The 144,179-nt window shown below is 32.6% G+C and overlaps 1 long non-coding RNA gene across 2 annotated transcripts; it reads right to left on the bottom strand.

The window, feature by feature from the left end:
* Positions 1 to 95,178: 95,178 nt before the first annotated feature.
* On the bottom strand, positions 95,179 to 96,185 carry LOC139858764 (uncharacterized). Of its 2 annotated transcripts, none has more exons than XR_011763064.1 (3): positions 95,606 to 96,185; positions 95,394 to 95,488; positions 95,179 to 95,269 (listed from the first exon to the last, which is right to left on the bottom strand). It is a non-coding gene; the product is annotated as an uncharacterized lncRNA (long non-coding RNA). The 2 variants fall into 2 exon arrangements; XR_011763063.1 differs by having other exon boundaries at positions 95,620 to 96,185.
* Positions 96,186 to 144,179: the final 47,994 nt, after the last annotated feature.

The following is a 144,179-nucleotide window of genomic DNA, read 5'->3' as shown; positions in this document are numbered from 1 at the left end:
GATTAGATGGATTGCTTGGGCAATGGGCTAGTTAGAGTTGGGTCGGACTCCGACCCATTATCTGCAAATTAGTGAGAAAGGTGATTTATCCAGAGTGAGTTCTTGGTTCCAAGCGAGTAACATAGATCAGATTACGGGTTTTTTTGGTGTTGAAAGACTTCCTTCACTCATAATAAGCGATGTGGAACTGTTGTGTGATCCGGGTGTATCATCCAAGTATCAAAAGGAGTCGCAATCGGATGATTAGATGTTGCTGTTGGGTATGATCGGAAGTAAAGTTAGAAACTAGTTATGTTCAAAATATTTTAGTGGGAGATTGTTGAGATGAAGAGTTTGTACAAAAAGAAGAAAAACAAGGTATAGGGTTACCTCCCGGTTCGTGAGGGTTAGCTCCCGGTTCGCGAGGTTACCTCTTGGTTCACGAGGGTTACCTCCCAGATCACAAGTAGTAATGTTAAAGCGCGAGAAGTGTAGCCGAGCATTTGATGGATTGGAGATCAAGACCCTCGCGGATCACGAGGGGGTGTTCGTGAAACGAGATATATGGGGTGTTCAGTAAGTCAGCATATTTTGTTTCTTATTTTGTACTTTCCTATAACTTAAAACCCTAACCTCTTGTAAACCTAACACCTATGAAAATAATAAAAATTTCTCTATAGTTGGCAGCGGATTAATCCAATAGTAATATTGAATATTTGAATACAACCAAGTTAATGTCTTTCTGTTCTTATTTTTCTTGAATCAATTTTCTTTGTCACGTTGTAATTATTTGTTTGTTGTTACTGGGTGATCATCTTGGGTTATCAAGTTCCTATTGGAGCTCGTTAAAATCTGAAAGAATTTTCTATTTGAGTTTCGGTAAAGAAAGGAGAATGGACTTTTGAAGCTTGTTGGTTATAGATAGACATAACCTTCTACTACCCGAAAATCTTTCAAAAGTTTCATTAAAGTTACTTAGAGATATGACAACAACAACAACAACAACAACAAAACCTAATACCACATGAGTGGTGTATGGGGAGGTGAGATGTAGACAATCCTTCCTCTATCGGAGATCAAAAACAAGTCATTTCTCCACCCAGAGTGGAATACTCTCAAAAGTAGAGAAAGTCATCAATCTCTCTATTCGACGGATTAGGAGATTATTTCTGAGTGGACCTCTGGCAAAAAAGTAGGAATTTTTTTTTAAATACTAAAATAAAAATTGAACATAAAATTAAAAAAAAAAAAAAATTGAGACGCAAGTGAAAAAAAAAAGACGCCATAAAAATGGGAGAATAGTCTAATTGAAATCATGAAATACTTAGACATGTAAGTTAAAATAATTTGTTTATGTTCTTATGGACATCATATATAGTAGACTTAGACTATTGCAAGATGTTTCTATCGACGCACAGAATAGTATAATTGAACTCATGATGTTAAGTAATTTAGATAGGAAACTATAATGTAAACATTTAACATCTTATATAGGAAACTATAATGTAAACATGAAGGACAGGGCCGGTCCCGAAAATTTAAGGACCCTGAATGACGTGAAAAATAGGCCCTTGAGTTGCTAATGAATTTTATAAAGTATTTCAAAAAAACTCTTTCGGCTTTGCTAAAATGCTAGCGGATTTTGATTTATTTTATTTTCGGGGTTTTTAATTATTGTTTTTGGGCCTATTGTGTTTTGTCTTCGCTGTTTCAGTCAAGTTTTTCTAGTTCTTCTCTTTCTCAAATCTCCGATTAAGTCTATATATATAAAAAAAATTGGGCCCCAAAAAATCATGGGTTTTGAGCAATCGATCACTTTGTTCCCCATCCGGGCCTCCATGATACAAACTTACACAAATGTACCGATGTCGCCCACAAACTCATTTCCGTCCTACTGTCGCCTACAAACTTATAAAAAATGTGCTAATATAAACAAAATACTTTTTTTAACCGTCAACCAAAATGGTTGATACGTTGCTTCTAAGTAGTCATGACACGTCGGTGATACATCGAAACAGAACTGAAAGTATATGGGCGACATCGGAACAGAACTGAAAGTATATGGGCGACATCGGAACACAACTGAAAGTATATGGCGACATCGGGACATATAAAATGAATAAAATAAGTTAAATAATTAACTTTACCGGTTCAGCAGGTAACCGATAACTAAATGTTAACATCAGCACATTTTTTACAAGTTTGTAGGCAACAGTAGGACGGAAATGAGTTTGCGAGCGACATCGGTACATTTGTGTAAGTTTGTAGCCTATTTTTAGTTTTAACCCTATGTTTACAATTCACATTGCATACATATAGTGAAAGGGACAAGGACAAATAGGTAATGTCAACTTAACTACTACATTATTCTTGCTACGCACAATGGATTTGAACAGTGATGCTGTAAGCATAGGTATCAATCTTCTTGATAAATTGACAAGTTGTATTATAGACTTACAACAATTATACAATTCGTAGATGTGTTGCAGATCGATGATCTAAATTAAAAAGGTAGTTCACAACCTCATCATAATATTTTATGCATCGTCATTAATTAGGTGGCTATGGCGAGAGTCTTGAGTTTCCATAGAATCATAGAAAAGGCAAAGAAGTTAATAACATACTATACCCTGCCTAATATGTGAACATATCTACAATAAGAAAAGTCTTATAACCATTCGGTTTTCATTTATAGGGTTTACTTTTTGATATTATTGTGTGATACGTTCGTGGAATTAGTGATCTTCAAGATATATTAAAGTTCGGCATGTGCTCGTTTGAAGCTCAGCTCGAATCATACTTTTTACGAGTCGAACTTGAGTAGCTTGCGAGTAACTTTGCTAATTTACACCTGATCAAACGTAAAACTTATGGAGTTTAGTTTGATTGCTAAATTTGGGGAAAAGGTGATTGATAGATTGTTTTAACTTCGACAATCGTGCAAAATTGATCAGAATCTGAGAATTCATGAGGGTGTAAATCAATCAATCAGATTAATCTACTCGATTGGATCAAATAGATCAATATCCTGAAGTAATCGAACTCCGGTGATGACCGGAATTCGATATGATTGCCTGTAAGTGGTTGAGCAGAGTAACCGTATATTAATTGTGTGTTAGATTGTGTGTGTAATGAATGACCCAAAGGTGTAATTATAGACGTCAATAGTTTGTTAGTGTAATTATAGACTCGAACCCTTTCATGATTGTAACAAACTATCATAACAAACATTACCGAAGATTCGAGCTGACGTGGCATAGACGCTCTACTCGTGTGTTTAATGCCCAGATATTTTTGATATCAGTGTGTAGGCTACATGGTATCCTACACACTCTACTAAGTGAAAAAAGCTTACGTGTAAACACAACCTTTCAGATAGTCAAGTGTTTCTTCACGGCATTCTCCATCCGGCTAACTCCTAAATGACTTACTGTTTTATCCTGTCTTTTTCTTAGTCGATGTATATGTCAGTCTTTCGCCCGCCACATGTTTACCCGGATGGCATCTAGGTGGCTTGTTCGTCACCCTTACATCCGGCAGCCGGCCTTATTTTAATTGTTATCTTGCTTCCGGCCAATGAATGCACACACAACGTTTTTCTTGATGAATGTGGTTAAGTCTTGTGCGAATAAGACTTATTTGATATGAATCAGATATGCGTATCATCAGGTCCCCCCCAAGTTTGGTAGCGTCAGTCGGTATGGCTACGTTGCCAAACTATATTTTCTTTTCCAATATTTGCCTTGACAGATTTTCATTTCTATTTTTATCCTTTCGTATTCCTAGAAATTTGAAAAACACCATTGGGCTTGAGGCCCATTACTGTACTCTTCTTTGCCATTAAATGATAGTGCATTTAATTTTCTCTTTATATTATAATTGTTTTTTCCGATATCGATAAATTTTTTCGGTGGTTATTCTTTTATCATTAAATTTTTATGTGTGTCTCTAGTACAATCGATCCTGATTATCTTCACAGTATTTATCATTTATGCGGCGAATTATCGAAGCTGAAACTTACGATTCTGACAAAAAATCAACCCGCTCATAATCCTCCTTCCAACGATCTATTTGCCATTTGCCTGCGGTGTTTTGAGATTTCAAACATTCGTTATCCTTTTACCAGATTTATGACTTCTATTTTGGATTTCTATGCCGTTTATCTAGGCTGTCTTCATCCTTATGTTGTTCGTTGTATTTCTTTGTTTGAAATGTATTTCAGTTGTGTTTCGTTGATTCCAAATGTGAAGATTTTTCGGAATATTTTTTGCTTAACTGAATACCATAAAGGTTGGTATACTTTATTAGATCAAGTTAAGTTCCTTGGACAACTGTCCAATTTTGCTGGTGATTGGACAGAGACATTTGTATTTGCTAGTCAAGCAGATTTTCCATTAAGGAATGAGGAATCATACTTATGGAGGAGGGTTTATATTGATCGTGGTTGCCCGCTTAGTAGAGGAGAAAATGATATATTTGTTCCCTTTCGAGGGTTAAAAATTCCCCAATGATCTTATGTTGAGCACGTGCTCGTGATGGGTAACGCGAGTAATAACTGGGATCACGTCGACCGCCTTCCCATTTTTCTTCAATCAGGGAGAGGTATATGTCTTAATTTTTTTGTTTGTAGCAGTTGTAGCGAGTAATAACTTACCTGCGTTTAGAACGCTAGTAGTCTACATGGGATGACTTTCACGGATAAGCGTGTAGTTGAACCGTCTCCCCTTCGAAAGAAAAATACATTCATACCATCCCAGAGCATTCCCAAGTTTCTTCTTCGGGTGACTTGTTTCCCCATAAAAGATGTCGTGTGACTAATCACTCTATTATTGGCGAAGCTTTGACCCCTTCAATTTTACATTTTCTACAATATCTTTTTGTTTTTTTTTTATCTTAACTTTATTTTTCTATTCTTTTAAAGTCCTTGTAATACTGACGATCCCGATGATAATGTTGTTGTCGGCTATTCGTAGATCTTCCGGGAGCACTCATCCCAATAAGGAGCCAGTTGACGGTCATGTGCCTCAAACGGGTCAAAACAATTCCTCTAGTCCGGAAATTTATACCTTCCCTGCTATGAATGTTGATTCTTTGCAAGCTTTACTGTCGTGCTCGCTTTCGGATTATCCTTTGTTCAAGGAATATCTGGACGTGATGTCATCTCCAACTATAAAATATACTTTGGCTTTGTTCTTGGATGATGGAACTTGTTGTGTCCGTGCTTAGTTTGCTGTTATCCACTCTCACTTCACTGCAGATGAATTAAGATGTGACGAGATTGATGACGCACGTCTAAGAGAGAGTGATATTATTAATATAAATAACGACCAACTTATTTACATTTTGAGCAGCGAAAAGACCCGTCTCATAAAAGAGCTCTCTGAAACTCAGGAGAAGAAGGTCAATGATGAGCGCTCGCCTCATGATAGGCAAAAAATGGTGTATAAGCTCTCTGATGACAACAAAAGGTTATCCGAGCTGATTTCTACGACACTTGGTAACTTTGCCAGTCTTCAATTTGGCATTCCAGCTTTGTTTTCCAATCTTCTCAAATCCAAGTAGTGCAACAGCCTTTTTTAGCCTATTTAGCTACTATAAAGAAGTTAACAATGTTTGAGATTCTCACTCGAATTCGTCCTCGCCTCCTTGCAGGAAGTGTAGTTGATACTATTTTAGAGAAGCTGGGTACCGGATGCCGTGACAAGGCTAAGGTGGCATGTGAGGCTACACGCCATATTGATATGACTCTCTTAGAAAATGTATGTAGAGATGATATCGGCTAAAAAGTCACGTTTTTACCCCGATAAGTCCCAAAAATAATAAAGTTCCAAACTTTATCGCCAAAATAATCGCTTTTTTGGTTAATTTTGTAGATTAAGTAATTACAAAGGTGATGCAAAAAGAATCAAGTAAAATGGAGCTAAAACAAAGTTCGTAGAGCGAAAAAGATGAAAGACAAGTTATGATCCCGGAAACCAAGTTACGATCCCGGGAACAAGCAAGACGATCCAAGCAAAACTGCAAACCAGCGCCCAAAAACGTCCTGTCGAACGGCTTGCCAGTCCGGCTTGCCAGATTAACCAGGTGCCTGACACCCACACCGGGCACCAGCGTGGCTTGCCAGGAAATGGCCACCCACGTCGGGCACTTTGGCCGGCTTGCCAGCCGTTTTCAGCCAAAATCGTTTCTATTTAAGGGCCATTTGCCATCCCATTTTTCACACACTTCAATTCACTTCTCTCTCTCTCTCTCTCTCTCTCTTTCTCTCTCTCTCTCTCTCTTACTACAATAATTAGAGTCATACTTTCAATGTCTTCGACCCCGAGCGGGAAATTTAGTACCCGGAGAAGAACGCTGAAGATTGTATTAGGAGCGGTTTGGAGTTTGGAGTTGTCACTTTTGTACTTTCGGAACTCGCTTAATCTACTGGTACTTCTATCCTTTATCTTTATATAATGTCTTCTATTATTATGGGTTATAATATTGTTACCATGATTAGCGAGTAGTTATCTTTAGTGTATGCTATGATGTAGTTAGTTATGATACCGAAATAATATTATGGACGGTTATGTTGTCGAGATGCTTTCCGATTATACTTTAAACTTAATCGCTTATCCAACTAATAGAATGAAGTTATTGGCTCTGTTATTGAGAAGTCGCGAACCCTGATTCAATGTACACTATCTGTGTCACCCCTTGGTAAGAGAACTCTATCGGATACAACGCAAACTTGACTGAGGCACACCGGTTGTAGTAAGTCCACCAAGCCTTGGATTCTTGCTGAGGACTCTTCCGTAGTGAAACATCTAACTAGGCCCATATACATTGTCTGTGACGACCCGGAAATTTCTGACCAAATTTAAACTTCATTCTTATTTGATTTCGACACAATGAGCAAAGTCTGTAATATTGAGTAATAAAGTTTGTAACCTATATTCATAAATTCATTTAACCTCAGACTATTCCCGACGATTCACGAACAACTGTTTGTAAATAAATATGTATGTATGTATGTATATATATATATATATATATATATATATATATATATATATATATATATATATATATATATATATATATATATATATATATATGTTAGTATATATAATAATTTGAAATGATAGAAAACAATTTAATCATTTGAATTGAATATGTAAAGTAATATATAGAATAATAAGGTTGTGATTAAAATAAATCTATTTGTAAATATATGTGATTTCTATACATGTTTAATGTTATATGTATATTGTAATATATATAAATATTAAGGGTTATATTATATATGTCATAATTAATAATATGTAATATTAAGTTTGATTACTAGTTAAAAATATAATTAAATATAATTGTTATAGTTACTTTCAATATTTTATTAATATCAATATTAGTATTATTAAACCTATTATTATTATTACTGTTATAATCAAAATTCTAATAATTGTAAAGTATGTTTATCAAAACAAAAGATAAAAATATAAGTATTATTATAGGAATGATTAAAATTATAATCTATGTATGATTTAAATATTATTAATAATTAAAAATATCATTTATTATTATTATCATTATTATCATTATCCTTAATAATAATAATATTATTATTACTATTAGATTATTGTTATTTTTACTTTTGTTTTATTATTATATTTTGTTTTCTTTTTATCATTATATAAAATATTAAAATTATTAATATATTTATTAATTATTAAGATCAATTATATTATATCAGATACAAATATATAAATATAAATACAAAAATATAAATTCAGATATATAAGTACTGATATTTAATACGCGTGATATTTTTATATTTATATCACAATCAGATTTTTTTTTACTTATTTCTATCCATCGACTCTGTTATATCCGTGATACCAGACACATCAACCCTACATAAATTCATTCGATCACCTCATGTTCTCTGCACCAATTAATTCGAGTCTTCAGTCATTATTAACAATTATCAATCATAAATCGATACCATAGAGCGAATTAAACAGATGAAGGCAGAAACAGTTTTAGTCACGGTAAGTTTCAATCCATAATTAAATTTTGAATCTTTCACTAAAATCTAAAAATGCAGAGTTAATTGGAATCATCTAGTGGAACTCTTGATAATTTTTCAGGCTTTAATTTAGCAAATCGATTGTTAATTTTGATAGTCAAGCTTTATAGTAAAAAGTCAAATCAAATTTTTTCATTTAAATTAGGAAATTGTAGGATGTTTCCGGTTCAATTAGTAACACAAAAATATTGTAATTGCGATTTGAAACAGGTCACATGAAGAAATCATGAGCTAAAACTCTTTAAATTTTGAAATTCAATTTGCAGTTCATTTATAATAAAAAAAATATATAAAACGGGTCTGTTCTTTAATTAAATTCAAAATTTTGTGCTGTTTTGGACTGAGTAATTCACGAATGATATTAATCGTTATTATTAACTTCTGATTAAATAAATTGTTTACCCAAAAATGGATTCGAGTTTGAAGTTTAATCCCTGGAATTATGATGAAGAAGAAGATTTAATAAGAATAGGGTAAAAGAAATAAAAACGGAATCATAACAGAAGTGTTGAAGCAGAGGAGTGGTGTTGGGTGTTTTCGGGTTATCGAGAGGTCTTGGGTTCGAGTCTAGGCGGAGGCAATTCTTTTTACATCTCGTTTTAAAGGTAGTTATTTATATTATTACCATTATTATCATATTTATAATTAATATTATCATTTCCAAAATTATTATTATTAGTTGAATAAATAAATATGTTTAATATTATTATTACTATTATTATTATTGTTAATAGAAGTATTATTATTATTATTATTATTATTATTATTATTATTATTATTATTATTATTATTATTATTATTATTATTATTATCATTATTATTATGGTTATTTTTAGAGTACTTATTAGTACTAATACATGTATTATTATAAAGATGATCATTTAGTATTATGATTATAATTACCATTGGAATCATTATTATTATCATTATTATTACCTATATTAATATTATTATCATCATTAAAAATATGATTTTAGCATTTATAAAAGTATGATTATTATTATTATAATGATTATCATTAATATTATTATTATAAGTATTATTATTAGTATTATCAATTAGATTATTATTAGTAGTATCATGATGATTAAAACTATTACCATTAATATTAAAATTATTATAGTTGTTATTATTATTATTAGGATTATTATCAAAACTTTTAATATCAGTATCGTTACTAAATCTAATTATTATTTTTATTACTATCATAAAAAGATACAAATTTTTATTTATTATTACTAATATTATTTTATTAAATAAATAGCTATATAAGAATGTATTTAATACCTATCACATAACAACACTAATATTTTCATAATAAATACTAATTATTTATCTAAAGTATATAAAAAATAAATATAGTTAATTTAATGAAACATACAAATTACTAAAATAACCATTATTAATAATACATAAACTTGTTTGATTACGATTATGTGTTTTAATATATATAATTGATATAGGTTCGTGAATCCGAGGCCAACCCTGCATTGTTCAGTTGTTCAATAATGTCATATGTATTTATAGTACAAAATACAGAATCGTGAGTTTTATTTGCTCCCTTTTTAAATGTTTTTGCAATATATATTTTTGGAACTGAGAATACATGTGCTGCTTTTATAAATGCTTTACGAAATAGATACAAGTAATTGAAACTACATTCTATGATTGGATTATAAAACAGAATATGCCCCTTTTTAGCTTGGTAGCCTAAGAAATGGTGTTTATAATAATTGCCACCAATTGACGCGAATCTTAAAGATAGATCTATGGGCACTAACTGAAGCGACCCGTCCTAATCCATAAGGACGAATACAATAGCATATGATTACATCGCGAGGAATTTGACCTCTATATGATACATTTTACAAATATTGCATTCGTTTTTAAAAGACAAACTTTCATTTCATCGAAAGTTGACAGCATGCATACCATTTAGTAATATATTCAACTATAATTGACTTAATAATAATCATGATGAACTCAACGACTCGAATGCAACGTCTTTTGAAATATGTCATGAATGACTTCAAGTAATATCTCTAAAATGAGTAAATACACAGCGGAAGATTTCTTTCATACCTGAGAATAAACATGCTTTCAAGTGTCAACTAAAAGGTTGGTGAGTTCATTAGTTTATCATAAACATTCATTTCCATCATTTTAATAGACCACAAGATTTCAGATATTTAATTGTACACGTAACCCGAGTACAAAATAACACGCATAACCCGCGAATTAAAAACCATTCATATGGTGAACGCTTGATAACCAACTTAACTTTAATGCATAGAATATCCCCAAACAGAACCTCTCGTCTGTATAATAATAATAATCTCGAAGTACTAAAGCATCCGTACCCCGGATGGGACTTGTCGAGGTCTATAGATCTATCTTTAAGATTCGCTTCAATTAGGGGCCATACCCGTTTCCTAATTATTAGTTTACCAAGCTAAAAAGGGGTGATATTTAATATTCATAATCCAGCCATAGAATGTAGTTTTTTGATCACTTGTGTCTATTTCATAAAACATTAGTAAAATCAGCGCATGTATTCTCAGTCCCAAAAATATATCACGATACTGTATTTTATGGTAAAAATACATATGACGATTTTGAATAATGCAGGGTTGGCCTCGGATTCACGAACCTATATCATTTATATATACATTAATACACATAATTGTGATCGAATAAAATATATTATTATTAGTGATGTAATTCATTTATATAGTAGATTAATAAGTTTCATTATATATATTTTCATTTATATATAGATATATTAATATAGTTAATTTATGTGTATTAAATATATATTTATATATATAATCTTTATTTTTGTGCTTATAACTTTAATAACTTCATTAATACTTTTATTTTCGTATTCGTAATTATCTTAATAATGATGATATAGATAATACTGATAACGTTAATAATGATAGTTTTAGTAAAAATAATACTTTTAATAACAGTGGTAATTTTTAATAGTTTTAATAGAAATTTCAGTAATCATACAGTATTACTAATATTAATGTTTAACTGATAAGTCGATTAATGATACTTTGTAATATTAATAATAATAATGATAATACTAATAATAATACCTATGTTAATGATAATAATAATACTAATAATTATAAAATGATACAAGTAATAATATTAATGAAAATAATTTGGATTATTTTCATAATAATAATAATAATATTAATCTTAATTATAGTGATAGTAGAAATTCCTATATTAATAATACTAATATTTAAAATTTTTAATAAAAATACTTTTATTGATTTTAATATAGATAACGATAATAATTATAACAATATTGATGAATATCTAATAATAATAATTTTAATCATAATCATAATAATAATAATACTAGTAATGATAATGTTAGTAATAATACTAATAGTTTTTAAATGATAATACTAGTACTAATGATAACGCTAATAATAATGATAATAAATTTATTAATCACATTACTACGAATGATTATACTAATATTAATAATAATAATAGTAATATTTATAATGCTTATAACTATGATATTAATAATAATAATATTTATACTACTTATAACTATGATATTAATAATAATAATTGTAACACTAGTAATAACAATCATAACGATAACAATGACAATAATAATAACAATAACAATAACAATAATACTAATTAGTAATACTTAATAATAATAAAAATAATGATAATTTTAGTATAGAAAACTACCTCAAAAATGCATTAAAAAGAATGTACGCCACAAGCCGGGTTCGAACCCGAGACCTCACGCCCACACACAAACTCCCAACACCACTCCTCCATTTCTTTCTTTCTGAAGTTAATCCCTCCCAAAAATACTATAACCCGTTTTCCCTTTTTATAATATCATCTTCTTCATTCACCATCGACACAAAAAAGAAAATGCAATCAAGATAACGAAATTTAATTTTTGTTGAAGGCTTATAACAACCAGCGAAATATAGTTGTGTTTAAATGAATTGAAAAAAAATATAAAAAAAATAACAGGAAGAAGCTGCTGTCGCAGCTTATAAACAAAAAAAAATTGATTTTTGACTTTGAACGCGTAATGGACTATGGTTATAACATGAAATAGTTTGATAATCATATGTATTGGAATCGTTAATTAACTCGAAACATCAAAAACAAACTCGAATTTGATCTTTGTTCATATGTTTGACTTTTTGAAAAAAAAAACTTTGACTCGTAAATTTTGAATTCAATAAAGCAAATTGAGACCTGAGGTTTTGCAGAAAGATTGCTTGGATGATTCCTAACAAGACTACACTTTTAGATTTTTAAATGATAGTCGAAATCGAATTACGGTATAATTTGTCAAGAACACAAGTTATCAGTAAAAAAAATTAAAAAATTAAAAACTTTGATTCAGTAAAAGAAAGTTGTAATTGTTATTGATAGTGAAAATGAAATTTGAATGACTGAAAGAGCGAATTATTCGATTTATTTAAACAAAAAAAAAATATGCCTCGACAGCATCAAAGAGGACAAACGAGAGAAACAAAAATAAATAAATAAACAAATAGAATAGATAGAGATGGAAATCACGAGTATACAGAAGAAAGAAAGGGAAGTATAAAGTGGAAAGGAATGGACAGATATATATTTAATTATTTATAATTTATTATCCTAGTATGTAATATAACAATCTTAATAATTTTAATAATAATAATAACATTAATCATAATAATATTAATGTTTATCAATAAAATTGATAATGATAATATAACCACTCTACAAAACAAATTTCATATTTATATGTTATATATAATAATATTATTAATACTGATATTACTATTAATATTTATTTTAATGTACGTGATATAGTATTTATATATTTAATTTATAAGTAAGTTTAATATGTTAATATTTTATCTTATTAACTATGTAACATTTAATAATCATATATCATATGATAACATTTATCGAACATTTAATATTTTAACTTATAAGAAATTTTATTATGTTTATATTACATATTATTAACTATGTAATACTTAACAACTATATTTTAACTTGTAATTAAATTTAATTTATTAATATTACATTTTATTAATTAACTATATAATATATTATATAATAAAATATTTTGAATATTTTGAGTATTTAATATTTATACATTTTAATATATTATAATATACATACAATCAACAATTATGTATAGAAATCATACATATATTTATATATATATATATATATATATATATATATATATATATATATATATATATATATATATATATATATATATATATATATATATATATATATATATATATATATTTCAACTACTATATATACAATTATGTTTTAAATATCAAGTAAATATATGTATTAATTATATATATTGAATAAATAATCTCTGAGTTTAACATTAAATACTTTATTGACAAATTAAGTAATTTCAATCTACACTCTAATTCTAAATAAACAGTTTTAAATAAAAAAATTAAGTTTTCTTTCATAATAAACTAAATCATATGATAGTTCATTAGTATATTTAATTTATAATATATAATTATTTACATGTATAGTTATTTATATATATATTTCTACTTAATATTTATTAGATCGTGAATTGTCGGGAATGGTCGAAGGTCAATTGAACATATGAAATAGTTCAAAATTTTTGAGACTCAACATTACAGACTTTGCTTATCGTGTCGAAATAATTTAAAGATTAAGTTTAAATTTGGTCAAAAATTTCCCGGTCATCACAGTACCTACCCGTTAAAGAAATTTCGTCCCGAAATTTGATTGGGATGGTCATGGCTGACAATTAGTATGTTTTCATGACGCATACGAGCTAGAAATTAGAGTTTTATCATCATTGAGTAATATGGATAAAACAATTCGATTAAGCGAAGAGTATAAGTGAAGCTATCACAAAAGAGTGAAATGAGAAAATAATGTTTCGTCATATCCTTTGACGTAGATATGGTTGATTTCCGGAGTTCAAGGGATTTGGAGAAAATCTTCGTGATAAGATTTGATTCTCCGGTAATTAAGGAAATAGGATCTTCTTTGATTAAATGTGATGGTCTATCTTGATTGTTTTGTCGGATATTTCACTATAAATCTACCCTCTTCGTTTCCTTTATATTTTGGAGTTCCATACTTTTGTTTTCTCTTCCTGACTTTAAATCAAGCGAATAATAGTCTAAAATTCGTAGGTATAAAGTTTCGAATGAACATGACTAATGTTCTAAGAGAAATTGAAATAACACGATCTTGATTGGTTAAATTACCAGAATTAAAGAGAAAAAATAGAACTATCAGAAAGATATGTTCTCGATATGTTTGGAGATTAAGTAGAATGTAAGAGTCGTGTAACATGGAACATGATGACGTTATGATCTGTGAATCATCAGATTCCATTAGAAACTCAGCATGACTTACTGTAATATAATCACGTTGATCAAGTGTCATTATATTATACTAACTCATGCATCAGTTCCCAACACTACTTCAAAAACATTCATATTTTAAATTCGAAGGTTTACAGAATATAGAAACTAATACAGTTTCCATTTATGATATAACATAGATAGTGTAGAGAGATAATTAATATCGGACGAGAATATTTATGAAGATATCTTCAGAAATATTGAGGATATTTATAATGAAAGATACGATAATATCTTAGAACTTTAGAATCAAATTGTGATGAAGAAATTCATTCACAATGATTTAGAGCGATTAAGGAGCAAGGTATTCGCTAAAGATTTCATCAGAAACAGAATCATCAGGATTCTTTAAATACAGGGTTTGGTCCTTGTATTTGTCCTTGGTCTCCTTCATGGTTTGCTCAATCCGTTTTCTGGTTCTAAACCTTCTCTATTTCTGAGCTTTTCTAACACTCTATTCTTTATCATCAAACTTCTGATGATTAAGGTCGTTACAGTTTTTGCTGCTTCATCAGCAATTTTCAAAATTTGGAGTGTTGATTCGTAGACTAGGTGCTTTTCAGAGTTTCAGAATGGAAGATCATAATTCTAAGAGATAATTGTTATATGTATTCATATAACTGTTGATGTAGAAACATTGCGAGATTCAAAATACTGATTGCAAATTCTTGATAATTGGTATGGTAATTATCGTTACAAGATGCTGATGAGTTCATGATAAGACTTTAATAGATAAATATAGTGATTTGTCGGAGAGATTTAAGCTAAAGAGCAACGAGGTTGCTGGTACGTCTGCTGGTAATATGGTGGAATATAGAAGGTTTCGCAGTAACAATAAAAGAGCACGCGTATATATCAAGGTTATAATAAGGTTGTTTCGAACGAAAAGTCGAAGTTGACTTGCTGGAGCTATGACAAAACTGGTTATCTCGAACAGGAGTTGCAAAGTTATTTTCGGTAATAATAACGCTAAAGGAATTAGCACGGCTACGTGTTAAACGTTTACTCAGTTTCAGAGAGTTTTTTAGGTGGATAACTATATGCATAAGTCTTTTCTTCCGTAGATAAAGTGCGGTTGGTTCATCCTTTCGATTGAGGAATTTTCACGAATCATGAAAGGTTTGAACGCAGATTGTAATTGTCAAGATTCAAACGAGGTTTAAGATGAAATCAAGTGGCAACTTGAAGAATTGTTTAGTTTCATATATTATAATCAATATTTTAATTCATTTTAATTGTCCAATGTTGATAGTCCACAGTTAGCTGTCCACAATTAGTAATTCAATAATTCATATATAGTTTAATATATAATATTCGAATTAATTAATACGTATTCGTGACCCATTATATACATGTCTCAGACTCGATCACAACTCAAAGTATATATATTATTATAGAATCAACCTCAACCATGTATAGCTAACTCAAGCATTACTGCATATAGAGTGTCTATGATTATTCCAAATAATATATATAGATGCGTCGATATGATATGTTAAAACCTTGTATACGTGTCCCGATAAAGTGCGTAAAAAAATAACAGAAATTAAATGACGATAAATAAAATTGCGAGAATTAAAATTGCGATAAATAAATTGCGATAAATAAATGTACAATAAGGATTATCAGTTAGCTAGGAACAGTTAGCTAGGATTTTGTTAGCGTGGATTCTTAACAAAATTTCTCATAGTTAATTTGTTTGTTTCTAACAAATTTTATTTTGTCCAATGGTTTCTTCATTATGCCACTTGTTGGATTCTGATAAGTCAAAATCCAAATATGAAATTGAATGAAAATGGTTATTCTGTGGTGAAAGGATTCGTATATCTGTGGATGTAAGTAGGATAGTAATTGACCGTTGAATCAGATTTAAAGAATGTACAGTGTAACTTATTAATGTGAAATCTAAACATTTCTCGGGTATTACCTACCGGTTAAAATATTTTCACCATAATCAGTTTGTACAAAAGAATTTTTAATTACAATTGATAAGGCTAAAAAGGAACATATATTTCATAGCAATATCCCTCCTAAATAATAGGTTTTCATATGTAATTGTATTATATTTTCATTGTAATTGTTTAAATAAATAAGTGCGAAGACAAAAGGCGAAAACGAAGATTTGAAGACACAAACGTCCAAAAAGCTCAAATGTTCAAGATACAATTCAAAAGGTTCAATTTATTGATGAAAAACGTCTAAAAATGACAAGAGTACAAGTTACAAAACGCAAAGTACAAGATATTAAATTGTACGCAAGGACGTTCGAAAATCCGGAACCGGGACATGAGTCAACTATCAACGCCCGACGCAATGGACCAAAAATTATGAGTCAACTATGCATAAGAATAAAATATAATATATAAATAATTATATAAATTATTTATATATTATAAATATATATATAATCATGTCGACAAGCTATGAGACAAAGGATCCTGAGCTGGATTTTCAAACTCCACGACTCGCGGAGTTTGAAGGCCAAAAACTCCACGACTCGCGGAGCTGTCAGAAATCAAAACGCCTATAAAAGGCCATGCATTCTGCCGAGTTTATATATAATAAATAATAATAATAATACTCTGTAATAAATAAATAAATAAATATATAATATATATAGTATAGGGTAGTTTTATATTAGATTAGTTCGGGTTATGTAAAAGTTATTTTTACGGGTTTTTGAAGTCGAAATTCTGTCCGTGTAACACTACGCGATAAATACTCAATGTAAGTTATGTTCTCCTTTTTAAATTAATGTCTCGTACTTAAGTTATTATTATGCTTATTTGAGCCAAAGTAATCATGATGTTGGACTAAATATTAAAGACGGGGTAATTGGGCTTTGTACCATAATTGGGGTTTGGACAAAAGAACGACACTTGTGGAAATTAGACTATGGGCTATTAATGGGCTTTATATTTGTTTAACTAAATGATAGTTTGTTAATTTTAATATAAAGATTTACAATTGGACGTACCTATAAATAACCACATACACTCGATCGGACACGATGGGCGGGATATTTATATGTACGAATAATCGTACATTTAACCGGATACGGGAATGGATTAATAGTCTATGGAATTATTAAAACTGGGGTGAAATTATGTACAAGGACACTTGGCATAATTGATAACAAAGTATTAAAACCTTGGGTTACATGCAGTCGATAACCTGGTGTAATTATTAAACAAAGTATTAAAACCTTGTTACAGTTTAAGTCCCCAATTAGTTGGAATATTTGACTTCGGGTATAAGGATAATTTGACGAGGACACTCGCACTTTAAATTTATGACCGATGGACTGTTATGGACAAAAACCAGACGGACATATTAAATAATCCAGGACAAAGGACAATTAACCCATGGGCATAAAACTAAAATCAACACGTCAAACATCATGATTACGGAAGTTTAAATAAGCATAATATATTTTATTTCATTTTTCCTCGTACTTTTATTTATTGTCATTTTAATTATTGTTATTTATTTTATATTGTTATTTAAATATCGTCATTTACTATACGCTTCGCTTAAAATATAAATCGACAAACCGGTCATTAAACGGTAAACCCCCTTTTATATATTATTATATATAATTATATATATTTTGTACAAATATAGTGTGCAATAAGCCCGCTCCCTGTAGAACGAACCGGAGTTACTAAAAACTATACTACTCTACGATTAGGTACACTGCCTATAGTGTTGTAGCAAGGTTTAGGTATATCCCATTTGTAAATAAATAATTAAAACTTGTGTAATTTGTAACGTATTTCGTAGTAAAATATAGTACTATTTAGTACCCCCACGCTACGACATCAAGTTTTTGGCGCCGCTGCCGGGGAACTTGGCGAAACACCAGATTTTTAATTTATTTTTGTATAAATATATTTATATATCATTTTAGAAAAACAATATAAAATTTAAAAAAAAAAAAACCGAAAATGCAAACTCCACGACTCGCGGAGTTTGCAGGCTTAAAACTCCACGACTCGCGGAGCTGCCCTGACAGACGCACCCAGAACCCTAATTTGGCATTTATTACGAGTATAATTTAATTATTATTATTAAAACTTAATTAGGTTTATATTTAATATTAATATTAATATTTAGTTTTAGTTTTTAAATTAATTTGTATTTTAAATATTAATTAGTATTATTAAATATATATATATATATAAATTAATACTTTTATAAAATAAATAGGATAAAAATAATATTTTTATAAAAATTATAATTTTTACAACTTTAATTTTATTTTTATATTTTGTATCTTTTTAATCGTTTAATCGTAATATTGTATATTTATCGTTCGTAGCTAGTGTTAAGTTTAGTTTTGCCGTAGCTTATTATTTTTATTTCTAGATTTTTAGGCTTTGCCGTAAAATCCCTTAAGTGCTTTTTCTTTAGACTAAGATTTAGGTGCTTTAGAATTTTGCGACGCCTTTTTAAGTTTTAATACCTTTTTAAGTTATTGCCATTTGGGATATAGTTTTACTTGTAAGCTTTAATATTTTTAGACGCAACTTTTAATTTTTTTTTAGTACCTTTTAAGTTACGACGCGCTACTTTCTTTTTATTTTTCAACCTTTTATTTTTCGACATTTTTCGACGCGCAATCTTTTTCTTTCTTATTTCTCGACACGCTAGTTTTTAGGACTTAGAAATTTTCTCTATTTCTTATCTAATAACTCAAACGGAAAGAAAAATTATTTAAGTGGTTAAATTAATGGACGTTGACAATTTTCTGCTTCGTAGTAATAGTTGGATTTGTTAGTGGCTGAGTTGTGAGCTTCCGATTTAAAGGGTTCTGGCTCCCTGCTGCATCTTTTGGCTATTCAAAACGTGGGCAAAAGCAGAAAAGTCTATTAATTGGACAACTTATATAAGTTTTTCTATTTTTATAACTAATAGGATAATTAGTAAATGCACCACATTGTAGCTAAAATTTGGCCATCGCAATAAAATGGAAAATTTTGAAAACAAGGCTATGGAAACTCTTTTTGATATCCAAAATCAATTAAATCAATACTCTCAAACGGGTGTTGATGACAATTCGTTCGGTCAATCTTGGATCACGAATGACGAAACAATAACTGGTTGTGAAATCTGTGGAGATTATCACTCAACATGGAAATGTTATTATTACGTTCCTATAGAAAATTACGCACCCACGGAACCTGAATGGAATGATTATGAAGAATACAATTCAAATTGGAATTATTCCCAAGAATATTTCCAAACTCAACAACCAGTAGACGAGGAAAATTACGTGTCTGAAAATTTATTAGACAATATGAAAATCAAACTCGAAGAACTCAATGCTCAAAATGAACAAATGAGAGAGTTTGTAAATAGGCAAGCTGAAACTCTATCAGATTACGCACCTGTTGATCTGAGGAGTCGTGTGCAAGAAAATCTCATATCATCGAATTTTGATGAATTCGAGAGCTCCGAAATCACTAACTATCCCGATGATACTTTTTATTCGGCTTTACCAAAGTGGTGGGACCGATAAGTACCGTTAATGAAGAAGAATCTACTTCGATCCCGAAATTCACCATTCCACAACCTTCCAACCCAACATTCTCAATAGATGAGTCATCTATCGAAGATGAACTACGAGCTGTAATAGATAATGACACCTCAGATTTCACCCAATTGGGTAATAGAGGTGAAAACTTTGATCCCGAGAATAAAAGGAAGGAAATGTTAGGAATTGTCCACCCTATAATATATATGTCAGTGTATATCGATCCATTTGACCAAGAACCAGAAAAGAGACATATCCATTTACTAAAAGCTACACTTAAAAAAGAATTAAGTAGTGACGATCGGGTGGGTCTAAACTTTAAACCCATTGATATATTATACACCACCCGAGATGTAAATAACTGGCTCACTATTTTAATTCGTGGAACTTATTCTACCGACTTCACATGTCGTCAGCTAAGTATGGGGAAGTCTAACCCCACTTAACGTTAAATTAGGGGTTCGGGTTAGTGCATAACTTGTTAATAAAAATGCATGATTAGGGTAAAAGACGCTTTTTCAAATATTAGTAAACAGTTCAGAAAATCAGCCGTTTTTGAAAAAAAAAGCATGTGTGATAAAACAAGAAGGAATGAACGATGAGGTGCGCCATCTATCATTCGACGAGCTTTGTAATTACAAACTGGGTATTTTTAATTACTTTTCTACACTAATCACCCTCATGAATTTATAATTATAGTCTGATTTCATGCAAATGAGGGCATTGCATGATCTCAAGTGTGGGGAAGGGTTATAAATTCTCTCGGGTTTGCACTTAGTTTATTTGCTAAATTTTGTGAAAATTTGAAAAATTTTCAACTAAATGAATTTAAAATCATGTTTATATATATTTATGAACGGTGAAAACTAGGTGTTAATACCGAAATTATCGTTACCTCGGAAAGGACATAAATTGATAAACACCCTAAAATGCTTGAATTCATTTAAAATGGAATAAAGGAGAATAAAAAGACAAAGAAAGAAACTAGTGTGGGGAGAATGTACCTAGTTATTCAATTAAAAACTATCTAGCACATGTTTCCGTAAAGTTATTGCAGGTGCTTTTGTTTTGGACTAAATTAACTATTTTACCCAATGAAAGAAAAGAAAAGATGGATCTACACGATGAATCAATTTCATCATTAAAAGGAAGTAAAGTCTTCCGAAAAAGACATGCGCTTCTTGGTTTAGGTCAAGAAGTTGTCGTCCAGACCAGCTGTAGGTTGACAAAAAATCTAGAAAAGTCATCTCTAAAATCAGCAGGAAATCCACGGACCTCAGCATCAAACAGGGTCGCCAAGTGGTCAGATTTATCCTAACCATGAGAAGGATTTATCTCGTACAATGGGGGGCACCGTGCAAATTAGCTTGATAAGACTAATGAATCAGATCCCCAGAAAGGATAATCTCCTTAAAAGATCAAAAATCAGCTTTTAAGACTGATATTACTCAATCCTTGAGATTGACCTTAAAGATTGAGAATTCAAACTCATGGAATTCAATGATATCTAAACTCGAGCTTGAACGAGAAAATATTTTGATCAAAAGTTACAAACCGATTTATTTTATGAAAACCTATTTTCAATGCGTTCATTACCATTGAACGTAAAATCCTAGGAATTCACATGGAATTCATTAGGTCACCTGAACCAAATCGGGTGTCAACCGTAAGAACGGTGGTTGCATAGCATGGTCAAAGACAGGACCTTATGCCAGACCGAAAAAATTATAGGATGATCTTTACTATTTCTCCTACAAATGATAGTAATTGCGTCTGACACATTATAGACCATAATTAAATGCATGTCATTAGACATTGCCTTAACAGTTTCTGGTTCGTCGCTTTCCTTTACAACCGGACGGTATTTTGCCGAAAGGTAATATACGGGACAAGTGAACTGGACGTGTTGCTTTCCTAATACAAGGTTAGCAAGTGAGTAACACAAAACCACAAGTGTTGAGCTAAAATTTTCAAATCTGAAACCCACACAACCCATAAAAATATTTTGCAAACACCGGTGAAGGGTTATTCCGGAAAACTTGTCTAGGGTAAAAGCTAGATTGAATTTTCAAAAGATCAAATGTTTTCATAAAGATCCAATTTCCTAACGGATCTAAATTTTCATAGTCATGTGGGACTGTAAACCGCCTTTCAAATGTGCACTTTGCTTTGGAAACCGAAAGTAAATCGGCTATTTGATTGCAAGTGTCGTTGACCTAAACCCGAGGCAACTGTGGATGACACACCCACCTTTAACCATGGTTCGATCGTTACTATCATTGTTTATACCACCATATCAAAATCACTGATGTACAAAGTGTGATGAATAAAAAAGTGATTCATGTATGTTTTTATTTCAAGTTCTGTATTGCTTGAGGACAAGCAACGCTCAAGTGTGGGGATGTTTGATAAGGCTAAAAAGGAACATATATTTCATAGCAATATCCCTCCTAAATAATAGGTTTTCATATGTAATTGTATTATATTTTCATTGTAATTTTTTAAATAAATAAGTGCGAAGACAAAAGGCGAAAACAAAGATTTGAAGACACAAACGTCCAAAAAGCTCAAATGTTCAAGATACAATTCAAAAGGTTCAATTTATTGATGAAAAACGTCTAAAAATGACAAGAGTACAAGTTACAAAACGCAAAGTACAAGATATTAAATTGTACGCAAGGACGTTCGAAAATCCGGAACCGGGACATGAGTCAACTATCAACGCCCGACGCAATGGACCAAAAATTATGAGTCAACTATGCATAAGAATAAAATATAATATATAAATAATTATATAAATTATTTATATATTATAAATATATATATAATCATGTCGACAAGCTATGAGACAAAGGATCCTGAGCTGGATTTTCAAACTCCACGACTCGCGGAGTTTGAAGGCCAAAAACTCCACGACTCGCGGAGTTTGAAGGCCAAAAACTCCACGACTCGCGGAGCTGTCAGAAATCAAAACGCCTATAAAAGGCCATGCATTCTGCCGAGTTTAAATATAATAAATAATAATAATAATACTCTGTAATAAATAAATAAATAAATATATATATAATATATATAGTATAGGGTAGTTTTATATTAGATTAGTTCGGGTTATGTAAAAGTTATTTTTACGGGTTTTTGAAGTCGAAATTCTGTCCGTGTAACACTACGCGATAAATACTCAATGTAAGTTATGTTCTCCTTTTTAAATTAATGTCTCGTACTTAAGTTATTATTATGCTTATTTGAGCCAAAGTAATCATGATGTTGAACTAAATATTAAAGACGGGGTAATTGGGCTTTGTACCATAATTGGGGTTTGGACAAAAGAACGACAATTGTGGAAATTAGACTATGGGCTATTAATGGGCTTTATATTTGTTTAACTAAATGATAGTTTGTTAATTTTAATATAAAGATTTACAATTGGACGTACCTATAAATAACCACATACACTCGATCGGACACGATGGGCGGGATATTTATATGTACGAATAATCGTTCATTTAACCGGATACGGGAATGGATTAATAGTCTATGGAATTATTAAAACAGAGGTGAAATTATGTACAAGGACACTTGGCATAATTGATAACAAAGTATTAAAACCTTGGGTTACACGCAGTCGATAACCTGGTGTAATTATTAAACAAAGTATTAAAACCTTGTTACAGTTTAAGTCCCCAATTAGTTGGAATATTTGACTTCGGGTATAAGGATAATTTGACGAGGACACTCGTACTTTAAATTTATGACCGATGGACTGTTATGGACAAAAACTAGACGGACATATTAAATAATCCAGGACAAAGGACAATTAACCCATGGGCATAAAACTAAAATCAACACGTCAAACATCATGATTACGGAAGTTTAAATAAGCATAATATATTTTATTTCATTTTTCCTCGTACTTTTATTTATTGTCATTTTAATTATTGTTATTTATTTTATATTGTTATTTAAATATCATCATTTACTATACGCTTTGCTTAAAATATAAATCGACAAACCGGTCATTAAACGGTAAACCCCCTTTTATATATTATTATATATAATTATATATATTTTGTACAAATATAGTTGTTTAAAAATATAGTGTGCAATAAGCCCGCTCCCTGTGGAACGAACCGGACTTACTAAAAACTATACTACTCTACGATTAGGTACACTGCCTATAGTGTTGTAGCAAGGTTTAGGTATATCCCATTTGTAAATAAATAATTAAAACTTGTGTAATTTGTAACGTATTTCGTAGTAAAATATAGTACTATTTAGTACCCCCACGCTACGACATCAACAATCTTTATGAAAATATATATACATATATATTTTTTTCAGATGTAATCATGGATTTTATGAGTCAATATGATATTAAACTCATTTGATTCACCGTTAGAACAAGAATATATAATCTCTAAAATATTGGTGATTACATAATCGCCATGTCGAACGAAGATAAATGATGTAGAACGTCATGTAGAACGATGATTATGTTTGAGGTATAGATTGTGGTGTTGAGGCGTGTAATTCGGATGTTGTTGTTGGTGGTACTGGTATTGATGTTGGTGGTACTGTTGGTGTTGGTGATGTTACTAAAGCTGGTACGTTTTGCACCATATTTTTCAAGGCTACAACTCGGGCGCGAAGCTCGTTGGCTTATTACTCCAGAATGATTGTCGGTAGGAACGAGCGAATGAATAAGGTTTAGAATCTGAGTTGTTATATAGTTGTGGCCAGATACTCTGGAAATGAGAGAGAAAATGGTGTTTCGAATAGGTTCGCCGGTAAGTGCTTCAGGTTCTTCACCAAAAGGTGAATTCGGTTGGTGGGAGGGATCGCCTCCTTCGCGTCTCCATTGATTAAGTTGTCTATGAACCTATCAAATGAATTGGGGATGGATGATTTGTTGATTCATTCTGGTGACACTGCTTTCGGAGCTTAGGTGAAACTCCATATCGGAATAGCTGTCGAAATCCGAGGAATTCGAACTGGTTGAGGGATTCATCTCGTACGATCAGATGAAGGATTTTCAATAAGAAATAGATTATAGGATGTAGATTAGTACCCTGCAATACATAATTTACATATGCATATATAATACTAAAATCCCATAAGTTACGGAGGAATCTACGGAAGCTGTCAAGCAAAGGTAACAATAACAGATACGCTAAGATACGAATTTATCTTTACACTATCTATGAAATAAAGGCAGTAAGACGTGTCTAGACTTTAAGGATGATAAGCAAATAATTTTTGACATTAATGATAAGCAAAACTTTTGACATGCAGACACGGTCGAAGTCCAGACTCACTAATGCATCAAAATAACTATCCGTTAGACACACTAATGCAAGACCTGGTTCGCTAAGACCACCGCTCTGATACCACAAGAAGCGACCCATCCTAATCCATAAGGATGAATACAATAACATATGATTACATCGCAAAGAATTTGACCTATATATGATACATTTTACAAACATTGCATTCGTTTTTAAAAGACCAACTTTCATTTCATCGAAAGTTGATAGCATGCATACCATTTCGTAATATATCCAACTATAATTGACTTAATAATAATCTTGATGAACTCAATGACTCAAATGAAATGTCTTTTTAAATATGTCATGAATGACTACAAGTAATATCTCTAAAATGAGCAAATGCACAGCGAAAGATTTTCTTTCATACCTGAAAATAAACATGCTTTCAAGTATCAACCAAAAGGTTAGTGAGTTCATTAGTTTATCATAAACATTCATTTCCATCATTTTAATAGACCACAAGATTTCAGATATTTAATTGTACATGTAACCCGAGTACAAAATAACACGCGTAACCCGCGAATTAAAAATCATTCATATGGTGAGCGCTTGATAACCGACTTAACTTTAATGCATAGAATATCCCCAAACAGAACCTCTCGTCTGTATAATAATAATAATCTCGAAGTACTAAAGCATCCGTACCCCGGATGGGACTTGTCGAGGTCCATAGATCTATCTTTAGGATTCGCGTCAATTAGGGGCCATACCCGTTTTCTAATTATTAGGTTACCAAGCTAAAAAGGGGTGATATTCAATATTCATAATCCTGCCATAGAATGTAGTTTTTTGATCACTTGTGTCTATTTCGTAAAACATTAGTAAAATCAGCGCATGTATTCTCAGTCCCAAAAATATATATAAAAAGGGAGTAATGAAACTCACGATACTGTATTTTGTAGTAAAAATACATATGACAATTTTGAACAATGCAGGGTTGGTCTTGGATTCACGAACCTATATCATTTGTATACACATTAATACACATAATTGTGATCGAATAAAATATATTATTATTAGTGATGCAATTCATTTATATAGTAGATTAATAAGTTTTATTATATATATTTTCATTTATATATAGATATATTAATATAGTTAAGTTATGTGTATTAAATATATATTTATATATATAAACTTTATTTTTATGCTTATAACTTTAATAACGTCATTAATACTTTTATTTTCATATTCGTAATTATCTTAATAATAATGATATAGATAATACTGATAACGTTAATAATGATAGTTTTAGTAAAAATAATACTTTTAATAACAATGGTAATTTTTAATAGTTTTAATAGAAATTTCAGTAATCATACAGTATTACTAATATTAATGTTTAACTGATAAGTCGATTAATGATACTTTGTAATATTAATAATAATAATCATAATACAAATAATAATACCTATGTTAATGATAATAATAATACTAATAATTATAAAATGATACAAGTAATAATATTAATGAAAATAATTTGGATTATTTTCATAATAATAATATCAATCTTAATTATAGTGATAGTAGAAATTCCTATATTAATAATACTAATAATTCTAAATTTTTTAATAAAAATACTTTTATTGATTTTAATATAGATAATGATAATAATTCTAAAAATATTGATGAATATCTAATAATAATAATTTTAATCATAATCATAATAATAATAATACTAGTAATGATAATGTTAGTAATAATACTAATAGTTTTTAAATGATAATACTAGTACCAATGATAACGCTAATAATAATGATAATAAATTTATTAATCACATTACTACGAATGATTATACTAATATTAATAATAATAATAATAGTAATATTTATAATACTTATAACTTTGATATTAATAATAATAATATTTATAATACTTATAACTATGATATTAATAATAATAATATTTATAATACTTATAACTATGATATTAATAATAATAATTGTAACACTAGTAATGACAATCATAACGATAAAAATGACAATAATAATAACAATAACAATAATACTAATTAGTAATACTTAATAATAATAAAAATAATGATAATTTAATATAGAAAACTACCTCAAAAATGCATTAAAAAGAATGTACGCCACAAGCCGGGTTCGAACTGAGACCTCACGCTCACACATAAACTTCCAACACCACTCCTCCATTTCTTTCTTTCTGAAATTAATCCCTCCCAAAAATAATATAACCCGTTTTCCCTTTTTATAATATTATCTTCTTCTTCTTCATTCACCATCGACAAAAAATAAAAATAAAAATGCAATCAAGATAACAAAATTTAATTTTTGTTGAAGGCTTATAACAACTAGCGAAATATATTTGTGTTTAAATGAATAGAAAAAAAATATAAAAAAATTAACAGGAAGAAGCTGCTGTCGCAGCTTATAAACAAAAAAAAAATTGATTTTTGACTTTGAACGCGTAATGGACTATGGTTATAACATGAAATAGTTTGATAATCATATGTAGAAACTATTGGAATCGTTAATTAACTCGAAACATAAAAAACAAACTCGAATTTGGTCTTCGTTCATATATTTGACTTTTTGAAAAAAAAACTTTGACTCGTAAATTTGAATTCAATAAAGCAAATTGAGACCTGAGGTTTTGCAGAAAGATTGCTTGGATGATTCCTAACAAGACTACACTTTTAGATTTTTAAATGATAGTCAAAATCGAATTATGGTATAATTTGTCAAGAACACAAGTTATCGGTAAAAAAAATAAAAAAAACTTTGATTCAGTAAAAGAAAGTTGTAATTGTTATTGATAGTGAAAATGGAATTTGAATGACTGAAAGAGCGAATTGTTCAATTTATTTAAACAAAAAAAAATATGCCTCGACAGCATCCAGGAGGACAAACGAGAGAAACAAAAATAAATAAATAAATAAATAGAATAGATAGAGATGGAAATCACGAGTATACAGAAGAAGGAAAGGGAAGTATAAAGTGGAAAGGAATGGACATATATATATTTAATTATTTATAATTTATTATCCTAGTATGTAATATAACAATTTTAATAATTTTAATAATAATAATAACATTAATCATAATAATATTAATGTTTATCAATAAAATTGATAATAATAATATAACAACTCTACATAACAAATTTCATATTTAAATGTTATATATAATAATATTATTAATATTGATATTACTATTAATATTTATTTTAATGTACGTGATATATTATTTATATATTGAATTTATAAGTAAGTTTAATATGTTAATATTATCTCTTATTAACAATGTAACATTTAATAATCATATATCATATGATAACATTTATTGAACATTTAATATTTTAACTTATAAGAAATTTTAATATGTTTATATTACATATTATTAACTATGTAATACTTAACAACTATATTTTAACTTGTAATTAAATTTAATTTATTAATATTACATTTTATTAATTAACTATATAATATATTATATAATAACATATTTTGAGTATTTAATATTTATACATTTTAATATATTATAATATACATACAATCAATAATTATGTATAGAAATCATACATATATTTATATATATATTTCAACTACTATATATACAATTATGTTTTAAATATCAAGTAAATATATGTATTAATTATATATATTGAATAAATAATCTCTGAGTATAACATTAAATACTTTATTGACAAATTATGTAATTTCAATCTACACTCTAATTTTAAATAAACAGTTTTAAATAACAAAATTAAGTTTTCTTTCATAATAAACTAAATCATATGATAGTTCATTAGTATATTTAATTTATAATATATAATTATTTACATGTATAGTTATTTATATATAAATTTCTATTTAATATTTATTGGTTCGTGAATCGTCGGGAATGGTCGAAGTTCAATTGAACATATGAAATAGTTCAAAATTTTTGAGACTCAACATTACAGACTTTGCTTATCGTATCGAAATAATTTAAAGATTAAGTTTAAATTTGGTCGAAAATTTCCGAGTAGTCACACTAACAAGCCCCAGTCAGAGAATTTGAACTGCTTTAGTGCTTCGATTTATCATGTTCGATGTGAAACCCGGAATGATGGGGATATTCTATATGCACCCTATTAAGGTCGGTTACCAGGTGTTCACCATATGAATGAATTTTAATTCGCGAGTTACGCGTGTCAATATATGAAATCTTGTGGTCTATTAAAATGATGAAAATGATTGTTTATGATAAAATAATGAACTCACCAACCTTTTGGTTGACACTTGAAAGCATGTTTATTCTCAGGTATGAAAGAAATCTTCCGATGTGCATTTGGTCATTTTAAGGATATTACTTGGAGTCATTCATGACATATTTCAAAAGACGTTATATTTGAGTCGTTGAGTTCATCAAGATTATTATTAAGTCAGTGATAGTTTGATATATTATGAAATGGTATATGTGCCTGTCAACTTTCGATGAAATGAAAGTTTGTCTTTTAAATACGAATGCAATGTTTGTAAAATGTATCATTTAGAGGTCAAATACCTCGCAATGTAATCATATGTTATTGTATTCGTACTTATGGATTAGGACGAGTCGCTTCATGTGGTATCAGAGCGTTGGACTTATCGAACCAGGTCTTGCGTTAGTGTGTCTAACTGATAGTTGTTTAGATGCATTAGTAGTTCTGGACCTCGATGGTGTCAGCATGTCAAAAGTTTTGCTTATCATTTAGTGTCGAAAATTATTTGCTTATCATCCTTAAAGTCTAGACACGTCTTACTGCCTCTATTGCATAGACAGTGTATAGATAAATTCATATCTTAGCGTATCTGTTATTGTTACCTTTGCCTAACAGCTTCCGTAGATTCCTCAGTAACTTATGGGATTTTAGTGTTATATACGCATATGTAAATTATGTATTGCAGGGTACTAATCTACATCCTATAATCTATTTCTTATCAAAAATCAATTCTCTGATCGTACGAGATAGATCCCTTAACCAGTTCGAATTCCTTGAATTCTGATAGCTATTCCGATATGGATTTCCATACGAGCTCCGGCCGCAGTATAACCGGAATGGATCAACTAATTAGTCATCTTCAGTTCTGGTTGAATTGGGAATGAGTTCGTAGTCGACTTAATCAATGGAAACGATAATAAGGAAATTCCTTTCCACCAACCAAATTTCCCTCTTGGCGAAGAACCTGAAACACTTACCGGCGAATCAGTTCGAAACACCATTTTCACCCTCATTTCCAGAATATCTCGCCACGACTATATCATAAAGCATATTCTAAACCTTATTCATTCGTTCGTTTCTACCGACAATCATCCCATAGTAATAAGTTAACGAGTTTCGCGCCCGAGTTGTAGCCTTGGAAAATATGGTGTAAAATGTACCAGCTTCAGCAACATCACCGGCACCAACATCAATACCTGTACCACCAACAACAACATTCACATCACATGCCTCAACATCTCATTCTGTACCTATCACACCCCTAGTTAGGGCCTGGGTGAAATGTGACTTAATATTAAATAAACCAACATATTATAATATACGAGAACAATACTAGATGATAAATTAAACTTTATTGAGTACGCAGCTGAAAATGAAATGTCGTTACAAAGGAATAAAGTAAATGTTCAAATGCAAAAGTAGTAAATGCGATATCTCTTGATCCTATGTCCAAGTAGCATCACATAAGCAGTAAGTAAGAAAGCTTGAATTAATCAGCACCTGAGACAAAACATGCTAAAGTGTCAACCAAAAGGTTGAGTGAAGTTCATACGTTTAACAAATAAGTTTGACGGTTGTTTTAGATCACAAGATTTAGTTTGTAAAGTTGATCTCACAGGATCAAAAAGTTATGCCAATGCGTGATATTTAGACTAAACGTTCAAGTTTGCCCTAAAGACAAGGTGTAGTTTATACTTGTCGGTTTTATTTCATTATTAAGTAATACAATGACTTGGTCAAATGTATCGGGGACGTTACTCCCGATAGGCCTACCCCCAATAATTAAGCATGCATTTAAAGAGCAATTAAAAATATCACTGTAGGGACTTAGTCGGACATAGCCGGGTATAGCATATTTTTAACAGTTGGCACTTGTGTCTAAATTGTAAATAGTAAAAGTAGCATGTGTCTCACTCCAATAAAAGTAAATAAGTTTGCTAGCAATAAAGAGTGTGGCTATGAATTCACCTTAGTAAGTAGAGAGATGAGCTAGTTATTCCTCGGAATAGAAAGTTGGATGAGTGAGCAGAAAAGTCAACCTATTGACATTTAAGAGTAGTAAGTGTTTTGCCCAAGTTTAAGTTTAAGTTTAAGTTTAAGTATGTCAGTGTTTAAGTATAGTTTGTTTTACTAAGTTTCCATTCTTAGTAAGTTTCTACTTTTAGAAAGTTTCCATTTTTAGAAAGTTTCTATTTTTAGTAAGTTTCCCATTTTTTTAAGTTTATAATTAGAAAGTTTCTATTTTAAAAGTGTTTCCATTTTAGGATACTTACCATATTAGATATACTTCCAATCACCCCTGTTCCTTCGAATGGCCATTTCAGGTCTAGGGGCTTGAGCTACAGGATCCTTTAAATCAGGAAATCCAAACCCTTCCGCCTAGAGTTTCGTAGAAACCATTCGTCAAGAAAGTTCGAAGATCTATATATATCTAATATATATCCCAAAATGTTTTTATGCGTTATAATATAGGTAGTATAGTATATGTGTTAATAATAGTGTAAGTGTAAGTGTTAAATAATAGTGTAAGTAATATTAGGGTTTCATTAATTAATTAGGTTTAATTAATTAGAGTAGTAATTAATGATTAGGGTTTAGTAATTAATAATTAGGTTTTAATTAATGTCTAGGGTTTAATAATTAATTAGGGTTTTAATAAATTAGGGTTAGGTTTAGGGTTTTAATTAAAGTAGTATAGTTTAGGTGTAATTAGGGTTTAGTATATATATATATATGTAACTAGTGTATGTGTGTGTGTGTGTGTATATATATATATATATATATATATATATATAATATTTTTTTTACATGTATATATATATGTATCGATATGTATATGTATATATGTAGGGTTATTTTGTTTCCTTAATTAACACAAACAAATCTTCTAATTGTTATCTAGGGTTTTAAAGATCAAACTTTCCTTTTCCCCTTTTTTTTCTAGTCGACATACATACATACATATTAATATATATATATATATATATATATATATATATATATATATATATATATATATATATATATATATATATATATATATATATATATATATATATATATATATATATATATATATATATATATATTTCATGTATAGATCTAGGTGTGTTTATGTATATGTTTATGAATAAGTTTATAACATGAACATGTATTAAACAAAACTCAAAGTTTATATAAATAAGTTAGGGTTTATGTTATACCTTTGAAGATTCAAAGACGACTAACAAAGAAAAGATGAACACGATGAAGATTGAAGATCAAAGCCTTTGAAGATTCAAAGAACACCTCGAAGATTCTTGAAGAACATAAAGAACGCGAAGAACACTTAAAGATCACCTTGAAGATTGATGGTGATTTCGACGGTGGTGGTGTAGGGTTTCAGTTTTGGGAGCCGAAACTAGGGAGAGAGGGAGAGAGATTTGGGAGAGAAAATTGTTGTTGTGATTTGGTACAATGAAAAGGTTTAGGTTAGGTCTCTATTTATAGGGATGATAGGAAAATTCTAGAATTAGGGTTAGGGTTAGATTTACTTAGGGAATAAGTTAGCTTGAAGAGGCGGTCATGGGAGTTGCTTAGGCCCGAAATTTTTAGGGGCAAAAGGGTAATTAACTTATTATTTTTATTAACTTGTCAATTAATGTACAAAGTTAATTAGTATATTTTATAATTCTTAACGCTTAACCATTATCGATTAAAGTTTAATTATTAAGTTTAATTATATTGTTGGGTATTTAATATGGAAAAATAGAGAATGAAAAAATTGAGGGTCGTTATAGTACCTCCCCGTTATTGAAAACTTCGTCCCGAAGTTTTAGGTAGATTCCTCGTTTGCATCAGCAGTTGAGAAGAGATGGGGATAGTTTCGTTTCATGTGGTCTTTGCGTTCCCAGGTATATTCGGGGCCTCTACGCGAATTCCAATGGACTTTAACGATAGGTATGTTGCTTTTACGTGTTTGTTTGACCTCTCCTTGCATGATTTCTATAGGTTCTTCAACGAAGTGCATTTGCTCATCAATGCGAACATCATCCAACGGAATAACGAGTGTGTCATCAGCAAGACACCATTTAAGATTTGAGACATGAAACACATCATGTACTTGGCTAAGTTCAGTTGGTAGTTCTAATCGGTACGCCACGGGACCGACTCTTTGAGTGACTGTGAAAGGTCCAACGTATCGTGGACTGAGTTTACTTGGTTTACCGAAGTGAACAACACCTTTCCAAGGGGATACTTTCAATATGACTTTATCTCCAACTTGGTATTCGATGTCTTTTTGTTTCTTATCGGCATAGCTCTTTTGTCGGCTACGGGCAGTTTCTAATCGTAGCTTAATTTGTACGATCTTTTCGGTAGTTTCGTGAATGATTTCAGGACCAGTTAATTGTCTGTCCTCGAGTTCGTCCTGTAGTGACCCGAACTTTTCCAAGATTATATATTAATTGAAAACTATATTTGCATGATTAAATGTTTCCAACATGTTAAGCAATCAAACTTATGATTATTTGAAATGAGTTTCATGTAGACAATTGACCACCCAAGTTGACCGGCGATTCACGAACGATAAAACTTGTAAAAATGACATGACAATATATATATGGATATACATATAGTTAACATGAGATTATGATAAGTAAGTATCTCCATATGTATATTAACAATGAATTATATACATAAAAATGAGACTACTAAGTTAAGAAACACGAAACGATATATATAACGATTATCGTTATTACAACGTCTTACTAAATAGATATGTATCATATTAAGATATTGTTACACTATATTTAACATGATAAAATGATAATTATATATATCATTAAGTATGTTAACAATGAACTACATATGTAAAACAAGACTACTAACTTAAGAATTTTGAATCGAGGCATATATGTAACGATTATCGTTGTAACGACATTTTAATGTATATATATATATATATCATATTAAAATAGATTCATACATCATAATATCATGATAATATAATAATTTAACATCTCATTAGATATAATAAACAATGGGTTAACAACATTAAATGAGATCGTTAACTTAAAGGTTTCAAAACAACACTTACATGTAACGACTAACGATGACTTAATGACTCAGTTAAAATGTGTATACATATAGTGTATTTAGATGTATTAGTACAATTTTGAAAGACTTCAAGACACATATCAAAGTACTTCTACTTACCAAAAATGCTTACAATTGCATTCTCATTCATTTTCATCAACAATTCTACTCGTATGCAACCGTATTCGTACTCGTACAATACCCAGCTCCTAGACATATATACTATTAGTATATACACATAATAATTCAGCTCTTAGAAGCCCTAGATAGTCAACAAACATGTAGAACCAACAATTAGACAACTAGCATAACTTATGAGCAAGGAAACAAAAACAAGAACTCCTTTTAACCCCACTCACCTTCACCACTCACCACCTACTCCATTTCACTTCCAATTTTCTTCCCAATCCTCTCTCAAAACACACACACTCTTCCATGAACATCTAAGTTACTATTTTTCCAGCAAAAATCATCAAATACAAGCTTTGGTTATTACCTATAATCATCATAAAAAAATTACTCAAGAACACATCAAGAACACTTCCAAGTTTACAAGTTTACTTCCAAGTTTCCTAATTCATTCCAAGCAATCATCTAAGATCAAGAAACCTTTGTTATTTACAGTAGGTTATCTTTCTAAATCAAAGTAATATTCATATTCAAGCTTTGATTCAATTTCTATAACTATAACTATCTTAATTTGAGTAATAATCTTACTTGAACTTGTTTTCGTGTCATGATTCTACTTCAAGAACTTTCAAGCCATCCAAGGATCCTTTGAAGCTAGATCTATTTTTCTCATTTCTAGTAGGTTTATCCACAAAACCTGAGGTAGTAATGATATTCATAACATCATTCGATTCATATATATAAAACTACCTTATTCGAAGGTTTAAACTTGTAATCACTAGAACATAGTTTAGTTAATTCTAAACTTGTTCGCAAACTAAAGTTAATCCTTCTAAATTGAATTTAAAATCAACTAAACACATGTTCTATATCTATATTATATGCTAACTTAATGATTTAAAACCTGAAAACACGAAAAACACCGTAAAACCGGATATACGCCGTCGTAGTAACACCGCGGGCTGTTTTGGGTTAGTTAATTAAAAACTATGATAAATTTTGATTTAAAAGTTGTTCTTCTGGGAAAATGATTTTTCTTATGAATATGAAACTATATCCAAAATGATGGTTAAACTTAAAGTGGAAGTATGTTTTCCAAAATGATCATCTAGACGTCGTTCTTTCGACTGAAATGACTACCTTTACAAAAATGACTTGTAACATATATTTCCGACTATAAACTTATACTTTTTCTGTTTAAATTCATAAATTTAAGTTCAATATGAAACCATAGCAACTTGAATCACTAAAAACGGATTTAAAACGAAGAAGTTATGGGTAAAACAAGATTGGATATTTTTGCTTGTTGTAACTACGTGAAAATTGGTAACAAATCTATATTAATCATATTCTAGCTAACTCATATTGTATTATACATGTATTTTAATATATTATGTAATCTTGGGATACCATAGACACGTATGCAAATGTTTTGACATATCATATCGACCCATGTATATATATTATTTGGAACAACCATAGACACTCTATATGCAGTAAAGTTAGAGTTAGCTATACAGGGTTTGAAATGTCCCGTTCTTATTGATTAAAAACGTTCCATATTAATTGATTTCATTGCGAAGTTTTGACCTCTATATGAGACGTTTTTCAAAGACTGCATTCATTTTTAAAACAAACCATAACCTTTATTTCATAAATAAAGGTTTAAAAAGCTTTACGTAGATTATCAAATAATGATAATCTAAAATATTCTGTTTACACACGACCATTACATAATGGTTTACAATACAAATATGATACATCGAAATCAGTTTCTTGAATGCAGTTTTTACACAATATCATACAAACATGGACTCCAAATCTTGTCCTTATTTTAGTATGCAACAGCGGAAGCTCTTAATATTCACCTGCGAATAAACATGCTTTAAATGTCAACAAAAATGTTGGTGAGTTATAGGTTTAACCTATATATATCAAATCGTAAGAATAGACCACAAGATTTCATATTTCAATACACATCCCATACATAGAGATAAAAATAATTCATATGGTGAACACCTGGTAACCGACATTAACAAGATGCATATTTAAGAATATCCCCATCATTCCGGGACACCCTTCGGATATGATATAAATTTCGAAGTACTAAAGCATCCGGTACTTTGGATGGGGTTTGTTAGGCCCAATAGATCTATCTTTAGGATTCGCATCAATTAGGGTGTATGTTCCCTAATTCTTAGATTACCAGACTTAATAAAAAGGGGCATATTCGATTTCGATAATTCAACCATAGAATGTAGTTTCACGTACTTGTGTCTATTTTGTAAATCATTTATAAAACCTGCATGTATTCTCATCCCAAAAATATTAGATTTTAAAAGTGGGACTATAACTCACTTTCACAGATTTTTACTTCGTCGAGAAGTAAGACTTGGCCACTATTGATTCACGAACCTATAACAATATATACATATATATTAAAGTATGTTCAAAATATATTTACAACACTTTTAATATATTTTGATGTTTTAAGTTTATTAAGTCAGCTGTCCTCGTTAGTAACCTACAACTAGTTGTCCACAGTTAGATGTACAGAAATAAATCGATAAATATTATCTTGAATCAATCCACGACCCAGTGTATACGTATCTCAGTATTGATCACAACTCAAACTATATATATTTTGGAATCAACCTCAACCCTGTATAGCTAACTCCAACATTCACATATAGAGTGTCTATGGTTGTTCCGAAATATATATAGATGTGTCGACATGATAGGTTAAAACATTGTATACGTGTCTATGGTATCTCAAGATTACATAATATACAATACAAGTTGATTAAGTTATGGTTGGAATAGATTTGTTACCAATTTTCACGTAGTTAAAATGAGAAAAATTATCCAATCTTGTTTTACCCATAACTTCTTCATTTTAAATCCGTTTTGAGTGAATCAAATTGCTATGGTTTCATATTGAACTATATTTTATAAATCTAAACAGAAAAAGTATAGGTTTATAGTCGGAAAAATAAGTTACAAGTCGTTTTTGTAAAGGTAGTCATTTCAGTCGAAAGAACGACGTCTAGATGACCATTTTAGAAAACATACTTCTACTTTGAGTTTAACCATAATTTTTGGATATAGTTTCATGTTCATAATAAAAATCATTTTCTCAGAATAACAACTTTTAAATCAAAGTTTATCATAGTTTTTAATTAACTAACCCAAAACAGCCCGCGGTGTTACTACGACGGCGTAAATCCGGTTTTACGGTGTTTTTCGTGTTTCCAGGTTTTAAATCATTAAGTTAGCATATCATATAGATATAGAACATGTGTTTAGTTAATTTTAAAAGTCAAGTTAGAAGGATTAACTTTTGTTTGCGAACAAGTTTAGAATTAACTAAACTATGTTCTAGTGATTACGAGTTTAAACCTTCGAATAAGATGGTTTTATATATATGAATCGAATGATGTTATGAACATCATTACAACCTCAAGTTTAGTAGGTAAACCTACTGGAAGTGACAAGAAATGATCTAGCTTCAAAGGATCTTGGATGGCTTGAAAGTTCTTGAAGTAGGATCATGACACAAAAACAAGTTCAAGTAAGATTTTTACTCGAATTAAGATAGTTTATAGTTATAGAAATTGAATCAAAGTTTGAATATGAATATTACCTTGAATAAGAAAGATAACCTACTATATATAACAAAGGTTTCTTGATCTTAGATGATTACTTGGAATGGATTAGAAAGCTTGGAAGTAAATTAGTAAACTTGAAGGGATTTTTGAAGTGTTCTTGAAGTGTTCTTCCTATGATGATTATAGCTTGATTCTTGAAGTGATTTTTGATGAAGATGATGATTAACTACTGGAAAAATATATTCATAATAGTGTGTGTGTGTTGAGAGAGAATTAGAAAGAGAATTGGAAGTGAAATGGAGTGAATGATGAGTGGTAATTGGTGAGTGGTGAGTGGGGTTAAAAGGAGTTCTAGTTAGTTGACTAGCTCATGGTAGAAGTTAAAATTGATTAGTCATACATGACATAATCAAGAGTGGAATCCCATGCTAGTTCCTATTGGTATATACCCATAGTAAGTACGTTTTGAAGCTGTGTATAATACGGGTAAGAATACGACTAGAATTCTTGATGAAAGAAAAGAATGGGAAAGTAACTGTAACCATTTTCGTTAAGTATGAGTGTTTTGATATATGTCTTGAAGTCTTCCAAAATTATTTTAATACATCTAAATACACTACATGTATATACATTTTAACTGAGTCGTTAAGTCATCGTTAGTCGTTACATGTAAGTGTTGTTTTGAAACCTTTAAGTTAACGATCTCAATTAATGTTGTTAACCCATTGCTTATTATATCTAATGAGATGTTAAATTATTATATTATCATGATATTATGATATATTAATATATCTTAATATGATATATATACATTTAAATGTCGTTACAACGATAATCGTTACATATATGTCTCGTTTCGAAATCCTTAAGTTAGTAGTCTTGTTTATATGTATATAACTCATTCTTAATATACTTATGGAGATACTTAATTATCATAATCTCATGTTAACCATATGTATATCCATATATATATATATATATATATATATCGTCATGTCGTTTTTACAAGTTTTAACGTTCGTGAATCGCCGGTCAACATGGGTGGTCAATTGTCTATATGAAACATATTTCAATTAATCAAGTCTTAACAAGTTTGATTGCTTAACATGTTGGAAACATTTAATCATGTAAATATCAATCTCAATTAATATATATAAACATGGAAAAGTTCGGGTCACTACAGTACCTACCCGTTAAATAAATTTCGTCCCGAAATTTTAAGCTGTTGAAGGTGTTGACGAATCTTCTGGAAATAGATGCGGGTATTTCTTCTTCATCTGATTTTCATGCTCCCAGGTGAACTCGGGTCCTCTACGAGCATTCCATCGAACCTTAACAATTGGTATCTTGTTTTGCTTAAGTCTTTTAACCTCACGATCCATTATTTCGACGGGTTCTTCGATGAATTGAAGTTTTTCGTTGATTTGGATTTCATCTAACGGAATAGTGAGATCTTCTTTAGCAAAAAATTTCTTCAAATTCGAGACGTGGAAAGTGTTATGTACAGCCGCGAGTTGTTGAGGTAACTCAAGTCGGTAAGCTACTGGTCCGACACGATCAATAATCTTGAATGGTCCAATATACCTTGGATTTAATTTCCCTCGTTTACCAAATCGAACAACGCCTTTCCAAGGTGCAACTTTAAGCATGACCATCTCTCCATTTTCAAATTATATATCTTTTCTTTTAATGTCAGCATAGCTCTTTTGTCGACTTTGGGCGGTTTTCAACCGTTGTTGAATTTGGATGATCTTCTCGGTAGTTTCTTGTATAATCTCCGGACCCGTAATCTGTCTATCCCCCACTTCACTCCAACAAATCGAAGACCTGCACTTTCTACCATAAAGTGATTCAAACGGCGCCATCTCAATGCTTGAATGGTAGCTGTTGTTGTAGGAAAATTCTGTTAACGGTAGATGTCGATCCCAACTGTTTCTGAAATCAATAACACATGCTCGTAGCAAGTCTTCAAGCGTTTGTATCGTCCTTTCGCTCTGCCCATCAGTTTGTGGATGATAGGCAGTACTCATGTCTAGACGAGTTCCTAATGCTTGCTGTAATGTCTGCCAGAATCTTGAAATAAATCTGCCATCCCTATCAGAGATAATAGAGATTGGTATTCCATGTCTGGAGACGACTTCCTTCAAATACAGTCGTGCTAACTTCTCCATCTTGTCATCTTCTCTTATTGGTAGGAAGTGTGCTGATTTGGTGAGACGATCAACTATTACCCAAATAGTATCAAAACCACTTGCAGTCCTTGGCAATTTAGTGATGAAATCCATGGTAATGTTTTCCCATTTCCATTCCGGGATTTCGGGTTGTTGAAGTAGACCTGATGGTTTCTGATGCTTAGCTTTGACCTTAGAACACGTCAAACATTCTCCTACATATTTAGCAACATCGGCCTTCATACCCGGCCACCAAAAATGTTTCTTGAGATCCTTGTACATCTTCCTCGTTCCAGGATGTATTGAGTATCTGGTTTTATGAGCTTCTCTAAATACCATTTCTCTCATATCTCCAAATTTTGGTACCCAAATCCTTTCAGCCCTATACCGGGTTCCGTCTTCCTGAATATTAAGATGCTTCTCCGATCCTTTGGGTATTTCATCCTTTAAATTTCCCTCTTTTAAAACTCCTTGTTGTGCCTCCTTTATTTGAGTTGTAATGTTATTATGAATCATTATATTCATAGATTTTACTCGAATGGGTTCTCTGTCCTTCCTGCTCAAGGCATCGGCTACCACATTTGCCTTCCCCGGATGGTAACGAATCTCAAAGTCGTAATCATTCAATAATTCAATCCACCTACGCTGCCTCATATTCAGTTGTTTCTGATTAAATATGTGTTGAAGACTTTTGTGGTCGGTATATATAATACTTTTGACCCCATATAAGTAGTGCCTCCAAGTCTTTAATGCAAAAACAACCGCGCCTAATTCCAAGTCATGCGTCGTATAATTTTGTTCGTGAATCTTCAATTGTCTAGACGCATAAGCAATCACCTTCGTTCGTTGCATTAATACACAACCGAGACCTTGCTTTGATGCATCACAATAAATCACAAAATCATCATTCCCTTCAGGCAATGACAATATAGGTGCCGTAGTCAGCTTTTTCTTCAATAACTGAAACGCTTTCTCTTGTTCATCATTCCATTCAAATTTCTTCCCTTTATGCGTTAATGCAGTCAAGGGTTTTGCTATTATGGAAAAGTCTTGGATGAACCTTCTGTAGTAACCAGCTAGTCCTAAAAACTGGCGTATGTGTTTCGGAGTTTTCGGGGTTTCCCACTTTTCAACAGTTTCTATCTTTGCCGGATCCACCTTAATACCTTCTTTGTTCACTATGTGACCGAGGAATTGAACTTCTTCCAACCAAAATGCACACTTTGAAAACTTAGCGTATAATTCTTCCTTCCTCAATACTTCTAACACCTTTCTCAAATGTTCACCGTGTTCTTGGTCATTCTTTGAGTAAATAAGTATGTCATCAATGAAAACAATGACAAACTTGTCAAGGTATGGTCCACACACTCGGTTCATAAGGTCCATGAACATAGCTGGTGCATTAGTTAAACCAAACGGCATGACCATAAACTCGTAATGACCGTAACGTGTTCTGAAAGCAGTCTTTGGAATATCATCTTCTTTCACCCGCATTTGATGATACCCGGAACGTAAGTCAATCTTTGAATAAACAGACGAGCCTTGTAGTTGATCAAATAAGTCGTCGATTCTCGATAGTGGGTAGCGGTTCTTGATGGTAAGTTTGTTCAACTCTCGGTAGTCGATACACAACCTGAATGTACCATCTTTCTTCTTGACAAACAAAACAGGAGCTCCCCACGGTGATGTGCTTGGTCGAATGAAACCATGCTCTAAAAGTTCTTGTAATTGGCTTTGCAGTTCTTTCATCTCGCTGGGTGCGAGTCTGTAAGGAGCACGAGCTATTGGTGCAGCTCCTGGTACAAGATCAATTTGAAATTCAACTGATCGATGTGGGGGTAATCCCGGTAATTCTTTCGGAAATACATCAGGAAATTCTTTTGCAATGGGAACATCATTGATGCTCTTTTCTTCAGTTTGTACTTTTCCGACGTGTGCTAGAACAGCATAGCAACCTTTTCTTATTAGTAATTGTGCCTTCAAATTACTAATAAGATGTAGCTTCGTGTTGCCCTTTTCTCCATACACCATTAAGGGTTTTCCTTTTTCTCGTATAATGCGAATTGCATTTTTGTAACAAACGATCTCTGCTTTCACTTCTTTCAACCAGTCCATACCGATTATCACATCAAAACTCCCTAACTCTACAGGTATCAAATCAATCTTAAATGTTTCGCTAACCAGTTTAATTTCTCGATTCCGACATATATTATCTGCTGAAATTAATTTACCATTTGCTAATTCGAGTAAAAATTTACTATCCAAAGGCGTCAATGGACAACTTAATTTAGCACAAAAATCTCTACTCATATAGCTTCTATCCGCACCCGAATCAAATAAAACGTAAGCAGATTTATTGTCAATAAGAAACGTACCCGTAACAAGCTCTGGGTCTTCCTGTGCTTCTGCCGCATTAATATTGAAAACTCTTCCGCGGCCTTGTCCATTCGTGTTCTCCTGGTTCGGGCAATTTCTAATAATGTGGCCCGGTTTTCCACATTTATAACAAACTACATTGGCATAACTTGCTCCGACACTACTTCCTCCGCCATTACTCGTTCCGACACCATTTGTTCCTTTCGTTCTATTAACCCCTGGTCCGTAGACCTCACACTTCATCGCGCTATGACCATTTCTTTTACACTTGTTGCAAAAATTGGTGCAGAACCCCGAGTGATACTTTTCACACCTTTGGCATAGCTGCTTCTGATTGTTGTTTTTGTTGCGGTTATTATTGTTGTTGGGATGATTGTTGTAGTTGCTGCTGTTGTTGTTGTTGTTGTTGTTGTTGTTGGGCCGTTTGTTGTAGTTGCGATTGATGTTGCAATTGTTGGGATAATTGTTGCGATTATTGTTGTAATTGCTGTTGTTGTTGTATTGGTGATTCTTATCACCGTTTTCCTCCCACTTTCTTTTGACTTGCTTCACGTTGGCCTCTTCAGCAGTCTGTTCTTTAATTCTTTCTTCAATCTGGTTCACTATTTTGTGAGCCATTCTACATGCCTGTTGTATGGAGGCGGGCTCGTGTGAACTTATATCTTCTTGGATTCTTTCCGGTAATCCTTTCACAAACGCGTCGATCTTCTCTTCCTCATCTTCGAATGCTCCCGGACACAATAGGCACAATTCTGTGAATCGTCTATCGTACGTGGTAATATCAAATCCTTGGGTTCGTAACCCTCTAAGTTCTGTCTTGAGCTTATTGACCTCGGTTCTGGGACGGTACTTCTCATTCATCAAGTGCTTGAATGCTGACCACGGTAGTGCGTACGCATCGTCTTGTCCCACTTGCTCTAGATAGGTATTCCACCATGTTAACGCAGAACCTATGAAGGTATGCGTAGCGTACTTTACTTTGTCCTCTTCAGTACACTTACTTATGGCAAACACCGATTCGACCTTCTCGGTCCACCGTTTCAATCCGATCGGTCCTTCGGTTCCATCAAATTCCAAAGGTTTGCAGGCAGTGAATTCTTTGTAGGTGCATCCTACACGATTTCCTGTACTGCTAGATCCAAGGTTATTGTTGGTATGTAGCGCAGCCTGTACTGCGGCTATGTTTGAAGCTAGAAAAGTACGGAATTCCTCTTCATTCATATTCACGGTGTGTCGAGTAGTCGGTGCCATTTCCTTCAAAATAGTGAAATGGAACAAGTTAATCATACAGAATATTAAGAGTAGTTAATAGTATTTCGTAGCATAATATGAACTCATTTATAAAAGCTTTTTCTTCATATTAGCGTTTTATAAGTTTAAATTCGGGTAGTACCTACCCGTTAAGTTCATACTTAGTAGCTAATATACAATTCAACTACTACAATTCTATATGAAAAACTAATTATAATAATATTTCGCGTTAAAACTTTTACAGAATATTTTACAAACTTACAATACCGCTTATTTTACATATAGCATGAAATATAGCACACAATAAATTTGATACAAGATGGTTGTGAAGATAATTCTAGCTAGTACACAAGTCGTTCAGCAAAGGCAATAAAGACACGTAATTCATACGTCCAGAAACAAGTCATGCATTATGGTTTTACTAGGATTACTTCCCATCCTTGGTCTTGTGTAACATAACCGTTATGGCCGTTGATAAGACAGCGTGTTGTAATGTCGTCAAAGGGACGAGGGTTACGTAATGTCCAACAGTCCCGTAACAATCTAAAAACCTCATTTCTTACCCCAATTACCGACTCCGTCACTTGTGAGAACGTTTTGTTTAATAGTTGTAGCCCGATGTTCTTGTTCTCACTTTGGTGAGAAGCGATCATTACTAATCCGTAAGCATAACATGCTTCTTTATGTTGCATGTTAGCCGCTTTTTCTAAATCACGAAGTCCAATATTCGGATATATTGAGTCAAAATAATTTCTTAACCCATTGCGTAAAACAGCATTTGGGTTCCCCGCAATATATGCGTCAAAGTAAACACATCGTAACTTATGGATTTCCCAATGTGATATCCCCCATCTTTCGAACGAAAGCCTTTTATAAACCAAGGCATTCTTGGAACGTTCTTCGAATGTCTTACAAACTGATCTCGCCTTAAATAGTTGTGCCGAAGAATTCTGACCGACTCTAGACAAGATTTCATCAATCATGTCTCCGGGTAGGTCTCTTAAAATATTGGGTTGTCTATCCATTTTGTGTTTTTATACTGTAAAATAGACAAGAGTTAGATTCATAAAAAAAAAATACTTATTAATACAAACAATTTTTACATATATCATAAAGCATAAGCACACTATATTACTTATATTACACCACACGAATACAACTATCTTATTCCGACTCGCTTGTTTCTTCTTCTTCGGTTTTGGTTCGTTTTGCCAAGTTTCTAGGGATATATGATGTTCCCCTAATACGAGCCGTCGTTATCCACATTGGTTTAGAAAAACCTGGTGGTTTAGAGGTTCCCGGGTCATTGTTACAACTTAAGGACTTCGGGGGTTGACGATACATATAAAGTTCATCGGGGTTGGAATTAGATTTCTCTATTTTTATGCCCTTTCCCTTATTATTTTCTTTTGCCTTTTTAAATTCAGTTGGGGTAATTTCTATAACATTATCGGAATTCTCGTCGGAATTCGATTCATCGGAGAATTGGTAATCCTCCCAATATTTTGCTTCCTTGGCGGAAACACCATTGACCATAATTAACCTTGGTCGGTTGGTTGAGGATTTTCTTTTACTTAACCGTTTTATTATTTCCCCCCCCCCCCCCGGTTCTATTTCTTCATCCGGTTCCGATTCTTCTTCCGGTTCCGATTCTTCTTCCGGTTCCGACTCTTCTTCCGGTTCCTCTTCGGGAACTTGTGAATCAATCCACGAATCATTCCAATTTACATTTGACTCTTCATTATTATTAGGTGAGTCAATAGGACTTGTTCTAGAGGTAGACATCTATCACATAATATCAAACGCGTTAAGAGATTAATATATCACATAATATTCACATGTTAAAAATATATAGTTTCCAACAAAATTTGTTAAGCAATCTTTTTTCAAGTAAACACGGACGAAGTCCAGACTCACTAATGCATCCTAACAAACTACATAAGACACACTAATGCAAAATTCTGGTTCTCTAAGACCAACGCTCTGATACCAACTGAAATGTCCTGTTCTTATTGATTAAAAACGTTCCATATTAATTGATTTCGTTGCGAAGTTTTGACCTCTATATGAGACGTTTTTCAAAGACTGCATTCATTTTTAAAACAAACCATAACCTTTATTTCATAAATAAAGGTTTAAAAAGCTTTACGTAGATTATCAAATAATGATAATCTAAAATATTCTGTTTACACACGACCATTACATAATGGTTTACAATACAAATATGATACATCGAAATCAGTTTCTTGAATGCAGTTTTTACACAATATCATACAAACATGGACTCCAAATCTTGTCCTTATTTTAGCATGCAACAGCGGAAGCTCTTAATATTCACCTGAGAATAAACATGCTTTAAACGTCAACAAAAATGTAGGTGAGTTATAGGTTTAACCTATATATATCAAATCGTAAGAATAGACCACAAGATTTCATATTTCAATACACATCCCATACATAGAGATAAAAATCATTCATATGGTGAACACCTGGTAACCGACATTAACAAGATGCATATTTAAGAATATCCCCATCATTCCGGGACACCCTTCGGATATGATATAAATTTCGAAGTACTAAAGCATCCGGTACTTTGGATGGGGTTTGTTATGCCCAATAGATCTATCTTTAGGATTCACGTCAATTAGGGTGTCTGTTCCCTAATTCTTAGATTACCAGACTTAATAAAAAGGGGCATATTCGATTTCGATAATTCAACCATAGAATGTAGTTTCACGTACTTGTGTCTATTTTGTAAATCATTTATAAAACCTGCATGTATTCTCATCCCAAAAATATTAGATTTTAAAAGTGGGACTATAACTCACTTTCACAGATTTTTACTTCGTCGAGAAGTAAGACTTGGCCACTATTGATTCATGAACCTATAACAATATATACATATATATTAAAGTATGTTCAAAATATATTTACAACACTTTTAATATATTTTGATGTTTTAAGTTTATTAAGTCAGTTGTCCTCGTTAGTAACCTACAACTAGTTGTCCACAGTTAGATGTACAGAAATAAATCGATAAATATTATCTTGAATCAATCTACGACCCAGTGTATACGTATCTCAGTATTGATCACAACTCAAACTATATATATTTTGAAATCAACCTCAACCCTGTATAGCTAACTCCAACATTCACATATAGAGTGTCTATGGTTGTTCCGAAATATATATAGATGTGTCGACATGATAGGTCGAAACATTGTATACGTGTCTATGGTATCTCAAGATTACATAATATACAATACAAGTTGATTATGTTATGGTTGGAATAGATTTGTTACCAATTTTCACGTAGTTAAAATGAGAAAAATTATCCAATCTTGTTTTACCCATAACTTCTTCATTTTAAATCCGTTTTAAGTGAATCAAATTGCTATGGTTTCATATTGAACTCTATTTTATGAATCTAAACAGAAAAAGTATAGGTTTATAGTCGGAAAAATAAGTTACAAGCCGTTTTTGTAAAGGTAGTCATTTCAGTCGAAAGAACGACGTCTAGATGACCATTTTAGAAAACATACTTCTACTTTGAGTTTAACCATAATTTTTGGATATAGTTTCATGTTCATAATAAAAATCATTTTCTCATAATAACAACTTTTAAATCAAAGTTTATCATAGTTTTTAATTAACTAACCCAAAACAGCCCGCGGTGTTACTACGACGGCGTAAATCCGATTTTACGGTGTTTTTCGTGTTTTCAGGTTTTAAATCATTAAGTTAGCATATCATATAGATATAGAACATGTGTTTAGTTAATTTTAAAAGTCAAGTTAGAAGGATTAACTTTTGTTTGCGAACAAGTTTAGAATTAACTAAACTATGTTCTAGTGATTACGAGTTTAAACCTTCGAATAAGATGGTTTTATATATATGAATCGAATGATGTTATGAACATCATTACTACCTCAAGTTTAGTAGGTAAACCTACTGGAAGTGACAAGAAATGATCTAGCTTCAAAGGATCTTGGATGGCTTGAAAGTTCTTGAAGTAGGATCATGACACAAAAACAAGTTCAAGTAAGATTTTTACTCGAATTAAGATAGTTTATAGTTATAGAAATTGAATCAAAGTTTGAATATGAATATTACCTTGAATAAGAAAGATAACCTACTGTATATAACAAAGGTTTCTTGATCTTAGATGATTACTTGGAATGGATTAGAAAGCTTGGAAGTAAATTAGTAAACTTGAAGGGATTTTTGAAGTGTTCTTGAAGTGTTCTTCCTATGATGATTATAGCTTGATTCTTGAAGTGATTTTTGATGAAGATGATGATTAACTACTGGAAAAATACGTTCATAATAGTGTGTGTGTGTGTGTGTGTGTGTGTGTTGAGAGAGAATTAGAAAGAGAATTGGAAGTGAAATGGAGTGAATGATGAGTGGTAATTGGTGAGTGGGGTTAAAAGGAGTTCTAGTTAGTTGACTAGCTCGTGGTAGAAGTTAAAATTGATTAGTCATACATGACATAATCAAGAGTGGAATCCCATGCTAGTTCCTATTGGTATATACCCATAGTAAGTACGTTTTGAAGCTGTGTATAATACGGGTAAGAATACGACTAGAATTCTTGATGAAAGAAAAGAATGGGAAAGTAACTGTAACCATTTTCGTTAAGTATGAGTGTTTTGATATATGTCTTGAAGTCTTCCAAAATTATTTTAATACATCTAAATACACTACATGTATATACATTTTAACTGAGTCGTTAAGTCATCGTTAGTCGTTACATGTAAGTGTTGTTTTGAAACCTTTAAGTTAACGATCTCAATTAATGTTGTTAACCCATTGCTTATTATATCTAATGAGATGTTAAATTATTATATTATCATGATATTATGATATATTAATATATCTTAATATGATATATATACATTTAAATGTCGTTACAACGATAATCGTTACATATATGTCTCGTTTCGAAATCCTTAAGTTAGTAGTCTTGTTTATATGTATATAACTCATTCTTAATATACTTATGGAGATACTTACTTATCATAATCTCATGTTAACCATATGTATATCCATATATATATATATCGTCATGTCGTTTTTACAAGTTTTAACGTTCGTGAATCGCCGGTCAACTTGGGTGGTCAATTGTCTATATGAAACATATTTCAATTAATCAAGTCTTAACAAGTTTGATTGCTTAACATGTTGGAAACATTTAATCATGTAAATATCAATCTCAATTAATATATATAAACATGGAAAAGTTCGGGTCACTACAGGGTTGAGGTTGATTCCAAAAATATATATACTTTGAGTTGTGATCTAGCGTGAGACGTGTATACACTGGGTCATGGATTGATTCAAGATAATATATATCGATTTATTTTCTGTACATCTAACTGTGGACAACTAGTTGTAGGTTACTAACGAGGACAACTGACTTAATAAACTTAAAACAATAAAACGTATTAAAAATGTTGTAAATATATTTTGAACATACTTTGATATATATGTACATATTTGTTATAGGTTCGTGAATCGACGAGTGGCCAAGTCTTACTTCCCAACGAAGTAAAGATATGTGAAAGTGAGTTATAGTCCCCCTTTTAAAATCTAATATTTTGGGATGAGAATACATGCAGTTTTGAAAATGATTTACAAAATAGACACAAGTATTGAAACTACATTCTATGTTAAATCGTTATACCGAATATCGCCCTTGTTTAACTTGGTAGCCTAAGAATTGATGTTTATTATAATTGCCACCAATTGACGTGAATCCTAAAGATAGATCTATGGGCTTTGATGTGACGACCCAAGAATTTCCGACCAAATTTAAACTTAATTTTTTATGATCTCGACACGATAAGCAAAGTCTGTAAAGTTGAGTCTAAAAACTTGTGAACTATTTTTATGAATTCAATTTGACTTTCGACTACTCCCGACGATTCACGAACCTATAAACGTAAATAGAAATGTACATATAATTAACTACACATATAAATAATCATATATTGTAAAATAAATATAGTAGAGGACTAATAAGTAATTTAATTATTATGAAAGATAAATTAAAATAACTAAAATTGTTACTAAATGATTTCGAACATAAATCGCAAACGATTAATAATGTATTAAGTGTATAATGTTATACTTTGAGTTTAAATTGTTTTGATGTATATAATAAATACATTTATCAAATATGTAAAACATAATTATATATAGTAATTTGAATATATATACGATACATAAACATGATGATTATTGTTAGTACTAATATTAAGATTTGTATTATTTCTTCTAAAATAAAATATATATAAGATCTAAGTTGTATTATTATTATTAATGTTATCAATAATAATATTAATATTATTATAACTAGTATTATTATTTGTATCATTAATAAGATTATTATTATCTTTATTATTAATTAAATTTATTAAAATCTGCATTATTGTTAATATTAATATTATTTATTATCTATTATTACTAGACTTTTTACTAATAATTCTATTATTAATAATATTAACATAATTATACTTGTAATTACCATATTATGAATTATTTTCAAATAAACAGATTTATACATACAAGTTTATATAAATATGTATATACATACAAAATACAACCGCATATATATATATATATATATATATATATATATATATATATATATATATATATCTATATATATATATATATATATATATATATATATATATATATCTATAAATGCTTAAACAGATACATGGATATATAAATAACTAAAATAAATAAATACGCGTATATGTTATATCCAAATCAGTTTATTATATGTTTCTGTCAAACTGTTCTGCTCGTGACCCTCTGTCAACAACACTCCAGCTATATCATTTGGTCAGCCCCTGGTTTTGATAAGGGACGATTACTTTGATTTTTCCATTATCCATATTAATTATAATCACCTTCTATCATCTGTTTTATTTATAAAAAAAGAAAAGAAAAGGGGCAAGAACACAGCTACTTTCTGTTCGCGTCTGATATTGTTCCATGAATCAAATTGTTGTGAGTTTTCAAATTCTATTAATGTGATGATGTTAGAAGTATTTCATTTAAACTGTGTGTAAAATTTCAAGCTTCAAATCATCAAATCGATTATTAATTTTAGAAGTCAAAGTTCTTGAAACAAAAGTCAACAGGATGTTCTTCAAGCAAATTTGAATTTTCTGTTATAAATCAAGATAAATTGATGATTTAGAAGGTTTATAGGTATGATTTAGCAACTCTTTCATGAAGGGATCATTAGCTAAAATGTCCTTAAAATCAAAAATCAAATTTCTTTTTTTTTTATAAAAATAGCGAACTGCAGCATTGATTTATTTATTTATTTATTTTTTCGTTTTCAGTTTACACAGACATTTGATTTTGATAATTTAGGATTTGTTCTGATGTATCTAGATCACAGCTATGATAAATTGGTTTTTTTTTTGGTCGATTAATGCGTAATGTATGAAGAAGAAGAAGGGAACCGTAAACAATATAAAAGAAATAAAAATCGGGTTTAAACAGAAATGGTTGGGTAGATGAGTGGTTATGTGTATGTTCGGGTGGGCGTAGGTCTTGGGTTCAAACCCGGCTTGTGGCGTAGATTCTTTTTATTGCATTTTTGAGGTAGTTTTCTATACTAAAATTATCATTATTTTTATTATTGTTATTGTTATTATTTTTGTCATTGTTATTGTTATGATTATTATTACTAGTGTTACAATTATTATTATTATTAATATCATAGCTATAAATATTATAAATATTATTATTATTACTATTAGTATTAGTATAATCATTCTTAGTAATGTGATTAATAAAATTATTATCATTATTATTAGAGTTATCATTGGTACTAGTATCATCATTTAAAAACTATTAGTATTATTACTAACATTATCAGTACTAGTATTATTATTATTATGATTACGATTAAAATTATTATTATTAGATATTCATCAATATTGTTAGAATTATTATCATTATCTATATCAAAATCAATAAAAGTATTTTTATTAAAATTCTAGAATTATTAGTATTATTAATATAGGAATTTCTACTATCACTATAATTAAGATTAATATTATTATCATGAAAATAATCCAAATTATTTTCATTAATAGTATTACTTGTATCATTTTATAATTATTAGTATTATTATTATCATTAACATAGGTATTATTATTAGTATTATCATTATTATTATTAATATTACAAAGTATCATTAATCGACTTATCAGTTAAACATTAATATTAGTAATACTGTAGGATTACTGAAATTTCTATTAAAACTATTAAAAATTACCATTGTTATTAAAAGTATTATTTTTACTAAAACTATCATTATTAACGTTATCAGTATTATCTGTATCATTATTATTAAGATAATTTACGAATACAAAAATAAAAGTATTAATGACATTATTAAAGTTATAAGCACAAAAATAAAGATTATATATATAAATATATATTTAATACACATAACTTAACTATATTTATATATCTATATATAAATGAAAATATATACAATGAAGCTTATTAATCTACTGTATAAATTAATTACATCATTAATAATAACATATAGAATTATTTGATTTCAAGAATATGTTTTAATATATATACAATTGATATAGGTTCGTGAATCCGAGGCCAACCCTGCATTGTTCAATGTCGTCATATGTATTTTTACTACAAAATACAGTATCGTGAGTTTCATTTGCCTTTTTACCCTTTATATTTTTTGGGCTGAGAATACATGCGCAATTTTTATAAATGTTTTACGAAATAGACACAAGTAATCAAAACTACATTATATGGTTAAATGATCGAAGCCGAATATGCCCCCTTTTGCTTGGTAACCTAAGAATTAGTAAACCGATCTACTAATTGACGTGAATTCTAAAGATAGATCTATTGGGCCTAACGAACCCCATCCAAAGTACCGGATGCTTTAGTACTTCGATGTTGTTTTTATCATGTCCTAAGGATTTCCCGGAATGATAGGGGATATTCTTATATGCATCTTGTTAATGTCGGTTACCAGGTGTTCAATCCATATGAATGATATTTTTGTCTCTATGTATGGGACGTTTATTTATGAGAACTGAAAATGAAAATCTTGTGGTCTATTAAAATGATGGAAATGAATTTTATGATAAACTAATGAACTCACCAACCTTTTGATTGACACTTTAAAGCATGTTTATTCTCTGGTACGAAAGAAATCTTCCGCTGTGCATTTGCACATTTTAGAGATATTACTTGGAGTCATTCATGACATATTTCAAAAGACGTTGCATTCTGGTCGTTGAGTTCACCAAGATTATTATTTAGTCAATTATAGTTAGATATATTATGAAATAGTATGCATGACGTCAACTTTCGATGTAAATGAAAATTTGTCTTTTAAAACGAATGCAATGTTTGTAAAATGTATCATATAGAGGTCAAGTACCTCGCAATGTAATCAACTATTGTGAATCTTTTATAAACGATGTGGATTTCGTCCGGATGGATTAGGACGGGTCATTAGATTTGACACGCCCCAGTCAGAGAATTTGAACTGCTTTAGTACTTCGATATTTATATATGGGGATATTCTAGATGCATTTGTTAATGTCGGTTACCAGGTGTTCAACCATATGAATGATTTTTATGCAGATTGCATGTTATTGAAAGATGAAATCTTGTGGTCTATTATTACAATTTAATATATAGGTTAAACCTATAACTCACCAACATTTTTGTTGACGTTAAAAGCATGTTTATTCTTAGGTGATTATTAAGATCTTCTACTGTTGCATGCTAAATTATGGACAAGAGTTGGAGTCAGCATTCTTGTATAATATTATTTAAAAACTGCATTCAAAGACATATATATATATTGTTGTGTAATATTATTGTAAACCATTATGTAATGATCGTGTGAAAACACTATATTTTAGATTATCATTATTTGATAGTCGTTGTAATATTTTAAAGGTTATGGTTTGTTTTAAAAATCGAATGCAGTCTTTGAAAAACGTCTCATATAGAGGTCAAAACCTCGCAACGAAATTAATTAATGTGACGCCCCGTACTAAATCATCATGTACGGACCATCAACAACAGGATCATTACAAGGTTAAGTACTATATGCGTTTTCAAAATAGAGTTTTCATTCATAAATAAAAGTGACGTCATAACATACGTCAATTGTTTTACAAATCAAAAGTATGCTTCGATAAGTAGAAGCATTAAATAAGTGTACGTGACCATAATGGTCGTTACATAACATAAGTTCATAAGTAAAAAGTTTGAATGCAACATAAGTAGTCATGCAATAACAACTCTAGGCAGCGGGTTCTACAGCACGACTAGTAAGATAGCGGAAGCGACTTCAAGCACCTGAGAAAATACATGCTTAAAAAGGTCAACACAAAGGTTGGTGAGCTATAGTTTAAGTATAACAGTAATGTAAGTAGGCCACGAGATTTCAGTGCTACAACGAGCGATTCAAAAGTATGTAAAAGTATATGCTTAACCGTGGGCACCCGGTAACTAACTTAACGTTTAATGTACCCCCTTAAAGTGCACTTGGCAAGTGCGTATAACCTCGAAGTATTAAACACTCGTTAAATGCTAGCGCTACTAGCCCGAGTGGGGATGTCAAACCCTATGGATCCATATCTAAGATTCGCGTTCACGGTTCAAAAACCAATGATTAAACGTTACCGAGCTAAAGGGAATGTTTCTGCCGTTATATAACCCACACATATATAAAGTTTAAGTACTCGTGCCTAGTATGTAAAACGTAAAATCCGCATGTATTCTCAGTTCCCAAAATAAGTTAAAGTAAAAAGGGAATGCTATAACTCACAATGATTAGTAGTAATGGTAAGGTAGTAGTCGGAAAGTGGTGTGCAAGTAACGGTCCAAACGTCCTCAACCTAAGTCAAATAGCACTAAGTCAATAAGTCGTCTCAAAAGGTTTACAAGTACATAATTAAGGTCATAAGGGTCATCATCAATCATCATTAAACAAAAGGTAACAAGTAAGACTCGTTTATGAAAGTCATTTAAAACAAAGGCTGACTTCGGTCAGTCACCACGGCCTCTACCCTTACTGAATTAAGGTGAGACCAGTGGTCATGGCTCCGTCTATGAGTCCCTTAAGTGTGGTAAAATTTACAGAAGCAACCTCGTCTTGGTTTGACCGTGGCGACGGTCTAAGTGCGAGTAGGTCAGAAATTTCTGCACAACGTTAAAGGACATGGTAACGATCGGAGGGCCATAAATCCTAAACCGTAACTCGGATTAAGACGAGTCCTATATGAAAAGTTATCTACTCGAAAAGTTCTATCCAAAAATCTAGGTTAGAACAGCCCAGGTCTACTGGTCTGTTCCAGAAGCATCAGGTCAGTAGGTTTTGGACAGAACAGTGGGTTTTGGAGAGTTCCGGTTGTCTCGGTGCTTGATGTTCATCACGGTTCTCATCCTTGATGCGTATAGCTTCAAGTGTACAACTCGTTGATGTGTTAACATCATTTTGACCAAGGTTTGTCCATCATAACTCAAGTGCAAGTGTTGTAAGTGTTTGATGAACCAAGGTTACATGTAAGTTTATGAACAAGTTCATGAACACTAAGAAAGATCACAACCAAGTGTTGGATCCATGATACTTGCACCAAAGTGTAAGCTCTTGTTGGTTTCATGTCCTTGTTCAAATGTTTAGTAAGCAACTTAACAATAAGAAATAAAGAAAATGAATGATAAGCCTAAACCAACCATGAAGGTGGTATTCTAATATCATACAACAACCAAGAACACAAGTAACAATTATAAAGATTATAAACTTTAAATCTTTGAAATAAATAAAGTAGAAAGCTAATCTAAACAAGAAGATGATTCATAGTTGCTCTTACTTTTAAAGATTCAACCCAAGTTGATCTTTAAGTGAAGTAACTTCAAAGTTACTTCAAGAACTACAAGTAAAGAGTTTATACAACTATGAACTTCAATTCTTTGAAACAAAATATGTAGAACATAACTAGAGAGATTATGTTCTTGATGTTCTTGTTAAATACAAGATATAAATGAAGAATCAAAACTAGAAAGTTTGATCTTGTAACTTGGTAAAGAAAGACAAGTAAGTAAGTAAATAATAACTAGTAATCAAGACAAGTAATTAATCTTTAACAAGAACAAGTAATAACAACAAAGATTGATGATGATTATGTTCATGTAGAAATCAGTTTTTACCAACAAAGAAAAGAAGAAAAGAAGTTGTTACTTACAAGAAAGAAAGAAGAACTTGAGAGAAAGATAAGAGAAAAGATGAAGCAAGTAAAGTGAGTGTGTTTGAGAAATGAGTGAGCAAGTAATATGTGAATGAAAAATGAAACTAAAATGCCCATTCTATGGCCTAAGGGCCACGACTTTCTGCAGCAAAAAGGAGGGAAGAAGAAGTCTTATGGTTACTTGTATGTAAAGCTTGAAAAAGTTGGGTAAAAGGGTGGTGTTCATGGGGATAATGAGCAAACTAGATTCCTTTAAGTATTAACTAACTAGTTCATGATCTAATTGATACTTACACTTAAAAGAGTGGGCTAAATGTCCACTAATAATTGTAGGGTGGGCTTGTAAGTCTTATCCATGAGTCCATTAAACTAATTAAAGCCCAAGTTGCAAGTAATCCAATAAAAGTCCAAGTTAAGCCCAAGTAACTAACTAATAGCTTTAGTTAATTAAAATGATTAATAAAATTAATCATGAATGTAAATAATATCTTAAAATATTATTCGTGCAAGTTCCGGGTGTCACAAAGACGTTTCGGGCATTTAAAGTTCGAGTACGGGCAATTAAAGCAACATGTAAATGTAATAACATACATTCGATTAATCACACGTATTAATAATAATAATTATTAATAAATAACGTTGGAAAAACCAGGGTCGTTACATTACCCACCTGTTAAAGAAAATTTCGTCCCGAAATTTTAAGCTGAAGTAGATGGAGGAGTCGGGAAAAGATGAGGATATTTCCGCATCATTTGATCCTCTCGTTCCCAAGTAAACTCAGGTCCTCGTTTGGCATTCCATCGTACTCGTACAATCGGAATCTTGTTGCGTTTCAAAGTTTTGATCTCACGATCCATAATCTCAACAGGTTCCTCCACAAAGTGGAGTTTGTCGTCGATAGTAAGTTCTTCCAATGGTATGATGAGTTCGGGTGCAGCAAGACACTTCTTCAAGTTTGACACATGGAAGGTAGGATGAACTGAGCTCAATTGTGCTGGTAGATCCAAACGGTATGCAACTGGTCCAACACGTTCCAAGATTTCGAAAGGACCAATGTATCGTGGGTTCAACTTTCCACGTTTTCCAAAACGGATCACACCCTTCCAAGGTGCAACCTTCAACATTACACGATCACCAACATTAAATTCAAAGTCCTTCCGTTTAAGATCGGCATAGCTCTTTTGCCGATCACGGGCAGTCTTAAGTCTAGCTTGGATCTGAGCAATCTTCTCCGTGGTTTCGTGAACTATCTCGGGTCCGGTGATTTGCTTTTCGCCTACTTCGGCCAAACAAATAGGAGATCGGCACTTACGACCATACAATGCTTCAAAAGGTGCAGCATTAATGCTTGAGTGATAACTGTTATTGTACGAGAATTCGGCGAGTGGTAAATGCCTTTCCCAGGCCTTTCCAAAATCAATGACACATGCACGCAGCATGTCCTCCAAGGTCTGAATCGTTCGCTCACTTTGCCCGTCAGTCTGAGGATGATAAGCAGTACTCATGTCAAGACGAGTTCCCATGGCTTCTTGCAAAGAACGCCAAAATCTGGAAGCAAAACGGGGATCGCGATCGGAGATGATTGATAAAGGTACACCATGACGAGATACAACCTCTTTGATGTACAGCTGAGCAAGTCTTTCCATTGTATCAGTTTCCTTCATCGCTAGGAAGTGTGCAGATTTGGTGAGGCGGTCAACAATAACCCAAATAGTATCGCATCCGCCCACCGTCTTCGGCAGCTTAGTAATGAAATCCATTGTGATCCTTTCCCACTTCCATTGTGGGATTTCCGGCTGTTGAAGTAACCCAGAAGGTCTCTGATGCTCGGCTTTAACCTTCGAGCAAGTCAAACACTTACCAACATAAGTCGCAACGTCCTTCTTAAGATTCGGCCACCAATACTGTTCTTTAAGGTCGTGGTACATCTTACCTGCACCGGGGTGAATCGAATATCTCGATTTGTGTGCTTCATCAAGTATCAGGCTTCGTAGATCTCCATAGTAAGGTACCCAAATTCTTCCGGCATAACATCGGAGTCCAGACTCTCTAACCTCGAATCGAGAGACAAGTATGTTCAAATGCTCGTGAGATATGTTCTCCTCCTTGAGAGCCTCAACTTGGGCTACTCTGATCTGGTTGTTGAGGTTCGAATGGATGGTGATGTTCAGAGCCCTAACACGGAGAGGTGCCGTCCTCTCCTTTCGGCTTAAAGCGTCAGCTACAACATTGGCCTTGCCAGGGTGATAACGGAGTTCACAATCGTAGTCGTTGAGCGTCTCGATCCATCGACGCTGTCTCATATTCAATTGCTTCTGATCGAAGATGTGCTGGAGACTCTTGTGATCGGTGAAGATAGTGCTCTTAGTTCCATACAAATAATGTCTCCACAATTTGAGTGCAAAGACAACGGCTCCAAGTTCAAGATCATGTGTAGTGTAGTTCCGCTCGTGAATCTTCAATTGGCGGGAGGCATAGGCAATAACCTTTGATCGTTGCATCAGTACACAACCAAAACCACTCTTCGATGCATCGCAATAAACAACAAAGTCGTCACTGCCTTCAGGGAGTGATAGGATAGGTGCGGAGGTTAACTTCTTCTTCAAAGTTTGGAATGCTGATTCGTGTGTGGGTTCCCAAATGAACTTCTTGCCCTTGTGAGTCAGTGCGGTCAAAGGACGCGCAATCAGAGAAAATCCTTCGATAAACCTTCGATAATAACCGGCGAGACCTAGAAATTGGCGGATATGCGTTGGAGTAGTGGGGGTCTCCCACTTGCTGATGGCTTCAATCTTGGCGGGATCAACTTTGATACCCTGGTCGCTCACAACATGACCCAAAAACTGTACTTCCTTCAACCAAAATTCGCACTTGGAGAATTTGGCGTAAAGTTGCTCTTGTCTTAAGAGTTCAAGCACTAGCCGAAGGTGTTGCTCATGTTCTTCTTCGCTCTTAGAGTAGATGAGGATATCATCTATGAAGACTATAACAAACTTATCCAAGTAAGGCTTGCAGACACGATTCATGAGATCCATGAACACGGCAGGGGCATTTGTCAAACCGAATGGCATCACGAGGAACTCATAATGACCATAACGGGTCCTGAATGCAGTTTTCATCACGTCACTTTCCTTCACCCTCAGCTGGTGATATCCGGATCGCAAATCGATCTTTGAATAAACGCTCGATCCTTGTAGTTGATCAAAAAGATCATCAATTCGTGGAAGAGGATATCGATTCTTGATAGTCAATTTGTTGAGTTCACGGTAGTCGATACACATACGGAAGGATCCATCCTTCTTCTTTACAAACAACACAGGTGCGCCCCAAGGCGAGAAGCTTGGTTGGATAAACCCTCGATCTAATAGCTCTTGTAGTTGACTCTGTAATTCTTGCATCTCGGAGGGTGCGAGTCTATAAGGTGCGCGAGCTACAGGTGCAGCTCCTGGCACTAAGTCAATCTGAAACTCTACTGCTCTCTGCGGTGGTAATCCAGGCAATTCCTCTGGGAAGACATCAGAAAATTCGTTCACAATTCGAACGTCGTTCACGTTCTTCACCTCAGTTTCTACCGCTTTCACATGTGCTAGGACAGCAAAGCGTCCCTTCTTCATAATCTTTTGTGCTTTCACGCAACTAATGAGGTTCAACTTCGAGGTACATCTCTCTCCATAGATAACCAGTGGTTCGCCATCTCCTTGTGGTATGCGAAGTGCTTTATCTCCACAGATAACATCGGCCTTTATCTTGCTCAACCAATCCATACCGACGATCGCGTCAAAACTTCCCAGTTTGATAGGTATCAAATCAATTTCGAAATCTGCACCAGCTATGTTGATAATAGCTCCACGACTAATATGGTCAACCTTTTCAAGTTTTCCATTGGCTACCTCGACAAGCATACTTTCCTTTAAGGGAACTAACGACCAATCTAACTTATCACAAAAATGTCTACACACATAGCTCCTATCGGCACCAGTATCAAACAAGACAGAAGCTAAAAGATTGTTGATTGTGAATATACCTGTCACCAAGTCGGGGTTATCGCGTGCATCTCTTGCATTAACATTGAAGGCTCTAGCACGTGGTGGTCCGCCATCCTTACGCTTGTTAGGACACTCGTTTCTGAAATGGCCCGTCTTTCCACATTCATAACACTTCTTAGGCCCATTGTTGTTGTGGTTTGGCTTCACATTCAAAGTGGTAACCTTGCAATCCTTGCCAACATGTCCAGATCGTTGGCACTTCTCACAGATAACATTGCAATACCCAGTGTGGTGCTTGTAGCACCTATTGCATTGTGGTAAGGTTCCTTTGTAGTTCGGATTGGTGCGGTTGTTGTTGTTGGGGTTGGTGTTGTTGTTGTGCATGTTGTTGTTTTGCCTAAACCCTTCATGTCGCTTTGCCGGGTTTTGATCATAGTTCCTACCCCTGTTGTTGTTGTGGTTGTTGTCCCATTTCCTCTTTTCACCACTAACAGTTTCGAACTTAGCCTTCTCCGGCTCGTCCAGGATGATTTGATTCAAGAGAGTATGCGCCATGCGCATTGCTTCGGGAACACTTGGTGGCTTGGATGAGGTAACATTACCCTTGATGGACTTAGGAAGTCCCGAGAAGTATTTCTCCAAACGCTTAAATTCGGGGGTGACCATGGTTGGACACATAAGAGCCAATTCCAAAAACCTACGGTTGTAGCTGTTAAGGTCGTTCCCTACGGTCTTCAATTGCATAAATTCGATTTCCATCTTTTGAATCTCGGTTCTCGGACAGTATTCCTCGATCATAGCACATTTAAATTCTTCCCAAGGCGTAGCATACGCCTCATCAATTCCTTTCGCTTGGGCCATGGTATTCCACCATGTGAGCGCGCCATCAGACAGCGTGCAAGATGCAAATTTCGTTTTGTTAGCCTCAGAACAATTGCTAATCCTGAATACCGATTCCAACTTTTCGAACCATCTGGTGAGACCGACGGGTCCCTCAGTGCCACTGAAGTAGTGTGGCTTGCAGTTTTGGAATTCCTTGTAAGTACACCCATCTCGGACGACAGGTGGATTGACAGGCGGTGGTGGTGGAACTTGGGGTTGTCTTTCAGCTAGTGCAGCAGCGACTCGCTCGTTAATCATTTCCTCAATTTGTGCCGCGGTGGGGATAGATCTCCCGTTGGCCATGATGTTCTATACAAACATTTTGACTCAAGTCAAAATCCATTATGCAAATAATAATAATATAGTATATAACAACCAACATGAAAACAGCACAACACATGTTGATCAAGTAATGCAAGCATATATAAGTACCACAAAACCATGATATGATAACGTAAATAGAACACTTGCGCACAAAGTAACAACACAAATTCCATTCATTAATGATAATAAGTTCATACATTACAATAAGTTCGTACATTACACAAGTGAAATATGAAATTACAAAAGAGGTTACAATACAGAATCTAGTACAAAGTCCTACGACGATGGTGGGTACAAGATGTCCAAAACATGAGTCATCTGCTCCTCGAGCTCAGTAACTCGAGTCTGGAGAATCTCAATCTCCCGCCTCATTTCCTCATTAGAGGAAGATGGTGGGGCAGGTGGTGCTGGCGGTGCAGGTGGAGCCGGTGGTGCTGAAGTGGATGGTCCGGCTCTGGGTGGAGACGGTAATATCAGTGGGTCGGCGGGGTACGGCACCAGCCGTTTACGTGCAGTGATCCTACGACGCCGACCATAAGCGTCAGTGACAGTACGGCCAGGAATTATGCCAGCGAAGCGATACCGCTTCTTCGGCGGGGTAGAAGGTGCCTGAATCGGTCGGTCAGCGGGATCCTCCTCATCACTGGAGTCGTCAGATGAGGTGTCGTCTGAAGAAGCATCGGTGGAAGAACCGTCGTCTGAATCATGCGGTGGTGGCGCGGGTGGCTCAACATATCCGAAAGCGGCCAACATCTGTCGGTGTCGGCCTGGCGTAATCACGGCTAAGCGGCCGTCGGCAGTGCGTCGGCAAGGTGTGCGCCAGTGATTACGGAAGGGTCCTTCCCCGAACTCCGCGGGGATCTCCATGCCACCAATGCGAGCCAGTTGCCTCAGGGGTCTGGAAGAAGACGCCGGGATAGGCACACTAGAGCTAGCTCCAGAACTAGAGGCGCCGGGGTCGCCAGTGGGTGTCGGGGCCGGAATGTCAGCAGCAGCAGCAGCAGCAACAGGTGCAGCAGTGGGAGGAACAACGGGGCCTGAGCCGCTCGGGATGTCAGTAGGTGGAACGTCCGACATCTGAACAAGGAAAAATAAATTTTCCATGTCAGTATGTCATAAAGCAAGCAAATAATAGGCCAACAGTTTAAATCATGTATAACAATAAGTAGCATGGCAATATCAGTAATCGTACGAAACTAGCATGCAATCGAAAGCAAGTAATAGCATGCAGTAGTGAAATCACGTAGTAGCATACGGCATATAGCAGTAACAGTAAGCAGCAGCATGCAGTAAGTTCAGCGGAAACAAGTAAACTAACAAGTTGTAGATTAGCCCTATTAGTGAATGATAATGCTAAAAACGAACATATATTTCATAGCATTATTCCTCAAGAAAGACAAGCTTTTAGTTGCAATTGTTCTATTTACAAGTGATATTCGTTTAAATAATAAAAGGTGAAGACAAAAGACAGATTCGACAAATTGAAGACAAAAAGGTCCAAAGAGCTAAAAAGTACAAGATACAACTAAAAAGGTTCAAAATATTGATGAGGAACGTCTCAAAATGACAAGAGTACAAGTTGCGGAACACAAAGTACGCGATTTAAAATAATACGCGAGGACGTCCGAAAATCCGGAACCGGGACCTGAGCCAAGAAGAAACGCCCGACGCAACGGACCAAAAATATTTAGTCTACTATGCACAAGAATATAATATAATATATATATAATTATATATAATTATATATTATATATATTATTATTATTATATTACGTCGACAAAGAAGAAAACAAAAGCAGTTGGCTGAATCCAGGGTGGCCATGCGACTCGCATGGCCAGAGGCACAAAACCATGCGAGTCGCATGGTGTGAGATTGCTGGCCAGGTCCTATATAAAGCCAGTTTTGTGCCGAGTTATGATCATCCTTTTTCTCTTCCTCTTCAACGTAAATATATTTATATTTATAATTTATATTTTAATTTTAATTATAATTCTAATAATAAGGGTATGTTAGCGAATGTTGTAAGGGTGTAAGTCGAAATTCTGTCCGTGTAACGCTACGCTATTTTTAATCATTGTAAGTTATGTTCAACCTTTTTATATTAATGTCTCGTAGCTAAGTTATTATTATGCTTGTTTAAAACGAAGTAATCATGATGTTGGGCTAATTACTAAAATTGGGTAATTGGGCTTTGTACCATAATTGGGGTTTGGACAAAAGAACGACACTTGTGGAAACTAGACTATGGGTTATTAATGGGCTTTATATTTGTTTAACTAAATGAAAGTTTGTTAATGTTAATATAAAGATTTACAATTGGGCGTCCCTATAAATTACCATATACACTCGATCGGACACGATGGGCAGGGTATTTATATGTACGAATAATCGTTCATTTAACCGGACACGGGAATGGATTAATAGCCACTAGAATAATTAAAACAGGGGTGAAATTACATTCAAGGGTAATTGGTGTAATTGTTAACAAAGTAGTAAAACCTTGGTTTACACGCAGTCGATAACCTGGTGTATTCATTAAACAAAGTATTAAAACCTTGTTACAATTCGAATCCCCAATTAGTTGGAATATTTATCTTCGGGTATAATAATAATTTGACAAGGACACTTGCAATTTATATTTATGACTGATGGACTGTTATGGACAAAAACCAGACGGACATATTGAATAATCCAGGACAAAGGACAATTAACCCATGGGCATAAAACTAAAACCAACACGTCAAACATCATGATTACGGAAGTTTAAATAAGCATAATTCTTTTATATCATATTTTATTTCCTTTATTTTATATTTAATTGCACTTCTAATTATCGCATTTTATTAATTGTTAATTTATTTTATCGCACTTTTAATTATCGTACTTTTTAATTATCGCAATTTAATTTTTATCGCATTTTTATTATTCGCAATTTCATTATCGTTATTTACTTTACGCTTTAATTTAAAGTCTTGTATTTATTTTATATTTTACATTAGGTTTTAACTGCGACTAAAGTTTTAAAATCGACAAACCGGTCATTAAACGGTAAAAACCCCTCTTTATAATAATAATATTACTTATATATATATTTGTATTTTTATAAAAGTAAACTAATATAGCGTTGAGCTTTGCTTAAAGATCTCCCTGTGGAACGAACCGGACTTACTAAAAACTACACTACTGTACGATTAGGTACACTGCCTATAAGTGTTGTAGCAAGGTTTAAGTATATCCATTCTATAAATAAATAAATATCTTGTGTAAAATTGTATCGTATTTAATAGTATTTTTCTAGTAAAATAATAAGTATTTTATACCCCTCTGCTTTGACATCAAGTATTTTTGGCGCCGCTGCCGGGGATAATTCGCCGAAGCAAAACGCCATATTTTTAATTTTTAAGTTATAGTTAGTTTTTTTTTTTTTTTTTTTTTTTTTTTGTAAAATTTATATTTTTGTTTAAAAAAAAAAAAAAAAAAAAAAAACTTTTAAAATCGAAAAAAAAAAAAAAAGTATTTTAGGTATATTTTTAAGTTTTTCTTTTATTTTTACAAAATTATAAAGTATTTTAAGTTTATTTTTAGTTTTTAAAATTAAGTTTTATTTTAATTATATATATATTTATATTTTAAATATAAAACAGAAAAAAAAGAAAATAAATATTAAATATACGTGACCTGTCAAATTGAACCTGTCAATTGAACCGGTTCAGTTCAGTCATGCGACTCGCATGACCCCCCGGCTTAAATCATGCGACTCGCATGAGGGGTCTGACAGGGCCACATCCAACCCTAATTTCGCATTTATTACGGAGTATATTATATTATTATTATAACTAAACCCTAATTCTATTATTATTATTATAATTAAGTTTAATTTATTTAGTTATTTTTACTTTTATTTAGTTTTATTATTTATTTACTTAATACTTTTATTATAAAATATGAAAATAATATTTTTATAAAATCTAATATTTTTATAACTTTTTATAACTTTTAATATTTTGTCCCTTTTTAATCGTTGTAGCGTAATATTTGTATTTTTAGCTCATATTTAATTTTAAACTTAGTTTTCGCTATATTCATTTTTACTCCTAGATTTTTAGGCTTTGCCGTAGAATTCCTTAAGTGCTTTTTCTTTAGACTAAGATTTAGGTGCTTTAGAATTTTGCGACGCCTTTTTAAGTTTTAGTTTCTTTTTAAGTTATTTCCATTTGGGATTTAGTTTTTCCTGTAAGCTTTAATATTTTTAGACACCTTTTACTATGTATCAATTATCATTCCAATTAGTAATTTCAATTTGCGATTATAATTTTAAGTTAGTTGTAGTAATAAGGTTAAATTAGTTAAGTATTTTTAAGTTTTGATAAGTTTCTTTTATTTTTCCGTCACCTTTTATTTTTCAACCATTTTTCTTTTTCGACCTTTTGCGACGAACTCTTTTTCTCTCTTATTTCTCGCTATTCTAGTTTTTAGGACTTAGAATTTTTTCTACTTCTTATCTAAATTTCTTAAAATTACGAAAATTTATTTTAAGTGGTTAAATTGATAGACATCAAAATTTTCTGGTTCGTAGTAATAGTTGGATTTGTACGTGGACCGGGTTATTGGAGCCAAACAGTCCTCAATTATATTGAGACCAAACGAATCCTGCCCCTCTGCTGCATCTTTTGGCTATTCGAAACGTGGGCAAAATCAGAAAAGTCTATTGATTGGATAACTTATTATAATTTTTCTTTCCTTTTAAAAACTAATAGGATATTCTGTGAATGCACCGAGCAAGACGTTCATCACCTTTTGTACGTTCACCACCTGTAACTCGATCAAGACATCGTTTAACAAATATAGCCGCCGTTGATTTTTCTTTAGAATCGTCATCCAGTCGACCAAGTACTTCAGTTCAAATTTCCGATAATCCAGTTTTTGAAACAAACCTCACAATTGAGAATCCAGAAAATATTCAGGAACGGTTCATAGATCCTGAACCACTAAACTTTCCTCCGGAACCACCAATCATCCAAACAGAGATTGTTGAGGAACGAACTATTAAATCAGAATCATCTAGTGATACCGAGTCAACAAATTCAATTATGGAAAATCTGGAACCTTTAAGTATGGAAGACCGAATGAGAGCTAAACGCACTGGCCAAGGTCACGCAATTACTCATCCAGACATTAATGCGCCAGATTATGAAATCAAAGGACAAATTCTACACATGGTGACTAATCAATGCCAATTTAGTGGTGCGCCGAAGGAAGATCCAAATGAACATCTACGTACCTTTAATAGGATCTGCACACTATTTAAAATCCGAGAAGTGGAGGATGAACAGATATATCTCATGTTATTTCCCTGGACTTTAAAGGGAGAAGCCAAAGATTGGTTGGAATCGTTACCTGAAGGGGCGATCGATACATGGGATGTTTTAATTGACAAATTTCTTAAACAATTCTTTCCTGCATCTAAAGCCGTAAGACTTCAAGCAGAAATTGTTACGTTCACACAAAAGCCAAATGAAACTCTATATAAGGCGTGGACAAGATATGGAAAGTTGTTAAGAGGATGTCCGCAACATGGTTTAGACACCTGTCAAATAGTACAAATATTCTACCGAGGATGCGACATCACTACAAGAAAAGACATAGATATAGCAGCTGGTGGTTCTATTATGAAGAAAACCGAAACTGATGCTTACAAAATTATTGATAATACTGCTTCCCACTCACATGAGTGGCACCAAGAAAAAGATATCATTAGATCATCTAAAGCAGCTAGAGCCGATTCTAGCCATGACTTAGATTCCATTTCCGCAAAGATAGATGCTTTCGAGAGACGAATGGAAAAGATGACTAAAGATATTCATGCTATACGAATTAGTTGTGAGCAGTGTGGAGGACCACATTTGACAAAAGATTGTCTAAGTATTGAATTAACAATGGAACAAAGAGAGAATATTTCATACATAAACCAAAGGCCTGGAAATAATTATCAGAATAATTATCAACCGCCAAGACCGATTTACAATCAAAACCAGAATTATAACCGAAATATTCCATACAACAACCAACAAGGTCCTAGCAATCCACAATTATCCAATAATACTTACAATCAGCAAAGACCGAATTTTCAAAACAAACCACCACAACAAACCGATGATAAAAAGCCGAATTTAGAAGATATGATGACGAAGCTAGTTGAAACTCAAACGCAGTTTTTCACATCTCAAAAACAAACCAATGAACAAAATGCTCAAGCATTTAGAAATCAACAAGCTTCTATTCAAAATCTGGAACAAGAAGTAAGTAACCTAGCAAGGTTAATAGGTGAAAGAAAACCGGGAAGTTTACCTAGTGATACAAATGCTAACCCCCGGAATGAAACAGCTAAAGCTATTACCACAAGAAGTGGTACAACACTTAAACCACCTGAAATACCTGTAACTTCTGATGAAACTATTCCTACTCCACAAGAACCACAACCTGATCAGGATAAGGAAAAAGAACCGGTAGTTGAAAAGGTTAATAAAGATAACACAGTTAAGGATAAACCTTATGTTAAACCATATCAACCACCACTTCCTTATCCGAGTAAAATGAAGAAAGAAAAACTTGAAGCCGAGCAATCCAAATTCTTGGATATGTTTAAACAGATAAATGTAAATCTTCCTTTCATTGATGTGATTTCAGGAATGCCAAGGTATGCTAAATTCTTGAAAGATCTAATCACGAATAGAAGGAAAATGGAAGAACTCTCGGCTGTTACTATGAATGCTAATTGTTCAGCAGTGCTTTTGAATAAGATACCAGAAAAACTATCTGATCCAGGAAGTTTCACAATTCCATGTTTTCTGGGTAGTCTTAGTTCAATAGAAGCATTGGCAGACTTAGGTGCTAGTATAAATCTAATGCCGTATTCACTATACGCTAAACTAGACCTTGGAGAATTGAAACCAACCAGAATAAGCATACAACTAGCCGATAGATCAGTAAAATATCCTAGAGGGATAATGGAGAACATGCTAGTTAAAGTTGGTACTTTAGTATTCCCAGTAGATTTTGTTGTTTTGGACATGGAAGAAGATTCTCAAGTTCCTCTCATATTAGGAAGACCATTCTTAAACACGGCTAAAGCAATGATAGACGTGTTCGGTAAGAAACTGACCCTAAGTATAGAGGATGAGAGTGTTACCTTTTCAGTTGATAGAGCAATGCAACAACCACAATCTGCAGATGATACATGTTATTATATTCAAACTATAGATGCACATGCAGAATTATTAGAAGAATTTCCAGAATTACAAGGAACAGGAGAATGTTCTTTAGGAGAAGGTAATGAACCAATTGATGAAGCTGAAATGTTAGCTACACTTATAGCTAATGGATATGAACCAACAACAGAAGAAATTCAAATGCTAAAAGAAGAAGACAGATATCGATATAAATCATCGATAGAAGAACCTCCGAAATTAGAGTTAAAGCCACTTCCAAACCATTTGGAATACGCTTATTTACATGGTGAATCTGAATTACCTGTAATAATATCGTCTTCTCTTACTGAAAATGAGAAATCACAACTCATTTCTGTGTTGAAAGCTCATAAACCAGCCATTGCATGGAAGATTCATGATATTAAAGGAATAAGTCCTTCGTATTGCACACATAAAATCCTTATGGAAGAAGGTCATAAAACGTATGTGCAACGCCAACGAAGACTAAATCCTAATATGCAAGATGTAGTTAAGAAAGAGATTATTAAACTGCTAGATGCAGGTTTGATATATCCAATCTCTGATAGTCCATGGGTAAGCCCAGTTCAATGCGTACCTAAGAAGGGTGGTATGACTGTCATTACAAATGAGAAAAATGAGCTTATTCCTACTAGGACTGTAACAGGATGGCGTGTATGTATTGATTATAGAAAATTAAATGACGCCACCAGAAAAGATCACTTTCCCTTACCTTTCATTGATCAAATGTTGGAAAGATTAGCCGGAAATAGTTACTATTGTTTTCTAGATGGATTTTCCGGATATTTTCAAATTCCAATAGCACCCGAAGATCAAGAGAAAACCACATTCACGTGCCCTTATGGTACTTTTGCTTACAAACGCATGCCATTTGGACTCTGCAACGCCCCTGCAACCTTTCAAAGGTGTATGATGGCAATTTTTCACGACATGATAGAAGAATGCATGGAAGTATTCATGGATGACTTTTCAGTCTTCGGTGATACATTTAAATCATGTCTAGTTAATCTGGAACGAATGCTAATTAGATGCGAAAAATCAAATCTAGTACTTAATTGGGAGAAATGCCATTTCATGGTTAAAGAAGGCATCGTTCTTGGACATAAAATTTCAAAAGAAGGAATTGAAGTGGATAGAGCTAAAGTAGATGTAATTGCTAAACTTCCACATCCCACCAATGTTAGAGGAGTTAGGAGTTTTCTAGGGCATGCCGGTTTTTACGGACGTTTCATAAAAGATTTTTCTAAAATTGCCACTCCTATGAATAAACTCCTAGAAAAGGATGCGCCATTCATCTTTTCAGATGAGTGTATCAAATCTTTTAATATTCTAAAAGAAAAACTCACTAATGCACCGATCATGATAACACCAAATTGGAATCTACCATTTGAACTAATGTGCGATGCAAGTGATTTTGCAATGGGAGCCGTTTTAGGACAAAGGATTGAAAAACGATTTCAACCTATATATTATGCTAGTAAGACATTACAAGGAGCACAAACGAACTATACAACTACTGAAAAAGAACTCCTTGCTATTGTCTTTGCTTTTGACAAATTTCGATCATATCTCGTTCTAGCAAAAACGGTGGTCTATACCGACCATTCTGCTCTTAGATACCTATTTTCAAAACAAGATGCTAAACCAAGATTAATCCGTTGGATCTTACTCTTACAAGAGTTTGATATTGAAATCCGAGATAAAAAAGGAGCAGAAAATCTCGCGGCTGATCATCTTTCTCGTCTTGAAAATCCCGAATTAGAAGTTCTAAATGAATCGACCATACAAGACAACTTTCCTGATGAATATCTATTGAAGATAGATTATAAAGAAATCCCATGGTTTGCAGACTATGCAAACTACTTAGTTTGTGGATTCCTTGAAAAAGGATTATCGTACCAAAGACGAAAGAAATTCTTCAGTGATATAAAACACTATTTCTGGGAAGATCCACATCTGTTTAAAAGTTGTCCCGATGGAATAATACGCCGATGTGTATTTGGAAATGAAGCTAGTAAAATTTTAAACCATTGTCACACAGGACCAACAGGAGGGCATTATGGGCCTCAACTAACAGCAAGAAAAGTTTATGAAGCTGGATTCTATTGGCCTACAATTTACAAAGACGCACACCTTCTTTGCAAATCCTGTGATGCATGTCAAAGGGCCGGAAAAATAAGTCAACGTGATGAAATGCCACAAAATGTCATCCAAGTATGTGAAGTATTTGACATTTGGGGTATTGACTTTATGGGTCCATTTCCAAAATCTCATAATAATCTATATATACTCGTAGCCATTGATTATGTATCTAAATGGGCGGAAGCACAAGCTCTCCCAACTAACGATGCACGAGTTGTAGTCAATTTTTTAAAACGTCTTTTTGCAAGGTTTGGAACACCGAAAGCTTTAATAAGTGATCGGGGTACTCATTTCTGTAATAATCAACTTGGGAAAGTTCTTAAAAGATATGGAGTAACTCATAAAATCTCCACTGCATATCATCCACAAACAAGTGGACAAGTTGAAAATACCAACCGAGCTTTAAAACGTATTCTAGAGAAAACCGTAGGATCAAATCCGAAGGAATGGTCCATTAAATTGGAGGATGCACTCTGGGCTTTTAGAACAGCCTACAAAACTCCAATTGGAACCACACCTTTTAGACTTGTGTATGGAAAAGCATGTCATCTTCCAGTAGAAATTGAACACAAAGCATTTTGGGCTTTGAAGACATGTAATCTTGATTTACATGAAGCCGGACGTCTACGATTAAGTCAACTAAACGAATTAGAAGAATTAAGACACGAAGCATACGAAAATTCGTTAATCTATAAAGAAAGAACGAAGAAATGGCATGATAAAAGAATCAGAAATTCAAAAGAATTTAAAGAAGGAGACAGAGTTCTTCTTTTCAATTCACGATTCAAGCTATTTCCTGGAAAATTGAAATCAAGATGGTCTGGACCATTCATAGTCAAAAGAGTTTTCCCATACGGAACGATAGAATTGATAAATTCAAATGGGATTGAATTTAAAGTTAATGGTCACAGAGTTAAACATTACATACATGGTCCGATGGAAGTCGACAACGAAGTTAATCACAATTTCGACACCACAGCTAACTAAGTGTGGGGAGAATCAAGTCTGTAAAGGATAATATGTATTTCTGTTAGAGTTAGATTGTCTGTTTTCGTGTAGTTCTCGAAAATGGAACACGTATGGTCTTTCCCTAGCAGACCCTAAAGAACTAGTCTTCTCCCCCCATTCTGAATTTTTATTTTTTTTTAGGTTTTTACAAAATGAAGACTGCCTGTGAACTAAACCATGGTCTAATGCTACACGCTTTGATCACTAAACGTAATAATGACATACTCCCGAGTGAAATAGTATCAGTAATCAGAGAAAGAATGGACGGAGTTAGAAAAGGATCCAGATGCGAAGATAATAAGTTACAATTTGGTAAAGGAAAATCAAAATCCGCAGCGAAAAGAAGAGCACGACACCTAGAAAGATGTCACAAATGCGGAAAATGGTCACATGGAGGTAAATGTTCAAATAATCAAACCTATTCAAATACCGAATTTGTTACTTTATGCAGAGACGGACCGTTCATATGTTTAGAAGAAAAGACAATGAATGCTCGAGGTTACGCCTATGCAGCCATGGAAGACCAATTAAACCGACTATCTTATGAATATAATAGATCATATAACTAAGAAATCTATTTCACAGGTATGTCTGTACAGTTTTTATTTTTTATTTTTATTTTTAACCTTTTGATAATAAACGCTAATTTGTTCGCTAAAAAGTATTAAATTGGTATTAAATAAAATTAGGTTTGGCGACCGAAATTATTGATATCGTTCAAAAATTTATTACATCACTGCGAAATTTAACGTTTATTCTTAAGGTATAAATATCTTTAATCAATCAACCCAAAATATTTCAAAAATTCGTCATGAGTTAAATTAGGTCTTGGAACCGAAATTACTTTACCGAAAAGAGGGGCGCATATTTTTGATAATATTTGATTGATTAAAGTGGGATAAAAATACAAAAAGATTTTTAAATTTATTTTTACCATGTTTTTAAAATTAATATTTAAATCTTAAATTAATATTGTAAATTTTGTAAAAACAATATTTTTAAAATTGTAAATATTTGAAAAATTAATATAAGTTTGGTGTGAATTTAAAATATGAATTTTTAAATTAAGTTTGGTTTGAATTTTTAATTTTTAAAATATGAAATTTTAATTTTATGCATTTCAAATTTTAAGTTTGGTGTGAATTTTTAATATTAATTTTTAATTTTATATTTAAGTTGTGTGAATTTAAAAACAAAAATTTACTTTATCTCATTAAGTTAAAAATATGATTTTTAAAATTCGTCGTAAGTTGAAGACTAGGTCTTTGAACCGAAATTGCTTTACCCGAGGGAGGGACGAGAACTTTTATTATCATTATTTTTAATCTTATTGATTTAAAGTATGCCAAAAACATTAAAAAACCCAAAAATCTTAGCTTTTAAAACAATCGCTACAAAAAGACAAATTTTAAAATTTTGTCGAGGGACGGACTAGGGCATCGTCCCGAAACGACCTCGTCTTAAAAAGAAACAAAATTTTTAAAATTTTATTAATTCTATGTTTTAAAAGTATAAGGTTTGAAAAAAAAAAAAAAAAAAAAAAAAAAATATTAAATCCTGGAAAATACCCCCATGCGACTCGCATGGGGGTAAGAGTAAAACCATGCGAGTCGCATGGCGGCCAAAAACTGGCCAGGAACAAAATCCAGCCGAGAGCTGCTCTGTCTCTCACAATAACACACACATACACGAAAACTCTCCAAACTCTCTCAATTTTTCACCAATTTTCACCAAATTTCTTGCAAAAATTTCACAATAATCATGCCTAGATTCAGTAGTCTCAACCCCTTCAGGAGAAAGGTAAAGATTTCACCCCTAATCTCTTTAAATTCGAATTTTTGTGTTCTTGAGCTAGAAAATTTATATTTTGATTTTGTTAAATTTAGGTGTAATTAGAGCTAAATTGTTGTTATATTATGCATGTATATCCTAGATAGAAGCTATTTAACATGAATTGAAGCTAAAAACTTCAAATTTTTAAGAATCTAGGGTTTGTGTTCTTGAGCAATTTGGGGCTTTTTGATATAAACAGGTTATGGCCGATTTTTGTCATGAATTGTTACTAAATTGAGTAATGTAACATGTCTAGGTAGTTAATTGATCCAAACTTTGAGCCTAAACATGTTTTTGAGAATTAAAGTAGACTTTTTAAGTCTAAAAATTCATGAACTTGGATAATTTGATATAAAGGCCATTTGAAACTTGTTTCATTGCTAGTAGTGATTATTTTGGCATGTTATTTGAGATAAATGCTTATGAACTTGATGTACATTTTTCGTATATGCTTATTTGACAAAGTGTAGACTTGACAAAAATATGAAAATGAGCACTAGTTTGATTTGAATGCCATGTAACAAGTGTTTAATTGCTATAATGATTATTGTTGACATATTTAAGAGTTTAAATGTGATAAAACATTGTACACATTTTCGTATGTAAAAGTGTAGAATTGTTATTGTTAAGAAAATGTGTATAAAATGTGTTATGAATTGAACATGTCATCATAATTGTTTCAAGTTATTATTTTGCTAACACTAATGCATATTTGGATGCAAAAATTTTGTGTTTAATGTGTTTTGCAGAAAGCCGATACTGGAGGTTCAGGAGCATCATCATCCAGGCAACCAGAGCCCGAACCGGAAATGTTTCATGAACAAGAACAGCATATGCAACAAGAAGAAGAAGAACAGGAGGAGCAACATATTCCATATCACGATCAAGATCAGTTATTCATGAATCAGTTTCGTCAATTCGCTCCACATCAAAGGATTCTGAGCTTAGACATTAATGAAGATCAGTTACACCCAAATCTGAGATTTGATCGATGTTGGATAGAGTATCCAGATTATCAAAAGAACATGCACATTCTCTACTTTAAGGTTGTTGAAATGCCAAGGGCAATTGACTGGGTACCTTTGGAAACAGTTGACCTTGCCGAACCGATTCGGGGATTATTGGTGCAAAGGTATGGTAATTCTCAGTTTAACGATTGGATGCGCCTATTTTCCATTCGTAGAACCATATATAGGGAATGGTGTATAGAATTACTTAGTACTATTAAGTTAAACAGTAATGTTAGGAGGATAGATGATAGAAGCTTTATTAGATTTCTGTTAGGTGGACGCATGTACAGAATGTCCATGATAGATTTAGCCAGGGCCTTACAGATTTACACCCCTGCTGAACTTTTGAGCCCCGACTGTAATAGCCTGATTGCCCAAGGAGAAAGGGTAGATAGGGAATTTGATATTAACGCTGTCTGGAGGCGTATGTCCCACTTTAATGAATTTCACGCCAGTGGAAATCATACATACTTAGATATAGACAGAGCTGAACTCCGGGTGATTCATAGATTCTTAGCAAACACAATTACACAAAGGGGTAGGAATAAGGAGAAATTGACCGTAAACGATTTGTTCTACCTCAAGTGTATTAGAGACCCGAGGAGTTTCGTTAACATTCCCTATTGTGTTGGTTATTATCTCGCTAATGTAGTTTCGGGGATGAAATCGGGGAGTATTATAGGTGGTGGTATTTTCATTACTCTCATTGGAGAGTATTTAGGTGTAGATAAGCAACAAGGGGGTCCAATGAACGAAATAGAGGATGGAGGTGAAACTATAAGTTCAAACCTTTATCACGGTGCAAGGGTATTATTGATGAGACGTGGTCGGGTATATCGATACGAGGGACCTCAGCGACAGGTAGAGAGAGGTTCGGATGATGAGATGGAGGAGGCGAACAACATTATAGGAGTTGTTCGGGAGACTGCTCTTGATTTAGGCATTCGTATGGAGGATGAATACATGACGAACTATGATAGGCATATGCAGTACGAGGCATGGCAACGCCGGAATGACTACGAGCATTCCCGGCAACGAGAGCATGGCCGATGGGATTATCATCAGCGCCAAATTATAAGCCAGTTGCAGCCTGGCGAGATGTATTATCCGACCCGACCCGCATACTATCCCGCACATCAGCCAGAGATGAGACCACCCTATGATTCATATGATTATGACGCAGCATACCAGTACACCTATAATCAGCCATGGAACCCGGACGCGAACATGAATTGGGATCCATATCCTAATTATCCTCCTAACCCACCTCCTGATCAGTAGAGATAAGTTGGTAATTTTTATTTTTATTTTAAACACTTAACATTTTATTACTTTTATGTAATGTTTGATATTCTTATTATTATTGTGTACTAATATTTTTCTTATAGTTTGAAAGTGGGATGCCAAAGTTCCATTTCAAATTTCATGTATGATTATATTTGTATTGTATGTATTCTCTTTTATGCACAAAACAGGGTTAAAACAACGCGTTTTCAAAGACTGGCATTAAGTTCAGCAAAAGCAAGTAATTTTGACGACAATGATGCAAAATATATGTGAAATAACAACAAGACGGAATGAACAAATGACGTGCACCATTTATCATTCAGCAAACAAACGCCAATATATTTGGAAACTTTGGTAAAAATTTAATCATTTTCACACAAATCACCCTCAATAATTTAAATTGTTACTGATTTCTTGCAAATGAGGGCATTGCAAGATCTTAAGTGTGGGAAGGGATTAAATTCTTTCGGATTTTAAAATTTTTATATTAAACACTTGGTTACCATTAAAAATACTAGTAAAGCAGTAGTTGTATTAGAATCTAGTGCTCTCTGATAAAAAAAGAACAGCCCTAGTCTTATATACTGACTACCCAATTCTAGTAAAATTTTTCAAAATTTGCAATTAAATGAATTCAAATCATGTTTATACATATTTATGAACGATAAAACTAGGTTTTAACACCGAAATTATTGTTACCTCGGAAAGGACATAAATTGAGAAACAAACTAAAATGTTAAAATTCATTTAAAATGGAATAGAGGACGATAAAAAGAAAAATAAAAAGCCAAGTGTGGGAAAATTTACCAAGTTATTTTAAACATATGTCACATATATCTGTAACAAATAACTGAAAATACTTTTGCTTTGGACTAAACTAAACTGTTTTACCCGATGAAAGAAAAGAAGAGATGGATCTACACGATGAATCAATTCCATCATTAAAAGGAAGTAAAGTCTTCCGAAAAAGACACGCGCTTCTTGATTTAGGTCATGAAGTTGTCGTTCAGACCAGCTGTAGGTTGACGAAAAATCTAGAAAAGTCATCACTAAAATCAGCAGGAAATCCACGGACCTCAGCATTAAACAGGGTCGCCAAGTGGTCAGATTTATCCTAACCATGAGAAGGATTTATCAAGTACAATGGGGGGGCACCATGCAAATTAGCTGGATAAGACTAATGAATCAGATCCCCAGAAAGGATAATCTCCTTAAAGATTAAAAATCAGCTTTTAAGACTGATATTACTCAATCCTAGAGATTGACCTTAAAGATTGAGAATTCAAACTCATGGAATTCGATGATATCTAAACTCGAGCTTGAACGAGAAAATATTTTGATCAAAAATACAAACCGATTTGTTTTCTAAAAACCCTATTTTTAATACGTTCATTACCATTGAACGTAAAATCCTAGGAATTCACCTGGAATTCATTAGGTCACCTGAACTAAATCGGGTGTCAACCGTAAGAACGGTGGTTGCATAACATGGTCAAAGACAGGACTTTGTGCCAAACCGACAAATTATAAGGGTGAGCTTTACTATTGCTCCTACCAAGGATAGTAATTGCGTCCGACACGTTATAGACCATAATCAAAAGCATGTCACGGGACATTGCCTTAACAGTTGCTTGTTCAACGCTTTCCTTTACAACCGGACGGTAGTTTGCCGAAAGGTAATATACGGGACAAGTAAACTGGACGTGTTGCTTTCCTAATACAAGGTTAGCAAGTGGCTGACACAAAACCGCAAGTTTTGAGCTAAAATTTTCAAATCTGAAACCCACCAAACCCACAAAAATATTTTGCAAACACCGGTAAAGGGTTATTCCGGAAAACTTATCTAGGGTAAAAACTAGATTTCGAAAGATCAAATGTTTTCATAAAAATCCAATTTCCTTAATGGATCTAAATTTTTATAGTCATGTGGGACTGTAAACCATATCGTTACTACCATTGTTTATACCGCCGTATAGAAATCACTGATGTACAAAGTATGAAGAATAAAGAAGTGATTCTAGTATTTCAAGACAATATTGCTTGAGGACAAGCAACGCTCAAGTGTGGGAATATTTGATAATGCTAAAAACGAACATATATTTCATAGCATTATTCCTCAAGAAAGACAAGCTTTTAGTTGCAATTGTTCTATTTACAAGTGATATTCGTTTAAATAATAAAAGGTGAAGACAAAAGACAGATTCGACAAATTGAAGACAAAAAGGTCCAAAGAGCTAAAAAGTACAAGATACAACTAAAAAGGTTCAAAATATTGATGAGGAACGTCTCAAAATGACAAGAGTACAAGTTGCGGAACACAAAGTACGCGATTTAAAATAATACGCGAGGACGTCCGAAAATCCGGAACCGGGACCTGAGCCAAGAAGAAACGCCCGACGCAACGGACCAAAAATATTTAGTCTACTATGCACAAGAATATAATATAATATATATATAATTATATATAATTATATATTATATATATTATTATTATTATATTACGTCGACAAAGAAGAAAACAAAAGCAGTTGGCTGAATCCAGGGTGGCCATGCGACTCGCATGGCCAGAGGCACAAAACCATGCGAGTCGCATGGTGTGAGATTGCTGGCCAGGTCCTATATAAAGCCAGTTTTGTGCCGAGTTATGATCATCCTTTTTCTCTTCCTCTTCAACGTAAATATATTTATATTTATAATTTATATTTTAATTTTAATTATAATTCTAATAATAAGGGTATGTTAGCGAATGTTGTAAGGGTGTAAGTCGAAATTCTGTCCGTGTAACGCTACGCTATTTTTAATCATTGTAAGTTATGTTCAACCTTTTTATATTAATGTCTCGTAGCTAAGTTATTATTATGCTTGTTTAAAACGAAGTAATCATGATGTTGGGCTAATTACTAAAATTGGGTAATTGGGCTTTGTACCATAATTGGGGTTTGGACAAAAGAACGACACTTGTGGAAACTAGACTATGGGTTATTAATGGGCTTTATATTTGTTTAACTAAATGAAAGTTTGTTAATGTTAATATAAAGATTTACAATTGGGCGTCCCTATAAATTACCATATACACTCGATCGGACACGATGGGCAGGGTATTTATATGTACGAATAATCGTTCATTTAACCGGACACGGGAATGGATTAATAGCCACTAGAATAATTAAAACAGGGGTGAAATTACATTCAAGGGTAATTGGTGTAATTGTTAACAAAGTAGTAAAACCTTGGTTTACACGCAGTCGATAACCTGGTGTATTCATTAAACAAAGTATTAAAACCTTGTTACAATTCGAATCCCCAATTAGTTGGAATATTTATCTTCGGGTATAATAATAATTTGACAAGGACACTTGCAATTTATATTTATGACTGATGGACTGTTATGGACAAAAACCAGACGGACATATTGAATAATCCAGGACAAAGGACAATTAACCCATGGGCATAAAACTAAAACCAACACGTCAAACATCATGATTACGGAAGTTTAAATAAGCATAATTCTTTTATATCATATTTTATTTCCTTTATTTTATATTTAATTGCACTTCTAATTATCGCATTTTATTAATTGTTAATTTATTTTATCGCACTTTTAATTATCGTACTTTTTAATTATCGCAATTTAATTTTTATCGCATTTTTATTATTCGCAATTTCATTATCGTTATTTACTTTACGCTTTAATTTAAAGTCTTGTATTTATTTTATATTTTACATTAGGTTTTAACTGCGACTAAAGTTTTAAAATCGACAAACCGGTCATTAAACGGTAAAAACCCCTCTTTATAATAATAATATTACTTATATATATATTTGTATTTTTATAAAAGTAAACTAATATAGCGTTGAGCTTTGCTTAAAGATCTCCCTGTGGAACGAACCGGACTTACTAAAAACTACACTACTGTACGATTAGGTACACTGCCTATAAGTGTTGTAGCAAGGTTTAAGTATATCCATTCTATAAATAAATAAATATCTTGTGTAAAATTGTATCGTATTTAATAGTATTTTTCTAGTAAAATAATAAGTATTTTATACCCCTCTGCTTTGACATCAGTGAATCCTACTCGGGTCGGTCTTAGACTCACTAATGCATCCTAATTCCCTACAACCAATGCTCTGATACCAAATGTGACGCCCCGTACTAAATCATCATGTACGGACCATCAACAACAGGATCATTACAAGGTTAAGTACTATATGCGTTTTCAAAATAGAGTTTTCATTCATAAATAAAAGTGACGTCATAACATACGTCAATTGTTTTACAAATCAAAAGTATGCTTCGATAAGTAGAAGCATTAAATAAGTGTACGTGACCATAATGGTCGTTACATAACATAAGTTCATAAGTAAAAAGTTTGAATGCAACATAAGTAGTCATGCAATAACAACTCTAGGCAGCGGGTTCTACAGCACGACTAGTAAGATAGCGGAAGCGACTTCAAGCACCTGAGAAAATACATGCTTAAAAAGGTCAACACAAAGGTTGGTGAGCTATAGTTTAAGTATAACAGTAATGTAAGTAGGCCACGAGATTTCAGTGCTACAACGAGCGATTCAAAAGTATGTAAAAGTATATGCTTAACCGTGGGCACCCGGTAACTAACTTAACGTTTAATGTACCCCCTTAAAGTGCACTTGGCAAGTGCGTATAACCTCGAAGTATTAAACACTCGTTAAATGCTAGCGCTACTAGCCCGAGTGGGGATGTCAAACCCTATGGATCCATATCTAAGATTCGCGTTCACGGTTCAAAAACCAATGATTAAACGTTACCGAGCTAAAGGGAATGTTTCTGCCGTTATATAACCGACACATATATAAAGTTTAAGTACTCGTGCCTAGTATGTAAAACGTAAAATCCGCATGTATTCTCAGTTCCCAAAATAAGTTAAAGTAAAAAGGGAATGCTATAACTCACAATGATTAGTAGTAATGGTAAGGTAGTAGTCGGAAAGTGGTGTGCAAGTAACGGTCCAAACGTCCTCAACCTAAGTCAAATAGCACTAAGTCAATAAGTCGTCTCAAAAGGTTTACAAGTACGTAATTAAGGTCATAAGGGTCATCATCAATCATCATTAAACAAAAGGTAACAAGTAAGACTCGTTTATGAAAGTCATTTAAAACAAAGGCTGACTTCGGTCAGTCACCACGGCCTCTACCCTTACTGAATTAAGGTGAGACCAGTGGTCATGGCTCCGTCTATGAGTCCCTTAAGTGTGGTAAAATTTACAGAAGCAACCTCGTCTTGGTTTGACCGTGGCGACGGTCTAAGTGCGAGTAGGTCAGAAATTTCTGCACAACGTTAAAGGACATGGTAACGATCGGAGGGCCATAAATCCTAAACTGTAACTCGGATTAAGACGAGTCCTATATGAAAAGTTATCTACTCGAAAAGTTCTATCCAAAAATCAAGGTTAGAACAGCCCAGGTCTACTGGTCTGTTCCAGAAGCATCAGGTCAGTAGGTTTTGGACAGAACAGTGGGTTTTGGAGAGTTCCGGTTGTCTCGGTGCTTGATGTTCATCACGGTTCTCATCCTTGATGCGTATAGCTTCAAGTGTACAACTCGTTGATGTGTTAACATCATTTTGACCAAGGTTTGTCCATCATAACTCAAGTGCAAGTGTTGTAAGTGTTTGATGAACCAAGGTTACATGTAAGTTTATGAACAAGTTCATGATCACTAAGAAAGATCACAACCAAGTGTTGGATCCATGATACTTGCACCAAAGTGTAAGCTCTTGTTGGTTTCATGTCCTTGTTCAAATGTTTAGTAAGCAACTTAACAATAAGAAATAAAGAAAATGAATGATAAGCCTAAACCAACCATGAAGGTGGTATTCTAATATCATACAACAACCAAGAACACAAGTAACAATTATAAAGATTATAAACTTTAAATCTTTGAAATAAATAAAGTAGAAAGCTAATCTAAACAAGAAGATGATTCATAGTTGCTCTTACTTTTAAAGATTCAACCCAAGTTGATCTTTAAGTGAAGTAACTTCAAAGTTACTTCAAGAACTACAAGTAAAGAGTTTATACAACTATGAACTTCAATTCTTTGAAACAAAATATGTAGAACATAACTAGAGAGATTATGTTCTTGATGTTCTTGTTAAATACAAGATATAAATGAAGAATCAAAACTAGAAAGTTTGATCTTGTAACTTGGTAAAGAAAGACAAGTAAGTAAGTAAATAATAACTAGTAATCAAGACAAGTAATTAATCTTTAACAAGAACAAGTAATAACAACAAAGATTGATGATGATTATGTTCATGTAGAAATCAGTTTTTACCAACAAAGAAAAGAAGAAAAGAAGTTGTTACTTACAAGAAAGAAAGAAGAACTTGAGAGAAAGATAAGAGAAAAGATGAAGCAAGTAAAGTGAGTGTGTTTGAGAAATGAGTGAGCAAGTAATATGTGAATGAAAAATGAAACTAAAATGCCCATTCTATGGCCTAAGGGCCACGACTTTCTGCAGCAAAAAGGAGGGAAGAAGAAGTCTTATGGTTACTTGTATGTAAAGCTTGAAAAAGTTGGGTAAAAGGGTGGTGTTCATGGGGATAATGAGCAAACTAGATTCCTTTAAGTATTAACTAACTAGTTCATGATCTAATTGATACTTACACTTAAAAGAGTGGGCTAAATGTCCACTAATAATTGTAGGGTGGGCTTGTAAGTCTTATCCATGAGTCCATTAAACTAATTAAAGCCCAAGTTGCAAGTAATCCAATAAAAGTCCAAGTTAAGCCCAAGTAACTAACTAATAGCTTTAGTTAATTAAAATGATTAATAAAATTAATCATGAATGTAAATAATATCTTAAAATATTATTCGTGCAAGTTCCGGGTGTCACAAAGACGTTTCGGGCATTTAAAGTTCGAGTACGGGCAATTAAAGCAACATGTAAATGTAATAACATACATTCGATTAATCACACGTATTAATAATAATAATTATTAATAAATAACGTTGGAAAAACCAGGGTCGTTACAATTAATATGGAACGTTTATAATCGATATGAACGGGACATTTCAGTTGGATTCCGAGCGTTGGTCTTAGAGAACCAGAATTTTTTCATTAGTGTGTCTTACCGAGTTTGTTAGGATGCATTAGTGAGTCTGGACTTCGACCGTGTTTTCTTTAAAAACGATTCCTTAACTCTTTTTGTTGGAAACTATAAATTATTAACATCTAAATATTATGTGATATATTAATCTCTTAACGTGTTTAATATTGTGTGATAGATGTCTACCTCTACTACAAATCACATCGACTCACCTAATAATAATGAAGAGTCGAATATACTTTGGGAAGATTCACAAATTCCCGAGGAAGAACCGGAAGACGAAGAACCGGAAGAGGAGGAACCGGAAGAGGAGGAACCGGAAGAGGAGGAACCGGAAGAAGAGGAACCGGAAGAAGAAGAGGTTTCAGAGAATGAAATATTAATACCTACAGTAAAACGATTAAATAAAAGAAGATCCTCAACCAATGGTCCAAAATTAAAAATGGTCAATGGTGTTTTCGCCGAGGAAGCAAAATATTGGGAAGATTACCAATTTTCTGATGAATCGGATCCCGATGAGGATTCCGATGATGTTATAGAAATTACCTCGACCCAATTTAATAAAGCAAAAGAAAATAATAAGGGAAAAGGTATAAAAATAGAGAAACCTGATTCTAACCCGATGAACTTTATATGTATCAACAACATCCGTATTTCCTAAATTGTAACAATAACCCGGGAACCTCTAAACCACCAGGTTTTTCTAAACCATTGTGGAAAACGACGGCTCGTATTAGAGGAACACCATATATCCCTAGAAACTTAGGAAAACGAACCAAGTTCGAAGAAGAAGAAACCAGTGATTCAGATTAGAGGGTTGTAATCATGTTGTGTATTATATGTATTGTAATGTGCGTGTACTTTTATGTTCTATGTAAAAATTGCTTGTATTGTTTGTTAATTATCTTTTACGAATCTAATCCTTGTCTATTTTACAGTATAAAAACAAAATGGACGTTAAGGGTAGAAAACTGAATATTTTAGAAGACCTACCAGAGGATATGATTGAGGAAATCTTGTCTAGAGTCGGTCAGAATTCATCAGCACATTTAGTTATGGAAAAATTAACTTGCCAAATATTTGAAAGACTTTCAAGAAATGCCTTAGTTTATAAAAGGCTTTCCTTTGATAGGTGGGGTATATCACATTGGGGAGACCGTAAGTTATGCCATGTTTTCTTTAAAGCGTTAAATGCGGGGAACCCAAATGCAATTTTACGCTACGGGTTAAGAACCTATTTTGACTCAACATATCCCAACATAGGATTTCGTGAGTTAGAAAGAGCTTCTAACATGCAACATAAAGAAGCATGTTATACTTACGGGTTAATGATGTTCGCTTCTTACCAAAGTGAGAAAAAGAACATCGGATTACAACTTTTAAATAAAACCTTCCCACAAGTGACGGATTCAGTAGTTGGGGTGAGAAACAAGGTTTTTAGATTATTACGGGGCTGTTGGACATTACGAAACCCTCGTCCCTTTGACGACATTACAACATGCTGCCTAGCCAATGGTCATAACGGTTACTTTCCACAAGACCAAGGATGGAAAGTCGTCTTAGTAAAACCAGAATGCATGACTTATTTCTGGACTTATGAATTACGTGTCTTTATTGCCTTTGCTGAACGACTTACGTATTAATTAGAATTATCTTTATAGCTACCGAGTAGCAATGTTATTATGTGTTATATTTCATCCTATATGTTTAATAAGTGGTATTGTATGTTTGTAAAATATTGTATAAAAGTTTGAACGTGAAATATTATTGTAATAAGTTTTTCATATAGAATCGTAGTAGTTGAATTGTATAATAGCTACTAAGTATGAACTTAACGGGTAGGTACTACCAGAATTAAAACTATAAAATGCTAATATGAAGAAAAACTTTTATAAACAAGTTCATATTATGCTACGAAATACTATTGACTATTCTTAAATTCTATATGATTAACTCAATTCTTTTGGCTATTTTTGAAGGAAATGGCACCGACGACTCGTCAGAACATGAACATGAGTGAGGAAGATTTCCGTGTTTTCCTTTCTGCGAACATAGCTACAATGCAGGCTGCAATGCAAAATAACAACAATAAATCTGGTTCTAGCAGTGGAACTGATTCTACAAGAAATCGTGTAGGATGCTCCTACAAAGAATTCACTGCCTGCAAACCTTTGGAATTTGATGGAACCGAGGGTCCAATCGGATTAAAACGATGGACTGAAAAGGTTGAATCGGTGTTTACCATAAGTAAATGTACTGAAGAAGACAAAGTAAAGTACGCTACACATATCTTCACAGGTACTGCGTTAACATGGTGGAACACCTACCTTGAGCAAGTGGGACAAGATGTTGCTTACGCACTACCGTGGTCAACATTCATGCATTTGATGAACGAGCAGTACCTTCCCAGAAATGAGGTCAATAAGCTCAAGGTAGAGCTTAGAGGGTTACAACCACAAGGATCTGATATTACCACGTACGAACGACAATTCACAGAGTTGTGCCTATTGTGTCCGGGAGCGTTCGAAGATGAAGAAGAGAAAATCGACGCATTTGTAAAAGGGTTACCAGAAAGGATTCAAGAAGATGTGAGTTCACACGAGCCCGCCTGAAATATCTTGTTCATATTGATTATAAACGTTCCATATTAATTGATTTCGTCACGAGGTTTTGACCTCTATATGAGACGTTTTTCAAAGACTGCATTCATTTTTAAAACAACCATAACCTTTATTTTATCTATAAAGGTTTAAAAAGCATTACGTAGATTATCAAATAATGATAATCTAAAATATACTGTTTACACACGACCATTACATAATGGTTTACAATAAGAATATATTACATCAAAAATAAGTTTCTTGAATTCTGTTTTTACATAATATCATACAAGCATGGACTCCAAATCTTGTCCTTATTTTAGTATGCAACATCGGAAGCTCTTAATAATCACCTGAGAATAAACATGCTTAAAATGTCAACAAAAATGTTGGTGAGTTATAGGTTTAACCTATATATTATCAAATCATAATAATAGACCACAAGATTTCATATTTCAATATACATCCCATACATAGAGATAAAAATCATTCATAAGGTGAACACCTGGTAACCGACATTAACAAGATGCATATAAGAATATCCCCTATCATACCGGGAAATCCTTCGGACATGATAAAAATGAATTCGAAGTACTAAAGCATCCCGTACTTTGGATGGAGCTCGTGTGAACTCACATCTTCTTGAATCCTTACTGGTAACCCTTTTACAAACGCGTCGATCTTCTCTTCTTCATCTTCGAACGCTCCCAGACACAATAGGCACAACTCTGTGAATCGTCGTTCATATGTGGTAATGTCGAATCCTTGTGTTCGTAACTCTCTAATTCTACCTTGAGCTTATTGACTTTGTTTCTAGGACAGTACTGCTCGTTCATCAATTGCTTGAATGCCGACCACGGTAGTGTGTAAGCAGCATTTTGTCCTACCTGTTCAAGATAGGTGTTCCACCACGTTAACGCAGTACCTGTGAAGGTATGCGTAGCGTACTTAACTTTGTCCTCTTCAGTACACTTACTTATGGCAAACACCAATTCGACCTTCTCGGTCCACCGTTTCAATCCAATTGGTCCTTCGGTTCCATCAAATTCCAAAGGTTTGCAGGCAGTGAATTCTTTGTAGGAGCATCCTACACAATTTCTTGTGGAATTAGTTCCACTGCTAGATCCAGAGTTATTGTTATTTTGCATCGCAGCCTGTACTGCGGCTATGTTTGCTGCAAGGAAAACACGGAAGTCTTCCTCGCTCATGTTCAAATTCTGACGAGTCACCGGTGCCATTTCCTTCAAAAATAGCCCAAAAGAATTGAGTTAATCATATAGAATTTAAGAGTAGTCAATAGTATTTCGTAGCATAATATGAACTTATTTATAAAAGTTTTTTCTTCATATTAGCATTTTATAGTTTTAATTCGAGTAGTACCTACCCGTTAAGTTCATACTTAGTAGCTATTATACAATTCAACTACTACGATTCTATACGAAAAACTTATTACAATAATATTTCACGTTCAAACTTTTATACAATATTTTACAAACATACAATACCACTATTATACATATAGGATGAAATATAGCACATAATAACTTGCTACACGGCAGCTATAAAGGTAATTCTAATTAATACGCAAGTTGTTCAGCAAAGGCAATAAAGACACGTAATTCATAAGTCCAGAAACAGGTTACTAAAACGACTTCCCATCCTTGATCTTGTGGAAAGTAACTGTTATGACCATTGGCTAGGCAGCATGTTGTAATGTCGTCAAAAGGACGAGGGTTTCGTAATGCCCAACAGCCTCGTAGCAATCTAAAAACTTTTTTTCTTACCCCAACTACTGAGTCCGTCACTTGTGGAAATGTTTCATTTAATAGTTGTAATCCGATGTTCTTTTTCTCACTTTGGTGAGAAGCGAACATCACTAACCCGTAAGCTCATGCTTCTTTATGTTGCATGTTAGAAGCTCTTTCTAATTCACGAAATCCTATGTTGGGATATGTTGAGTCAAAATAGGTTCTTAACCCGTAGCGAAAAATTGCATTTGGGTTCCCCGCATTTAACGCTTTAAAGAAAACAGGGCGTAACTTACGGTCTCCCCAATGTGATATACCCCACCTATCAAAGGAAAGCCTTTTATAAACTAAGGCATTTCTGGAAAGTCTTTCAAATGTTTGACAAGTTAATTTTGCCATAATTAATTGTGCTGATGAATTCGGACCGACTCTAGACAAGATTTTCTCAATCATATCCTCTGGTAGATCTTCTAAAATATTCGGTTACCTACCCTTAACGTCCATTTTATTTTTATACTGTAAAATAGACAAGGATTAGATTCGTAAAAGATAATTAACAAACAATACAAGCAATTTTTACATAGAACATAAAAGTACCAGCATACTACAATACATATAATACACAACATGATTACAACCCTCTAATCTGAATCACTGGTTTCTTCTTCTTCGGACTTGGTTCGTTTTCCTAATTTTCTAGGAATATATGGTGTTCCTCTAATACGAGCCGTCGTTTTCCACAATGGTTATAAAAAAATCTGGTGGTTTAGAGGTTCTCGGGTCATTGTTGCATTTTAGGAAATACGGATGTTGCCGATACATATAAAGTTCATCGGGGTTGGAATCGGGTTTCACTATTTTTATACCTTTTCCCTTATTATTTTCTTTCGCTTTATTAAATTGGGTCGAGGTAATTTCTATAACATCATCGAAATCCGATTCATCAGAAAATTGGTAATCTTTCCAATATTTTACTTCCTCGGCGGAAACACAATTGACCATTATTAACTTTGGTCCGTTGGTTGAGGATTTCCTTTTATTTAATCTATTTACTATAGGTATCAATATTTCTTCCTCCGGAACCTCTTCTTCTTCCGGTTCCTCCTCTTTCAGTTCCTCCTCTTCCGGTTCCCCCCTTCCGGTTCCTCTTCGGGAATTTGTGAATTTTCTCAAAATATATTCGACTCTTCATTATTATTAGTTGAATCGATGGGATTTGTACTAGTGGTAGACATCTATCACACAATATCAAACACATTAAGAGGTTAATATATCACATAATATTTACATGTTAATAATATATAGTTTCCAACAAAAGTGTTAAGCAATCGTTTTTAAAGAAAACATGGTCGAAGTCCAGACTCACTAATGTATCCTAACAAACTCGATAAGACACACTAATGCAAATTTTTGGTTCTCTAAGACCAACGCTCGGATACCAACTGAAATGTCCCGTTCATATTGATTATAAACGTTCCATATTAATTGATTTCGTCGCGAGGTTTTGACCTCTATATGAGACATTTTTCAAAGACTGCATTCATTTTTAAAACAACCATAACCTTTATTTTATCTATAAAGGTTTAAAAAGCATTACGTAGATTATCAAATAATGATAATCTAAAATATACGGTTTACACACGACCATTACATAATGGTTTACAATAAGAATATATTACATCAAAAATAAGTTTCTTGAATTCTGTTTTTACATAATATCATACAAGCATGGACTCCAAATCTTGTCCTTATTTTAGTATGCAACATCGGAAGCTCTTAATAATCACCTGAGAATAAACATGCTTAAAATGTCAACAAAAATGTTGGTGAGTTATAGGTTTAACCTATATATTATCAAATCATAATAATAGACCACAAGATTTCATATTTCAATATACATCCCATACATAGAGATAAAAATCATCCATATGGTGAACACCTGGTAACCAACATTAACAAGATGCATATAAGAATATCTCCTATCATTCCGGGAAATCCTTCGAACATGATAAAAACGAATTCGAAGTACTAAAGCATCTGGTACTTTGGATGGGGTTCGTTAGGCCCAATAGATCTATCTTTAGGATTCGCGTCAATTAGTAGATCGGTTTACTAATTCTTAGGCTACCAAGCAAAAGGGGCATATTCAGCTTCGATCATTCACCCATATAATGTAGTTTCATTTACTTGTGTCTATTTCGTAAAACATTTTTAAAATTGCATGTATTCTCATCCCAAAATATTAGATTTTAAAAGTGAGACTATAACTCACTTTCACAGATTTTTTACTTCGTCGGGAGTAAGACTTGGCCACTGGTCGATTCACGAACCTATAACAAATATATACAGATATATATCAAAGTATGTTCAAAATATATTTATAACATTTAATACATTTTTAAGTCAGCTGTCCTCGTTAGTAACCTACAACTAGTTGTCCATAGTTAGATGTACAGAAATAAATTGATATATATTATCTTGAATCAATCCACGACCCAGTGTATACATGTCTCAGGCTAGATCACAACTCAAAGTATATATAATATTTTAGAATTAACCTCAACCCTGTATAGCTAACTCCAACATTACTGCATATAGAGTGTCTATGGTTGTTCCGAAATATATATATAGATGGGTCGATATGATATGTCAAAACATTGTATTCGTGTCTATGGTATCCCAAGATTACATAATATATTAGAATACATGTATAATACAATATGAGTTAGCTAGGATATGATTAATATAGATTTGTTACCAATTTTCACGTAGCTACAACAAGAAAAATTATCCAATCTTGTTTTACCCATAACTTCTTCGTTTTAAATCCGTTTTGAGTGTTTCAAGTTGCTATGGTTTCATATTGAACTTAAGTTTATGAACCTAAATATAAAAAGTATAAGTTTATAGTCAGAAATACAGGTTACAAGTCGTTTTTGTAAAGGTATTCATTTCAGTCGAAAGAACGACGTCTAGATGGCCATTTTGGAAAACATACCTCCACTTTGAGTTTAAGCATGATTTTTGGATATAGTTTCATGTTCATAAGAAAAATTATTTTCCCAGAATAACAACTTTTAAATCAAAGTTTATCATAGTTTTTAATTATCAAACCCAAAACAGCCCGCGGTGTTACTACGACGGCGTATGTCCGGTTTTACGGTGTTTTTCGTGTTTCCAGGTTTTAAATCATTAAGTTAGCATATCATATAGATATAGAACATGTTTTTAGTTGATTTTAAAAGTCAAGTTAGAAGGATTAACTTTTATTTGCGAACAAGTTTAGAATTAACTAAACTATGTTTTAGTGATTTCAAGTTTAAACCTTCGAATAAGGTAGTTTTATATATATGAATCGAATGATGTTATGAATATCATTACTACCTTAGGTTTTGTGGATAAACCTACTGGAAATGAGAAAAATAGATCTAGCTTCAAAGGATCCTTGGATGGCTTGAAAGTTCTTGAAGCAGAATCATGACACGAAAACAAGTTCAAGTAAGATTTCCACTCGAAATAAGATTGTTATAGTTATAGAAATTGAATCAAAGTTTGAATATGAGTATTACCTTGTATTAGAAAGATATCTTACTGTAAATAAGAAAGATTTCTTGAGGTTGGATGATCACTTTACAAGATTGGAAGTAAGCTAGCAAACTTGGAAGTATTCTTGATTTTATGAAACTAGAACTTATAGAATTTATGAAGAACACTTAGAACTTGAAGATAGAACTTGAGAGAGATCAATTAGATGAAGAAAATTGAAGTATGAAAGTGTTTGTAGGTGTTTTTGGTCGTTGGTAAATGGATTAGATATAAAGGATGTGTAATTTTGTTTACATGTAAATAAGTCATGAATGATTACTAATATTTTTGTAATTTTATGAGATATTTCATGCTAATTGCCAAATGATGGTTCCCACATGTGTTAGGTGACTCACATGGGCTACTAAAATCTAATCATTGGAGTGTATATACCAATAGTACATACACCTAAAAGCTGTGTATTGTACGAGTACGAATACGGGTGCATACGAGTAGAATTGTCGATGAAACTGAACGAGGATGTAATTGTAAGCATTTTTGTTAAGTAGAAGTATTTTGATAAGTGTCTTGAAGTCTTTCAAAAGTGTATGAATATATATTAAAACACTACATGTATATACATTTTAACTGAGTCGTTAAGTCATCGTTAGTCGTTACATGTAAATGTTGTTTTGAAACCTTTAGGTTAACGATCTTGTTAAATGTTGTTAACCCATTGTTTATTATATCTAAAGAGATGTTAAATTATTACATTATCATGATATTATGATATATTAATATATCTGAGTATGATGTATATATAGTTAAATGTTGTTACAACGATAATCGTTAAATATATGTCTCGTTTCGAAATCATTAAGTTAGTAGTCTTGTTTTTACATATGTAGTTCATTGTTAATACACTTAATGACATGTTTACTTATCATTTATCATGATTAAACATAGTGTAACAATATCTTAATATGATTCATATTTATTTAGTAAGACGTTGTTATAACGATAATCGTTATATATATTGTTTCGAGTTTCTTAATTCAATAAACTCAATTTTATGTATATAACTCATTGTTAAAATACCTAATGAGATACTTACTTATCATAATATCATGTTAACTATATATATAATCATATATATGTCATCATATAGTTTTTACAAGTTTTAACGTTCGTTAAACACCGGTCAACTTGGGTGGTCAATTGTCTATATGAAACCTATTTCAATTAATCAAGTCTTAACAAGTTTGATTGCTTAACATGTTGGAAACACTTAATCATGTAAATAAAAATTTCATTTAATATATATAAACATGGAAAAGTTCGGGTCACTACACCGCCTCAATACAAAAAGCAAGTCGAATGGCTCATAAACTCATAAATCAGATTGAGGGAAGAATTAAAGAGCAGGCTGCCCAAGAAGCCAACACGAAACAAGTCAAGAGGAAGTGGGAAGAAAACAGTGACAAGAGTCACCAACAAAACAACAGTAACTATCGCTTCAACAACCAACACAGCAATCACAACTACAATCGCCCCATTTTTTGTAAAAACAAACGCAACAACAACTATCCTAACAACAACAACAACCACAATAACCGTCCTAACAACAATAACAATCGCAACAACAACCAAATCAATAACAACAATGGCAACAACAATCAGAACAATAAATGTCTAAGGTGTGGAGGGTATCATCCAGATAAGTTCTGTGTAGTAGTGTGTACCAACTGTAATAGAACCGAACATAGTGTAACGAAGTGTGATGTCTATGGACCAAAGGCATATAAAAATAACAGAACAAATAATTCCATTATTTGTTACAGATGCGGAAATCCGGGCCATTTCAGCAAAGCATGCCCTAATCAAGGGAACAATAATGGGCAAGGCCGTGGACGAGTCTTCAACATTAATTCGACAGAAGCGCAGGAAGACCCGGAGCTTGTTACGGGTACGTTTCTTATTGACGATAAATCTGCTTATGTTTTATTTGATTCGGGTGTGGATAGAAGCTATATGAGTAGAGATTTTTGTGCCAAATTAAATTATCCATTAATGCCTTTGGATAATAAATTTTTACTCGAATTAGCAAACGGTAAACTAATTACAGCAGATAAAGTATGTCGGGATAGAGAAATTAAACTGGTTGACGAAACATTTAAAATTGAGTTAATACCAGTCGAGTTAGGGAGTTTTGATGTAATAATTGGCATGGACTGGTTGAAAAAGGTGAGATCAGAAGTCGTTTGTTACAAAAATGCGATTCGCATTGTGCGTGAAAAAGGAAAACCTTTAATGGTGTACGGAGAAAAGTGAACAAAGTGTGCATTTTGGTTGGAAGAAGTTCAATTCCTCGGTCATATAGTGAACAAAGAAGATATTCAGGTGGATCCAACAAAGATTGAAACCGTTGAAAAGTGAGAAACCCCGAAAACTCCGAAAAATATACGCCAATTTTTAGGACTAGCTGGTTACTACAGAAGATTCATCCAAGATTTTTCTAAAATAGCAAAACCTTTGACTGCATTAACGCATAAAGGGAAGAAATTTGAATGGAAAGATGAACAAGAGAAAGCGTTTCAATTGTTGAAGAAAAAGTTAACTACGGCACCTATATTGTCATTACCTGAAGGGAATGATGATTTTGTGATATATTGTGACGCCTCAAAGCAAGGTCTCGGTTGTGTATTAATGCAACGAACGAAAGTAATTGCTTATGCGTCTAGACAATTGAAGATTCACGAGCAGAATTACACGACGCATGATTTGGAATTAGGCGCGGTTGTTTTTGCATTAAAGACTTGAAGGCACTACTTATATGGCGTCAAAAGTATTATATATACCGACCACAAAAGTCTTCAACACATATTTAATCAGAAACAACTGAACATGAGGCAGCGCAGGTGGATTGAATTGTTGTATGATTACGACTTTGAGATTCGTTATCACCCGGGGAAGGCAAATGTAGTAGCCGACGCCTTGAGCAGAAATGACAGAGAACCCATTCGAGTAAAAGCTATGAATATAACACTACAAGAAAAATGCTCCTATATGACCCCCAATTTGGTCATATAAAGCTACTTTATAGGACCTTTAGGCTTGATAGAACCTATCAATGGGGGTTGTATCTAACGCGGTCGTATAAAGTATAGAAACTAAAAAGTGTCCTAAAAGCTAATAAGATTATGAAACCAACGACCGTGTCCTATAATATGATTAACAACCACATAGAAAGGTCCTTAAAAATACATATTAGGAGCAATTTTTTGATATTGAGACATACAAAAGGGTCACAATAAGTAAAAATATATTACGTTAGTACCAACAAAAAGGTCCCAATAAATTTATATATTTCTTAAGGACAAACAAAAATGGTCCCATTATAAGTATTTAGTATCTTAGTACCCAAATAAGAGTCCTATTGTAAAAGAAATCTATATTAGTACCAATAAAAAGAGTCGTAATGTAATGATATACGAGTTTATTACCAAGTAAAAAGGTCCTAATATGCACAAATGTTATTTTAGTACCACATAAAGAGTCCTAATATAATGATTTTTAAGTTTAATAACACTTAAAAAGTCCTATTATAAATACATTATTGAACGTTAAAACCACTAAATGGGTCCTAAATATAATGCTATATTAATTTAGTACCTAGTAAAAAGGTCCTAATATAATGATATTATATCAAATTTAGTATAACATTATTATACGAGGTCCTATAGTAGTTTCGGATCTATGTTCGGATCCGGTTCGGATATCCGGTTTTGGATCAGATTCGAGGATTCGGGTCTAGTTCAGTTATTTGGGTCCGGTTCAAATATTAGAATCTGGTTTGGTTTTCGGATTTTGGACGGTTTTATTGGATGCGGTTTTTATTTAATATGATGATTACGAACACCTAATTAATAATTTATATTAAAAAAACAAATATGAAATAAAACATAATTATATTTCAATAAATTATTCTCATAACATGAAAAACACTAAGCATAGAAAACTCATAAATAATGTAACATATAAAGACTTCGAATAACATTTGACAAAAAAGTAAAGACAGTGAAAAGCAAAGCACAACGTCTTGGATCATGTATCTTTATCAATCATCTCGTACCACCTACAAATAAACCATCCATGTATAATCAGAAGTTATTCAATCACATGCATCATGAAGGGTCTTTATGTTATCAACAACATAATTTGTCCAACTTTGCATTGAAGGAAGATAAAACAGGACCCACCATTCGATCAGACGCATCATAAGGGTCTTGGTCTTTGTTGCAACTACTTGATGTTGCATTTGTAATTCGTTGAACAAATCAAGGGTTTCATCGACCTGAGAAGTGTGGAGTTTAAGTTCACACAAAACCATGTTATCTTAATAAGAAAAAAGGGAGCGATAGTCTCCACCTGGAAATTTAGAAAAATTGCAAGTTTAACGATAGAATTATACCTGCTGCAGAATACCATCACATGTTTGTATCCTCTCAGTTAAGGTGTTAACATATTGCTGATACTTTTCTTCTATCGACGAGATTAACACATATCAGACTACATGGGACATCCAGTGATTGCTAGATATAAACAAGAAAACAACAAGGAAAATAGATAATAATACTAACCTCTAATTTCATTGATGCTTCGAGATCAGTAAACCATTTGTAAAGTTCAAGATCAGTATGTATCTTTATCAATCATCTCGTACCACCTACAAATAAACCATCCATGTATATACATAAAGGTGCAAGTTATAAAAAATTAATCTTAATTATTACATAACTTTAGACGTTGAGCAACAATGGGTACAACGGGAAGTGTTGTCAAAGTTTGAACACACAAATAGTAAATTAAATGAAAACCTGGTATAAATGACTATACTTGTTTATGGCATTAGATAACTTATATGAAGCTATATGAAACTACAGAGAGGTGCGCGCTTGTGGCATTAGATATCTACAACATTTAAAAACCACACTCTAAAACAAACGTAGTAGCAGGAAAAAAAAACAAAGAGTACCTAACACATGTCAATAAAAAAGGTATCATCAAATAAAGAAAAACACATCAGCATACTTGTGCATTCTTGGCTAACGAAAGTGTTTCAAGCAGGAGTCGAATAAGAGACAATTATTTCATCACCTGACAACCAACGATAATACTAACATAAGCAAATATGAAAGTTGGAATTAACATGGCATACGAAAAGCAGTGATACCTTTATTTGAACTGAATCATGATTTAAAGCTACTCTATTAATTTTATTTTAAAAATAAACATTTTTATAATATATATAGAGTAAAACTAAAGGTGCAGAGCCCAAAGTGTTTGCTGAAGAAAGTGAAATTTGTGCACCAACATCATTATTCCTTGGTAGCATGCTGATTCAAAATTTTGTGCAGAAGACGTTATATACTATTTCTATTTGGTAAATATAAACAAACATAAGCAAACGACAAAGACAGTATACCTTCAGTCGACTCGTTGATGAAAATGGGGAGAACATTACCAGCATTACCAAGTGGCACATATGGTGTAACAGCTGGTGCAACAGACTCAAACATAGCATCCGATAATCCACCGTTACGCAATTGAGTTAAATGATTACGCTCCCTCAAATAGTTTCACTGTTAGTCTGGCTTTACGACACTGCACCAGTATTTAAAGCCAGAGTAGAAAATTTACGAGCCTCAAAATTTCTACAACTCTTTTTACCCAACATTGACGAACATTGCTAAAGATTGGCCTGTTTCTATAACATTATTCAATTTAATGTAGATATATGGTTTCATCTACATATCCTCTTTTCTCCATTTTTCATCGTTGAACAAGAAAGATGAGAGACAACCCTATTTTACCCTTCCACCAACCCACTTAAACCCTTGAACTTCAGTCTGACCCAAGATTTGAGCCCAAGGGATAATCAACAAAAAATAGGGTTAACGAATTAAAAGCAAAAATCGCTATATAGAAGATTATACACATGATTTAAACAAGTTCAAAACTTTAATTGGTAGCAGATATGATTGATAGGTAGTTAAATTATAATTTAACATGTCAAAACAGGTGGATTGAATATGTTAACCAGAGATGTTTTGTTTCTTATTTAAACTCTTACTAGTATTTGGTGTGTCAAATATAATAGACGTATTTAAATATTAACAATTTTTAATAGAATGATATAGAAGGTTCGATGGACGGAAAAATACTCAATGATACTTTTGATCAGTGCACTCTATTTGACCTCTTCTTTTGAGCTAATTCTCATTTACTCGTTTGAACTGTTAGCATAGTATGAATTGAAGTCATATGACAATATTTAAGGTTCAGAAAATATACTATCAACGGTCCAACCAGATCTATAAGGAGCAGTCTTAAGCATAGAAGTCGGTAAGTCAGAAAAAGTGGCTATGTGTAATGAAAAGTGGCTATGTGACATAAGTAATGAAAACATTGATCCTACAGTAACCGAACTCATCTCAACAGGTGACCTATTTCAAACGATTTTCAAATCATATTAAAATGGAAACTATAAAGCATACCAAAAAATGAAAAACATGCAACATCATCTTATATTAAATGAAGAAAATAAGATTTTAAGGTATAAGCTAACTGTAAATAAATTATCCAATATACCAAGTACATAACTTAATAGCTAGTTAGTTGAACAATGAATTAAAAATACATATACAGATTACTAATGCATCAACATACAAGAATGTTACCTCCAACCATATGAGTATTATGCATAAGCCTACCATGACATCTCCGAGATAATCAATGCCCTTGTTTCTAATTTTGATATGGACTCCTATTCTAGTTACTTAGAGTATCCAAATACCATAGCTAACGACTCCTAGTTTCAAGTATGACCGTTAAATTCAAAGAATGAGAATCAAAATCAGCTATGGTACACGAATTGAGTACGTTACAACATCTAAAAAATTAACATAAGAGAGAAACGATTACCAAAACTTGAACTCGAGAAGTCATCTGATATAGAGCTTGAATTCATCTAAACGTTTAGTAGGCACATAGGACCATCAGGAGGTGCCGGTTCAGAATTAACGACAAAAATCCAATCAACAAGTTTAGAATATAGATTTCAAAACCATAGCTAAGAAACCTTGACCATAATATCATCTCTAGCACATAAAGAAACACTAAAGCCATAGTCTCAGACCACTGATAAACGGTATATGGAGTAGTTTATCCAAATATGCTTGAAGTTATCCGAAGTTGCAGCCGATGATCGACCACCACCGCCAACTCTTTCCATTAAAATTATGCACTCAAAGCCCTAATAAAATAAGATAGTTACAACAATTTAAAAGGCAATTGAAAGGATCTAACACCTAATATTCAGATCTGAATTACTGAATAGCAAAATCATTGTACATAAGCCCTAACACGTAACTACAGACAATTAAACACACAATATACGGAAAAGGTTAGTGTTAAGTAATGAACGAAATATGTAATATAAGTTAATAAAATTACTCAGGTACGTATTATTGATATTATTGAGAACGAAAATTGATTGAATGAATATGTTACCTCCGATGATGGTGACGGAAGGAAGGGTGATCGGAGGTTGAAACCAAACGAGTATGAATCTTGAGAAATGAGAAAGAGTGTAAATTGATTTGAATTTGAGGATGAAAATTTTGAGACTAAAGGGCGGGTTAGGTTGAAATTGGGGAATAATTTGAGGATGAAGATTTTGGAGATAAAGGCGGGACATTTTCTTATTAAAAAAAAAAAAAAAAACTTTTTTGCATTTTTTAAATTTTATGTCAATTGTTACAATTACAATTTATATGAAATAAAATGATTTAGTGCCTGTGGTTATTAATAAAAATTATATAATAATACCCTAAAATTAAACTATTTTATTTAGAGATGGTAAAAAAAACCCTTACCCGATAGGAAAGCCTAAAACCTATAACTTTTGAGTTGAGTTCGGGTCCAAGTATATAGGTTAGTGTAGATTATGAAGATGATTTTTAATATTTATTTGCGGGTTCGGGTTCGGGGACGTATTTAGATACAAACTCGTATATTCGACGGGATAAGAATTTTAATTTGAATAATAATAAATTTGAATAATTTAATAATAATAATAATAACAAAAATAATAATATATAATTAATAATAACGATGATCTATGCTACAATGTATAATTATTCTATTGTTCGAACATAAAAAAAATAATGGTACTTTTTACTTTTAATATATTGCATTTAACTGGCAAGTTTATATTCTAAAAAAATGTGACCACACACGAAACCAACAAACTTTCTATTTATTCATCAACTATATTTATATTTATATTTATATTTATACCCGTGAGAAGATGTGTTGCGTGCTAATGCGAGAAATAATTTTGTTGGATGACATAAATATTGTTTCGGTAATAGACATGACTCGTGCATTGTTCCACATAATCATATGCAACAATACATGGTCCCGTTATATACATGATTTTTTTGAATAATTTATAATTACTAAAAACATATAAAATGACGGTAAAAGGTGGTTATGGCCGCTAGAACCACCATAAATCGCTTAGACTGAAAATGATGGTAGAAGGTGGTTATGGTAGCCGGAACCCTTCACCATCCGCCATAATATAGTGTTAATGACTCAATGTGAATGTATATTGTGTTATTGTTTTGATTGTTTCTTTTGATTCATTAAATAAGGCGATATTTGTACCATAACGTGGTTAGGGTGAATGGAATCAAAGGTTTTGGCCATTTTATGTGTGCAAACCTACATTATCGATAGTGTAAACGTTGTGTTCTTAAATAAAAGACCACATCCTAGCCCGGTAAAGGAGTTTTCAAACATTGTGAGATTGTGGTCAAAGCCTTGTTGATGCTTTTTAATGGTACACATATCGAACGCGCTATACGGTAAACGTAAACAACTTGGTTGAAATCTCTTGCAAAGAGTATACGCTACCCGGTTGACGTATAATTGATGTCTTGTCCCAGTAGAACAAGTAGATTAGAACTGGCATACGGTTCATGGATGATGTGTGCATGACGTCATGATACAACCTAGCAAGAAGATCAATCCATAGAGTGGTTGGTAGTCGGCTCAGGTTTCATGGGTTACGACAGTGTTTGCACATAAGCCCGGTATAAGACAGTGATACACATAAGCTATGCCAATAGGAGTGTGCACACGTATACTGACATGCCACACAAGCTCGAAAAATCTGCCCTAAAAGGCATGGGCCCAACTCCCAATGTTGGCCGGCCCAAAGTAGTATGACACGTTAGTATGGTCACGCCCATAACAACACAATCCCTAGGTATTTGCCTATAAATATGCTATTGTCATTCTCATGAAACACACAAGTCACAACATGTCACACCCCCAGTTAGGGCCTGGGTGAAATGTGACTTAATATCAAATCAACCAACATATTATAATATACGAGAACAATACTAAATGATAAAACAAACTTTATTGAGCACGCAGCGGAAAATGAAACGTAGTTACAATGATAGGAATAACAATAATGGAAATGTTCACATGCAGAAGTAATAAATGCGATATCTCTTGATCCTATGTCCAAGTAGCATCACATAAGCAGTAAGTATAAGAGCTTGAATCAAACAGCACCTGAGACAAAACATGCTAAAGTGTCAACCAAAAGGTTGAGTGAAGTTCATAGGTTTAACAAATAAGTTTGACCGTTTGTTTTAGACCACAAGATTTAATTTGTAAGGTTGATCTCCCGCAGGATCAAAAAGTAGATCTCGCAGATCCAAAAGTTATGCCAGTGCGTGATATTTAGACTAAACATTCAAGTTTGCCCCATGACAAGTTGTGTCTGTCCTTGTCGGTTTAATTTCATTATCAAGTAATACAAAGACTTAGTCAAATGTATCGGGGACGTTACTCCCGATAGGCCTACCCCCAATAAATAAGCATGCCGCAGCACTTAAAAATATCACTGTAGGGACTTAGTCGGACATAGCCGGGTATAGCATAGTTTTAACAGTTGGTACTTGTGTCTAAATTGTAAATAGTAAAAGCAGCATGTGTCTCACCCCAAAAAAAGTTAAATAAGTTTGCTAGCAATAAAGAGTGGGGCTATGAATTCACCTTAGTAATTCGATGAAGTAAGGTAGTCCTTAAAGAGAATGTATGGATGATCGAAGCACAAGATAAGTCAACCTAAGAATAAGTTGAGAATAGTTTAGATGTTTTGCCCGTATGAAGATAAGTTTAAGTATTTTCGTGTGTAGTAAGTTTAAAGATTGTTTATCGTTTTGGAAAGGCTTTTGCATATTAGACAAGCTTCCAATCTACCCACTTTCAATTTAAAATGGACTTTTCAGGTCATTAGGTTTCTGAGCACTAGGATCCGTTAAATTGGACAATCCAGACCCTCCACCTAAGACTTTCGAGCTTCCATCCACATCGAGAAAGTTTAAGATCTATACAAGTCTAATATACCGATCCAATATGTTTTTAGGTGTGTATAGGAATACAACACTTTAGTTATTTTACTTATAAGTGTTTCAATATATATAAATATTATATATATGTAAGGATACATATATATATTTATTTTAAATTTTGTTTTAGATCAATAATAGCATCAATTAATTATCTAATAATATTAACAAGTGTAATATTGATTTAATATCAGTAGGTAATATGTATAAAACATAATAAAATTTTTATACACATTAATATTAAGTTTTGTGTATTAAATAACACTTTTTATTATTGTTTTAATAACTAAAATGTAAATAAATAGGTAAACAAATTAAACATCACATTTTATATTTTTCTTATGTTCTACTGATCAAAATAAGCTTAATAAAAATTTATAGATTTTTGTTATGGTGTTTAAGTATTTATTTTCCATTTTCCTTTCGGTTTGTAATAATACAAAGTTTATAAAGAATTAATTATTAAATGAACCAAATTAATTCAACCAATATTTTTTCTATGCTTATAATGTTACAACAAAGTCAGAAAAATTATTTATACATTTATATAAATAGTTTAACTATTTAATCATACTATTGTGTAGTTTTTAGTTTTAATAAAAAAAATTAAATAGAAATACATAACCATTAATTCTACAAATATTTTTATAACTTTATTAATAGTTATTAAGTAGTTTTTAATAGTTATCATGGTTAAAAACCTGCTGTAACATGTAATTTCATTTTATTATAAAAAACAGTTTAATCGGGTACTGTAGCGTTTTCAGAAGAAAATTCAAATTAAATATTAAACATGCGAATTTAATTATAAAAAACATTTATAATTACCCTTACATATGATATAGCAAGCGACTAAAATAAAATTTTACAAAAAAATTCATTTACTATTTAATAAAAATCATTTATGTATTTCGGTTTATAAAAAAAATCAGTTTTTGATTTTTAATAAATACTATTCCGACTTTATAATTCATGAAACTAATTTTTATAGACATTAGGATACTTAACACTAATTATCATGTATTTACATTTTTTATTAAAATTAATTTCGTATTTAATTAGTTTTTAACATAAAAACTAGCATAAAACTATATAAAAACTTAATAAAAACTATATAAATTAATTAGGGGACTTACAAAAAAATAGTTGCTGAGACTTGGGAGAGTTTCTTTCAAGTTGAGAGTGTGTTTTGAGGTGTGAGTTGAAATGAAACAAATGGGTGCTATTTATAGTGAAAATAAAGTTGATAAAATGAGTTTTATAATTTTTTTTTTTTTAGTCAACAATAGGTGGTACTAGTTTATACCTTATTTTTAGTCAACATAAGGATGTAATGGTTTAAGATTCTTTAGTCTCATTATTATTACTATTATTATTTTTACATTTACTACATTGATAAGTATTATTTTCTTTTTACTAATTCATGACTTGTATATATTTAGTTCCCAATTGTTTTATTATTTATATAAATGTCACTTTTTATTTATTACTTACAGGTTATTAGTTATAATATTACATAAATGCATAAATTTTAATTAGTAGCGAGTGTCGACTAACAGTTTATTATTTTCATCTTTTATTAACTTGTCAATTATTGCACAAAGTTAATTAATATGTTTTCTAACTCTTAACACTTAACAATTGTTGATTAAAGTTTGATCATTAAGTTTTAATTATATTGTTTGGGCATTTAATATTGAAAAAATATAGAATGGAAAAATGAGGGTCGTTATAGTACCTCCCCGTTATTGAAAACTTCGTCCCGAAGTTTTTAGGTAGTTTTCTCGTTTGCATCAGCAGTTGAGAAGAGATGGGGATATTTCCGTTTCATATGGTCTTTGCGTTCCCAGGTATATTCGGGGCCTCTACGCGAATTCCACCGGACTTTAACGATAGGTATATTGCTTTTACGCGTTTGTTTGACCTCTCCTTCCATGATTTCTATAGGTTCTTCAACGAAGTGCATTTGCTCATCAATGCGGACATCATCCAGAGGAATAATGAATGGGTCATCGGCAAGACACCGTTTAAGATTTGAGACATGAAACACATCATGTACTTGACTAAGTTCGGTTGGCAGTTCTAATCAGTATGCCACGGGACCGACTCTTTCAGTGATTGTGAATGGTCCAACATATCGTGGACTGAGTTTACTTCGCTTACCGAAGCGGACAACACCTTTCCAAGGGGATACTTTCAACATGACTTTATCTCCAACTTGGTATTCGATGTCTTTTCGTTTCTTATTGGCATAGCTTTTCTGTCGGCTACGGGCAGTTTCTAAACGTTGCTTGATTTGAACGATCTTTTCGGTAGTTTCGTGAATAATTTCAGGACCAGTTAAATGTCTGTCCTCAAGTTCATCCCAACACAAAGGGGATCTACACTTCCGTCCATATAAAGCTTCAAAAGGTGCAGCCTTAATGCTGGAGTGATAACTGTTATTATAAGAAAATTTAACCAAAGGTAGATGTCTATCCCATCCTTTGCCGAAATCGATTGCACAAGCACGTAGCATATCCTCCATAGTTTGAATGGTTCGTTCACTTTGACCATCGGTTTGCGGATGATAAGCTGTACTCATGTCGAGTTGAGTTCCAAGAGCAGATTGTAAAGTTTTCCAAAATCTAGAAACAAATCAACTATCGCGATTAGAAATGATCGAGATAGGAACACCATGACGTGAGACGATTTCTTTAATATAAAGCTGTGCTAATCTCTCCATCTTGTCGGTTTCCTTGATCGGTATGAAATGTGCAGATTTAGTAAGACGATCAACTACGACCCAAATAGTATCGTTACCGTTCGAAGTCTTAGGTAACTTAGTAACGAAGTCCATAGTGATACCTTCCCACTTCCACTGCGGAATGTCGGGTTGTGTCAACAGACCAGAAGGCTTTTGATGTTCGGCCTTGACTTTCAAACAAGTGAGACACTTACTAACATAAGTAGCAATATCGGCTTTCATGTTAGGCCACCAGTAGAATTCCTTCACATCGTGATACATCTTACTGGAACCGGGATGGATAGAATATCTAGTCTTATGTGCTTCATCCAAGACTAGTTCGCGAAGATTACCAAAACGAGGAACCCAGATTCTATTGCCAAAGTACCGTGTACCATTAGCTTTCACTTGAAGTTGGTTCTCAAAACCAATAGGTCCTTCACCTTCGATAAGTGTCGGTCTAATAGCTTCCAATTGAGCTTCACAGATTCGTGAAATAAGATTCGATTTGATTTTTAGGTTTAAAGCACGAACACGTTTAATATCGTCTTTTCGACTAAGGGCATCGGCAACTACATTCGCCTTGCCAGGATGATATTTCAGCTCACAATAATAATCGTTCAATGTCTCGAGCCATCGACTTTGCCTCATATTCAGCTATTTTTGATCAAAGATGTGTCGAAGACTTTTATGGTCAGTGTACACCGTAAAGTGATTACCATAGAGATAATGTCTCCATATCTTTAATGCAAATACCACGGCACCTAACTCTAGGTCATGTGTGGTATAGTTTACTTCATGTTTCTTCAACTGTCTAGATGCATAGGCGATAACCTTCTCTCGTTGCATTAAAACACAACCAAAGCCATGCTTTGAGGCATCGCAGTAAACAACAAAGTCGTCGGTACCTTCAGGTAAAGAAAGAATCGGGGCTGTGGTCAACTTCTCCTTCAGAATCTTGAAAGCAGATTCCTGTTCTTCGGACCACTCAAATTTCTTCCCTTTTTGAGTCAGCTTTGTAAGAGGTTTGGCAATGAGAGAAAAATCTTTTATAAACCTTCGATAGTAACCGGCAAGTCCCAAAAATTGACGAATATGCTTTGTAGTCTTTGGTATCTCCCAGTTCTGAAAAGCAGTAATCTTAGCTGGATCGACATGTATTCCGTTTCTATCAACAACATGTCCGAGAAATTGTACGGTTTTGAGCCAAAACTCGCACTTAGAAAATTTAGCATAAAGTTGTTCCTTTCGTAAGAGTTCAAGAATCATGCGCAAATGTTGCTCATGCTCTTTCTCATTCTTCGAATAGATCAAGATGTCGTCAATGAATACGATGACAAATTTGTCAAGATACGGTTTACAAACACGATTCATGAGGTCCATGAACACGGCAGGAGCATTAGTTAAACCAAAAGGCATGACACAGAATTCATAGTGCCCATAACGAGTGCGAAAAGCAGTCTTAGGAATATCGGATTCCTTGACCTTGAGTTGGTGATAACCGGATCTTAAATCAATCTTTGAATAAACACTTGACCCTTGAAGTTGGTCAAATAGATCGTCAATACGTGGCAACGGATAACGGTTCTTGATAGTAAGCTTGTTAAGTTCGCGGTAATCAATGCACATCCTTAATGTACCATCCTTCTTTTTAACAAACAGAATAGGAGCTCCCCAAGGGGACGAGCTTGGACGAATGAAACCTTTATCCAATAGTTCTTGGAGTTGGTTGGATAATTCCTTCATTTCGGAAGGTGCTAAACGGTATGGTGCTTTAGCAACAGGAGCAGCACCAGGAGTTAAATCAATTTGGAATTCAACTTGTCGAGGAGGTGGAATACCCGGAAGATCTTCGGGAAACACATCGGGAAAGTCTTTAACTACTGGTACATCTTCAATTCGCTTCTCTTTCGATTCAATCAGATTAACGTGGGCTAGAATAGCTGGATAACCTTTCATAAGGTATTTGCGGGTTTTAATACAGGAGATAATATTGAGATTGGAACCACTCTTTTCACCTTGGATAATAAGAGTCTCTCCATTTCCTAATGGAACATGAACGGTTTTATCGTAACACATGATCGCAGCTCTTAATGGACGTAACCAATCCATTCCAACTACGACATCGAAACTTCCTAGCTCGACCGGCAAAAGGTCTATCTTAAATTCTTTGCTGGCTAAGATTAGGTTGCAGTTTTTATAAATTTTATCAACTTTCATGATCTTTCCATTGGCTACTTCTACTAATCGTTTAGTTTCTAAGGGTTGAGGCTTTTCAGTAAATAGGGTACAAAATTCATTAGATACGTAACTTCGGTCGGCACCAGTATCGAATAAAATAGTTGCGTAGCAATTATTGACGAGATACGTACCCGTGATGACCTCATCTTCATCTCGGGCTTCAGCAGCAGTAATAACAAATGCACGACCCTTTGCAGCAGTAGTATTGGCTCCAGTAGCAGGATTATCTCTCTTCTTAGGGCAATTTGGACTAATGTGTCCCTTTTCCCCACAAGTATAACAAGTAGGAGGAGCTTTGGCAGGAACAATAGATTTATTCTTTGGAGGAGTCCTACACGTCTTAGCTACGTGTCCCACTTTCTTACACAACGAACAAGTGGCAGTGCACTGCCCCGGGTGATGCCTTTCACAACGAACACAAAAAGGATAAGTGCCCTTATAATTCGTCCTTGTACTATCCATAAGCTTTTTACTAACATTCTGAGTTGAACCTTGAGACGGCTCAAACTTCCTCTTACCATCATTACCCTTGGTTTCAACTTGCTTATTGGCCGACGCCCTTCTTCTCTTGGCCAACATGAGATTTTGTGCCATGAGAATCACAGCATCCAAAGTAACCTTCTCAGCAGCAATAACATTCCCTTGAACATCCTCGGGAAGACCTTCAATATACCGCTCAATTCTTCTAGCTTCAGTAGGAAACATTTCAGGACATAGAGTAGAAAGCTCCAGATAACGATTGGTATAATTCTCAATGTCAGTACCCTTGACCCTGAGTTCCCAGAACTCAGCTTCAAGCTTCTGAACTTGACTCCTTGGGCAGAATTTGTTGACCATCATACTTTTGAGTTCGTCCCATGGAATTGCATTAGCATTATCAATTCCTACGGACTTGGCATAAGCAGTCCACCAAGTTAAAGCATTACCACCCAACGAGCTAGTGGCATACTTTACTCGATCATCATCACCACAGTTGCAAATACGGAAAATAGATTCCATCTTTTCGAACCAACGAACTAGTTCGACAGCTTCTTCGTTTCCCTTAAAAGCGGGAGGGTGACAGTTTGTAAAGTCCTTGTAGGAACAAGGTTTTGGTTGAGTATTAGCATGATTAGCTTGGGCGTTGCCTTGGGCAGCAGCGAGTAACTGTTGGAATTGCTCAGTAGTTAACACAACGTTGTTAACGGTAGGTGCAGCTGAACGAACCATGATGTCACTACATAAAAGTGAACATATGTTTGATAAGTTTAACAAGTTATAAGTTTGAGTAATCACAAGTATGAATAAACTAAAGTATTGATATCGCATGATATTAATAAAACACTTTATATTATTAGAACGAGGCATTAAATAAGCCTTTATTACACGATTCGGAAATAGAAATTGTTTAAGGCACAGCCTTTACATAGATGGAAAATAGGAAAAATAACTAGGAAATATTAAAATTGAAGTAGTCTTCATATTTCGTCTCCAACCTTCTTCATAAACTCCTCAACTTTCTCATTTTTCGTCTTTTGTTTCTCATAGAGATACTCGAAGTTGTCATAAAGGTTGGTAACACGACTGTTTACGGCATTAGTGTTGTACTCTCTTATGGCAAGTTGTTCGTCGACTCGACCTTTCTCCATTTTCATTCGGACATCAACATCCTCCTTGAGGTAAGCAAGTGATTGCTTTCCCCAGCGAGTGTTGCGTTCTTCCTCGCACTTTAGCATCAGCAACTCCTTTCTTAGCTCGACGTTTTCTTTCATAAGTTTCTTCATTCGACGATCCACTCTTTCCATGTGGCGAAGTAGACCTCCAATGTTTCTCTCGGTATCGTTTCGTAATCTCATGATTTCATACTTAGGACCATCATAAAAAGGAGATCGGGCTCTCTTCCTTGATGGACCAACTTCTTCATGCCGTTTTCCCTTATCTTGGGTTCTCGGAGTTGGGTAGTATTGAGGAGACCCATGTGAATCTAAAATAGTATTCGGGCTATAATTCAGCGGTGGTGAAGCAGGACTATAAAGAGGACTTCGAACTGGTCTCGAAGTTGAAGAGTGTCCAACACCTACTTCGGTGGTAGGGTTGTGAGTTGCTTTGTTGGGCTTGTTAACGCTTGAGCTTGACATCCTATCATTAGGAAAGAGACCTTGATTAGAATCTTTGAGTCAAGTTTATTAAAGCATAATTGTTAAGATTATACGACAATCCTAAGTGCTTTAAGTCTAAGGCAGGAAAGGTTATAGTTTCCTACATTGCTAAGGCACCCTAGCTAACAAGTAAGGCACACATAAAAATGCAATCCTGGTTCTCTATAACAGCCTGGTTTGCTCTGATACCAATCTGTCACACCCCCAGTTAGGGCCTGGGTGAAATGTGACTTAATATCAAATCAACCAACATATTATAATATACGAGAACAATACTAAATGATAAAACAAACTTTATTGAGCACGCAGCGGAAAATGAAACGTAGTTACAATGATAGGAATAACAATAATGGAAATGTTCACATGCAGAAGTAATAAATGCGATATCTCTTGATCCTATATCCAAGTAGCATCACATAAGCAGTAAGTATAAGAGCTTGAATCAAACAGCACCTGAGACAAAACATGCTAAAGTGTCAACCAAAAGGTTGAGTGAAGTTCATAGGTTTAACAAATAAGTTTGACCGTTTGTTTTAGACCACAAGATTTAATTTGTAAGGTTGATCTCCCGCAGGATCAAAAAGTAGATCTCGCAGATCCAAAAGTTATGCCAGTGCGTGATATTTAGACTAAACATTCAAGTTTGCCCCATGACAAGTTGTGTCTGTCCTTGTCGGTTTAATTTCATTATCAAGTAATACAAAGACTTAGTCAAATGTATCGGGGACGTTACTCCCGATAGGCCTACCCCCAATAAATAAGCATGCCGCAGCACTTAAAAATATCACTGTAGGGACTTAGTCGGACATAGCCGGGTATAGCATAGTTTTAACAGTTGGTACTTGTGTCTAAATTGTAAATAGTAAAAGCAGCATGTGTCTCACCCCAAAAAAAGTTAAATAAGTTTGCTAGCAATAAAGAGTGGGGCTATGAATTCACCTTAGTAATTCGATGAAGTAAGGTAGTCCTTAAAGAGAATGTATGGATGATCGAAGCACAAGATAAGTCAACCTAAGAATAAGTTGAGAATAGTTTAGATGTTTTGCCCGTATGAAGATAAGTTTAAGTATTTTCGTGTGTAGTAAGTTTAAAGATTGTTTATCGTTTTGGAAAGGCTTTTGCATATTAGACAAGATTCCAATCTACCCACTTTCAATTTAAAATGGACTTTTCAGGTCATTAGGTTTCTGAGCACTAGGATCCGTTAAATTGGACAATCCAGACCCTCCACCTAAGACTTTCGAGCTTCCATCCACATCGAGAAAGTTTAAGATCTATACAAGTCTAATATACCGATCCAATATGTTTTTAGGTGTGTATAGGAATACAACACTTTAGTTATTTTACTTATAAGTGTTTCAATATATATAAATATTATATATATGTAAGGATACATATATATATTTATTTTAAATTTTGTTTTAGATCAATAATAGCATCAATTAATTATCTAATAATATTAACAAGTGTAATATTGATTTAATATCAGTAGGTAATATGTATAAAACATAATAAAATTTTTATACACATTAATATTAAGTTTTGTGTATTAAATAACACTTTTTATTATTGTTTTAATAGCTAAAATGTAAATAAATAGGTAAACAAATTAAACATCACATTTTATATTTTTCTTATGTTCTACTGATCAAAATAAGCTTAAGAAAAATTTATAGATTTTTGTTATGGTGTTTAAGTATTTATTTTCCATTTTCCTTTCGGTTTGTAATAATACAAAGTTTATAAAGAATTAATTATTAAATGAACCAAATTAATTCAACCAATATTTTTTCTATGCTTATAATGTTACAACAAAGTCAGAAAAATTATTTATACATTTATATAAATAGTTTAACTATTTAATCATACTATTGTGTAGTTTTTAGTTTTAATAAAAAAAATTAAATAGAAATACATAACCATTAATTCTACAAATATTTTTATAACTTTATTAATAGTTATTAAGTAGTTTTTAATAGTTATCATGGTTAAAAACCTGCTGTAACATGTAATTTCATTTTATTATAAAAAACAGTTTAATTGGGTACTGTAGCGTTTTCAGAAGAAAATTCAAATTAAATATTAAACATGCGAATTTAATTATAAAAAAAATTTATAATTACCCTTACATATGATATAGCAAGCGACTAAAATAAAATTTTACAAAAAAATTCGTTTACTATTTAATAAAAATCATTTATGTATTTCGGTTTATAAAAAAAATCAGTTTTTGATTTTTAATAAATACTATTCCGACTTTATAATTCATGAAACTAATTTTTATAGACATTAGGATACTTAACACTAATTATCATGTATTTACATTTTTTATTAAAATTAATTTCGTATTTAATTAGTTTTTAACATAAAAACTAGCATAAAACTATATAAAAACTTAATAAAAACTATATAAATTAATTAGGGGACTTACAAAAAAATAGTTGCTGAGACTTGGGAGAGTTTCTTTCAAGTTGAGAGTGTGTTTTGAGGTGTGAGTTGAAATGAAACAAATGGGTGCTATTTATAGTGAAAATAAAGTTGATAAAATGAGTTTTATAATTTTTTTTTTTTTAGTCAACAATAGGTGGTACTAGTTTATACCTTATTTTTAGTCAACATAAGGATGTAATGGTTTAAGATTCTTTAGTCTCATTATTATTACTATTATTATTTTTACATTTACTACATTGATAAGTATTATTTTCTTTTTACTAATTCATGGCTTGTATATATTTAGTTCCCAATTGTTTTATTATTTATATAAATGTCACTTTTTATTTATTACTTACAGGTTATTAGTTATAATATTACATAAATGCATAAATTTTAATTAGTAGCGAGTGTCGACTAACAGTTTATTATTTTCATCTTTTATTAACTTGTCAATTATTGCACAAAGTTAATTAATATGTTTTCTAACTCTTAACACTTAACAATTGTTGATTAAAGTTTGATCATTAAGTTTTAATTATATTGTTTGGGCATTTAATATTGAAAAAATATAGAATGGAAAAATGAGGGTCGTTATACAACATATTCATTCAAATCACTTCTTTTTGAATAAAGGTTAGTGTATTAATTACTTTACTTCAATGGATTTAGTGGTTTTAATGAAATGTCAGTCACATGTTCTCAATCTCAAGTAGGTTTTTGATTCTTCTTTAATCTTGAAACTGATTTCATTTATATGATTCATATAGTCGAGTGTTGATTATAGTAAAGTACGGAGTATATGAATTTGAAAGTTAGGTTTTTTTGTTCTTTTATAAGGTCACTTTGTTAATTATAATACTACGACAGATTTGGTGGTTTTAATACAAGTTAGAAGTGGTGAAATGGTTAGATTCAAACATCGTTCAAGGATCAGTTGATTCTGTTGTTTGTTAAAATTTTGGTTTATGTTATCGCTGGACTAGGGTTGGGTAGAAGAAGGCTCATGTCCTATACTGGTAAGTTTTATACAAACATCGTTCAAGGATCTGTGGTTTGTATTCTGTAAGTAACTTTAAAGTTTAATATATATGTCAAAATCTTAAAGCAAACTAATAGTGGTTAACGTTGCTGGATTTCAGTTTATCTTTTACAGTGAGCATTTTTTTTCCAGTTTAAATTCTTTGTTGTTTTCATACGCTTCGTTGTCTTAAAATTGTTTTTATTGTTGTATATATAATTTAAAGTTTAAATTTAATCTAAAAAATCTGTGTGACAAGAAGCTTTCTTCTCTTAGGATGATTGTTGCCTGCAATCTTTCAGTTTTCATATCATTTCGCTTACATCTCTGATCAAAGTTTGTTTCGTTCCGTTCCATTCACGCCGTTCTATTTGTGAGTGTTTATCATTTTGTTTTTTGTTCGGTTACTTATTGTTTTTCTATTCTTTTCGTTGTATAAAATCGGTGGAGACATACACTTCGAGTTGGTGTTTATATCAAAGACTGATGTTGCAACTGGATTAATAGCAGTTATATAAATGGTGTTTGCTTGGGTGTTCTTCTCTGTGTTTATTTTTCTTTAAATTTCATATTGTACAGGTGTTTCTTCCTTTTGTTTCTTCCTACTCTGTATATTATAAACTGACACGGTTGTACAAGTTACACTGTGGAACAAACAAGATGTGAATTTCGACATAGAGGCTTACAACTCCCCCAAAACCAGTCCTTATAGCTGCACATGCTGGGGCTGCAAAAACAATGGTACACCCTTGAACCAAAAGCTTTGTATACATAAACATATTCCTGAAAGTATTTGGATCTTATTAATTGGATGATATAGATTCTTTGTGATATGATTATTCATAAAAAAATTTCAAGAATGTTTAAAAATATAGGATAACTATAGGTACACCAAGAATTTTCATCCATTCATGACATTCAATTTTCTGACAATTCTATGCTACTAATGATGTAACTACCTATTATAGTAGTATGAATTTTAGTTATCACTATATAGATGCTACTATTATTGGTAGAAAGCTAGGATAAACGGAAATAGAACAGAAGCAGACCTTAAACATATAGTCTTTTGACCCATCAGGCGCCCATTCCCCTATGTAGAAAATGCATATCACATATATCTCTTGATATTATTTTCCAAACTTCCGGTGATCAATTTTCTGCTACTATTGATGTTAATTACCTATTATAGTTGTATTACTAATTTGTTAGTTGAAAAATAATGTTAATTACATCAATTAATTATTTCAAATATTTATATTTTTATGCAGAAAGAGCCCAAGAAAAAGACATCACCGTCAAAAAACAAGACACCAACCGGTGCTATGGATGTTTATGCACATAGACAGACGGTGAGTATGTCACCGAGTGATACAACAAAGAAAGGGATAAAGAAAGGTGTGGATACTGTGATTGATGAGTATAGGTTTCGTGATTTTGATTCTGATTATATTTTTGAGGATGATTATAATCCAATACCTAAAGGATATGATACACGAGATGAAGTGTCTAAACAGGTAATTACTTAATAAAAGTAGTACTTTGTTTATAGTATATGTGAATGTATTTTGTTTATATAGTTGCTGAGTATTGATATTCAATTCTATTTAGGTAAAGCCAATGGAAGGTACCAGCAAGAAACGTCTTGCATTTACAAGACAGTGGAATGATTATGAAAGTTGTCGAAGATTCGGGATGGAAGAGAACAAAAAAAAATTAACGAATTAGGCTTGCAACGTATAGCTCGGTCGCTCGGTATAACAGAGAATGATCAAACTAAAAAAAAGAAAACGGAAAGCATTGGAATCTACCGATTCAGACGAAGAATATGTGCCTCATTCTGAGTCTGATTATGTGTTTGAGGCTCATGATGAAAAACATAGTGAAGAAGATGATATAATTGCTAAAGTTCCTGGAAAGGTAATTTGCTAAAACGCTGCTAATATGGTTCCATAGTCGACCTAAACTTTTCTCAACTATTGTAGCTACTGTAAGAAATGGTTTTGAAAATAATTAATCCGTATTTATGTTCTAAGTCTTTGTTTTAATTATTTGTTATCGTTTTCCGTCCTTTATTAATTCCATGTATATAAGAAAATTAAATACTAAAGTAGTTGTAATTAGTCTTTGTATTTTGCTGCCCTTCAATAATCATATCTGTTGTGCTAAAATTTTATTGTATCGTTGCAGAAAATGAGCAAAAGAAAAAGAATGGCAAAAGAAAACGTTGTGGCTACCCGTATAACACGACACACAACACAGAATCAAAAAGAAGATGGGAAAAAAGACGCAAAGGTGTCAAAGATTCCAGCTTATATAAAGCCTGCTGCAACGTTAGATGAGCTCAACATGAAGAATAAGATCATAGGGCCACGTACCTTACACTGGCCGACACTCGAAAAACTGAATGTACATACTCAGTTTGATGAATGGTTGAGTCCTGCTTGGAAGAAGTTATTCAGCATCACTAGACCGGTTTACAAAGAACTCGTTAATGAATTCTTTAGTACTTATCGGTTCAACAAGTACGTTTGTGACAACCCGGAAATTTCCGATCAAATTTAAATTTTAATCTTTATATATTCCCGACACGATAAGCAAAGTTTGTAAGTTGAATCTCAAGAATTTTAAACTGTGTTCATACATTCATTTAACCTCGACCATATTCCAAAGATTCACGAACAATTATACGAATGAATATGTTTATATATGTATATGTGTATATATTATAACTTGATAACGTTAACGAAATATTAAGTATAAATACTTTACAATATAGTATTTGGTTCCATATGTTTGTCGATGGAATTCCATAGTAATCAATTGATGTAGTTTTCAACTGTACGAAAACAATTTTTCATATAACAAGACTTGTCTATCTAAAATGCCTTTGAATAAATAAACATAAGTTGAAATATTGGTTGTAACGTGTATTTAAAACGTGTTCATTAAATATATATGTTTTCAAATTAAGTTTACGGTAGTAACACCCGCCTAGTGACGCAATTGATATTTAAAAACGATTAGTATCTGTATCCATTTAAATTCTTAAAAAGAAAAACGATACGCGCTAAACTATTTTCCTAAATGAAATAAAACATAAACTTTGAAAAATAAATAATTTTGAAAAACTAAATGTTATATTGTTAGAAATGTATATATATTTTAATCTCGTCATAAAACGTCTTAATTTAAAAATAAAATATTTTTGGTAAACAACGAGTCACTGAGTTATAGAAGCAAATGACCACGACGCTCAAATTTTATGAGATACATTTTTACAAAGTAATTTATTGATGAATAAATCAAACTATTACTAAAGGTACACGTCGCGTAACGTAAAAGGCTAGTTTTCTAAATGTACGAAAGTGCGCTCGAAAAATCGAAAGTGGTACATGAGCCGAGTGACAACGTACGAGTCATTTTTGTAAAAATTATATTTTTACTACGCACGTAAATATAATATAATATTTAATTAATTCTAAAGATTAAATATATTATATATTAAATAATATATATATATATATATATATATATATATATATATATATATATATATATATATATATATATATATATATATATATATATATATATATATATATATATATATATATATCTATCTTATAGAATTGTCACGAGATGAATGAAACCAAAATTTTGACAAATTTTTCCTATCGTACGAGTGCATGTCAATTTCATGGGGCATGCCAGCAAACTTCTATAAAACGTATTGATTTTAAGCTAGGTTCATTCAATCTATCTATCTCTCGCATCCCTCTCTTTATATATCTTATAACTATAACTATAATTAATATTATTATTATTAAGATTAATATTATTATTAATCTTATAATTAGGAGTATTATTATTAGCGTTATACATAAAATACTACGACGAGGTCATGAGCGAGATATTTCAAAATGGTTTTCGAGTGGGATAGGGCTAAGGAAATTATGAGTTATAGCTATGGAGGTGATGGGTATGGTTCATGGGTATGCTCGTGAGGTCAAATTTAGTGTTTATCATCTCCGTTGCGTCTACATACCTTTCCTGCAATATTGAATCTGAATATTGATACGTGAGTACTCGTAAATAAATTTTTACATATTAATAGTGTACCCCTGACTAGTGCTCAAGTATATAGGATTATGCATGCTTGTACTTTTGATATTGCCTTTAGTTAGGTTATGTTGAACCTTGAATTAGTTACACCTGCGGTTGAGATAAGGTATAAGATATGCAAGTCGTTGGAAAGCTAGCGAAAAATTAAGAACTTTTCATTTAGATGTCGAATGGTTTCGATGAACGGATTAGAAGTTATAGTTAATTGAATTTTTGTAAAAATGATTATTATTATCGTCGTTGTTATCGTCGTTCTAATTTTTATCAAATTATAATTATTATTATTATTATTATTATTATTATTATTATTATTATTATTATTATTATTATTATTATTGTCATTTTCAATAAAAAGTATTATTATTAAAAATTGTTATTTTTAATATTATTATTATCGTTATTATCGTTAAATTTATAATTAGCATCATTATTATTAGTTTTATTATTAATATGATCATAATATTTATTATTATTAGTATTGGTATAATTAAAAACTAATATTAGTAACACCTAATTATTATGAATATTATTATTATCATTAAAATGAACGCGACATAAAAGACCACTTAAAAGATATTAAAAGAATCAATTAGGAAATAATGAGTATGGGTATCATGATAAAATTAAAAATATTGTAAGATATTGATTTAGATAAAATCATCTTTTTTCATTATTTTTATCACTATTATTATTAAAAGTATTATTAATATTAAAAAAAATATATATCATTTTTACAAAAGTTATTATTTTTAATAGAAATGTCATTGTTAATATAAGTTTTATTATTATCATGAATTAGAATTATCATTTTATCATAATATCATTTTTTTAAACTAATATGTTTATTAATAGAATAATAATAATTATTATTACAAAATAATACAACTTTTACTTATTATTATTACCAATGTTATTTTATCAAATAAATATGTAACACAAATAATATGATTACCTTAATAAAACCTATCATAATATTTTCATGAACTTTATAAATTTTATTACTTAAGATATATAAAAGTATATTTTTATATAAAATCATATTATTAATAAAAGAATTATATTATTTACTCTAGTAAAATATTTTAAAAATATTTAAAAATATAAGACGACGATATTTAAACTATATAATAATCATGTATAAATTTTTGAAAATCATTTTTGAGACAAATTGACTTTTGTTGACTTTTGCATATTAGACTCGAGCATTAGGATTGTGATACACTATAACTTGACCTAATTCGTTAGACAAATATTGACCAACATACAAATATATATATTTAATTTAGGTTCGTGAATCCGAGGCCAAATTTGCACTTGTTCAATGACGTTATATGTATTTTTACTACGAAATACAGTATGGTGAGTTTCATTTGCCTTTTTATCCTTTATATTTTTGGGACTGAGAATACATGCGCTTTTATAAATGTTTGACGAAATAGACACAAGTAATTGAAACTACATTCTATGGTTGAATTATCGAAATCGAATATGCCCCTTTTTATTAAAGTCTGGTAATCTAAGAATTAGGGAACAGACACCCTAATTGACGCGAACTCTAAAGATAGATCTATTGGGCCTAACAAACCCCATCCAAAGTACCGGATGCTTTAGTACTTCAAAATTTATATCATGTCCGAAGGAGGATCCCGGAATGATAGGGGATATTCTTATATGTATCTAGTTAATGTCGGTTACCAGGTGTTCACCATATGAATGATTATTTTTGTCTCTATGCATGGGACGTATATTTATGAGAACTGGAAATGAAATTATTGTGGTCTATAAAAATGATGGAAATAAATGATTATGATAAACTAATGAACTCACCAACCTTTTGGTTGACACTTTAAAGCATGTTTATTCTCAGGTGTTAAAGAAATCTTTCGTTGTGCATTTGCTCATTTTAAAGATATTACTTGGAGTCTTTCATAGCATATTTCGAAGAACGTTGCATTCGAGTCATTGAGTTCATCAAAGATTATTATTAAATCAATTTATAGTTGGATAGTGGATATTATGAAATGGTATGCATGCCTGTCAATTTTTGATGTAAAGAAAGTTTGTCTTTTAAAAACGAATGCAATGTTTGTAAAATGTATCATATAGAGGTCAAATACCTCGCAATGTAATTAACTATTGTGAATCATTTATAATGTATATGAACGGGTCCTTTCAGTTGGTATCAGAGCGGTGGTCTTAGCGAACCAGGTCTGCATTAGTGTGTCTAACTGATAAGTCGTTAGGATGCATTAGTGAGTCTGGACTTCGACCGTGTCTGCATGTCAAGAGTTTTGCTTATCATTTTATGTCGGAAATCATCTACTTGTCATCCGTAGAAAATTACCTGCTTATCATTCTTAAGTCTAGACACATCTTGCTGCATTGATTGCATGAATAGTATACAGACAAAATTCATATCTTAGCATATCTGCTAAATCATATCTTATCGTATCTATTACTATATACTTTGCCTGACATATTCCGCAAATTCCTCCGTAATCTACGAAATCTTTTACTCTATATATATGGATATTCTATGTAATTAGAATACCATCCAATAGCCAGAAAATCATTTTTATTTTGAAAAATCCTTTATCCAATTGTACGAAATGGAATTCGTCGTTAGTTGAAGTCACTCGGATTCTGAAATGGAATCTCACTCAAGCTCCGAAAGCAGTATGACCGGAATGGATCAACCAATCAGTCATCACCTATTCTGGATGAATTGGGGATGGGTTCGTAACCTCCTCAATTATTGGAGACAAGAAGAAGGCGATCCTTTCCATCCACCACATTGCCGTCTTGACGAAGAACCTGAAGCACTTACCGGCGAACCTGTCCGAAACACCATTTTCTCGCTCATTTCCAGAGTATCTCATCACGATTATATATTACATCAAATTTTAGATTTTATTTATCCGTTCGTCCGAACCGACAATCACCCCGGTGTAATAGAAGAAGTCAACGAGCTTCGCGCTCGGGTAGTAGCTTTGGAGAATATGGTGCAGAGATTACAAACACCAGCAGCAGCATCAACAGCATAACCAGTACCACCATCATCAAAACCAACAGTACCATTACCACCTCCAACCACAACCGCGTCGTAAACCTCAACTTCACAATCTGTCCCACGAGCATCAACGTCATACGCACCATAGATACCAAGGAGTACCAACAACAATAACTGACGAAGTATTAATTCATAACTTCATTGGAGAAACATTCCGCGGCGATTATGTAATCTCTAAAGTCTTAGAGATTATCTAATCTAGCCCTAACCATAAATCAGTTAAGCAAACCAAAATGATAGAAGGAAGAGTAGAAACCCTGACAAAAATGGTGTGTGATTAACAAGTTAAACTTGCTTTACCAACAGCATCAACAGTACCGTCAGCGTTACCAGCATCGTCAGTACAGTCAACATCCGAATCAACAACACCGATAACATCACAAACTCCGTCAGTTCAAGAATCACTGTGGACATCATTACGAATCAATAACGTGTATATTGTATCAACGAGTTATGAAGAATTAACTCATTCCCTCTGAAGAAATTATATGTATATTATATATATATATATATATTGAAATAAATCTTTCCGTGCTAAGCTATTGTGTGTGAATCTTAACTACTCGGTTAATTCATATTACAAATATGCAATAATGTACGTCCTTCGGCCGCAACTTAACCAGCGTTAACTACAATCTCTCTCGCAATTCAACAAATTCCAATTCATAATAAATCAAGTATATATTTGATTTTACACTTTCATCATCGATGTACCCGAAACTTTTCAGATAACATCATTCGTACTTTACGAAATTCACAAGAATTCCACGAACCGAACATCATACATCAACAAATAATGAAGTATTGATTCATAATTTCAATGTCATTAAAGAAATACTGCGTAAAAGTTATGTACTTTTAAAGCCTTTAGGGATTATTCAATTCTAGTTTCAACCGTAAATCAAATGAGTTTAATTTAACATTAACTCATTAAATCTATGTTACATCTGAAGAAAATATACATATATATATTTTCATAAAGACTGTAATAAAATTCTTTTGTACAAAATATTAATTGTGAAATTTTTTTAACGGGTAGGTAATACCCGAGAGATATATAAATTCACAATTAATATGTTACATTCTTCGAATCTAATTCAGCAAATCATCCATTGTACTCCCTACTTTCACAACAATATACATTCTTTTATAGAAATCAAAACAACCATACTCATTCAAAATTTAATTACATATTCTGATTTTAAAATCTTAAAATTCAACTTGAGATATGACCAAAATCATCACTCTTAGATCCTTACATCTTTCACAAGCTATATTTTGACTTCAAAACTGTGTTAGAACATCAAATGTATGTTAACCATTACAATCTGTGTTCAAACCCTTCGAAAATTTCTGAAGACACTTCGAATGATGAGCAATCGAGATGATGATCCAACCACATGTTACCCACAGTTATGTACCCGAAAATCTCTTGAAACCAAAGTAAAAGTTTAAACAACGTATCCGCGTCAGATTCTTTGGCATTTATTAGCAAAAATAACTTTGCGACTCCTATTCAAAGTAGCCAGTTTTGTCACAGCTCCAGCAAGTCAACTTCGACTTTTCAGTCAGACTAACCTTATTATAACCTTGAGATATACACCATCGTTACCAGGGAACCTTTTACATTCCACCATATTATTAGCAGATGTACCAACAACTTCATTACCCTTTGACTTTAGCCTCTCCAAAAAGTCATTATAATTATTCATTGAAACCCCATCATTTACTCATTCGCATCTTGTAATGAGAATTGCCATACGAATCATTGGGATTTAGCAATCAGTATTTTGAAATCTTGCAGCATGTCTACGCCAACAGTTATATGTGTATATATAACGTCTATCTTCTGGACTTAATTTGAATGTGAAGTTTCTGAAAAACACTCCGAACTACGAATTGGTTCTCCGAAAATGGAAAAAATTCTGATGAAGCAGCAAAAACTATAAACGACTTTAAACGGTAAAAGCTGGATGATAATGGTGAAGTGTGCTGGCAAAGCGCAGAAAAAGAGAAGTTTTAGAACTGGAAAACGGATTGAGCAAAATAGGAAGGAGGCTGTGGACAAATTACAAAGACCGAACCTGACTTCAAAGGATACAAATGATTCAGTACCTGCTGAAGTCATTAATGAATACCTTGCTCCTGACTCTAAACCCTTGCGGACAATATTCTTCATCGTCCTCTGATATTAGAAATTCTAAAATATCATCATATCTTTCATTATAAATATCCTCCATATTTCTGAAGATATTTTCTTAATTTTTCTTATTTGAAATCATTTAACTCTTCGCGCTATATGTATTACATCATAAAAGAAACTATTTTAGTTTCTAAATTCTGAAACATTCAAGTTTAAAATAGAAATATTTTAAAGTAGTGTTGGGAACTGAAGCATGAATTAGTATAATATAATGACACTTGATCAATATGATTATATTACAGTAAGTCATGCTGAGTTTCTAAATGGAACGTGATGATTCACAGATCATAACATCATCATGTGCCATGTTATACGACTCTTGTATTCTATTTAACCTCTAAAATATCAAGAAAATATTTCTTGATGATTCGGCCTTTTCCAAGGTATTCTAGTAATTTGACAAGTCAAGATCGTGCCATCACAATTTCCTTCCTAGAACATTAACAATGTTCATTCCGAAATTCATATCTGTGAATTCGGGACCATTACAAGCGGTGCTTAATCGCAATAAGAAGAAACGAAAGGACAAAATTCCGAAATAGAAATTAGGGTATAAATCGCAGCAAATAAAAGAGAGCATTAACTGGAGATGACAATGATTATGGGAGACAGAAGTAGAGACATTGAAATATAAGAGAAGATATAAAATCCAACAACCACCCAGAAATTATAAACCGTATATATCAATGCAAATAGCAATATAAAGACACGGGAGAACTAAAAACACTATAAACCTAAGGGTATAGTAAAAGTAAATAGATTCTTCAGGCGGCAGATGAAAAAGAAGAATGACAGATATGAAGGTAAGGAGTATATCAAGAATCAGAACTGGATGGAGCATATTGACAAATACTTTAGAGTATGCGCTGAGGGAGAAAGAAGAGAAGGTGTGAGTTGTAACGAATGGAGTGGATTTATAGTAAAATATCCGACAGAGCAATCAAAATGAATGATCTCATTTAAAGCGGATCCTAATTTCCTTAATCAAATCTTATTACGAAGATTTTCTCCAAATCTCTTGAACTTGAAAATCAATTCTATCTACGTCAAAAGATATGACGAATCTATACCTACTCATCTCACTTTTTTGGTAATAGCTTCACTCATACTCTTCACAAAAAAAAATCAAATGGTTTTATCCATATTACTCAATGATGATAAAACCCTAATCTTCAGCTTATATGCGTCATGAAAACATACTTATTGTCAGCCATGACCATCTCAATCAAATTTCAGGATGAAATTTCTTTAACGGGTAGGTACTGTGATAACCCAGAAATTTTCGACCAAATTTAAACTTTAATCTTTATATATTCCCGACACGATAAGCAAAGTTTGTAAGTTGAATCTCAAGAATTTTAAACTGTGTTCATACATTCATTTAACCTCGACCATATTCCAAAGATTCACGAACAATTATACGAACGAATATGATTATATATGTATATGTGTATATATTATAACTTGATAACGTTAACGAAATATTAAGTATAAATACTTTACAATATAGTATTTGGTTCCATATGTTTGTCGATGGAATTCCATAGTAATCAATTGATGTAGTTTTCAACTGTACGAAAACATTTTTTCATATAACAAGACTTGTCTATCTAAAATGCCTTTGAATAAATAAACGTAAGTTGAAATATTGGTTGTAACGTGTATTTAAAACGTGTTCATTAAATATATATATTTTCAAATTAAGTTTACGGTAGTAACACCCGCCTAGTGACGCAATTGATATTTAAAAACGATTAGTATCTGTATCCATTTAAATTCTTAAAAAGAAAAACGATACGCGCTAAACTATTTTCCTAAATGAAATAAAACATAAACTTTGAAAAATAAATAATTTTGAAAAACTAAATGTTATATTGTTAGATGAAAGATTTTGGATACAAATTTATATTTCTAAAAATGTATATATATTTTAACATCGTCATAAAACGTCTTAATTTAAAAATAAAATATTTTTGGTAAACAACGAGTCACTGATTTATAGAAGCAAATGACCATGACGCTCAAATTTTATGAGATACATTTTTACAAAGTAATTTATTGATGAATAAATCAAACTATTACTAAAGGTACACGTCGCGTAACGTAAAAGGCTAGTTTTCTAAACGTATGAAAGTGCGCTCGAAAAACCGAAAGTGGTACATGAGTCGAGTGACAACGTACGAGTCATTTTTGTAAAAATTATATTTTTACTATGCTCGTAAATATAATATAATATTTAATTAATTCTAAAGATTAAATATATTATATATTAAATAATATATATATATATATATATATATATATATATATATATATATATATATATATATATATATATATATATATATATATATCTTATAGAATTGTCACGAGATGAATGAAACCAAAATTTTGACAAATTTTTCCTATCGTACGAGTGCATGTCAATTTCATGGGGCATGCCAGCAAACTTCTATAAAACGTATTGATTTTAAGCTAGGTTCATTCAATCTATCTATCTCTCACATCCCTCTCTTTATATATCTTATAACTATAATTAATATTATTATTATTAAGATTAATATTATTATTAATCTTTTAATTAGGAGTATTATTATTAGCGTTATACATAAAATACTATGACGAGGTCATGAGCGAGATATTTCAAAATGGTTTTCGAGTGGGATAGGGCTAAGGAAATTATGGGTTATAGCTATGGAGGTGATGGGTATGGTTCATGGGTATGCTCGTGAGGTCAAATTTAGTGTTTATCATCTCCGTTGTGTCTACATACCTTTCCTGCAATATTGAATCTCAATATTGATACGTGAGTACACGTAAATAAATTTTTACATATTAATAGTGTACCCCTGACCAGTGCTCAAGTATATAGGATTATGCATGCTTGTACTTTTGATATTGCCTTTAGTTAGGTTATGTTGAACCTTGAATTAGTTACACCTGCGGTTGAGATAAGGTATAAGATATGCATGTCGTTGGAAAGCTAGCGAAAAATTAAGAACTTTTCATTTAGATGTCGAATGGTTTCGATGAATGGATTAGAAGTTATAGTCAATTGAATTTTTGTAAAAATGATTATTATTATCATCGTTATTATCGTCGTTCTAATTTTTATCAAATTATAATAATTATTATTATTATTATTGTCATTTTCAATAAAAAAGTATTATTATTAAAAATTGTTATTTTTAATATTATTATTATCGTTATTATCGTTAAATTTATAATTAGTATCATTATTATTATTATCATAGTTATTAGTATTATTATTAATATGATCATAATATTTATTATTATTAGTATTGGTATAATTAAAAACTAATATTAGTAACACCTAATTATTATGAATATTATTATTATCATTAAAATGAACGCGACATAAAAGACCACTTAAAAGATATTAAAAGAATCAATTAGGAAATAATGAGTATGGGTATCATGATGAAATTAAAAATATTGTAAGATATTGATTTAGATAAAATCATCGTTTTTCATTATTTTTATCACTATTATTATTAAAAGTATTATTAATATTAAAAAAATATATATCATTTTTACAAAAGTTATTATTTTTAATAGAAATGTCATTGTTAATATAAGTTTATTATTATCATGAATTAGAATTATTATTTTATCATAATATCATTTTTTTTAAACTAATATTTTTATTAATAGGATAATAATAATTATTATTACAAAATAATACAACTTTTACTTATTATTATTACCAATGTTATTTTATCAAATAAATATGTAACACAAATAATATGATTACCTTAATAAAACCTATCATAATATTTTCATGAACTTTATAAATTTTATTACTTAAGATATATAAAAGTATATTTTTATATAAAATCATATTATTAATAAAAGAATTATATTATTTACTCTTGTAAAATATTTTAAAAATATTTAAAAATATAAGACGACGATATTTAAACTATATAATAATCATGTATAAATTTTTGAAAATCATTTTTGAGACAAATTGACTTTTGTTGACTTTTGCATATTAGACTCGAGAATTAGGATTGTGATACACTATAACTTGACCTAATTCGTTAGACAAATATTGACCAACATACAAATATATATATTTAATATAGGTTCGTGAATCCGAGGCCAACCTTGCACTTGTTCAATGACGTTATATGTATTTTTACTACGAAATACAGTATGGTGAGTTTCATTTGCCTTTTTATCCTTTATATTTTTGGGACTGAGAATACATTCGCTTTTATAAATGTTTGACGAAATAGACACAAGTAATTGAAACTACATTCTATGGTTGAATTATCGAAATCAAATATGCCCCTTTTTATTAAAGTCTGGTAATCTAAGAATTAGGGAACAGACACCCTAATTGACGCGAACTCTAAAGATAGATCTATTGGGCCTAACAAACCCCATCCACAGTACCGGATGCTTTAGTACTTCAAAATTTATATCATGTCCGAAGGAGGATCCCGGAATGATAGGGGATATTCTTATATGTATCTAGTTAATGTCGGTTACCAGGTGTTCACCATATGAATGATTATTGTTGTCTCTATGCATGGGACGTATATTTATGAGAACTGGAAATGAAACTATTGTGGTCTATAAAAATGATGGAAATAAATGATTATGATAAACTAATGAACTCACCAACCTTTTGGTTGACACTTTAAAGCATGTTTATTCTCAGGTGTTAAAGAAATCTTCCGCTGTGCATTTGCTCATTTTAAAGATATTACTTGGAGTCTTTCATAGCATATTTCGAAGAACGTTGCATTCGAGTCATTGAGTTCATCAAAGATTATTATTAAATCAATTTATAGTTGGATAGTGGATATTATGAAATGGTATGCATGCCTGTTAATTTTCGATGTAAAGAAAGTTTGTCTTTTAAAAACGAATGCAATGTTTGTAAAATGTATCATATAGAGGTTAAATACCTCGCAATGTAATCAACTATTGTGAATCGTTTATAATGTATATGAACGGGTCCTTTCAACGTTGATAGTGTGCTACATGCACTTACAATGTTACACGATCTAACATGCTGTATATGTATTATATTGTTCATAATACACCGTGTAACTTGGCGAGGTGTTTAGCTTGGTATCTATATAAGAGTGTGGGGAAAAAATATAATGCTACTGTTTGTGGTGGGGCCTATATATCCCAGTTAGCTCTAGGTTTATGGGATAATACTGAGAGTGATCTACTTGCTTTGACAGAGGTTGCAACTACAACCTATTTTGATGAAACACATTTGGTAAACCTAGACCTAGTTGATAACAAAAACCATTCTGGTGGCAATGTCAGTGCTGCAAGGGAAAAAAGAACTACTGTCAACAGTGAAGCTTTCCAAGATCCCAAAATCAGTGATTTGGAAAAAGATTTATGCTATATGAATGAGGCGGTACGTTTATTATTTAAAGAACTTGGATATTTGTTTGCGCCTTGTCCTTCCTCTAGTCGTTAATCTGGTAAAGCTGCTGGTTCATCTCACCCTAAATTCACAAAATCAACTGCTGCACGTTCTGCACATTTTCCTGCTCGTCTTCCGTAAAATGATGAAACTTCACGTACTTCCAGTGGGTAGTGTGATGTAATCAACTGCTACTGCTTTAGGTTTGTGTTTTTTGATTCAGATCGAACTCTTGTTTATTTTTGTTTATATGCTTTGATTGTTATGTTAATTTCAGTAATGTTGATAAGTATTTCAATAGTTTGGAACTAGTATCTTTTGGATATTTTGTTTACAATCCTAGTTTATGGATGTTATTTATTACTAGTTTTATTTTGCTGTTGGATCTTATTTATCAATGTTTTCAGTTATATTATTGGCCAGTCCACTTGTTCAATTTGTTATACTTTAGATTGAAAGTAATAGCTATGACTCACTTGTTGGCAATTGGTTGTGTTGACCCAACAAGCAACATTAGCTACTTGCTAAACGTAACATGACGTGTGCACCTGAGACATAGTAGCAATGTCCGAATATTGTTCTATAGAAGCAACAATTGGCAAGTTTAGAAACGGTAATTTTTATGTTAGTTGATAAAACTGGTTTACATCATTACATGAAATCCCAAGTATCCACAAATATCAAAGCTCGTTTAGACAATATGACAAATTAATAATTGACTACGTATGACTTTTCTTTTATTTAAAATACAACTTTTTATTCCCTTTTCATATATGGTTTTAACCATTATTAGAACTACATACAAAACATAAAAAATAACTAGAATAACTAAGCTTATATATAATTACTTAAAACTAAATACAAAATATTATGAATCATGTGTCATATCTTTAAGATTGACACCGATAAGGAAAGTTACAAATACAAAATCATGTTATTCTAGCAATGTCATAAGATCACCAAATTAAATTCTTATAAGTCCTTTTTATAATAATAATTATGACATTAAAAACTCATTCGTCTTATTAAACAATCAACGTCTACTAAAAACTTATATTAATATGACCTAAATATATAGTGTCTTATTATGTTTCGATCTAACATGACTAGGACAAATGAATATCATATGATAGTGTATTTTATATAACTTTAATATAAGGTGTCATATTTAATTAACGCATAATGCGACATCAATCGGTTAAATGTCTTATAAATTTCCCTTTTATGATTCACAATTAAAGTGTCCTATCAAATGATATGATACTTAGGACCCCAACAACTCATCCGTCACATTAAAAACTCAAAGTGTCCAAAAAATTGACAGTTATACGACATAAATATCACATGTCCTATTAGTTAATGATATAATACGACTATGACAAATAAATGTCCTATGATACTTTATTTCTTAACACCTATTTATAAAGTGTCCTATTCAATAAACACATAACGCGACACTAAACCGTAAAATGTCTTATAAAGTTCCATTTTATGATTCACAATTAAAGTGTCCTATGAAATGATATGACAATTAGGACCCCAACAACTCATCCGTCACATTACAGATTCAAAGTGTCCCAAATATTTATAATGATACGACATATATTTCACATGTCCTATTAGGTTATGATATAATACGACTATGAAAAATAAATGTCCTATGATAGTTTATTTCATATGACCTTTTTATAAAGTGTCCTATTAAATTCACACATAATGCGACACTAAATCTTTAACTGTCTTATAAAGTTCCATTTGATGATTCACAATTAAAGTGTTCTATGAAATCATATGATAATTATAATTAACGTGTCCTAAAATTTTACAATGATACAACATAAATATCATATGTTCTGTTAGCTTATGTTATAATACGACTATGACAAATAAATGTCTTATTAGAGTTTATTTTGAAATGTCCCGTTCTTATTGATTAAAAACGTTCCATATTAATTGATTTCGTTGCGAGGTTTTGACCTCTATATGAGACATTTTTCAAAGACTGCATTCATTTTTAAAACAAACCATAACCTTTATTTCATAAATAAAGGTTTAAAAAGCTTTACGTAGATTATCAAATAATGATAATCTAAAATATCCTGTTTACACACGACCATTACATAATGGTTTACAATACAAATATGTTACATCGAAATCAGTTTCTTGAATGCAGTTTTTACACAATATCATACAAACATGGACTCCAAATCTTGTCCTTATTTTAGTATGCAACAGCGAAAGCTCTTAGTATTCACCTGAGAATAAACATGCTTTAAATGTCAACAAAAATGTTGGTGAGTTATAGGTTTAACCTATATATATCAAATCGTAACAATAGACCACAAGATTTCATATTTCAATACACATCCCATACATAGAGATAAAAATTATTCATATGGTGAACACCTGGTAACCGACATTAACAAGATGCATATATAAGAATATCCCCATCATTCCGGGACACCCTTCGGATATGATATAAATTTCAAAGTACTAAAGCATCCGGTACTTTGGATGGGGTTTGTTAGGCCCAATAGATCTATCTTTAGGATTCGCGTCAATTAGGGTGTCTGTTCCCTAATTCTTAGATTACTAGACTTAATAAAAAGGGGCATATTCGATTTCGATAATTCAACCATAGAATGTAGTTTCACGTACTTGTGTCTATTTTGTAAATCATTTATAAAACCTGCATGTATTCTCATCCCAAAAATATTAGATTTTAAAAGTGGGACTATAACTCACTTTCACAGATTTTTACTTCGTCGGGAAGTAAGACTTGGCCACTAGTTGATTCACGAACCTATAACAATATATACATATATATCAAAGTATGTTCAAAATATATTTACAACACTTTTAATATGTTTTGATGTTTTAAGTTTATTAAGTCAGCTGTCCTCGTTAGTAACCTACAACTAGTTGTCCACAGTTAGATGTACAGAAATAAATCGATAAATATTATCTTGAATCAATCCACGACCCAGTATATACGTATCTCAGTATTGATCACAACTCAAACTATATATATTTTGGAATCAACCTCAACCCTGTATAGCTAACTCCAACATTCACATATAGAGTGTCTATGGTTGTTCCGAAATATATATAGATGTGTCGACATGATAGGTCGAAACATTGTATACATGTCTATGGTATCTCAAGATTACATAATATACAATACAAGTTGATTAAGTTATGGTTGGAATAGATTTGTTACCAATTTTCACGTAGCTAAAATGAGAAAAATTATCCAATCTTGTTTTACCCATAACTTCTTCATTTTAAATCCGTTTTGAGTGAATCAAATTGCTATGGTTTCATATTGAACTCTATTTTATGAATATAAACAGAAAAAGTATAGGTTTATAGTCGGAAAAATAAGTTACAAGTCATTTTTGTAAAGGTAGTCATTTCAGTCGAAAGAACGACGTCTAGATGACCATTTTAGAAAACATACTTCCACTTTGAGCTTAACCATAATTTTTGGATATTATTTCATGTTCATAATAAAAATCATTTTCCCAGAATAACAACTTTTAAATCAAAGTTTATCATAGTTTTTAATTAACTAACCCAAAACAGCCCGCGGTGTTACTACGACGGCGTAAATCCGGTTTTACGGTGTTTTTCGTATTTCCAGGTTTTAAATTATTAAGTTAGCATATCATATAGATATAGAACATGTGTTTAGTTGATTTTAAAAGTCAAGTTAGAAGGATTAACTTTTATTTGCGAACAAGTTTAGAATTAACTAAACTATGTTCTAGTGATTACAAGTTTAAACCTTCGAATAAGATAGCTTTATATGTATGAATAGAATGATGTTATGAACATCATTACTACCTCAAGTTCCTTGGATAAACCTACTGGAAATGAGAAAAATAGATCTAGCTTCAAAGGATCCTTGGATGGCTTGAAAGTTCTTGAAGCAGAATCATGACATGAAAACAATTTCAAGTAAGATTTCCACTCGAAATAAGATTGTTATAGTTATAGAAATTGAATTAAAGTTTGAATATAATTATTACCTTGTATTAGAAAGATAACTTACTGTAAGTAACAAAGGTTTCTTGTGAAATGTCCCGTTCTTATTGATTAAAAATGTTCCATATTAATTGATTTCGTTGCGAGGTTTTGACCTCTATATGAGACGTTTTTCAAAGACTGCATTCATTTTAAAACAAACCATAACCTTTATTTCATCAATAAAGGTTTAAAAAGTTTTACGTAGATTATCAAATAATGATAATCTAAAATATTCTGTTTACACACGACCATTACATAATGGTTTACAATACAAATATGTTACAACAAAAAGTTTCTTGAATGCAGTTCTTACACAATATCATACAAGCATGGACTCCAAATCTCGTCCTTATTTAAGTATGCGACAGCGGAAGCTCTTAATAATCACCTGAGAATAAACATGCTTAAAACGTCAACAAAAATGTTGGTGAGTTATAGGTTTAACCTATATATATCAAATCATAATAATAGACCACAAGATTTCATATTTCAATACACATCCCATACATAGAGATAAAAATCATTCATATGGTGAACACCTGGTAACCGACATTAACAAGATGCATATATAAGAATATCCCCATCATTCCGGGACACCCTTCGGATATGATATAAATTTCGAAGTACTAAAGCATTCGGTACTTTAGATGGGGCTTGTTGGGCCCGATAGATCTATCTTTAGGATTCGCGTCAATTAGGGTGTCTGTTCCCTAATTCTTAGATTACCAGACTTAATAAAAAGGGGCATATTCGATTTCGATAATTCAACCATAGAATGTAGTTTCACGTACTTGTGTCTATTTTGTAAATCATTTATAAAACCTGCATGTATTCTCATCCCAAAAATATTAGATTTTAAAAGTGGGACTATAACTCACTTTCACAGATTTTTACTTCGTCGGGAAGTAAGACTTGGCCACTGGTTGATTCACGAACCTATAACAATATATACATATATATCAAAGTATGTTCAAAATATATTTACAACACTTTTAATATATTTTGATGTTTTAAGTTTATTAAGTCAGCTGTCCTCGTTAGTAACCTACAACTAGTTGTCCACAGTTAGATGTACAGAAATAAATAAATATTATCTTGAATCAATCCACGACCCAGTGTATACGTATCTCAGTATTGATCACAACTCAAACTATATATATTTTGGAATCAACCTCAACCCTGTATAGCTAACTCCAACATTCACATATAGAGTGTCTATGGTTGTTCCGAAATATATATAGATGTGTCGACATGATAGGTCGAAACATTGTATACGTGTCTATGGTATCTCAAGATTACATAATATACAATACAAGTTGATTAAGTTATGGTTGGAATAGATTTGTTACCAATTTTCACGTAGCTAAAATGAGAAAACTTATCCAATCTTGTTTTACCCATAACTTCTTCATTTTAAATCCGTTTTGAGTGAATCAAATTGCTATGGTTTCATATTGAACTCTATTTTATGAATCTAAACAGAAAAGTATAGGTTTATAGTCGGAAAAATAAGTTACAAGTCGTTTTTGTAAAGGTAGTCATTTCAGTCGAAAGAACGACGTCTAGATGACCATTTTAGAAAACATACTTCCACTTTGAGTTTAACCATAATTTTTGGATATAGTTTCATGTTCATAATAAAAATCATTTTCTCAGAATAACAACTTTTAAATCAAAGTTTATCATAGTTTTTAATTAACTAACCCAAAACAGCCCGCGGTGTTACTACGACGGCGTAAATCCGGTTTTACGGTGTTTTTCGTGTTTCCAGGTTTTAAATCATTAAGTTAGCATATCATATAGATATAGAACATGTGTTTAGTTGATTTTAAAAGTCAAGTTAGAAGGATTAACTTTTGTTTGCGAACAAGTTTAGAATTAACTAAACTATGTTCTAGTGATTACAAGTTTAAACTTTCGAATAAGATAGCTTTATATGTATGAATCGAATGATGTTATGAACATCATTACTACCTTAAGTTCCTTGGATAAACCTACTGGAAAAGAGAAAAATGGATCTAGCTTCAATGGATCCTTGGATGGCTCGAAGTTCTTGAAGCAAAATCATGACACGAAAACAAGTTCAAGTAAGATCATCACTTGAAATAAGATTGTTATAGTTATAGAAATTGAACCAAAGTTTGAATATGATTATTACCTTGTATTAGAATGATAACCTACTGTAAGAAACAAAGATTTCTTGAGGTTGGATGATCACCTTACAAGATTGGAAGTGAGCTAGCAAACTTGAAAGTATTCTTGACTTTATGAAACTAGAACTTTTGGAATTTATGAAGAAACTTGAAGATAGAACTTGAGAGAGATCAATTAGATGAAGAAAATTGAAGAATGAAAGTGTTTGTAGGTGTTTTTGGTCATTGGTGTATGGATTAGATATAAAGGATATGTAATTTTGTTTTCATGTAAATAAGTCATGAATGATTACTCATATTTTTGTAATTTTATGAGATATTTCATGCTAGTTGCCAAATGATGGTTCCCACATGTGTTAGGTGACTCACATGGGCTGCTAAGAGCTGATCATTGGAGTGTATATACCAATAGTACATACATCTAAAAGCTGTGTATTGTACGAGTACGAATACGGGTGCATACGAGTAGAATTGTGGATGAAACTGAACGAGGATGTAATTGTAAGCATTTTTGTTAAGTAGAAGTATTTTGATAAGTGTCTTGAAGTCTTTCAAAAGTGTATGAATAAATATTAAAACACTACATGTATATACATTTTAACTGAGTCGTTAAGTCATCGTTAGTCGTTACATGTAAATGTTGTTTTGAAACCTTTAGGTTAACGATCTTGTTAAATGTTGTTAACCCAATATTTATAATATCAAAAGAGATTTTAAATTATTATATTATCATGATATTATGATGTACGAATATCTCTTAATATGATATATATACATTAAATGTCGTTACAACGATAATCGTTACATATATGTCTCGTTTCAAAATCATTAAGTTAGTAGTCTTGTTTTTACATATGTAGTTCATTGTTAATATACTTAATGATATGTTTAATTATCATAATATCATGTTAACTATATATATAACCATATATATGTCATCATATAGTTTTTACAAGTTTTAACGTTCGTGAATCACCGGTCAACTTGGGTGGTCAATTGTCTATATGAAACCTATTTCAATTAATCAAGTCTTAACAAGTTTGATTGCTTAACATGTTGGAAAAATTTAATCATGTAAATATCAATCTCAATTAATATATATAAACATGGAAAAGTTCGGGTCACTACAGTACCTACCCGTTAAATAAATTTCGTCCCGAAATTTTAAGCTGTTGAAGGTGTTGACGAATCTTCTGGAAATAGATGCGGGTATTTCTTCTTCATCTGATCTTCACGCTCCCAGGTGAACTTGGGTCCTCTACGAGCATTCCATCGAACCTTAACAATTGGTATCTTGTTTTGCTTAAGTCTTTTAACCTCACGATCCATTATTTCGACGGGTTCTTCGATGAATTGAAGTTTTTCGTTGATTTGGATTTCATCTAACGGAATAGTGAGATCTTCTTTAGCAAAACATTTCTTCAAATTCGAGACGTGGAAAGTGTTATGTACAGCCGCGAGTTGTTGAGGTAACTCAAGTCGGTAAGCTACTGGTCAGACACGATCAATAATCTTGAATGGTCCAATATACCTTGGATTTAATTTCCCTCGTTTACCAAATCGAACAACGCCTTTCCAAGGTGCAACTTTAAGCATGACCATCTCTCCAATTTCAAATTCTATATCTTTTCTTTTAATGTCAGCGTAGCTCTTTTGTCGACTCTGGGCGCTTTTCAACCGTTGTTGAATTTGGATGATCTTCTCGGTAGTTTCTTGTATAATCTCTGGACCCGTAATCTGTCTATCCCCTACTTCACTCCAACAAATCGGAGACCTGCACTTTCTACCATAAAGTGCTTCAAACGGCGCCATCTCAATGCTTGAATGGTAGCTGTTGTTGTAGGAAAATTCTGCTAACGGTAGATGTCGATCCCAACTGTTTCCGAAATCAATAACACATGCTCGTAGCATGTCTTCAAGCGTTTGTATCGTCCTTTCGCTCTGCCCATCAGTTTGTGGATGATAGGCAGTACTCATGTCTAAACGAGTTCCTAATGCTTGTTGTAACGTCTGCCAGAATCTTGAAATAAATCTGCCATCCCTATCAGAGATAATAGAGATTGGTATTCCATGTCTGGAGACGACTTCCTTCAAATACAGTCATGCTAACTTCTCCATCTTTTCATCTTCTCTTATTGGCAGGAAGTGTGCTGATTTTGTGAGACGATCAACTATTACCCAAATAGTATCAAAACCACTTGCAGTCCTTGGCAATTTAGTGATGAAATCCATGGTAATGTTTTCCCATTTCCATTCCGGGATTTCGGGTTGTTGAAGTAGACCTGATGGTTTCCGATGCTCAGCTTTGACCTTAGAACACGTCAAACATTCTCCTACGTATTTAGCAACATCAGCTTTCATACCCGGCCACCAAAAATGTTTCTTGAGATCCTTGTACATCTTCCCCGTTCCAGGATGTATTGAGTATCTGGTTTTATGAGCTTCTCTAAGTACCATTTTTCTCATATCTCCAAATTTTGGTACCCAAATCCTTTCAGCCCTATACCGGGTTCCGTCTTCCCGAATATTAAGATGCTTCTCCGATCCTTTGGGTATTTCATCCTTTAAATTTCCTTTTTTTAAAACTCCTTGTTGCGCCTCCTTTATTTGAGTAGTAAGGTTATTATGAATCATTATATTCATAGATTTTACTCGAATGGGTTCTCTGTCCTTCCTGCTCAAGGCATCGGCTACCACATTTGCCTTCTCCGGGTGGTAACGAATCTCAAGGTCGTAATCATTCAATAATTCAATCCACCTACGCTGCCTCATATTCAGTTGTTTCTGATTAAATATGTGTTGAAGACTTTTGTGGTCGGTATATATAATACTTTTGACCCCATATAAGTAGTGCCTCCAAGTCTTTAATGCAAAAACAACCGCGCCTAATTCCAAATCATGCGTCGTATAATTTTGTTCGTGAATCTTCAATTGTCTAGACGCATAAGCAATCACCTTCGTTCGTTGCATTAATACACAACCGAGACCTTGCTTTGATGCGTCACAATAAATCACAAAATCATCATTCCCTTCAGGCAATGACAATATAGGTGCCGTAGTTAGCTTTTTCTTCAATAACTGAAACGCTTTCTCTTGTTCATCATTCCATTCAAATTTCTTCCCTTTATGCGTTAATACAGTCAAGGGTTTTGCTATTCTGGAAAAGTCTTGGATGAACCTTCTGTAGTAACCAGCTAGTCCTAAAAATTGGCGTATGTGTTTTGGATTTTTCGGGGTTTCCCACTTTTCAACAGTTTCTATCTTTGCCGGATCCACCTTAATACCTTCTTTGTTCACTATGTGACCTAGGAATTGAACTTCTTCCAACCAAAATGCACACTTTGAAAACTTAGCGTACAATTCTTCCTTCCTCAATACTTCTAACACCTTTCTCAAATGTTCACCGTGTTCTTGGTCATTCTTTGAGTAAATAAGTATGTCATCAATGAAAACAATGACAAACTTGTCAAGGTATGGTCCACACACTCGGTTCATAAGGTCCATGAACACAGCTGGTGCATTAGTTAAACCAAACGGCATGACCATAAACTCGTAATGACCGTAACGTGTTCTGAAAGCAGTCTTTGGAATATCATCTTCTTTCACCCGCATTTGATGATACCCGGAACGTAAGTCAATCTTTGAATAAACAGACGAGCCTTGTAGTTGATCAAATAAGTCGTCGATTCTCGGTAGTGGGTAGCGGTTCTTGATGGTAAGTTTGTTCAACTCTCGGTAGTCGATACACAACCTAAATGTACCATCTTTCTTCTTGACAAACAAAACAGGAGCTCCCCACGGTGATGTGCTTGGTCGAATGAAACCACGCTCTAAAAGTTCTTGTAATTGGCTTTGCAGTTCTTTCATCTCACTGGGTGCGAGTCTGTAAGGAGCACGAGCTATTGGTGCAGCTCCTGGTACAAGATCTATTTGAAATTCAACGGATCGATGTTGGGGTAATCCCGGTAATTCTTTCGGAAATACATCGGGAAATTCTTTTGCGACGGGAACATCATTGATGCTCTTTTCTTCAGTTTGTACTTTCTCGACGTGTGCTAGAACAGCATAGCAACCTTTTCTTATTAGTTTTTGTGCCTTCAAATTACTAATAAGATGTAGCTTCGTGTTGCCCTTTTCTCCGTACACCATTAAGGGTTTTCCTTTTTCTCGTATAATGCGAATTGCATTTTTGTAACAAACAATCTCTGCTTTCACTTCTTTCAACCAGTCCATACCGATTATCACATCAAAACTCCCTAACTCTACTGGTATCAAGTCAATCTTAAATGTTTCGCTAACCAGTTTAATTTCTCGATTCCGACATATATTATCTGCTGAAATTAATTTACCATTTGCTAATTCGAGTAAAAATTTACTATCCAAAGGCGTCAATGGACAACTTAATTTAGCACAAAAATCTCTACTCATATAGCTTCTATCCGCACCCGAATCAAATAAAACATAAGCAGATTTATTGTCAATAAGAAACGTACCCGTAACAAGCTCCGGGTCTTCCTGTGCCTCTGCCGCATTAATATTGAAAACTCTTCCGCGGCCTTGTCCATTCTTGTTCTCCTGGTTCGGGCAATTTCTAATAATGTGGCCCGGTTTTCCACATTTATAACAAACTACATTGGCATAACTTGCTCCGACACTACTTGCTCCGCCATTACTCGTTCCGACACCATTTGTTCCTTTCGTTCTATTAACCCCTGGTCCGTAGACCTCACACTTCGCCGCGCTATGACCATTTCTTTTACACTTGTTGCAAAATTTGGTGCAGAACCCCGAGTGATACTTTTCACACCTTTGGCATAGCTGCTTCTGATTGTTGTTGTTGTTGTTGCGGTTATTATTGTTGCTGGGATGATTGTTGTAGTTGCTGTTGTTGTTGTTGTTGTTGTTGGGCCGTTTGTTGTAGTTGCGATTGATGTTGCGATTGTTGGGATAATTGTTGCGATTATTGTTGTTGTTGTATTGGTGATTCTTATCACCGTTTTCCTCCCACTTTCTTTTGACTTGCTTCACATTGGCCTCTTCAGCAGTCTGTTCTTTAATTCTTTCTTCAATCTGGTTCACTAGTTTGTGAGCCATTCTACATGCCTGTTGTATGGAGGCGGGCTCGTGTGAACTTATATCTTCTTGGATTCTTTCCGGTAATCCTTTCACAAACGCGTCGATCTTCTCTTCCTCATCTTCGAACGCTCCCGGACACAATAGGCACAATTCTGTGAATCGTCTTTCGTACGTGGTAATATCAAATCCTTGGGTTCGTAATCCTCTAAGTTCTGTCTTGAGCTTATTGACCTCGGTTCTGGGACGGTACTTCTCGTTCATCAAGTGCTTGAATGCTGACCACGGTAGTGCGTAAGCATCATCTTGTCCCACTTGCTCTAGATAGGTATTCCACCATGTTAACGCAGAACATGTGAAGGTATGCGTAGCGTACTTCACTTTGTCCTCTTCAGTACACTTACTTATGGCAAACACCGATTCGACCTTCTCGGTCCACCGTTTCAATCCGATCGGTCCTTCGGTTCCATCAAATTCCAAAGGTTTGCAGGCAGTGAATTCTTTGTAGGTGCATCCTACACGATTTCCTGTACTGCTAGATCCAAGGTTATTGTTGGTATGTAGCGCAGCCTGTACTGCGGCTATGTTTGAAGCTAGAAAAGTACGAAATTCCTCTTCATTCATATTCACGGTGTGTCGAGTAGTCGGTGCCATTTCCTTCAAAATAGTCAAATGGAACAAGTTAATCATACAGAATATTAAGAGTAGTTAATAGTATTTTGTAGCATAATATGAACTCATTTATAAAAGCTTTTTCTTCATATTAGCGTTTTATAAGTTTAAATTCGGGTAGTACCTACCCGTTAAGTTCATACTTAGTAGCTAATATACAATTCAACTACTACAATTCTATATGAAAAACTGATTGTAATAATATTTCGCGTTCAAACTTTTATACAATATTTTACAAACTTACAATACCGCTTATTTTACATAAAGCATGAAATATAGCACACAATAACTTTGATACAAGATAGTTGTGAAGATAATTCTAGCTAGTACACAAGTCGTTCAGCAAAGGCAATAAAGACACGTAATTCATACGTCCAGAAACAAGTCATGCATTCTGGTTTTACTATGACTACTTCCCATCCTTGGTCTTGTGGAACATGACCGTTATGGCCGTTGATAAGACAGCGTGTTGTAACGTTGTCAAAGGGACGAGGGTTACGTAATGTCCAACAGTCCCGTAACAATCTAAAAACCTCATTTCTTACCCCAATTACCGACTCCGTCACTTGTGGAAACGTTTTGTTTAATAGTTGTAGCCCGATGTTCTTGTTCTCACTTTGGTGAGAAGCGAACATTACTAATCCGTAAGTATAACATGCTTCTTTTTGTTGCATGTTAGCCGCTTTTTCTAAATCACGAAGTCCAATATTCGGATATATTGAGTCAAAATAATTTCTTAACCCGTTGCGTAAAATAGCATTTGGGTTCCCTGCAATATATGCGTCAAAGTAAACACATCGTAACTTATGGGTTTCCCAATGTGATATCCCCCATCTTTCAAATGAAAGTCTCTTATAAACCAAGACATTCTTGGAACGTTCTTCGAATGTCTTACAAACTGATCTCGCCTTAAATAGTTGTGCCGAGGAATTCTGACCGACTCTAGACGAGATTTCATCAATCATGTCTCCGGGTAGGTCTCTTAAAATATTGGGTTGTCTATCCATTTTGTGTTTTTAAACTGTAAAATAGACAAGAGTTAGATTCATAAAAAAATACTTATTAATACAAGCAATTTTTACATATATCATAAAGCATAAGCACACTATATTACATATATTACACCACACGAATACAACTATCTTATTCCGACTTGCTCGTTTCTTCTTCTTCAGTTTTGGTTCGTTTTGCCAAGTTTCTAGGGATATATGATGTTCCCCTAATACGAGCCGTCGTTGTCCACATTGGTTTAGAAAAACCTGGTGGTTTAGAGGTTCCCGGGTCATTGTTACAACTTAAGGACTTCGGGGGTTGACGATACATATAAAGTTCATCGGGGTTGGAATTAGATTTCTCTATTTTTATGCCCTTTCCCTTATTATTTTCTTTTGCCTTTTTAAATTCAGTTGGGGTAATTTCTATAACATCATCGGAATTCTCGTCGGAATCCGATTCATCGGAGAATTGGTAATCCTCCCAATATTTTGCTTCCTTGGCGGAAACACCATTGACCATAATTAACCTTGGTCGGTTGGTTGAGGATTCTCTTTTACTTAACTGTTTTATTATTTCCCCCACCGGTTCTATTTCTTCTTCCGGTTCCGATTCTTCTTCCGGTTCCAATTCTTCTTCCGGTTCCGACTCTTCTTCCGGTTCCTCTTCGGGAACTTGTGAATCAGTCCACGAATAATTCCAATTTACATTTGACTCTTCATTATTATTAGGTGAGTCAATGGGACTTGTTCTAGAGGTAGACATCTATCACATAATATCAAACAAGTTAAGAGATTAATATATCACATAATATTCATATGTTAAAAATATATAGTTTCCAACAAAAATGTTAAGCAATCATTTTTAAAGAAAACACGGTCGAAGTCCAGACTCACTAATGCATCCTAACAAACTCGATAAGACACACTAATACAAATTTTCTGGTTCTCTAAGACCAACGCTCTGATACCAACTGAAATGTCCCGTTCTTATTGATTAAAAACGTTCCATATTAATTGATTTCGTTGCGAGGTTTTGACCTCTATATGAGACGTTTTTCAAAGACTGCATTCATTTTAAAACAAACCATAACCTTTATTTCATCAATAAAGGTTTAAAAAGTTTTACGTAGATTATCAAATAATGATAATCTAAAATATCCTGTTTACACACGACCATTACATAATGGTTTACAATACAAATATGTTACAACAAAAAGTTTCATGAATGCAGTTTTTACACAATATCATACAAGCATGGACTCCAAATCTCGTCCTTATTTAAGTATGCGACAGCGGAAGCTCTTAATAATCACCTGAGAATAAACATGCTTAAAACGTCAACAAAAATGTTGGTGAGTTATAGGTTTAACCTATATATATCAAATCATAATAATAGACCACAAGATTTCATATTTCAATACACATCCCATACATAGAGATAAAAATCATTCATATGGTGAACACCTGGTAACCGACATTAACAAGATGCATATATAAGAATATCCCCATCATTCCGGGACACCCTTCGGATATGATATAAATTTCGAAGTACTAAAGCATCCGGTACTTTGGATGGGGCTTGTTGGGCCCGATAGATCTATCTTTAGGATTCGCGTCAATTAGGGTGTCTGTTCCCTAATTCTTAGATTACCAGACTTAATAAAAAGGGGCATATTCGATTTCGATAATTCAACCATAGAATGTAGTTTCACGTACTTGTGTCTATTTTGTAAATCATTTATAAAACCTGCATGTATTCTCATCCCAAAAATATTAGATTTTAAAAGTGGGACTATAACTCACTTTCACAGATTTTTACTTCGTCGGGAAGTAAGACTTGGCCACTGGTTGATTCACGAACCTATAACAATATATACATATATATCAAAGTATGTTCAAAATATATTTACAACACTTTTAATATATTTTGATGTTTTAAGTTTATTAAGTCAGCTGTCCTCGTTAGTAACCTACAACTAGTTGTCCACAGTTAGATGTACAGAAATAAATAAATATTATCTTGAATCAATCCACGATCCAGTGTATACGTATCTCAGTATTGATCACAACTCAAACTATATATATTTTGGAATCAACCTCAACCCTGTATAGCTAACTCCAACATTCACATATAAAGTGTCTATGGTTGTTCCGAAATATATATAGATGTGTCGACATGATAGGTCGAAACATTGTATACGTGTCTATGGTATCTCAAGATTACATAATATACAATACAAGTTGATTAAGTTATGGTTGGAATAGATTTGTTACCAATTTTCACGTAGCTAAAATGAGAAAACTTATCCAATCTTGTTTTACCCATAACTTCTTCATTTTAAATCCGTTTTGAGTGAATAAAATTGCTATGGTTTCATATTGAACTCTATTTTATGAATCTAAACAGAAAAGTATAGGTTTATAGTCGGAAAAATAAGTTACAAGTCGTTTTTGTAAAGGTAGTCATTTCAGTCGAAAGAACGACGTCTAGATGACCATTTTAGAAAACATACTTCCACTTTGAGTTTAACCATAATTTTTGGATATAGTTTCATGTTCATAATAAAAATCATTTTCTCAGAATAACAACTTTTAAATCAAAGTTTATCATAGTTTTTAATTAACTAACCCAAAACAGCCCGCGGTGTTACTACGACGGCGTAAATCCGGTTTTACGGTGTTTTTCGTGTTTCCAGGTTTTAAATCATTAAGTTAGCATATCATATAGATATAGAACATGTGTTTAATTGATTTTAAAAGTCAAGTTAGAAGGATTAACTTTTGTTTGCGAACAAGTTTAGAATTAACTAAACTATGTTCTAGTGATTACAAGTTTAAACTTTCGAATAAGATAGCTTTATATGTATGAATCGAATGATGTTATGAACATCATTACTACCTTAAGTTCCTTGGATAAACCTACTGGAAAATAGAAAAATGGATCTAGCTTCAATGGATCCTTGGATGGCTCGAAGTTCTTGAAGCAAAATCATGACACGAAAACAAGTTCAAGTAAGATCATCACTTGAAATAAGATTGTTATAGTTATAGAAATTGAACCAAAGTTTGAATATGATTATTACCTTGTATTAGAATGATAACCTACTATAAGAAACAAAGATTTCTTGAGGTTGGATGATCACCTTACAAGATTGGAAGTGAGCTAGCAAACTTGAAAGTATTCTTGATTTTATGAAACTAGAACTTTTGGAATTTATGAAGAACACTTAGACCTTGAAGATAGAACTTGAGAGAGATCAATTAGATGAAGAAAATTGAAGAATGAAAGTGTTTGTAGGTGTTTTTGGTCGTTGGTGTATGGATTAGATATAAAGGATATGTAATTTTGTTTTCATGTAAATAAGTCATGAATGATTACTCATATTTTTGTAATTTTATGAGATATTTCATGCTAGTTGCCAAATGATGGTTCCCACATGTGTTAGGTGACTCACATGGGCTGCTAAGAGCTGATCATTGGAGTGTATATACCAATAGTACATACATCTAAAAGCTGTGTATTGTACGAGTACGAATACGGGTGCATACGAGTAGAATTGTGGATGAAACTGAACGAGGATGTAATTGTAAGCATTTTTGTTAAGTAGAAGTATTTTGATAAGTGTCTTGAAGTCTTTCAAAAGTGTATGAATACATATTAAAACACTACATGTATATACATTTTAACTGAGTCGTTAAGTCATCGTTAGTCGTTACATGTAAATGTTGTTTTGAAACCTTTAGGTTAGCGATCTTGTTAAATGTTGTTAACCCAATATTTATAATATCAAAAGAGATTTTAAATTATTATATTATCATGATATTATGATGTACGAATATCTCTTAATATGATATATATACATTAAATGTCGTTACAACGATAATCGTTACATATATGTCTCGTTTCAAAATCATTAAGTTAGTAGTCTTGTTTTTACATATGTAGTTCATTGTTAATATACTTAATGATATGTTTAATTATCATAATATAATGTTAACTATATATATAACCATATATATGTCATCATATAGTTTTTACAAGTTTTAACGTTCGTGAATCACCGTTCAACTTGGGTGGTCAATTGTCTATATAAAACCTATTTCAATTAATCAAGTCTTAACAAGTTTGATTGCTTAACATGTTGGAAACATTTAATCATGTAAATATCAATCTCAATTAATATATATAAATATGGAAAAGTTCAGGTCACTACATCTTGATCTTGGATGATTACTTGGAATGGATTTAGAAAACTTG

The sequence above is a fragment of the Rutidosis leptorrhynchoides genome, chromosome 7, assembly GCF_046630445.1.
Source record: "Rutidosis leptorrhynchoides isolate AG116_Rl617_1_P2 chromosome 7, CSIRO_AGI_Rlap_v1, whole genome shotgun sequence".
NCBI lineage: Eukaryota > Viridiplantae > Streptophyta > Magnoliopsida > Asterales > Asteraceae > Rutidosis > Rutidosis leptorrhynchoides.
Note: the sequence above shows the minus strand (reverse complement) of the source record. Positions and strands in the feature narration are given on the sequence as shown.